This window comes from Pezoporus wallicus, unplaced genomic scaffold (genome assembly GCF_028554395.1).
Source record: "Pezoporus wallicus isolate ANWC-B61680 ecotype Strahan unplaced genomic scaffold, APGP_CSIRO_Pwel_v1 contig_5104, whole genome shotgun sequence".
In the NCBI taxonomy this organism is placed as follows: Eukaryota; Metazoa; Chordata; class Aves; order Psittaciformes; family Psittacidae; genus Pezoporus; species Pezoporus wallicus.
The window spans coordinates 2,691,220-2,833,421 of NW_026637335.1; the positions used below are offsets into that span (position 1 = coordinate 2,691,220).

At 44.8% G+C, this 142,202-nt stretch overlaps 5 protein-coding genes across 10 annotated transcripts; 3 read left to right on the forward strand and 2 right to left on the reverse strand.

Annotated features, from left to right (window-relative positions):
• Positions 1 to 14,717: 14,717 nt before the first annotated feature.
• Positions 14,718 to 22,093, reverse strand: LOC130596837 (G-protein coupled receptor 83-like). The gene is made up of 4 exons (XM_057404835.1): positions 20,732 to 22,093; positions 18,334 to 18,459; positions 16,114 to 16,247; positions 14,718 to 15,639 (listed from the first exon to the last, which is right to left on the reverse strand). The coding sequence occupies exons 1-4, from the start codon at positions 21,107 to 21,109 to the stop codon at positions 15,015 to 15,017; spliced, it is 1,263 nt and encodes a 420-aa protein (XP_057260818.1). The 5' UTR covers positions 21,110 to 22,093; the 3' UTR covers positions 14,718 to 15,014.
• A 20,237-nt stretch (positions 22,094 to 42,330) lies between these two features.
• Positions 42,331 to 91,043, reverse strand: HEPH (hephaestin). Of its 4 annotated transcripts, none has more exons than XM_057404821.1 (21): positions 89,743 to 89,870; positions 87,863 to 88,059; positions 85,811 to 86,055; positions 84,839 to 85,051; positions 84,081 to 84,260; positions 83,421 to 83,675; positions 82,685 to 82,853; positions 81,460 to 81,599; positions 80,639 to 80,770; positions 79,809 to 80,020; positions 77,990 to 78,140; positions 77,476 to 77,688; positions 76,479 to 76,689; positions 76,057 to 76,196; positions 75,047 to 75,178; positions 72,658 to 72,764; positions 71,684 to 71,909; positions 71,187 to 71,326; positions 70,695 to 70,857; positions 68,551 to 68,583; positions 42,331 to 42,437 (listed from the first exon to the last, which is right to left on the reverse strand). In XM_057404821.1, the coding sequence occupies exons 2-21, from the start codon at positions 88,024 to 88,026 to the stop codon at positions 42,346 to 42,348; spliced, it is 3,318 nt and encodes a 1,105-aa protein (XP_057260804.1). In that variant the 5' UTR covers positions 88,027 to 88,059; positions 89,743 to 89,870; the 3' UTR covers positions 42,331 to 42,345. The 4 variants fall into 4 exon arrangements, with proteins under 4 accessions (XP_057260804.1, XP_057260803.1, XP_057260802.1 ...); XM_057404820.1 differs by lacking the exons at positions 42,331 to 42,437; positions 89,743 to 89,870 and adding exons at positions 66,428 to 67,116; positions 90,967 to 91,043; XM_057404819.1 differs by lacking the exon at positions 42,331 to 42,437 and adding an exon at positions 66,428 to 67,116 and having other exon boundaries at positions 89,743 to 89,869.
• Positions 91,044 to 91,439: 396 nt separating this feature from the next.
• On the forward strand, positions 91,440 to 106,334 carry LOC130596840 (heat shock factor protein 3-like). The gene is made up of 13 exons (XM_057404838.1): positions 91,440 to 91,639; positions 92,985 to 93,093; positions 94,729 to 94,856; positions 97,579 to 97,703; positions 98,571 to 98,646; positions 99,387 to 99,448; positions 99,863 to 99,944; positions 100,227 to 100,360; positions 100,796 to 101,041; positions 103,312 to 103,417; positions 103,983 to 104,048; positions 105,287 to 105,353; positions 105,906 to 106,334. The coding sequence occupies exons 1-13, from the start codon at positions 91,502 to 91,504 to the stop codon at positions 106,235 to 106,237; spliced, it is 1,671 nt and encodes a 556-aa protein (XP_057260821.1). The 5' UTR covers positions 91,440 to 91,501; the 3' UTR covers positions 106,238 to 106,334.
• A 7,500-nt stretch (positions 106,335 to 113,834) lies between these two features.
• LOC130596842 (V-set and immunoglobulin domain-containing protein 4-like) lies at positions 113,835 to 121,988 on the forward strand. The gene is made up of 7 exons (XM_057404839.1): positions 113,835 to 113,976; positions 114,949 to 115,305; positions 115,919 to 116,200; positions 118,166 to 118,234; positions 118,946 to 119,059; positions 120,357 to 120,378; positions 121,227 to 121,988. The coding sequence occupies exons 1-7, from the start codon at positions 113,922 to 113,924 to the stop codon at positions 121,420 to 121,422; spliced, it is 1,095 nt and encodes a 364-aa protein (XP_057260822.1). The 5' UTR covers positions 113,835 to 113,921; the 3' UTR covers positions 121,423 to 121,988.
• A 4,511-nt stretch (positions 121,989 to 126,499) lies between these two features.
• On the forward strand, positions 126,500 to 133,667 carry LOC130596843 (V-set and immunoglobulin domain-containing protein 4-like). Of its 3 annotated transcripts, XM_057404840.1 has the most exons (7): positions 126,524 to 126,678; positions 129,283 to 129,639; positions 129,753 to 130,034; positions 131,389 to 131,448; positions 131,704 to 131,814; positions 132,124 to 132,145; positions 132,977 to 133,667. In XM_057404840.1, exons 1-7 carry the CDS (start codon positions 126,624 to 126,626, stop codon positions 133,185 to 133,187), a joined length of 1,098 nt encoding a protein of 365 aa, XP_057260823.1. In that variant the 5' UTR covers positions 126,524 to 126,623; the 3' UTR covers positions 133,188 to 133,667. The 3 variants fall into 3 exon arrangements, with proteins under 3 accessions (XP_057260826.1, XP_057260824.1, XP_057260823.1); XM_057404843.1 differs by lacking the exon at positions 132,124 to 132,145 and having other exon boundaries at positions 126,500 to 126,678; positions 132,977 to 133,312; XM_057404841.1 differs by lacking the exon at positions 131,704 to 131,814 and having other exon boundaries at positions 126,502 to 126,678.
• The last annotated feature ends 8,535 nt before the right edge of the window (positions 133,668 to 142,202 follow it).

A 142,202-nucleotide genomic window follows, 5' to 3' on the forward strand; every position in this document is an offset into this window, starting at 1 on the left:
AAGGCACGAAACCTCTCCCCTTTGTGAGCCAGGGCTGCCAGGAGGCTGGCAAAGCCACCATGGGCAGGGAGCCCCCAAGGGAGGCATCTCTTCCACAGGGACTGGCTGCCCACACTGGGTGCTCTCCCACACCTCCCAGTGAGCCCCACTTCAGCAGCTTCCCAAGAGGCCTTTGGAGACAAGGATCCCACAGATCTCTGCTCTGGGCAAAAGGGTTTATTTTTCCCCTCTGCCACTGCAGAGGACCTCACAGCCGCTGGATGAGGGAGGCGGTATGAGCGTTATATTTGTAGTGGGAGCGAAAGAGAGTGTTTTCCTCTAACACAGCGGAGAGCAGCTCAAGTGTTTGACAAGCTCACCCTGGGGCACAGAAGCAGCTTGGCATTTAAAACCCACACCACAGAGCCTTTCCGCCTGTGCCTCTGTCACTGCAGAGACAGCTTTTGGGTTCTGTAGCAAGGCTCACAACACACGCTTTTTCTTCATAACTGCCTCTTGCAGTCATATTGCTTCACAAAGACGTGTAGATTTCACAAGAAGTGAGTTTATAGGAGCCCTCTTTCCTGAGCAAACGTGACTTGATACAAGCTTAAAAAGCTTTGAAATGCTAATCAAGAGGAAGCTGGAATTTATTTCTTTTTCTAATAACATTAATCAGGGGATTCAGGTTCTTTAAAAGGAGCTGATCAGGAATACTGCCATGCAGAACAGTGATGCTCAGCAGTGTGAGGTGATCTTCCCTTTGAGAAAACTACAGGAGACAGACCCCTCTGAAGCCCCACATGCCCTTCAGATGCCAGTATCCCTCTGGGACATTCCCAGTTTCCTCCTGCCTCTATTAAATGCCAGCTGTGATGAGCTGCCCTGGTACTCTCACCTGGATCACTGGGACCCCATCTACATGAGCTCAGGTTGCCTGCAGTGATTATTTGAAAGGTCAGGATCCTACTCATGACTAGTATGGTGATATTTTTGGCTCATTTTTAGTCATTTTCTCCTGTATGTCTCATGAGCTGTCCGCCAGAACTCGTTGTCCTCCAAATTATAGTGAAAACAGGTTATTAGTAATAGACTAATTAGGAACTACTTCAGGCTTATTGATGAACACATAATGAATGAACACATCATGATGAACACATACACATCAGCATGAATTCAGTATGAATTCATCTTCCTCACTCCAGTGGTTGTATCGGGAGAAATACTGGACCAGACTTTGCATGTTAGGTGGAGAAAGCAGGAGAGATCACTCTTGTCTGCTGGTAGGTTTATCTTTAAATCCTGATGTTTGATGTTAACTTGCCAATGTAAAAAGGAAGACGAAAAACATCACTGGGATCCTTGCTGTTAACTTGTGGTCTCCTTTCAATTTCCAGTACTAACACTTTTCTCTACTTGCAGAAAAACCTCTCATGGGTTTCACTGCATCAGCCAAAGGCATTCCAGTCCACATCTCATGAATTTGACATTAATTTATATTCCTCAGTCTAGACTCATCATGCCCAATTATTTCACTCCTGAGATCCCAGCAATTTCAAAACCGTATCTCCTCTGCAGCAATTTAATTTCACATTAATATCATGTCTTCTGCGTCTTAAGTTATTTGGCAAATATTAATTCATACCCAGCCCTTTAATGAAGCAGAGAAATTGCTACCATTAACCTCATTTTACGGAAAGGAGAGAGGGGAGGAATTAAGTGATTTGCTGAGAGCAAAGAGAGAATCAGCATTCACACAGGAGTAAGACTTCAGAGGTCCTGGTGTCTGAATCATCCCTCTCTCCCTCAGCCCAAGTGCCAGGCATCATTTTTAGGCAGCCAGCAGAGACATACATCACACTTCACTCCCATGTTCTCTTCTGATTCGTTCCACACTACCTTTTTTTATAAACACCAGAGTTGCCCAGGCACTAGAACAACGAAAACCTGCCTGCCTTCTACTTCTATCCAGCAGACTGGCACTAACATGACCTCAAAGCTTCTGCAGTCTTTATCCTGAAGACCATGCCATGCCCCTTTGCAGTGAGAAATGAGCTTTGTCTACCTCCCGGGGCCAGCCTCTGGTCTTTGCAGCCCAGGCTCTGCTGTGTCTGTGGGAGCACAGAGTGCAAACCCTGCACATCACACCGCGGTGAAATGATAATGTCACTCACTGACACGGCCACAGCTCTGACACATGGAGACAGCGTCTCTGGGTTCCCAGAGGGCAGGGCCTTCTTGGCAGCATTTATTTCTTCCAAGAGACATGTCTGACATGCAGGACCAGTTGGCTGATTCCCAGCTGTCACAGGGTTGAGCCACAGCAAATGTGCTGGCAATACTTGATACCTCAACAAAACACATGCCCTCCTCAGCAATCACTGGGCATCCTTTTTTAAGTGCTACATGTACTGGAGACTCATCTCTCAGAAGCTTGGATTGCCAAAAACTACATCTCAGCTTGGGGAGGTGTCAGGAGAGATATTTTTGAAGTTCTGGGCAAGCTCAGTTAGTGAAGTGCAATCACTACGAGAAACTATTTGTACAGAAGATTTTGGGTTGTGTAGACAGGATGCTGAATCCTCAGATACAGCCAAAAGACAAAGCAGAGCATGTGCAGCAGATTAGGGGACACTTCCCTGTTACTAATGTCTCAGATATTTATTGAGACTTGGGAGGGAAAAATAACGTGACTACACAATTAATCTGACGTTTCTGTTTCTCTCATGATATTTTGAGGGGGATTACACTTCTCTACTGCATTTTTCCTGCTCTTGGTGTGTGTGTTAAGCTTTCCGAGAAATCGGTGCATTGAAAGAATTATTTTTTTTTAATTGTAGACTGAGGTATGACTTTACCACCAAAAAAATCCGTCCACCATAAAAATTACATTAATGGATTGACTGGTTGCAGAAGGCTGAACGCAATTATTTAGGACTCATGCATGACTAGGGCAAGAGGAAGTATTTAAGTCATGAAATGCTTTTTCCACATAAAGAGGGGTATGTTAGAATAGTATTAATAGCAGAACTGGTTGCAGACTGAACACTGGCTACATGGCTGAGTTCAATGTTCCATGTTATCAACCACAGATTCTTAACACTGCTAAACTCGACAGGTCTTCCTGGATAAGTGCCCAGCCACCAAACTGGGACAACCAGAAAACAGGCCCTGGAGCTGGGTTTAGAAAAGCAAGCAAGTTTAGGAACAAGTTTTTAATCCCCTCCAAAGTCCCAGATGTGTGCTACCATGCACATACCTGTGCAAGATCATGCATATGTTACTGCTTCCTGTGTCCTTTGGGAAGCAAGACTGATGCACTGTCTCCAGTGGGGATGCTCAAGTTCTCTGTTAGACTGCAGAGTAACTATTTCCACATAGATGAAGTCGAACAGCTTTCCAGAGGAAGGCCTATGTTTCAAACACAGTCTTTCCATGTGAATGTCTGTTGGAGGCAAAAGCATTCTCCAAGGATGAGACATACAGTGGCCAAAGCTTCTTCTGGCTCAAGAGGGGATTTTTCCTCACCAACAAGGGCAGCTTCAAGTGATTTTACTGCACAGTTTCAGGACTGTGTGTATCTGGCATGTCCTGTGAGAGCCTGCCTGACCAAGCCCTCAGAAGACACTGGTGGGAAAAATCTCTTTTCTGTGTCCTATCCAAATTATCAGCTTCTTAAGCATACTTCCCCCTTTCCAAAGCACGTGGCTTTTACAGGAAGATAAAGGAAACTAGGGGTATTAGGAGCAAGCAGAGAGGCACCTTCAAGGCTAGAGCTTTTGAGGTTGCTCCTGCGATATTCCCTTACGATGGATGCTGACACGTGTGTAAGTGTGTCAGCCAGTTATGCTCCCAGCCCTTTAAGCTCTGATCTGAAATGTAATGCTTCAGGAGTATGATGGTTTAAACAATTCTAGTTAGGTCTAGTAGCAAGTCCATCATAAACTAGCAACCAACAAGCTCCTCCCTTTGATTAATGTTGTTTTAAAGTCTCATTTATTAGCTCTAAATACACTGCCCATCAATCACCGCAAAGGAACAGTGCACCCTCCTCCCCCTGATGGCTTTATTCCTGGAATAACCAGTTCAGCTCACCGGAGAAGAAAGAGAAGGAAACAGAAAAGGTGTGGTCCCACCAGACACATGGGGAAGGAGGTGCTGTTACAGGAAGTGATTGGAAGGATGGGAAGAAGCACACAAGTACTTGCAAGACTTCCAGACTGAAAAAGATTGGCAAACATAAAACCTATGCCTGTCTTCAAAGGTTTGCCTAGCTTGGGAAAAAAAACTGGGAAAGGCCCTGTGCCAAATTGTGAGCCTGGTTCAGAGCCTGGGTAGGGTAAGCTCTGGCTGCCTCATCTGATAGCATCTTACCAATTGCCACACACCCACTAGGCTTTCGTGAGCTATGCTTATTTCCATTGACCATTGCTGTCTCACCACCTTTAACTCCTCCACTTAAGTGAGCTCACAAGTTTGAACACGAGTCTGCAGCTCTACTGCTCTCCACAAGCTGTGACTTACTGACGAGGAATATCAGTTAAACACATCGTGACAGCAGACGAAGCTGCAGAGGAACAAGTTCCTGGCACATAGTTTGGATTTCATGCCTCAGTTTCTAGGAACAGAGATTCTGTGATTATCTCTGAAGTAAACTTAGCACTACCAGTGAAGAACCTCTGGGTATGACAAAGCAGAAAACAGTCCCAGAAGTGCCAGCTCAGTGAATATTTATTCTAACTCGCAAGGCATCATGGAAGGGTGGTAACTGCAACAACTGCCAAGATGTGATACAATCTCTGAAGATCTCAGATGAAATTTATTTGTGGTCTAATTTTACTAGTTTCGGGCAAAGAAGAGAAAACCACACTGCCTGACACCATGGAACCAAAGACTGATGCTGCTGCATGCTTTATTAAGAGCACCAGGAGGTATTCAGCCCTGGTTTAAAGGAGCTCATGAAATGATGGGGCTTGCCTGCTCTGGCAGATGTTTGGCCTTTTCAAGAACAACACTGCCCGGGTTCTCTGCTCCTGTTACAATACAGTAGCAGAGGAACAATGACAGCTTGTAGTTCAACTTTTATTTCTTTTTCAAAAACCCAAACAAACATCTTTCACACAGGGAACAAAAATAGAGTTTTCTGCATTTTAAAGAGTGGATTTTAAAGTCTCTGGCAGTGCAGGGTGAAACATGATAACCCTGGTAGAAGGACAAGCAGGAGGATGACAGCATCCGCATCAGTGAGGGGCAAGAGATCAGGACACGTTCCTTCTGCCACCTGAGATACAGCGAAGCTGTTGGCTGCCCCCAAGGTCATGATTACATTCCCTCATTCCCAGACCTGCCCAGAGCCCCCAGCACATGTACCCCAGGGTAAAGCTCTCAGTTTATTTGGCTGCACAACACAGATGACAGCACCCCTGCAAGCACACTGGTTTGAGGACTCAAGTGCACCATGCCTGTGAAGAGGCCAACGCAAACATGATGGGCTTTACAGGGACACAGGTATCTCCTGCTCAACAGAACCTGAGTGGAAAGGCCAAATTGCCACCCGGGGAGTCTGTCTCTTCAGGCAGACACAAAAGCATCAAGTGGTTTAATAGACAGATATTTGTTATGGTATGAAAGAATAAGATGATTTAGTTCATCTAAAAATACCAGACCACAACAGAATTGAACCATCATTTACACACACACCCCCTCCTAATTACCAGGGACATAAGAATATCCTAAGAGTTTCCTAGACTGAAAATATCACAAACTGCCCATTGCCAGGTGCCTTGATGGGTAACTGCTGCCGGAAAGCTCAGTCAGATTCAGCAAATAAAGGCAAAACTATTTAATCAGAATGGTGACTGAGCTCACGGCCAGGATCCAAAACTCAAAGGCTAAAATACAGACTGAAAAACTATCTTCCAGGAGAGAACAGACACTCTGGAGCAAGATTTGAGGGTCTTTTTCCGTTCAAAAGAGGAACTACAACTAAATCAATATGATGTCAACTTCCAGCCATAACAGCCAGCCCCAGGGTGGAGGCCAGCTCCTAGCAGACAGAGCAAGAAACCAAAACACACCCCAATGCCAAGAAGAAGCCCCTGGGAACACATATGAAACCTGTTCTTGGAGATATGGGGAAAGGCAAACAGTCCTTGAACTTCTGTTAGCCAATTCTACGTGGACTTACACTTCACAGTGCCTGGCTTTCTCTAAATCAAGGATATTTCCCAAAAATACATTTTGGTACATGTCATAACAAGAAGACATGGCAGAATCTGGCTTAACATTTCTTAATTCCTTAAGGCAAGTTTACCATTATTTATCCTGCAGGGCAGGAGATCAACTCAGGAAATCAAGAAAGAGGCATAATAAAAAAAAAACAACAAACCAAAAATAAGCCATTTTGTGGCTACAAGCTCACCCTTCTCCAGGAGATGGATGTGATAATCTAACCATCTGCTAGGAGAAGAGTAGGATGCTGAAGAACCAGAGCCAAAAGAGCTGTGGGAGCAGGCTCCTAGAAATAATCTCTGGGTGATAAGGTGATGAGCTGCAGCTTGCCCAGGGAACGTGCACAGCTGACACCTGAAGGAGATTACCACCGTCACACTTGGCAGGGTCATTGATTTCAACAAAGTTTGATTCCTTTTCTCATGTCATTCAACAGAATCCACAGCCAACTGTGACACCCCCATCAGTGGCCAGCATTTTGTAACCTGAATGCATTCTTATAATTAGGGGGAAAAAAAAAAAAAGAAAAGAAAAAGAATCCTGATTTTTTAAAGCAATGAGTCCTAGTTAGCCATCTAATTCATTGCTGTCTGTCCTGACAGTGATGATACCGTGCTTTCCCCAGGCTAGACGCACGGTTAAGCCTGCTAAACAGCAGGAAGGGTTTCTGCATGTTTAAGCAACATGCAGGGCACTCTCATAAGCATCATCTGAGACAGAACAAAAATCTTTGGGGGTGACCACTTTAACTCTGGAGTGCATTAGAGAGAGGATAAGAGGAACAATGTTGGTACTTGGGCAGAGTTGTTCCCTCCTATAAAGCCCTGGCTTTAGCCTCTGAACCATGAAGCATCTCTCCAAACACAATGAGCACAGCCTGGGTAAGTGGTTGTGAATAATTTTGTTCAGCTGATATTTTCCTGGATTTATCAACTTTTAACTTTTGATGACCTTCCTGAGTAAGTACAAACACTGTATTGTATTACTCTTGAAAGCAGGAGCTGGCAATGCGTGATAAAACAACTGTCAGGAGTATCACTCCAACTCGGGATGACGTCAGATTCAAAGCATCTTCAATAATGCTTCTCACTGTTATTTCTATCTAAAATAAAAAAAAATTTAAAAAAAAAAAAGAGAAGGAAGAAATACGTAATGGGAATTGTTGTGGTTTGCTTTTGCAACACACTTTAGTTGAAAGCTTTGAGGCTTTTCATGCTAAATGACATGACAAAACCTTTTTCCCACTTGTGCTCATGTAATAAGAAGGAAACACTCTCCCAAAAGATTAACAGGAAAACTTGATCCCACACCCAGAAACTCAAAAGGTACCCTAGAGGCATATAAAATAGGGTAATATGATGCAGGTAATCATATGGTTGATATTATGGATATTCATACACAGGTATTAAGTATATACTTGCTGGCAGGTTGTCCCCAGGGGGTCTCAGTTTTGGGCAACCCAGGGGCAGAGGTGATGTGGCCTGTGGATGGTGGGGGCAGCAGCAGCCCACAGGATGCTGGCTGGACACAGGGGGGCTGGTCCCATCACCCCAACCTGCTGCACAGCATCAAGTGCATCACTAGAAAACCTTGCTGTGACCCATGTTTAGCTGTGGCACAACAGGCTACAGAAAAGGCTATATTGATTCAGATACACGCCAAGGAAATGTTTTGTTCCGTTCCTGAAAGCTGTAGAAACAAGTAATAATTTATAGTAATCTATTTACGGTCTGATTCTGCCACCTCTTTGCACACACTGGGCCATGCCTTTTTGCCATGCAGGGCTTTTGTGTTCAGGCACTAACTCTCCAGGAGTGAGCAGCTGACCCTGACCCTTGTTGCTAAACACAGCAGGAGCTGTGTAGAGATGTGTAGAGGTAGAAGAATGAGGAGAAATTACAAGTAATAGCAATATTCATCACTTAAAATTCACAGAACCTTTGCAAATGTGAAGTAATTACAATACTGAAGGTGAGTGTTAGTGAAGTGTGGGTTTGAGCTACCCTACTCATTCAGAAAAGCTCTACCAAGACATTAATTTTAGAGAGCTGACTGAATATTATGTCTTCAGCTTTCAGATGCTAAAGCATCATGCTAAAGATGAGAAAACGAGATTTGGATTGATGTGACAAGGGAAAAAAGCAAGGCAGGGAAGTGAGTAAAGCTTTAGAGTGGGAGCCAGCACTGCTTCCCTTACAGGGTAATATGGAGTTGAGGCATGGGGAGAGCATATCCTGCTCCTGGCCTGTTTCCCTCTCCCTGCTGTGACCTGGGCAGAGACTTACAGCAGATTTTGCCTTCATCTCTTTCCCCTATCCTGTGCTCATGCTTTCTTCCAAGATACAAGTGAGTGAGCAGCAAGCTAGTTGTACCCAGGCAGCAGTCCTGCAGCAAGGCTGGTGATAGGCAGGGCAGCCCTGGCTCTCCAAGCAGCCGTAATGCCCAGTCCCTGCTGCAGGAGGCTTTCAGAAGGCACATGGCTGTGGATGGCGACAGCTTTGCCAACCCTGGGAGGGAGAGGAGATGACCTGGGGGTCCTTCACTGCCTGCTAGCACCAGCCAGCTCTAGAGAGGGGACAGACATGAACACCATGCTCCTGACTGGCTGTGGCAAGGGAGAGAGCCAGGGTGTGACAGTCAGCTCACTGTTACAGGTCCCACAGACCTCAGCATGGTCTGATCTCCTCAGGAGCATCATCAGCTTTTGCTCGAATTAGAGACGTCAAAGGGCAGCAGTCAACCCTGGCCTCGCAGCACCACTGTTGAATTTTGCTCCATCACTAACAGAAGCTGCATTTCTGGTGTCTTCCCTCTGCAAAGCTCTGTGAAAACAAGCACCACCACCATCATTCCATACGGTGGCAAGCCTGCAGCAGGGGCACCTATGGCTTCTGCAAGGGCAGGGAGACAGGCAGTAAGTACAGGGAGCTGGCGTGGCCCAGGCATAGAAGCATAGGGAAGAAAGAGTTTTCCCAAGAGATGGTGTGGTTAGATGCAGCCTGGCAGAAGATTGCTGGGGTGCAACCCAGTACCTGCCATGACACAACAGGCAGAAAGGATCTGTGACCCCTGTTATTTCTGTTACATCTCCTTTGGAGTTATTACTCTTTTAAAAAGCACCTTGGTCTGGGTTTGGTTTTTTTCTCAAACAGAGCTTTGCCCAGGGCTGTGCAAGGCCTTGATGCTGGTTTTGAGGTGCTCCCTTACAGGATCTCAAAGCTCAGGAGGATTCAGGACCTTGTCAAGGTTTTCTCCAGCTGCAAGATTAGGTGGCTGCACTGGTTGCACCTCACTGCTCACCCTGGGATGGGAGTTTTCCAGCTTTTGGGAAGAGCAGTTTCAGCCTAGACACGTGAGGCTTTTGTCAGCTGATGGAAACAAAACCTTGTATACATCCCTCTTGCCATTTTAAAATAACAAGTCTTGTGATTTTGAGACTAATGTAGAGGACTCAGGAAAAGAGTGAAGGAAAACCAGGATGCCCACTCTTGAGAAGAAATGGAGAAAAAAGATGGCACGTTGTTCAAAACCTCCTCTGGGGTGGTGATGAGACTCTGGAAGAGTCTCTTCATTACAGGGAAAAATCTTTGTGGGATTTGTCTGTTTTAACTTCCCCAGGGCAAGTGTCTTCCAATTGTGGGATTTTGTGCATATCTAGGTGCATTGTTATTACTAACAAACCATAAGCTGTAAAGGAGAAACATTATGTCAGAGGAGGAAAACTGATACCACTGCCATTTGCTTCAATTTCACTGGAAGTGTGCTACCCACCTTGTCTTTTTTGGGACAGTCCAAAGTCTTAAGTGTGATGTATCAGCAGTATTTGGCTACTGTCTGCACTGACTGACCATTTCAATTTAGCCATCAAAACCTATTCATAGTAGTTTGAATAACAAAAATCTTATTGGAGAGGACCCTGCAATGTCCTGAGGCTCAGCAAAAACATGATGGTGACACTCGGTGGAGTCTACTCGCAGAGTTTTATTTGTTCTTTAGCAGAGTGCACTTTTATCCCGGTGTTTGTAGTGAGTCACATTGCCTCTGCCCACAGGTTCCTTGTAAAAAGCAGCATAATAATAAGAAACGCTTTTGCTAAGTTAGTATTCAGCATGGGTCCAGGAAGTTAAAGTTTTCTATTGACTGTTTTCTATGGTTGTGAGTACAAAAGCTCTGCCAATGTGTCCTCATCTGGGCTGGCTGGTGAAGATCTGCCCATGAGCTGTTCTGAACATCACTGCTCTGCTTCCTTTGTCCATCTGTGCTCTTCTGGGAACTTGGGACTCGGTGTTATTACCCAGCTGGGATGCATTAGAAACTCAAGGTCAGGCTAAAACCTTATCTTTCGTATTTTATTGTGTTCTTTTAACTTAGATACAGAACTTCTCAGATGTTTATTGTGTCTGAGGCCCAGGAGATCTCTGCCTCGATGGTAGGCAAAGCTCCAGAACTGCAGCACTGGCATCAGCAATGCATGATTATTTATTTTTTTTCTGGTGTCCCCAACATCAGAAGGACACGGAGCTGCTGGAGCAAGTCCAGAGGAGGCCACGAGGATGCTCAGGGACTGGAGCACCTCCTGTATGAAGACAGGCTGAGAAAGTTGGGGCTGTTCAGCCTGGAGATGAGAAGCTGTGTGGAGACCTCAGAGCAGCCTTCCAGTGTTTAAAGGGGGCTACAAGGATGCTGGAGAGAGACTCTTCATCAGGGAATGTAGCAATAAGACAAGGGGTAAGGGGTTCAAACTTAAACAGGGGAGATTATGTTAGACATAAGGAAGAAATTCTTCCCAGTGTGGTGAGGCACTGGCACAGGCTGCCCAAGGAAGTTGTGGATGCTCCATCCCTGGAAGTGGTCAAGGACTGGCTGGAGAGGGCCTTGAGCAACCTGGTGTAGTGAGAAATGTCCCTGCCCGTGGCAGGGGGGTTGGAGGTGGATGCGCTTAAGCTCCTTTCCAACCCTAACTATTCTATTATTCTATGATTTAAACTGAGGTACACCTCTGGGAAAGCGTGGTTGGCTGGTTCATCAGGGCCTGGCTTTCCTGGATTTGCAGTTGAACCTCCAGAGACATGTGTGCACACACACGAGTAATCTCCTACCGATTACCTCGTATTGCCCATGATTAGAGCTCTCCAAACCGATGCCCAAGCTCGTGCTGTATTTCCCAAGGCTCGGGTTAACGTTTCGCTATGACGTTGCAGATTCTCTGAGAGCTCGTCCTGCTGGAACACTGCGGGAAACCCGCAGTTCCGTGGGGTTTTGAGACAAACAGCGTGCCCGCCACCTTCGGTCTCCTCCCCACCGCCGCAGCTGCCTGGGAACCGGCCCGGGGCGGGCGGGCGCAGGGACCGCCGCGTCCCCAGCGCACGTCGGGACGCAGCGCCCCCTGGCGCCCCCTCGGGGCACACGGCTACGGCGGGGCCGTTGGGGCGATGTCGGTGCGGTGCGGTGCGGGATCAGGCGTCCCCCTAAAACACGCTCGCCCTGCCCCTGGATGTGTCTCGGTGCCCGCCGGCACCCCAGTGACTTCCCTCCGCCCTAAACCCAAACAGCTGGGCTCAGCTGAAGAGTTAAAAGGACGCTCAAACACTTGTCTGAAGCGGGGACAGCGGACGCAGAAGAAAGCAGTGTCTCAACAGGCTACAAGAAAACTTCATTACTATCGTCCTTTAGTAGAAGTGCTCCAGAAAATGTCCTGGGAACATTCTGAAACTCATTGTCCAGTGTAATGATGCTGGCTGCTGTGCCCTCAGTGGCTCTGATGCAGCAGCAGTCATGAATTATTTGTATTTCAGATCTGGGTTTCATGGTAGCTCCTCTGTAGATGAGATCTGCTGTATTTTCATGCTTATTTAACACAAAGCTTCCTTTGGGAAACAAGCACTAAGTGAGCTTTGAGCCACCAAGGCAAAGCCCATGGAAGTGGCCCCATACTCCAGCAGGCCGGTTGTGATGTTGGGGTTGGCAGGGCTGGGATGCTTGGGTCTTCTCACTTAAAAAGTTGGTTCCATACCTCACTGAATTGGCTGGAATAAAGCAGAGCAAACCACAGGAGGAATGAACAGCTCTGATTTAGCAAATGAACAGAAGTGGGATAGCAAAAGCAATGAAGTGTGATTGCGGAATATAATGATTGATCCATGTTGGTAATCTTAATCCTATAATGAATTGCAAGATGTCAGGGCCTCAGAGTGACACATTCCAGCTGAAAAACCAGTTCCAGTCTTCCAGACCTTTAGATTTACAGTGGATGAGAGATGAGACACAACAGCACGTGTTGTGTGCTACCCCCAGGCCCACAGACGTCCCTCAGCCCAGTCTTCCCTGGACCCGCCACTGGGACTCTCACATCTGTCTCTGTGTTGGCACAGCCAGGAGCAGCACCTTGCCAGTGAGCAGCCTTCAGAAATGTAAGTGCTCAGCGGGACAGCTGTACACATGGTTTCTATGAGGGGAATGTCAATACAGATCCCATTTACTCTTGTTCACTTCTGGTCAGGAGAATTAAAAATGAAAATTAATTAGGGACAGTTTAAGGGCTGGTGCTAATGCCACAGATAAGGATTTTCCACTTGCTGAAGCTGAAAATTTTGCTGTCCTAGGGAAAAAAAAGTATAATGACTTCTCATTCTGCTGTGTAAAATATGGGGTCCACTCTTCCTCACCTTACCAGATCTGTACAAACAATGGCAGAAAGAAAATCATCAACAAGAAGCAATTCTTGAATTCAAGTCAGTGATCAAAGCTTCAAAGAAATGGACAAAGTCCACAGTAGAAGTAAAATTTCTATTAGTTTTACCAGCTTAATAATTACACAATTAGCTAATAATTACTGCACCAGCAAGCTTATCACCTGCACAATGAGCACTGGATTATTCAGTAATAGCAATACACTAAACTGAGTCTAAATTTAGGTTACCATCCAGACATGTTTATAGAAATGTGTGCGGGAGGTAGGGAGCCTTAGAAGTGAATCTTCAGATTTCTTCTTATCACAATTATAGACAAAATACGGAGACATAGAGGAAATGGCTCTTCAGAGATGACAATAAAAATATTCTGTTGGTATAGTTGTTATCGATCAGTTCCTTTCAAACAAACAGGACTTCATTGAGCAGTTTCAAAGAAGTTCTGCAGAGATGTGGCAATCCCAGTGGTGCACTTTTCCTACTCTGTCTGCTTGGTAGCAGGTAAGGAGGAGGGCAGAGTCCCCTCAAGGGGAAAGGGCCCCAGGAGATGACTGAGCATCCCAGCAGGAGCACCTGGGAGAAATGCACAAAAAATCGGCTGTGTTCCACTCATGGAAATGTTTATTGGAGAATGAGAATTAAATTCAAGTTAGTGTCCATGCTCCTGTCTGGACTGAAGCATCCCGGAGAAGTGCTGCTGAGACCAACCATTTAACCGCATGGAGCAACAACAAAATGCATGGGAATGAAATGGTATTTGTAGTCAGCACACATCCACAGCTGACTCTTCATCTGTGTAATCATGGCTCTGCTTTTACAAGGGGCTTTTCATGCTGAAAGATGTCAAAACACATGCAAATGTAAGTTTTGGTCATGGCTTTGACACTGTTAGGAGCAGCAGTCTACGCTTCCTTGTTAATAGTCTTGGGAGAGGGAGTATCTCCCTTTCAGAAGTTTAAAGCTGTAGAATCATAGAAACAACCAGGTTGGAAAAGACCTTCAAGATCACCAAGTCCACCACTAAACCATGTCACTAGGGGCCTCATGTACACGCTTTTTAAACACTTCCAGGGACAGTGATTCCACCATTCCCCTGGGAAGCCTGTTCCAATGCCTGATCATGCTTTTGGTGAAGAAATTGTTCCTAATATCCAGTCTAAACCTTTTCCTGGCCGTTTCCTCTTGTCCTATGACTTGTTACTTGGGAAAAGGGACCAACCACCTCCTCCCTCCATCCTCCTTTCAGGTAGTTGCAGAAAGCGATAAAAGTCCCCTCCCCAAGCCTTCTCTTCTCCAGGCTAAAAGTTACACAAAACCCACAGGAGAGAGAGAGGGCCCCTAAAAAGGTGTTTTATTTGGCTGTTATCAGCCCTCAAAAAACGCTGGTGAATCAAATCTTGTTGTATTACAACCCTATGGAAATTTTAACAGAGCTATATTGAAGCAAGAGCATCCAGATGAAGGTTATATATAATGACGGCAATATATATAATATATATATAAAGATGGCAAAGTTTGCGAGACTGTTACAAAAATGTAAGCATCTCAAGGAAATAATATTCTTTGAAGGCAGCTCAACATTGCCAGACTGCAGATTCTTACAGAAGAAAGTGCTGCTTCTGTAAGGATTAGCAGAGGATGTACAGTTAGAAAATGAACGTCAGTTTTCCACCTGGGAAAGGTAGAGGGCAATAAACATTATTCATCTTGAAGAAATTACAAAGAAATACAGCGAAGGAATTGATAGTGTTTCTATATGCGTCAACAGCTGTCTAAGTTTAAATCAGTGTTCATCAGTTGGTGTGTGTTCCCCTTATTTGTTTAGTCTATGAAAGATTTTGTGTGTTGTTAGAGAATTCTCTTTATTTTGCTGACTGTTCCAATTAAAAACTCACTCCGCACCCCTCATTCTGGAGCTCACATGCGGGCAGTCCCTCCCTGGAGATTTCTGAAGACCTGACTGCACAAGGTCCTGAACAATCCAGTTGAACGCTGAGGCTAGCTTGGTTTGGGCAGAAGGTTGGACTCGATGGTCTCCAGCAGTCCTTTCCAACTAATTCTTTCTTATGTCTCTGCAATTATAACACAATGCTGCCTGGCCATCAGATGAAGGCTTTAGTTTTCTGCCGCAGATGGCTGAACACTAGATATATCTGTCTTTGCAGAGTTCCTCTGGGAGGATACTCCTGCCTTCTGGCAGGCACTGCCTCTTTTATAATGGCAGTTCTCAACCCAGGCATGCCTGAAAGAGGGGGAGATGGACTGCAGAGCATGACTCTGGGCTGCGCTACTTCGCTGGCACACACACAGCAGGGACTTCAACTCAGATCTGAAGTTCTCATTCAACCAGCAGTAAATGAAGGGATTGTAGCAGGTGCTGCTCATGGCAAACCAGTGAAAAGCAAAGTACAGAGCATTGCTACTGTGGATGGCCCTACAGGAGATCAACACCACATAGCAGTTCAGGGGGAACCAGCACACTGCAAACACAACCACCACCACCATCAGCATCTTCAGTGTCATCTTCTTTTTCCGTTGATGGGCATAGTATTGCTGCATGGTGAGATCCCCGATGGCGTTTCTCAGCCAGAGCTTCTTGGCCACCATGGTATATGTGATGGAGATGACAAGCAAGGGCAGGACATACAAGAGCACAAAAGTAGTCAAATCCAAATACTTCCAGAAAAGATCAGCAGGAGGAGGGAAGCTGGGAAGGCAGACCATTCGTATTGTTCTGTTTCTGGTGATCAAAGAGAGAAAGAACTGTCAGTTCCACTACCAGCTGCACACAGCTCGAGGACAAACGTCTCAGATGTTCTTACAAGTTTCAGTAAAGGCACAGAAGTCATTCAGTAACAAAATGCCACTTTCAATGAAAAAAAATTGCTTTAAGTTTGACATTCTGCCCCAGTGAAGATATTTTAAACACATCCTCAAGAAAATAAAAAAATAATCCATATTGACATCTGTGCCCTGTAATGACAAAAGAGACCTCTCTTCTGAAGCTCTGAGCTGACAACAAACTAACCTGAATGCAATTCCATTGATTTGCATTGTCCTTCTGTGAGAAACACACCACCTAGCGAAACAGAAGGGAGGCTTCTCTGTGTCACTGTACCTTCTTCTCTAATAATACAGGTGTCCCTTACAATCTGTGGAGCTTTGATTAAGCTGCTTATGTCATATTAAAAAAAGCACCATGTAAATGTCTTACCCAATATAAAATCTTGTCAAAGTCTGATAAATGGCATGAGGCAGTGAGAAGCAGCTTGCCATAACCCAGATGATAATGATGCAAATTCCTCCTTTCACCATGGACATGCGCGGCTTCAGAGGGTGCATAATAACCTGCAGAGAATTTATACATGAGGATTTATAGCGTCTTCAATAGATAAAAACAAGCAGCAAGCTCTAGAAAAAAAAAGAATGCATCTTTGCTTTGTTCATGTCCAGGAGCAAGAATTTCTTGCTGATCACTAAGAAGCAAACAGCCTGAGTGCTTTCCAGGACAGCAAGAAATGCTCAACGTGGACCCGAAGTGTGGCAAAGTTGAAAGCCAAGAGGCTGCTCTGATTTGTAGTCCAGGGAATGCAGAAAGTCTCCTAATTAGGAAACAAGGTCTCCAGTACAGATGGTAACCATGGGGCTTGCAGCATTGGCATTTGGTGGACACACAGGACAGAGTGACAAGATGCTGGAGAACCAAGGTTGAATGTAATCCTTGGCCAGCATAGGACTGACAACCCTGAAGGCTGGTCGCTTTTACATTCACAGTTTACCCTGTGCAGTACTGGCTACAGCATGGTGTACCCTATGCACGTTTGCTGCTAAGGAGGGCTACTTTATCTGACAACATCTGGGTCACTTTTTGAGCATCATGATGCAGTTTGAAGTACTGCAGCAGCTCTACATCCCTCCAGTGTTAAAACTCATTTTACAGACATCAGAGAGTACGACATCTGGAAAATGTAAGGGTTTGTGCAAGTGTCAAGTGCTACTGCTGGACCCGAGTCCTGAGCAGAGAAACACTCTCAGTGTCACCCATTGGCTTGACTTCAGAGATCATGATGGTTAGATGTCTGTTGAGCTACATGCACTATGGATGATTAGATTAGGCAAAGAAACAATAATTAAAAATAGACCTTTCATGTCATCCAAATTATCTCTTAGCTGAGGAAGTCTTTGGTATTTGGCATGTCATTTCTAGTCCCATTGTAAGTATCTATTTCACCAAGCTTCTACAGCTCCCCTGGAGCACCTGTCTGCTCTGGTACCTCTCAGGACTAGCGCTGATTTCTATTTGCTCAGTGACATATCCTTACTTCTGTTTTTACCTCCTTGGGCCATACTAGCTAATTCAAGTTCTGAGCAACCTACTCCACTGAATTTAAAGGTAGGTGTTGTGTTTGCCCTTAAACAAGCACTTCTTGATACCTAGCCATGCCTTGCAATGAACCCAGAATCTACCGATTAAAATGAATCATCAAAACACTTTGCTTTCAAGAGCTACAATATTGCACAAAGGAAGGGCAGACTACCAAACCTTTTCAGTAAAAAAGACAGAAGTGGATGATCTATACTCTGTCAGTCACTGTAATTTTCTGACACCAGATGGAGCCCATCCCAGACAATCAGATTGGAATTTGTTATCATTTTGAACTTCATCTAGCCATGTCATTTCTCATGTGAAGTTGCTTTTCGATAACAAACATTTTAGTGACTCCACCACCACACTCGCTGGCTGAGAGCGTGCCTTGCAGGATCTGCTCTCTCAGTGCACAGCATTTATCAGCTTAAGCAAACATAACAAACCGCTCTACTTCAAAGAAACCCTTTGGTTTGCAGTGCAGTCTGTAAGGTTTTCCTTGTTGGTATGTGCCGGAAAGTAACAGGGCAGGGTGAAGAGAAGAATTTTTCACCTTGAACTGAATATGCTAACATAGTTATCACTGCTTCCAGTCTTAGGCATCCCAAAATAGTGAGGCAAGCCTAAGAACTGTAAGATTCTTCATAAACTCATGCTGAGATTCTGCCTTGGCTTGCTGGTGCTTGAACTTCAGTATATATTCCTGCTGTGCTTTCAGGGCTGTCATTGGTAGAGTGGCTAAGCTGGGCAGGGACCCCTGGAGATCACCTAGTCCAATGCCCTGTGCACTGCAGGTTCAGCTAGAGCAGGCTGTCCAGGGCTCACAGGTTTTGAGTATCTCCAAGGACAGAGTCCATAACTTCTCCGGACAGCCTGTTCCAGTGTTTGGTCATCCTCACTGTAAAACAAAGCATGAGGTTTTTGTCTACCACAATGAAAAGCAGAGCTCTCCCCTCCGTTCCTTGAGTCCCAAGACAAACCAGGTTTCCAGGTACTGCGATTTCAAGGGGGGTAAACTATTTAGTGCCTTATTTTCTAGCAAACTTAGGGATCATGTGTATCACATACCTGATGCCGATCCAGAGCGATGGCTGCAAGGGTCAGCACAGACACATGAACAGAGCAGTACTGAACAAATCGGCTTACGTGACACATCAGCTTTCCAAAAACCCAGGTACTGCTTACAAACCGCACCTGAAGAACAGACAAAATTGGATCAGAAAGTGCGCATTATCTGATGAGCACCAAATAGGCTTCCCAGGAGTACGGTAAGGAACAAATGCTTTCATGGTTTCCTTATGCTTTGTAGATGCATTAGGTTTTCTGGGAAAACAGTAACTATGCAAGATGCTTTGAAACAGAGGTGAGATTTGTCACGAAAAAATCTGCTTGAGCAGTGCTCTGTGTATGTGTGTTTGCATGGGCCTGTGTACATGGGTACATATAACATCATCCGTCTGGAAAATCTTGGACTAGTTTGTGCTGGAAGGGACCTTAAAGCTCATCCAGTTCCAACCCCTGCCACGGGCAGGGACACCTTCCATAGAGCAGCTTGCTCCAAGCCCTGTCCAGCCTGGCCTTGAACACTGAAAGGGTAGGGCAGCCACAGCTTCCCTGGGCACCCTGTGCTAGTGTCTCTTCCCTCGCAGGGAAGAATTTCTTCCTAATATCTAACATAAATTTATCTCAGCTCCTTGATGTGGCTCCACAGGGAGGAGCGGTAGCTTGCTTTCTTAAAAATAGTTGCACATCTGAATTTGTGGGTGCTGAAAGTTGCATGGGTTCAAAACTTAGAGAAATTCATGAAAGAAAAAATCACTGAGGGTACTGAAATAGCGAGGTACCACCTCCGAGTGAGAGAATGCCTGTCTGTGGAGCATCCCTGCCTGCCTGCCCCGTGTCCGTACACTTCCTGGAGCCTGTAGCTACCAGCAACGCTCAGAAACAGGGCATGGAGCTGGGTGTCAGGATCTTGCTTGCACAGTGATGTCTAAGCCCAGCTCTCCTCTAAGCACATTGTGTGAGATGCATCAACAGCAATTTCAGAGATGTCAATTAAGTTACACAGAGAGAACGAAATTATCCCCTCCAGTTGAAAAAGCAGCTCACACATCACAGGCTGGGCTGCCCTCATTGATCGGACTGCTGCAGGTACGGAAGCCATCTCCACCCAGGCATGAAATCCAGCCACTCTTGGGAGGGGAGCGGGGCAATGGCAAGGGCAGCGTGGCATTTCCTATGAGTTCCCAGAGGGTGCTACTTATTGTGGATTTTCTGCAGGACACATTATTCCAAATAACAGTTGTTCTCTCACCTCCTTATTATTCCTGACAGTGTTTATTCTAAATTAATGTAACTCATTCTGGAAGGAAATGAAGCCACTTTGAAATAAAGCACATTTACTACAAAATATCTGTCCACACAGAAATTTAGTCAAGTAGCTAGTCTGTTTTCAATTAATCCAATTAATTTCCCTATAGAGACAACTCCAGTAGCAATGACTCTGTCACTGAATGCGTAGCAAAATGCTGTTTCTTTGAAGTTGTTGTAAAGCTCCTTCCCAAGAGATTACAGTTATTTAATTACTTGTGCCTAAAGTGTGACTGTCATGCAAACACACGAGAGGGCACTACATTCCCCTGAACAGATTATGGGATGCAAATCCTGCCAGAGCAAGGAGGAAAAACCCCGTCAAAGAAACAGGATCAGTTTAAGAACAGGTGAATTCAAACTGGCAATCAGGAGCTGCTTTTGGAAGGCAGAACTCTGTGGGCACAGCTTTGTGTAAGGACTGAAGCAGCAGTACATGAGATGCTTTTGAATCAGAGGGCTGTGTCAAATTCAGCTATACACAGAGTCCTACTTACTCATCATTTATAGCTTGTAACAGTGGGGCAAGTAATGAATCCGTTTAACTCTTCCCACCTCATTATTTTAATAGTTTTTTATGTCTTATATTACTTAGCAACTGAACTAAGCAAAGGACAATCAGCTGCAAAAAGCAGCTCGTAGTGCCCCAGTGAGAGGCATGTCAAGCTGACACAGCTCAGCAGACCTAGCAGTTTCCCCTACAATCATCTTCACAAAGACTGACCTCTTCTGCAGCATTTCCATAGGAAATTGGCAGGTAGTTGGACTTTCTAGTGTCAAAATTGTCCCTGCTTCCTTCCCCATTAAAAGACAGACAGCACTTTGACATCTGTGCCTTGGCACTGTCCTGGGAAGAGGGAGGAGAGCTGAAGAGAAGTGACATGAGGAGGGTGCACAAGTGTCCCAACTCTGCTTGCTGAGCTCTGCCTGCTGCAAGGGGTGGTGGGGAGCAGGGGACACGACAGCAGCTTGTCCGAGAGGAAAAAGGGAGAGGGACAAAAAGAAACTCCGCCTATTAGCCTGTTCCCGGCCCATTCAATATACGTGCACACAGCTGACAGGCACACACAGAACCACCAAAGCAGAGATTGCTCACCAGCGTGAAGGGGGTGTTCAGAATGGTGATCATCACGTCGGCAACGGCCAGGTTGACGATGAAGAGGCTGGTGGCTGAGTGCATCCTTTTGTTCTTGATCACCACGTGGCACACCAGGATGTTGCCAAAGAGTGAGATGCAGATGATCACAGAGTAGGCTAGAATCAGCAGCGCCTTCACTGTCCGGCTCTGAGACTCACCCTCGTATTGGGTCCCACTGCCGAAGTCCCCTAGGTCCTCCAGGTCCAAGTCACTGTGGAAAAAAGATTTGTTAGGAAATCCATACAGTGCAGAAAAGAAGTTGGTTGTGCTGTGATTCTCTGCTCTCCAGAGGGGCTTGGAGATATACTGCAGTGGGAACCACGTGTGCCTGCTCATGGCTTGGGAAGCCAAAGCTCCAGCACTGCGTGTGTCCCTGGGCAGGCTGCTTGTTCCTCCTGCCCTTCTTACTGGCAGCTCAGGTGCTACAGTCAGTGGTTGCAGGGGGGCACACACCCCCTTGCATTTTAAAAATCTGCCCTGTGGTTGCAAACTACATAGAAGAGTGGGTAAACGGGTCCTTGTTCCTATGCTGACTGCATGGGGACTTTGTTTCAGAAACTCTCCAGCTGCTGTCGTTTTTCAGTCCCATATGTCCTATGTACAGAAGCTGACTCAGATGCTGAAATATCAGAGATTCCCAACACTTTCTTCTCTGCACCCGGGAAGAAATCCTAGTTAATATTTCCTTTCTGGACACTGTTCTGCTTCTGTCCCACAACAACTTCTTGGAAATCCACTGGATTTGTTTTCCACATAGTCCTTCATCTGTCGGGTATTTTTAGAGCTTGTCAGAATCAGAAAAGCAAGGGCTGCTTTTCCCTTTTCTTTCCATCCTCAAAGTGTCTCTGAGCTATATACACTGAAGCAGCTTTGCTTAGAGACTGAGTGGTCCCTGCTTTCCCTGTGATATATACCGCCTGCCAGATGACACACCATGTAGGAAATAGCCAATAGCGTATTTCTTCCTCATTTATCCTGAGGTGTATCACAACCACACACATAGACGATGGGAGAGACTGACATGTGCGGGTGTAGCAGAGCAGCAAAATAGAGAGAATGAGGATGTGTCCTCGTTGTCCTCATCTCTCCTCCTTCTCCTCCTTTCTGTGTACCCAGCAAAACAGCTACATGTGGTGAAGCATCTTTACTAATTTGCAGCATCTTTCTCTCTGTTGCAGAGTAAGTACAGGGCACCTGAGGATTTCTCCCAGCTTTGTGCCTGACACTGTCCCCTTCTTGCTCTCCTGTAGCATGGAGGACAGAGTAGAAAAGTGAAATGAAACCTGAAAATGAGAACAGAATTTTCAGGGTGCTGCTGTGTGTCTGGAGAGTCCCTGTGCACTGAGCCAGGGCAGCAGGGAGAGCCACGGCAAAGAGCAGCAATCTGGATGCAATCCCTTGTCTTCTCCTTCCCTTCCTTTGCAGTCATTTGAAGAGCAGGCTCCAAGCTCAGAAATGCAGATGTGAAGAGCTTTCTGTGCTGTCTTCCTGCAGTGGGCCCCCATGCTCACAGCGGGGGGCATCTGGCAGCACCAGGTGCTGAGCAGGCAGGGGGGATGAGAAGAGAACAGACAGGTTTGCATACAGGATTGGAGACAAACGTCAACTTCTTCTCAGTTTTGACAGACTTGGTATCCCAGCATTCGTTTGGCAACACAGAATGTCTTTTGACATAAGTGTTTTGTCCCAGACTTCTAAGCCCTTTCTTAGCATCCCCAGACCCCTCTTTTCTCCCAGCCCACAGATGTCCCATACCTGCACCCTGCCCAGGGGCTGAGCCAGGCATGAACTGGCTAGTGGGCCATTTCATCCTCTTCTTCATAGTTTCTACTGTATAAGGACACTAATCACTGTAATGAGTAAATTCCTGTTTGTTAATCAAATCTTGCTTGCTTAGGAGTTACTTGCTTAGAGTTACTTGCTTGATTAATAGTAACTGGAAAATTACGGTGCTTTGACATGTTGCTTATAGACCGCGGGTATCCGTTAAAGTAAACGATGTATGGGGAAGGCGATAAGGAGCCTTCCTCCCCACACCCACCGGGAGGCAGAATGAGACCCCTTATCTACAGGTCACACAGAGGCAGAGGACTCCAGGAGGTGACACGTATATCGGATGAAGAAGAGTATAAAACCAGTGGCTTTGGGGAAGCGGGGTGCGTGCCGTTGGCGGAGCGGAGACTCCCCGGCCGCCCAGCGCTGTTTTGCTTGCTTTGCTTGCTCAATAAACCGATTTGATTCATTGGTCTGGCTCTCGTCAATTTATTTGAGCCACATTTATAACAATCACCTCAGTCAGGATTTTATTTGGAGGACATCACAGCCATAGAGGCGGAGGGCTGTGGCATGCAGAAGGTCAGAAGCAGGACTCCTTGCTACCAAAGGAGAAATGGTTGCACGTCTTCCAGAGACACAGGCTCTCAGAAATTGCTGCTGATGGCTTGGTTGGTGAATGCCACCATGTGTATGTATGTGTATCTATATCCATGCACGTGCCCTGTGTGACACACATGGCATCGCTGCAGCCCCAGCGCCATGGGGAGCCTGCATTGAGCAGCCCCAGGGTGGGTAAGCACCCATCAGCGTCTCTGCACAGAGGCTGTGGGAGCATGCAGGGCTTCATCCTTGGGCTCCTACACTGGATGTGCTTATTTGCCAGAGTTCCCATTCATTTGTCATTCATTCGAAGGCCGACATGGGAGAGCAGCATTAGGTGGATAAACCTGAGTGGTGTGAAATGCCCCTCTTGCCAAAGGCACACTATTCTGTACTACATCATTCTTTGCAAAAGTGATATATTCTGTCAAAGGTTCAAACACTTAAGCAGCCACATGCTGGTTTGCTGCAGTTATTAGCAACTTACAAGCATTTTGAGCTGCTTCTAACAGACTTCAGTGTTCTTCATGTATTATAACTTAACGTTTGCGCTGGCTCCTCTAAGTCAAACAGAGAAAGTACAAGAGAAATGTACCTTTTCAAGCACATCAATTTGAATTGTGCAAAGTGAACCTTTGCTCCTATAGAAGACCTTTTGTTTTCTCACTTTGGCACTACTTGAGTCCTAATTTTTTTTTTAATTTTTCATTTTCATGAGATGATCTAGCATTTTAAGTTTTGACACTTTTTTTGTGTCAAAAAGAAATGCCAGATTGCTGAAATCTGGATTGAGATGAATGTAGACTAATTGTTGATGAGAGCCAAAGAAACCAGATAAAAGTTAAGGTCTTTCTTTGGTCAGTAGTCCAGTAAATCTAAATACCAAAGAATGAAAGCACTTACTTTAGAAAAATTACATAGGTTTCATTGAAGTTTGACAGGTAGGATAAGAATAAGTTCTATTTCTCAGTTAAAATTTCCCAGCACTGTCACTAGATGCTAGTCACAAAACACATGTTGTCAACATACGTAATCTGACTCAGTTCCTGTCCCTGACTTTGTAAATCTACCTGGGATTATGACGTGCATTTTTAAACGCAAACTCCCTCCTCACCAGGGCAGCTAACTGTCTGTTAGGAGAGTAGCTGAGCCTGGATCTGAAATTCCTAAACACTTCGGGATTTCATTCCACCTGGGAACATTAAAACCAGATTAAAACCAGATTAGGAGCAGCATGATCTTCTGGACAAAAGCACAGACTGCATTGCCTGTGCTCGGGAAGGCCAAGTCGGTTGTTAAGCATGAACCTCTGCACTTCGTATCTTCCCAGTACTTGCCTGCAGGGACATTTTCCTGTCTGGCAAAGATAAATCAGATAATTCATCATATCATTTAATTATAAAGTCTGTAAAAGTGTCAAGGGTCAAGGCTGCTCACTCTTACACCTTAACATAAACTAATTTTGAAGAAATGGCTTGTAAAGACACGATTCATCTTCATTACTGGACAGAACTGAACGATGAGCCAAATCATAACAGTAATGGAGTCTTTCTCCCCAGGCTGTGTTACCACAGTCTAAGTAGGAATACATATTAAAATGCTCGCCCCTGTCTGCTCCCATGAAGATGCAAAGAAAATGCTTTCATTACTGGAGTTCTGAACTTCCAAAGCCGAATGAAATTGTCCTTACAGGTCCCTGCAGGTCATTATATTTCACATTTATGAGGTATGTAAAGACCTCATAAGAGGGCATAAGAGAAATACTGCGAATACAAGGCCGTTACGTTAAACATTTTCCTAATGTAAAAGTTCCCATCATGCTCTAAGGGTGCAATTTTCAGCTTTTTTGTTGTTATCTCTGTCTGTCCTTCCCTGAGCTCCATTGCTGGTGCCAAGCATGGGCCTCCCAGGGGAAAGGTTCTGCTTCAGAAACAGTATTGCTCTGAAGCTGCTCCTACTTTTGAGCCATTTCTGCTTCAGAATGCATGAAGGAGATGCACAGAGCAACCTGCAGAGAAACTGGCTGTGCCTCCAAGAGCATCCCCTGTCTTTCCAGGCTGAGGTCTGCATGGAACTGCACCACAGGGAGGAGGGAGGACACAAGTTACACAAAAGCCTAAACCAAGATCTTCTGGTGCAATAAAAAGATTTCTGGCTTGAAAAGAAAAGCTCTCCCATTCAGAGTTGCAAGCAGCTGGAGCTGACAGGAAGTTTCAGTGCTTGAGCCTTATTCAGAGGAAGAAAATTCAACAGCTAAAATTCCCAAGTCTACATCCCTAGTATCAGGCAGCTTTTTGAAAGAGTCCTGTTCCCTACAGAAGCTAAGAGTTCACACTTTTCTGTTTTAAATACAGGTTTGATAAATAACAGAAACAATAAGAGCTGTATAGCAACCCCTGGGCTTTTTGTCTTTCACTGAAAAGGGGTGTTATATGCAAGAAATTGGACACTTCTTGAATACCATAATCTGGGATTATTTTTTTTTTTAGATTTGCTTTAATACACTGAGGACTCTGCATTCATCTTCATTTATAGTGACTAGCACTGCTTTTGTGGTTTAGAAAATGTGAGATGAACAGGCACAGAAATCCTGCAAGGCATTTTGTGGACTTAATAAGACATAATAAATAAACCATGTTTAGCCATCATGGAGTGAATACACCAGTAATGAATTAAATAAAGCAGCTCTGTAATTCTGACAGAAGCTAATTCAAAATAGCAAATGCATTTAACTTAGGGGCTGTTCGCTGTGCAGAACAGCTTAATGTCACTGCAATAAGCCTTCAGGAGACTGCATCTGAAGAGAGGGACAAGTGGGTGAGCTTTGGCACTTCCAGATGTGCCAAGCAGTGGCATCCTGCTGCAGTGCCCAGTGCGAGGAGGTCAGTGGCATTAGAAGCATTCCCTCACAACTAATGCCTTCTATATCTGCTTGACAGCAATAAAAGTGATGGGCATGTTTGGTGCAGATAAGCCTTATTTAGGGAGTACTAGACGGCAGTTTGATCTTTGCATTGTGAACACTTGAATGATTCAATGCAAGCCGAAAATGGGATCCCTTTCTGCTAAGTTCAGCACGGATATCTCTTGTCAAAGTGATTCGATTCAGACCTAGGCAGGATGCTTGCAGCTGTGACCTGCAAAGGATCACACATCCTACCTGACATCTGCCTGTCTCGGCACTCAGTTAATGTCATGTTTTATGATGTGGACACTGACCTAAAGCTCTTCAATCATGTAGCATCAGCCAAGGGAGCTGCTGACAATGCCTCTGTCTCTCAAGACTACAGACAAGCATTCTGGGGCTGGGGGCCATGACCTACAGAGCCGCATTCTCTCCAGGCAGAGGAATGCTGCTCCAGAGAAGGGCAGCATAATAAGCAATGTCAGAATATCTGGTGGAGAGGTGCTCTTGAGAAGCGAATAGGTACTAACCACAGAAGAGAACAGAGTGCTGAGCTTCAGGGCTGCTGTTGCCTGTGGTAACATACCATTGCCTACTGCCAGTGTTACCTCCAGCACTGTCGAGAACCTGCTAAGAGTGAAATAACTGTCACAGCATGAACGACTTTGTTCTCCAATCTCAGCAGTCTTCAGTAAAGAATAGTGGCTTTTGGTAGGCACTGGCTTACAACATTTCTTCTTTGTTGCAGGTTCTTTCAGCCCCCACTCTCTGAGTGAAAATTTTGTTTTAGCCATTGTTTTTACTAATACTGCCTTAAATATGCTGAATTAAATGGCTACAGTTCTGTCCTCCCACTTCTCCTTCCACACCGAGTGCTCAGGTTCACTCTGCTGCCTTCAGCATGATGCAGGCATGACAAGAAGCTCATATGTCAGGACAGTCCATCGGCATTGACCTATGACTCAGTTTAGATGTCTGCAAACTCCAGGTAAACTATTCAAGACAGTTGATCTATTTGAGCCTCCACTTCAGAGGAAGGCAGTAGGAGGTAAAGCCCTCTATCTCTCCCAGTAACCTGCTTTTCCTATGAAGAAGCCAAATCCTAGCTCAGCATGTCAATGCACAAACTCCTTTACTGAAATTCTCAAGCCTATTTACTCCCACTGTGATACCCAACAGACCACTTGGGAAAAAGACCCTCCAATATGGGGACTTGCTGCAGAACACCCTTACACAACAGCTCGCACCAAGCCACTGCAGATCTGCTGCAAAACTTCCTTCCCAGCTAATAGGATCAATGAGAGACAGATGAATTTCTTTGCACTGCCTTTAAATGCAGGTGAAATTGCCTGTTCCTTCTATTACTAGGGTTGTCAATGGTTTTAGATGGGGAAGAGTCCACGAGTACTAAGAGAACACATTATACTGAACAGGCTGCGAAGGAAAGGCAAACCCATTCCAGCCAATTATCTTGAATTGAAATAGGATTCTGCTTCTGTGAACAGCTAGCCAAGTGCGTCCGGGCATTATGTCTTCACTCGCACCCAGTAGAATATGCTCAAGCTGAGCCCCCAGAAATGATGAAGTGCTCCTTTCGCAGTGTCGTGGTTTAAGCCCAGCCGATAACTCAGAACCACACAGCTGCTCGCTCACTCCCCTCTTCCCTTTCCTCCCCATGCTCCTGGAGGGATGGAGAGGAGAATTGAAAGAATGTAACTCCCATGGGTTGAGATATGAGCAGTCTAGTAACTAAGGTATAACACAAATCACTACTGCTGCCACCAATAATAATAATGATAAGGGAAATACCAAGGGAAGAGAACACAATCACTCACCACCCACCGACCGATACCCAGCCTGACCCAAGCAGTGACCTAGATCTTCTGGGTAACGCCCCTAGTTTATATAGTGGGCGTGATGTGCTGTGGTATGGAATACGTCTTTGGTCAGTTTGGGTCAGGTGTCCTGTCTCTGCTTCTTCCCAGCTTCCCCTCCTCCCTGGCAGAGCATGAGACTCACAAAGTCCTTGGTCAGAGTAAACATTAATGAGCAGCGACTAAAAACATTGGTGTTATCAGTGCTGTTCCCTGGCTGAAAGCCAAAAACACAGGGCTGTACCAGCTACTAAGAAGGAGAAAAATGACTGCTACTGCTTGAAACAAGGAGGCACAAAAGTATAAAATGTAATCAGTTCTAAGTAATGTTAAGTTTGATGGCTTTGTAATGGAAGATAACTGCGGTGCTTGAAGGTAGTGGACATAGTTTCAGGCCCTCAGGACCTCAGTACAAAAGGTGTGAGAAAAGCAGAATAGGACAGGACCTGGGGATGGGGAGTACCTGGGACTAGCAGATGTCCAGGGTGGGCACAGATAAACTAACTGATAAGTAAAAGGACAGGATGATTGCTATGCTTGAGGTGTTAATAAACCCATTAAGCTGGTGTAAGCATCTACTAGGGAGTATAGCAGATGTCCAGGATGAGAGCAGTTGAACTAACTGATAAGTAGAAGGCCAATATGATTGCTGTCTGTAATGTGAATTAAGCTTGCTGGGAAAAGTAAACGACCCTTAAAGACCACCACAGTTTTGTATGCATGCCAGAAACTTCCTGGAAAATGATGTAATATGGTCAGTGACCATATAAGGATGACCTGTATAGCAATTCGGGGACACACATTAGGAGGAGCTATCCCCTGCGTCTTCCGGCACCGCAGTAAAGAATACCTGCTTTTCAACTTGAAACTCTGGTGTCGAGTTTGTTCCTGGAGTTTTCTCCGAATCATGCTAAACCCAGGACACGTAGTTATTTGCATCTACTCTCCCACCAGGTCTTGCCTCCACCTTACTGAGAATTGTGAATCATAAAGCTCTGAATTATAATAAGTCTCCCAATTGTGGCCAGGGGCCAGTTTCAGCCTACAGATCCAGCGTGTCACTTGGGTAAATCATTTTCCCCTTGGTCTGTGCAGAGGCATGATGCCAGCTCTGCTGGGACTCAGATGTGCCTGCAGCAGGGCTTTTGCTCAGCATTCGCTGCTGCAGCCCCTGCAGCCTCCTGCTGGAGCAGGCTTCAAGGCAGGGTCCCTGCAGCCACGGATCATACCTTACTTCTGTGGAAAAGTGCATCAGTACGAGGAGAAAAATGATTCATGTAATGTGAAGATGCTCAGCTGAAAAGGGAGTTGGAGCCCAGTCAGTTTAGTCATGCCAAAGTAAATGCACTAATTACTTTCAGATCCTCCTTGAAGCCTGTGCTTCCTTTTCAGTGGTATGGATTGCCCTGAGGTAAACAAACACTGTAGAGTTTCAAAGTTGAGTTGTTGGGTTGGTTATTTTTCCACAGAGAAAAAAATATTCCACTTTGTGGGCAAAAGTATGGAAGAAAAGTGCTGTGCATAGACCTTCTATCTGCAAAGGTACTTAATTAAATCCCCCTGAAATTGTATTTGAGCTTCTATTCTCACAGCCTTACTGAGAGGTGGCGAGATACAATTCCTGTTTCGCAGAGGAAAGGAACAGATGATCAGAGGACATGTATGGGATTACCCAGAGTACTGATGCTTGAGTTAGGAGCTGAAAATGAATCCTTTGAACGTGCTGGACCAGCCTGACATACTGAAGACTAACACAAAAGCAACCTGTAAAGATATCCACAGTGATCTGGTATGTGGTGAGGAACTACACGACCCTGTGATTCAAATGCTTTAATTATCACAGACCAGTCTTTGCAAATGTAATCAAAAGGAGCCACATGCAGCACCCTGTATGCTTATTCTGAAACACATAGAATACCCAGTTCCATGGCCTAGAACCAGTACAAATCTGTGTAAAATTTTGTGCAAAGAGACATTCGAGTATGTTTGCTACCTTCTTTTTGCAACAGCAATTTAATTCAGCACGACCCTTTGCAACTTAAGGGGAGCATGACCCATAGCCTCTCTGCAGGGATCCCCTGTGGGCCACTGGAGCTGGACAGCAGCCACTCTCCATCCTCAGAGGAGCTGAACCCATCAGCCACCATCCATCCTGGTTGCTTGCAGCGTTCCTCATTTCAGCAGGACTATTCATGAAAGCAAAAGTCTCTCTATTGAATTTCTCCTCAGACGACTTCATGTTTGTTAATACCAGCTTACATACTCCAGGCTCTTTGGAGGAGATTGGTATAAGTTATTGATTTTTTTTGCCAAAAAAGCACTTTTTTGTTAGATAATCAGCATCATTTCTGAGCGAGAACTTGGCTCCAAGGGACCATCTTTTGCCCCTTTCCTAGAGAGCAGTCTTAATTAGATGTGTGTCCCTTGCCTGGAGAGAGAGAACTTCCAAATCAAAAGGGGGAGTCAGCTCTAGCCAATCATCTTTACAAAGCTTAGTACAAATGTACTTGACAGGTTTTCCATGACTTCTGTAATGTACCTGCAATTATTTCTAATTCAGTGTGCCAGACACACATCAGGGATCAGCTATAGTACATACAGGTCATCCACAGCGTAATGCTCAAGTAGATCATCAGCACATAATTCTAAGCAGCGAGAAAGGACAAATTATATTCTGAAATTTCATGTTATTTCCTATTTCCTGTGACTACCAACCGGCTGTAGAGTAAAATCAGGGGAAAGTAACTAAGGGCCGCCCTATCAGATCATGACATGAAACCAGACATACGCTAATCTGGAAGATTTGCTCTTGATGAGAAAGCTTTCATTGATAGAGCAGAAACAAGACATACAGAAGTGGCAATCATGCAGCAGCTGCTGATCATAGTCCATTGGGAAGTGGACACAAACCCTGCAAGGTTCAGGTAATGTTATGGTTTTGTCCCTTTGCAGAGGATTTAATACCGGAAGAAAAAGCCGAACAGCCTGTCCTGGAGCCAAGTCCCATCGGCAGCAGCAGGCAAGAAGCTGTGGAAGCGTCTGTCGTGCCTTTGTTTCCTTTGTTTGAAGGAAATCCCTCTGGGAAGATGGGAAGACGCACTAGCCTAAAAAGACTGCTCTGAAGTTTCTGAAAAACAACCCCCTAAAAACCCTAGTGTGATTTTATTAACAACTACAAATGATCAAATGGTGACCGAGAGCTCTGTTCCTTCTGTGAGGCAGAAGGTATTATTTGAAAGGAAAAGTGAAATAAGAATCCTTGAGATGCTTCTGAAGGCTCCCTGAAGAGAGGGATGACACAAGCCCTGAAACACACAGTTGCAAAACCCATCTGTACACAGCAGCTTTCTTTTTCAGAGAGTGACCTGTTCTGCAGGTTGTATTTATATTCTGAAAAACATGGTCTTTCACTGAAAATTGGATAAAAGCCAGGACATGAATATAATCAATTCCAATCTGAAATTTTAGCTATGGACAATAAATTTTATTCCATTCAATTGAAAGATAAAAAAATTAATAAGCCTTGGTTAACTTAAGAAACAAATATGTCTCTACAAAAACAAAATGCTCAACTTCAGTCTCTCAGGCCAGAAAACAGTTACTGAGTTTGGCTGCTGCCAACTTGTGAGGGTCTTTCTACAGACCTGGAGGAGGCAAATTACTTCGGAAGACACAACCCTCTGCAGGGAGCACATCTTTCAGTAAGAGGCAGAAAACAGCCTCATCTAAGGCTTGTGCAAGACAGTTTTGGAAGAAGCTCACCCCGAGACGGGATTCCTTACCTGGGTCTGACCAGTGCTTACCTGCTCTGCAGCAGCTTTTCACACCTCTTCTAGCCCAGACAGGGATTCCTTTGTCCTTACAGTATTCACAGTCCTTTTCAATGACTTTTATCTATTCTGGAATGGTTTGGGTTCTAGTTTGGGTTTTGTGGGTTTGTATGGGGGATTGACTCCACAACTCGTTCAAGTTGTAAAGTAGGTATGCTTTATATTCAGCGCTGAGACCCACGGGGATAATTCCTCAAAGTCATGCATGCCTCAGGGTTGTTTCCCTCTACATTTATACTCTAAAGTTATATATATTCATAAGGTTGCACAATATGCCTACACATATTCGTGTCCTATCCCCACTTCGTATTATAATGAGCTAGAAGGTTCTTTGCAGCTGCGCAGTGCCCCCCCCCCCCCGGTCATGGGCAGAGGTCTTAAGATGAAGTAAATGAGTCTCCTTCCTGTGGGTAGGGGTCTTCAAGATGAAGTAAATGAGTCTTCCTCTTCTTGAACTTTTCACCTTTTAGTCTTCACGTATGGCCTTGGGGTTTGATCGGTGTCCCAGCCATAAACCATCTGCTTCTCCCCCTTCAGCCATCTGTTTTTCCTTATCAATAGCTGCTTATCAGTAGAATCAGTCTGTTTTTCCTTATCAACAGAACCAGGTGTCTGCTTTTCCTTATCAATGGTTAGTGCCTTTGTTCTGCTTAGTAGGCATGATAGGTACAGACAATACTTTTGTTTAAGCAAGCGAATTCCTCTAACCCCCTTGTACAACCCCCTTGTACAATCCCCCTGTACAAATCCCCTGTACATTGGTTAACCCTGTATCAACCCCCCCTTTTTCTATAAAGTGAGTAAATTCTTTTCCTATATTATTTATGACAGAGCTATCCATGTTCCTTCTATCAATTTATGAAGTGATTTTGATATACATTGTATTATGCCAGGTACAATCATTAAAATGAGTAGTCCTATAGCTAAGATTAGAAGGCTTTGTTTAAGTATTTCCCTGAACCATCCAGTAACTCCTAGGTTATTTAGCCATTCATCCATTCCACCTCCAACAATTCTAAGCTCTTGCATATTTTCCTGCAATTTTTGCAGCTTAGCATGAATTGATTCAGAATGGTCAGATAAGTTCATGCAGCACATACCTTTGAAATCCTCACAACCATCCTCACAACACATCTTTGTTACCTCCCAGGCTTGGTTGGAAAGGCTTCTGGCCAGCCTGAAAAGGTGTCTGTTAGTACCAACAAACGTCTATACCTCCTTTTTCTGTCCTTCTGCAAATTCTTTTGCAACATTTTATATACTGCCATTACCATCCAGAGTCTTTTGAAATAGTTTCCTGTTTCTACTTGATATTTAAATTTCTTACAATTCCAGGAAGAAAATTTTGTTATACCACAAGTAATCAATATTAAAACAATATTAATATTCCTGCAACCAGTTGCCTTAACCAGGAGAGATCAGGTAATCATTAAGGTAACTTTTTCCACATTTCTTCAAACCCCCAGGAAGTACAACCCTTGGCCATTTTATGAAATATTTTAGTTTGTTTCCAGATTTCCTCCAGATATGTTTCAGGAACAGCAATTTTCATTGATTCTTGTTCCACTTGGATTGTATCAATGGTTTTACTTTCTATCCTGTATAGTTGCTGAGATATTTATGATTGCCTTCTCTAATTCACTTATTCCCAAAGATGGAATTAGCCATCTCACAAAACTATGAAATGTAGCATTCTGTTCAGCAATAGGGTTAAACCCTCGCTTAACCAATACCATCCTTTTCCTTCAGGAACAGGCCACCACTGAATCACGATACCATCTATATTAATAGTGTGATTACAATTTGAATAGTGACCTATACTGTGGCATTTAAACAAACATAGCCTCCTATTCTGGTTCCTGGTGTAATACATCTTTGTATACAGGTATAATATTCTTTACTTAGATTAACTATTCAAAATCTTAAAATTGTCCATGAGATAGTGTTGGAAATTGGAATGCCAATTAATGGAAGGCCCTGATCTTCTCCTGATTCAGGCAACTGTGCATACACCCAACAGTCACTACAATTAACAACTTTAGTAACATTCTGCATTAATTTCAGGTATTAGTCCCAAGCTGGTATGTCAGTTATCACATAAATCCAAATTATGACTGATATAATTTCATATGTGAGGGTCCTGAAGGTTCAATCCGCCATGTCTTCTCTGGTTCTGGTGCTTGCTTTATTCTTGAATAACGTATCAAGTAGGTTGTTCCTTTATCTTCACTGCTGTAAAGGCAGTCAATAATACCTGGTACGGTCCACTCCACTTCTCCTGTAGAGGATCTCCTGAAAAATTCTTACCATAAACCCAGTCTCTGGATCTAAAAGGGTGAGTCGGATAATCCGTGCCTCTCACTCTTGTCCTCAGTATTGTTTTATTTCTTTAATTGTTTTCCCAGATTGATCAGAAACCCTAGGAGATAACCTTCTCTGACTTCCAGAGGACTTTCTCCTTTAAACTGGGACTGATATGGTCTTCCATATAAAATTTTTACATGAGATAACATCTTCTTTCAACCAAGGTTTAGTTTGAATTCTTAAAAGAGCCAGTGGTAAGGCCTGGTACCAATATCTTGACGTATTTTACTAATCTGTTGCTTGATTATTTTTTCTACTTGCCCACTGGCCTGAGGCCTGTACGGAACATGTAGTTGCCAATCAGTTTCTAATTTTTGTTAATTTCTTGTAGTATTTCGCACTAAAGGGCGAGCCTCGATGGGAAGAAATTGCCTCTGGTACTCCAAAACGAGGTATTATACTGTTTAACAATGTTCCAATTACTTGTCTTGCATTATTTATTCTACAAGGGAATGCTTGTGGCCACCCTGAAAAAGTATTCGTTAACACCAACAAATATTAGTAACCTCCTGTTCTTGGTAATTCAGAAAAATTTGCCAGTGCTGTCCCGGATAACTTCTTCCCCAGTTGTACCAATTTGATTCCTATTTTCAATTTTAGGATTATTCTTGAGATAGAGCTAACATTGTCTCTAATTGAACTATGGCATATAGATTCCTTCCTTCAATTTGTTCATCTAAGTATTTATACAAAGACTTGCTACCTCAATGAGTTTTACTATGTTTCTCCTGAACTAGCTTCCAGAGTTGGTTATAGGGGATTATAATTCACCCATCAGGTATCTGAACCCAACCTTCTTTGTTTTCCTCTCCTTTGAGATCTCCAATCAATTTTCTGTCCTCCTTTGAATATCTAGGTTTAGATTTCTCAATTGTTAGTTTGCCATCAGGGATTAAGGGAATGAGTTTAGATTGTTATTTCCAATTTCCTGATCAGAGTCATCTTGTTGATGCCCTCGACAATACATAATAGCTACTTCCTCAGGTAGCTGAACAGCTTTTAGTAGTCGTAGAATTTCTGTAGCATGTTTAATCTGTTTCTCCTGTGTGTTCAAAGGTCCTTGTTCTTTCCAGATGGCACCATGTGCATGGACCACACCAAATGCATATTTAGAATCAGTCCAAATATTTATCCTTTTGTCTTTAGCCAAATCCAGAGCATGTTCCAGAGGTTTCTTTCAAATCTGGTTGGCTTGAATATACAGTTTCATGGAAAAAAAAAAACCATGAAGGAGATAACCAGTGGGCTTCTTTCTGTTCCAGGACTGCTGATACAACACGGGACACTAGCATAGTAATCTTTTGTCCCAAGGTAAATATGAGGGCCTCTTCAATATTCATGACAACTGGTGCCACAGCTCTTAGGCATCCAGACCATCCTTTGCTCGCTTCATTCAGCTGTTTTGAAAAATACACCACTGTTCTCTTCCAGGGTCCTAGTTTCTGAGTAAGGACCACCAAAGCTATTCCCTGTTCTTCATAGGAATATAGCCAAAAGGATTTAGTCACATCCAGAAGTCAGAGCTGCAGCTCTCATTAGCTCTGTTTTTACATTTCTAAAGCCCTCCTCTGCTGAATCAGTCCATTCCAAAGAGAGAGGGGTTTCTTTTAACAGTTCATATAGGGGTCTTACCAGAACACCATAATCATGCATCCAAAGTCTGCATCATCCAGTCACTCCCAGGAACGTCTGGAGCTCCTTGATGGTTGACAGTCATGGAGTTTGACAGATGGCTACCTTTCTAGCAGCTCCAAGTTCTCTCTCTCCTCCTGTTATTTTATATCCTAGGTAGGAAACTCAGGTTTGGATTAGTTGGGCCTTTTGTCTGGTCACCCAATAACCATTCAGTCCCAGAAAATTCAATAATCCCACCATTCACTGGACACATTCTTCCTTTGTTTCTGTGGCAATTAATAGGTCATCCGCATATTGTAACAGAGTCCCTGTCTGAGTGGGTGGTTTCCATGATCCTAGTTCCAGTGCCAACTGATTTCCAAAACTCGCTGGACTATTTTAAAACCCTTGAGGTAATACTGTCCAAGTTAATTGGGTTTTCCTTACTGTGTCAGGATTTTCCCATTCAAAAGCAAATAAATTCTCATTTTCTTTGGCCAATGGTAAGCAAAAGCAAGAGTCCTTAAATCCACTTAAATCCAAGACGGCAAACCATTTCTGATTTGATTTAGTCAATAAGGTATACAGATTAGCTAGTACTGGATGAATATCCTCTACAAATTTGTTGATTCCTGAGATCTTCAACCAGTCTGCAACTTTTCTTTACTGGCAAGATAAGAGTATTATATTCCAATTCACATTCAATTAAGAATTTATATTTTAAAATTTATCAATGATTTTTAATTCCCTTTCCTGCAATTTTAGAGGATATTGTTTTATCCTAATTGGGCAGGCCCCCCTTTTTATTTCTACTTTAACAGACAAAGCATTTTTCGCCTTACCTGGAACTTCAGACGCCCATACTCCCACATATACCTGGATTAAGGATTTCTTCTATTTCAGGGAGGTCCTCCTGTTAGCTTTTTCTGTTGAATTAAAGATAAACTCAGAACTGCAATTAATGGATTTTTAACTCTTAATTCCATTTTGCCTTCTTTAAATGTTGCTTCTTGCCCTAATAAAGATTTCGGAGAATTTAGCATGCATAAAAATGTTATGCATTCGTATTTGTTTTCCCAATTTGTACTTCAAGGGTTTCAGAAAGAATGCCTCTTTTTGCCTTTTTTTTTCCATTTTTGTTTGTTTGTTTGTTTTCTTTTCCTTGGTGGCCGGTAGCTCCCACATCTGTAACAAATTCTTTTCTCCCTGATTTAACGCCGAATAAGTTGCTCCTGTATCCACTAAAATTCCACTTTATTTCCTCTAGACCCTGGTTTTAATTTAACCAGTGGATCTGCTAGGGTAGATTCCCCAGGTCCCTTGTCAGTCTAGTTCCAGTTCAGCCACCGGAGCCACCCCATGGCACTCTCCCCCAGGGCAGTCTCACTTCCAACGTCCAAAACTCCCCACAGCACACACACACCGATCCGGTCCCATAGGAGAAGAACCCACTTCCCACACCTTTGCCCGACATTCCTCCTCCACCAGCCTGTCCACGTTTATTCAACAACCCCTCAGTCCCGTCTATCAACACGTCTGTTCCCATTTGTTTGCCTGCCCCAGCACTCATCCCCTGCTCAAACACAGGAGCTGCGTGAGCTCCCCTCCTTTCCACCCCCTTTTTTTTTCTCTCACAGCTGCTCACCCTGCTCTGCAGGGGTTACAGATGTCTGCCTCTGCAACAGCACTTCTGGGTTAACGTGAATGTGCTGCTTGTTGCCAGTGACAGCAATCTCCTCCTTATCAATATCTGATAGGACGCATAGAGAGGGTGCTCCTCTCGGAGGTACCTGTGATTTTAATTTTCCTATTTATTTTCCTGATTCCCCCAATATCACAGGCTGAACAACATCTTCCAGCTTAGCTTTTTGGTTTTCCCTGTCCTTTTCCAAAGCCAAAATTAGGGATCTGGCAGAGCTATATTAATTTCACATTCTGTCTGCCACTTCGGGGGGTTTCTTAAAGTGAAAAACATATCTGGATATAGTACTTTATCCCATTTTCCTGGCCACCTCAAAACCAACATTCATTGTAACAATGTATTATAATTCAAAGTTCCATTTTTAGGCCATTTTTCCTGATCTTCCAAAGTATATAAAGGCCACCGTTGGTTACTATATTTTATCAGCGTTTTCTTGTTTACCGAGCCCCCAGAAGACCCTCCCAGTTCTTTCCAATGTGCCAAAATGCAACTCAATGTGCTTCTCTTTCCCAGTGCTCTGCAAATGCACTTATAAAATATGAGAGCACCTACACACAAGTTTTATGATATTCTCAAGGGGGTCAGTAAAATAATATCTCTGGGTTCTGCAGATCAACTCCCCTGTTGTTAGATCATAGTTTCGGTTCCAGCAAAATTTACACTGTCCTAGTATCCACGGCAGGTTCCATTCTTCAGAAGTTATTATGCACCTATATGTGAGGCTACAAGCCTCTGGTGCTGAGCGTAAAGTCCCGGTCTCAAGAGTAGGATTACAGATATTAGAGGTTATACTTCTCTTATACAGCCACTGGGGCGCAGAGAGGGAACTCTTCTTAACCCCCCATTAGCCACAGTTTACTTTTGTCTACTCCTCCCTCACCGCTTAAACACTAATCTTTAACACTACCGACAGACATATACACACACAAAGCACTTAGGCACAACACAAAACAAAGACGCTTCTGTCTCCACCGCTCTCCTTGCGGAGAACACGGAACCCCGGATCAGGACTCCACACTCGCTTCGTAGCTGTGCTACATCTCAGTCACACAGAAATACAAACACACATGGGATCCCACACACTCACACTATGGTTCCGCCTTACTCTCCTCCTGCTTCTTGTGGTAACAGGTCCGTCCTGGTTCCCAGAATTTGAGACGCAGCGGAGACCTGGTGGGTTTGCCTACCCGTCACCTGCTTCCACTATGGTCATTAGCAGATCCTTCCTGGCTCCCAAAACTTGGGATGCAGCAAAAACCTGGACTCACCCGATCCACCCTCAGGATCGCTAGCGGCCCATGAGGACCTCAGTTGACTGCTTTGGCCAACAAACCGGTTTTAGACATGTCAGAGTGTGCACCTGGGAACCGGAGAAACGATGTTTGACATCCTTGAGGGCTACTAAAAGGGCTCAGTGCTTTCTGAGTTAAGCTTTTTGTAATTTCCCCTGACAATGTGGCTTCAAGTGCTGCAGTCTAAACTGAGAAATGCCAATCCAAGCACAGAAAGTCTGTAGTGTGTCATTGCTTGGCAGTGTTCTGGGGACCCAGCTCAATCATTACCAGTCAGAAAAGAACAGTTTAACATTGTTATAAATGTGGCTCAAATAAATTGACGAGAGCCACACCAATGAATCAAATCGGTTTATTGAGCAAGCAACAGCAAGCAAAACAGCGCTGGGCGGCCGGGGAGTCTCCGCTCCGCCAACGGCACGCACCCCACTTCCCCAAAGCCACTGGTTTTATACTCTTCTTCATCCGATATACGTGTCACCTCCTGGCGTCCTCTGCCTCTGTGTGACCTGTAGATAAGGGGTCTCATTCTGTCTCCCAGTGGGTATGGGGAGGAAGGCTCCTTATCGCCTTCCCCATACATCGTTTACTTTAACGGATACCCGCGGTCTATAAGCAACATGTCAAAGCACCGTAATTTTCCAGTTACTATTAATCAAGCAAGTAACTCTAAGCAAGTAACTCCTAAGCAAGCAAGATTTGATTAACAAACAGGAATTTACTCATTACAACATGACTATGTCTGCTTTTCTTCAGCCTCCTCCACTATCACCACTTTGCCAGTCCTGTTTCGCAGAGGGCATTTTGTCTTTGGCCTTCCTCTTCTGGTTGACATTACCTGTAAAAGCCCTTATTATTCTTTACATCCATTGCCAAGTTCAGCTTCGCTGTGCCTTGGCCTTCCTGTCCTCATGCCTACACAACCAGAATGTGTTCCTGTTCTGTCCCTGCTTCCACTGCCAGTACATTTCCTTCTTGCCCTTTAGCTTGACCAGCAGGTCATGACTCCCCTAGCAGAGGGACACCAACTAATGAGGATTTGGGGGAACCAAATGAAGGGACTGGAGCTCCTTCTCCAGCCCAAACACTCAAGGGACCCCCTGTATCCCCACTACTCTTAAAAGGTCACCTAGGTGTCTGGGACCTGCCTAGCAACCCTGCTGTTCCATGGGGACCCAGGTATCTGGATGCTATGCTCTGGGGCCATGGGGTGGTGGTGGGTGCCCCTGATGCTGGTGATGGCCCCCTGTCTCCCTGGCAAGCCAGGCACCCAGCCAAGGGGACCTGGCTTGTGGCAGTGGGTGTCCCTGGTGTTCTGGCTCCCTGGGGTGCACCCCTGTCTGCTCTGCTTCTCGCACCCCATTCAGCTGGCACGCCTTTGCCGTGACATTACTGGGGCCCCTCGGAACGACCCCCGACACCGCCGCTGCCTTGAGGCTCTTGCGCGGGCTGCTGTGCCGCTCGCCTCTGTCTCTGTGGGTGAGTGACAAGACCCCAAGGACACCCCCCCCCCCCCGACTGCCACCTCCGTCCTGCCAGGGACCCCCACCCCGGACAGGAGCCCAGAGCCCTCTGGGTTTCCCTACCTCAACCAAGGCATTCACACTGACACTGGCCAGGACCCAGGGCAGTTGGGGACCTCTTTCCTAAACAGCAACCCTAGGGACCCTCCCCACACGAGCACCCTCGGAACTCCCAGCCATGCCAATGTCTCCCCAGTCCTGACCTGGACCCCAGGGACCTCTGGGAACCCCAACCCTGCCTGAGACCCTGAGAATCAGGAACACAGTGGGGACTCCGGGCCCTACCTGGGACCTCAAGGACCCTGAGGGATATCTGACCCTTTCCACTATCCTAAACCCTGGTCAGGACTCCAGAAGTCCCAGAAACCCCCAGCCCTTACTGGACCCTCCCATCCCTGAACCTGCAACCCCAATCATGTACTGGTGCCAGTGTCCCTGTACTGGTCCCAATACCCCTGTACTGCTCCCAGGGTCGGGGCAGCGCGAGGCACTTCAGGAGGTCGTAATGGATGCCCTGAGTTTCCTGGAGAAGGAGAAGGGCAAGAGTGAGCTTGGGACATGGGACGTGTGAGGGGTTTTATTTTGCTGTTGTTTGGTTGCTTTTCATTTCTTGAAATATCTCAGTGTTTCAGGGCTGGTTTTGAAACACCAATGATTATTCCAGCTTAGATTAGTTTGCATCTATATTACAAAACTAAAAAGTAAATCTTTCATTCAGTCCCTTCTGTCTTTTCAGCCACACTTCATTTAACTCCGCTCCAAGATTAGCAGAATTTGCCAATATTTTATTTTCTCTGTTGAACAATATTCCTACACCCCAGCTGCACTTACTATAATTCCTGGTTTTCAAGAAAAAAATTACATCTACTATTTCCTTCAAATACAAAATGATGTGTGTAATGAGTAAGTTCCTGTTTGTTAATCAAATCTTGCTTGCTTAGGAGTTACTTGCTTAGAGTTACTTGCTTGCTTAATAGTTACTGGAAAATTACGGTGCTTTGACATGTTGCTTATAGACTGTGGATATCCGTTAAAGTAAACGATGTATGGGGAAGGCGATAAGGAGCCTTCCTCCCCACACCCACCGGGAGGCAGAATGAGACCCCTTATCTACAGGTCACACAGAGGCAGAGGACGCCAGGAGGTGACACGTATATCGGATGAAGAAGAGTATAAAACCAGTGGCTTTGGGGAAGTGGGGTGCGTGCCGTTGGCGGAGCGGAGACTCCCCGGCCGCCCAGCGCTGTTTTGCTTGCTTTGCTTGCTCAATAAACCGATTTGATTCATTGGTGTGGCTCTCGTCAATTTATTTGAGCCACATTTAGAACAACGTGTTCATATTCCTGAATGATCTATGCAGCCTCACATCTTCAAAATCAAAAATTCAGGGATAGACACCGCACACTCCAGAAGGCAAAACTCACCTCTTCTGCAAACTGAGGATTTGGATCTCGTACAGAGAGGAGGCTCCATCAGCAGGAAAAGCCTTTCCTGAGGGATGTCTTTAACTCCCCCTGCTTCAAATGGCTCATCAGCAAGCTGCTCACTTCAGCCCGAAAACTGAGCACCAAAAAAGGGCCTGCTAGCTGGAGAAAGAATTGTCAGCATGTCTCTATAAGCACCACACCCCAACAGCAGGGAGCTGAAGGACAATGAGATACAGCTCCAACCTCAGCTCTTGATGGGGGCAGGTGATTTTAAGAGGTTGTTGACCATCTTCCAGCTAAAGTTTACCACCTTCCACCTGTGCCTAGGCACCTTGTTATGGAGAAGTAAACCAGTTTCAGGAATGACAGTAAGTCCTAGGGCTTCACTTCCATACCCGATCAAAAGTTTTTGGTTTAACAACCCATTTTTCATGCTGATCCATTTCAGAGCATAGCTCAACCACAGATGCATCAGCAACATAAAAGATGTTACTATGGTACAAGAATGAGCTGAAACCTACCCAAATTGCTTTGTTATGTAAAATTACACAGCTGCTACCTACGGTCTGTAACACCCTAACTTTCCCATCTTTGCCTTTGGGAGCTTGTTGCCTCTTTTTCCTCATTCTGGGGAGAAAGCCAGATGGGTTGCATTAGCAGTTAGCTCAGAAAAACAGAGAGTTAGGAAACCCTAAAATGCATTTACTTGGTTTGGCTCTCAGTAGTGTCACAGAATGTGTGTTCAGAGCAGCTCTCCCTGGGGGTTAGAGTAGAGAGGAGGTTATTTCTCATGTGTCCTGGGGGATGGGAACTAGCAGCCCTCTACCACGTTCACTTGCAGCACTGGGCTTATCTCACACCTCCCACCCTGACCCATGTGAGCTTCCCTGAGCTGCATAGCAAAGCGCAGGTGGCAGCAAGCATTTGTGTTAGGGGGCTCTGTGTGAAACATGGATTTGAAAGGAAACTGGTGAAAAAAAAGGAGAGTGTCCAGGAAAAGACCATAGAATGGTTTGTTTTGGAAGCGACCTTCATCCATTTCCAAACCCCCTGCCATGAGCAGGGACACCGTCCACCGGACCATGTTGCTCAAAGCCTTGTCCAGCCTGACCAGTGTCCAGCGATGGGGCGTCTGCAGCACCTCTGAGCAATGTGTGCCAGTGTTTCACCACCCTCACTGTAAAAAACCCCAAACGTTTCTTCCTAGTCTAGTCTAAATCTCCCCTCTTTTAGCGTAAAACCATCAGCCCTTGTCCTATTGCAACAGGCCCTGCTAAAATGTTTGTCCCCATCTTTCCTATAATCTCTCTGTAGGCACTGAAAGCTGCTCTAAGGTCTCCCTGTATCCTCTTCGTCTCCAGGCTGAACAAGCCCAGTTCTCTCAGCCTGTCTCCATTAGAGAGAGGTGCCCCAGCTCTTGGAACACCTTCATGGTTTCCTTGCTAAGAACATCCACCCTATTTTCAAAGTACCACCAGTAATTTGCTGTGGTGACTCAGTGCAAGCATGATTAGAAGGTGAAGAAAAGGAGTGTTTATAAAAATTACTGCACAAAAGTATTTTCAGGAGAAGAGTGTGAGCATCCAGGCCTGATGTGGCTCTTTCTTGTTCTGGTTCCACATTTCACCTTATAGCCACATTTTTTAATTCCAGGTAACTTCATTTTAAAGTTTTTGCCAAACTGTAAATTACTAATGACCAGCAGGATAGAAATCCAGTCTTGTTTTAATCCCAGCACACCGCTATTTAAGAAGGGTTACTTGGAAGTGAGTGAAAGAATAATAGGTAAGGCTCAGTGTCTATCTATGTCTCTGCAACGTGATCTACAACAGTAAGTGCAAAAGAAAAAATATTAAAAAAAATATATCAAAGAGGTTCTCTCGCACTTCATCCAGCTAAAGTAAGTAAGAGAAGAACATTTTCTTGTCGTGTTCCTTTGAATGAAAAGGAACACAGCTCAGCAAGACCTATCAGCAAGCTCTGAACTCCTCCCTGTCCTGGAAGTAACTAATGTAACAGTAAAGCCAAAAATGTTCTGAAAGACAGAAAAAGCCATTCATTTTCTTTTAAAAGGCTATTTTAAAAGACTAAGGACTGAGTCACCAAAAAAGGAGTCCATTGGTGCAGGGACACACATGTTAGGGAAAGAAAAAAGTGACTGAGTCAAACTGTCCTAAAGGCTCAGCTTTATGATGCAGTCTGACAACAGCTTGTATGCCTCCGGAAAGCATTTTTTTTAAGACAGTATCATTCATTTCTTTAATAGTGGTGAATTTCAAACAGGTCTGATGCCACTGGGGCTGCAGTCAGCATCATAGCTAATTTCCTACAAAGATGATAATTGCATCTAGGTATTTATAAGGCTCTCAGCTTGGAAGAAATGTTTGAAAGGAGAGAACTGTGGAAGAGAAAGAAATAAAGTTTGAGACTGTATGACCTCTTCCTTACATTCAGGAACTGAGAAGAAATACAAAAATCTTTGGGTGAGTTCCTGTGTAGGAAAAGCTTCCAACACAGACAACAACTTCTTATATTTTTTTCTTTTCTGCTGCTGGTTATTTAAAATTAAGGAACTTCTTATGTTAGACAGACTCGGGCATTAAACAAATGCCATCTTTGAGGGTTTATATTTCTGTTGTTCATCGGTAGATCACACAGCCATTACAGCTATCCTGAAATCGGCTGTGGGGGAATGATTTGGGACAGTCAGAAAATCCAAGTTAGAAATGGTTCCTCTCATTCACTTTTTAGCTATTTGGTTTGAAGCAAGTCTGTGGTGGCTTGGGAGTCAGTACCTGAGGGGAATAAGGGAGCAACTTTCCATTCAAGCTCTCAGGCTCCAGGTCTCTTCAAGCTCACGGAAGAGAGAAGAATTTGCTTTCAAACGAACAGGAACCATGTGATTTTATTCTGAAGGAGCTCTCCTGCAGCCTGGGCACTTGAGAAACTGCTTGCTATCAAGCAAAGCTCCTTTTATATAATTGCCAGTTAATTATTCATCTCCACAGAATGAGCACCTGGGACTCCTTTTCATGTCTTAGACCAAGAGCAGCTGGGACTATATAGATGATTGCCTAAGTGGCAATCCTAGCAATGAAAAGGGGTTTTGAAAAACACATGTTCTGCCCTCGGCCTTGGAGCTGCTTATCTGCCTGGCTGTGGATCTGCCTCACCAGGCACAGTCAGGATACTGCTGCAGAGTTGAGCATCTGGGCTGCGAGGGTATGTGGCTTCAGTGCTCTGCTGCTCTGGCACCAAGGTGGTGGTGACAGGGAGCAGAAGGAAGGTGATTTGTGTACTTGCTGTCTTCTGTTTCTTTCCTTCAGCTCAATGGAGTTGAAAATGGTTTTGGAAACATAAGCCTAGTTTAAATGATATCCCAGCAGCTCAAAAGATGCTGACCAATGACTAAGCCAAAATACAGAGAAATGCACCTAATTTCACAAGAGTAGCCAAGAGGTGAAATCCGTTATTCCTGTCTTTAGCTCTAATGCCAATCCCTTTGAAATGAATAGCATTCTTATTGCCTGTGTTTTCCTAAAATTTCCCAGAATTTAGCCACATGAACAACTAAAAAATAATCTGTTTGGGAACAGGATGTCTTGTTTTGTATGCTCAAGAAACCAGCACCTCTAATGCTGGCCAAAAAAGGTTTTATGTGGCTCATCACCAGGGTGTTTCTGATTTGCACATAAATCTTACTTCCAGAAAGTGTTATAAATTTTTAATTATAGATAATCTAAAGCAAAGTAGCCCTGGGTTACATCCAAACTTCTCCCCAGCTGGGCAAAGGGTTCTTTGCCTGGCAGATTTTTAAACCCCTTCAGCCAATTTAACAGGATAACTCTCAAACAACCTTGACACTCTTGAGCAGAAGTAGCTATTAGTGCGAGGTTATTAATATCAGCAACAGCACCTTAAGTTGCTGAACCTCAGATGCTAGTACAGAATGTCTCCATGATTAAATACTGCCTCTTTCTGAGTCATATTGGAACATTTGCTGTGAGTCAACCTGAAGAAAAACAACAACCCCTGCAAACAAAGGATGCCTTTATATGCTGTGATCCATGGCTGTGCCTTGATATGTGTTGCTCAGTACACTTCTGGAGCAAACGCTGAGCAGCTAGAGTTGCTGGAAGGTGAAGCGGCAATCATCATAAACAGCTGGCCATATTTTCAATAGTATTGAAAAGATCCCTGTGTGTGTGAAACAGGAATCAAATACCTCTGGATAAGCATCTGGTTTAGGATTTGTATTTGGTTTAGTGCCTTTTTATTAGAGAAAAAGGAGGCCAAGTGAACACAAAGCCAGCCCAGAATTTCTAGTTTCCATCTCCATCGGTCTGTTGCTAATTAGCATCTCAGACAATAATGTTTTTTTCCCTCTGTTTTTTTATGCAGCCAACTTCTCAAAGCTGGAACACAGGGTTCGGAAAGTCTCTTTGACAGCAATGAAAAACACGGCTAGGACCCTTAGTGAGGAGTATCAGCCCAAACCAAGATGTTCTGATTGCAGACTGGAAAAGGTCTGGGCAGGGGTCACCCAGGACTGGAACCATAGCGCCAGGCTGAGGTGATCTGCCATGCTTCCAGGCCAGCAGGTCTTGACTCGGTGTGCAGATGGTCAGCACTAAGGAGCCTCAAAGAGCTTTTGTGGCTGATGGTGTGCCAGAGAGCGGTGGTTCCTCCTGGTCAGGGTAGGCTCTGCCTGGCAGAGTGGTGGCATGGACCAGTCAGCTATTTCAGATGCCTTTGGATAACTTTCCCTCAGTGTTATTTGGAGGGTTAGTAATGACTTTAAACATTCTGCTATCAAGCTGAACATCTGGGGTGAACTGCAATCTGCTGTTCCCTTTTGGCTGTTTGAGTAATGGATGATGTTTATATGCTTATGGAACACAACCTGCATTAAAAGAAAACTCTCAGCCTAGAAAGTCAGGGCTTGTATTTGAGCCTGCTCAGAGAATGATGCTTGTGCTCTGAAGTTATCAGCCTTGTGGGCTTTTCCAGGACATTTGTCACGAAGCACAGAACTCATCACTTGGGGCTGCAGCTGTAAGCACTGAGCATGCCTGGAGAATAGGACCAGACACTTGTGGAGAAGACAGGGCTGATGCCAACCCGTGGGGATACAGACAGACTTGGCAAGAGCAGGGCTGAGTCCAGCTTGCAGGGGAGCTGCTCCATCATGAAGCTCCATCATGGGGCTGCAGCTTCAGCCAAGACCTCAGCCCTGCCCCTGTTACTCCAGTGCCAGCCCAGCCCCAGCCCCAGCACCCAGAACAGAGCTGCCACTGCCAGCACTGGCCAGGGATCAGTGGGGGCCCACATCTGTGCTGGCAACATGAGTGGAAGTAATGCCACAGAAACGAAACGCTGACATGGACATTGCCAGTTCTTCTGTTTTTTGAAGCATGAAATGACAAACACTTCATTGTATGCAGCAAATTAATACTGTCCAGGTTTATCTGGCATGGGCCAGATAAATACTATCCAGGTTTATCTGGCATGGGTCCCTTTCTACACCTGTTTTCCTGCAGCTGAACTACATGCTCACCAACACAACTGTGCCTGGTGATACACACTTGCCAGCAAATATCTTACACTTGTCTGTATGAGATGTCTTATCTCTGCCTGCCTTGGTTTTTATTTAAAGATTGTAGAAGATGCACAATATATGTAGGAAGGAGATAAAGCAGGAGCTTGTCAGACTGTGGCGTATATCATAAGGTTTACACTTTACCTAAGCAATGGATTTGCTTCTCAATTGATCTTTGTCAAGATACTGTCACCCATCATGACATGGGGAATCAGTGCTTCAGTTTCACACAGTGCAGCAACAAATGCATGTCAGGAAGTTCAGCAATCTCCCTTATCTCTACTCTGACATGGCTACCTGGAGCAAGGAATAAGGGATAAAATAGTTTTTCTAGAGCACATTCTTCAATGTTTTAGTTAATACAATGCTAAATTTTATTCTGTTTCTTGACGACTAGAAACAAAACATATGTTTGTAAACTGATGGAGTGTTTTGACTAGCCGAAAAACTCTGTAAGTTCTTCTCTCTTAAAATGTGATCTTCCTTAAGTAGCATCAATCTACTACTCTTAATAAGTGTTAAGGACTCAGTTGGTCGTGTCGTCCCATCCGTCCCCCCCACCAGACCTAGAAGACTCCACAGGAGCAGGTCAAACACCAAGCTATGATGGTGTGTGAGGAATCTGTCTTTCCCAAGCCATTCACTGGTGTCTCATCACTTTGGAGGAATTTCTACTTCATATTTTTAAGGAGAATCTTTGGCTTTCTCCACACATGGCTTTTTAGCTGCCACAGCCAACTGACTCTTGCTGTAATACACAAGGGCATGCTAGCGAGGAGCTTACTCAGAAGTAATGAAACAAATTATTTCTGTGTCTTCGTAGTGTTTTAGTGTCAAAACACCAAATGCAACAGTAGATGACCTATTGAAAATAATCTTTTTTCTCACAAAGCAAACAGGAATCTCCCAGAAGCCCAGCTGAGCTCCATCACTCATGGGATTGTGCCTTGTGGTAGGGAGTTTGTCATGCTGGGCAGTGAACCCAGATAACTTTTGTTGCCTTTCCATTCCACAGGGTGAACTTTACTTTTCATTACCTTAAGACAAAGCATACAGGAATCCTCTGACTCTTCTCTGCTCAGGTTAGTAATCTATGTATCATCTTTAGCCTACAGAGAGCTAGGCTTGCAGTCTAAGGGTAGACCCCAGAAAGGTGCAGATGAACACAGGCAAACCCTCAGGTGGGGCTCATCAGACTTTAAAATTACTTATTTCCACCTCTGCTGAACTGTTCATCCAGCTGTATATCAAAGCACAACCTCCTGAGTGAGTTTTCAATCATTATTTTGGGTAGAACATTCAGGTCCATCACCAGTTTCATAGGAAGTGGATTCGTACTGGTTTGAGTAAGTAAAATGTGTCCAGGTAGGCTTTAGCCTTAGCGTTGTTTTTCTGTAAGGAACAGAAAAATCCAACTCCATGGTTACCTCGTCGGTAGCAAGTATTCTGTACACTTACAGTCTTACCATTAAGCAGCACGAGCTCTCAGCTGCTGCCAGACCCTGAAATCTGTGTAGTGCTTGCTAGAACATGTGCTCTGCAATCACAGCACACCTGGAAACAGCATGGGCTGAGCAGGCAGGAGAGACCCTCAGAAGCAATTGCTTTTTGAACTTTTAAAAGACTTCCTAACAGCAAAGATAGCTCATAGCTTGTTGCACAGCTCTGAGCAAAAGGAATTATTTTTGATGTGCTTATTTGCAGAGTCACCCGTGGGCTGAAATTGCTGAGAACAAGCTGCAGGTTTCCAGATTTCTCTGAAGTTTATAAATGACACTAGTTTCTACATGAGGTGAAAGTAATCTAAAAGCAACTGCTGGAATAAATATGTATGGCTTCCAGGTGAGCCGATGAACTCTCCCTATGTTTGCAAAGCCATGCGGAACATGTGAGAAAAATGCCCCATTATCCACATTACACTGAGATAAAAAAATGTGTGAGTGAATGAACCTGGGTCTTCATAAATCCGATCTACATTTAAAACTTTCAATTTAAGTGACACCTATATAAGGTCTGAGAGCTTAGCTATCAAAAGGCAACAAATTATCTCCTTTTCAGACACAAGGGAGAGAATCCATATCAGCAATTGCTTCAGAACTATTAGAGGAGTTAGTCCTGTAGGCAGAAAGTAGTTCTTTTTTACAGAACCCACTTGATCCCTCAGGAGCTGGGAGATATTCATGGCATAAGCTACCAACCCTGGTTTTTCTGAACATGTGCTTTGATAATTTACTGGACACCATGAGAGCACACATGCATGCCCCATTCCATCAAAATCATCATCTGCTTGGCTGAGTCCCAACTCTCTCAATTATATGAAGATGGCCAGTTACAAAGAGACACCTAATGCACAATTGAGACGAGTCTCATTTTCCCCCAATGAACAACATACACTTCCCAAGCATTTACGGGATCCAGATGTGGCATTGTTATGGCACACACTTTTAAAACAAATATGCTATTTTTCTAAGATTCGCAATTTAGAGAGAAGAGGCAATAAAGCTTGACATTAGAAATGACTCAAAGAACCGGTTCAACAGGAGGGTGTAGAGCATCAAGAGACCCTGAGAGAGGTAGTCAGCAAGACAGATCCTGGTACGTATATGTAGGGAAGGAACCCATAAAGCAGCCACTGTTATGAAGCCCTACTGAGGCAGTAAGGTTATAGAGAATTAGTTAAAGCAGCAGAAAGCAGCCTAAAACAAAAGGATTAATAGGAAAGATATAACGGACCATGCCTGTGTAACTGGCTGACAGAGATCCCCAACCAACTGAAGTGGTTGTATGGCTCAACACACAGGTATTTGATGGCTACTGAATTATTCTTTGCAAGACTGATTGAATATAGGCAAAATCTGAGGTGTTTGGTTTTTATCTGTGCAAATTAGAATAAGAAAAATTGTAAATCTTGGTTCCATTTCACCTATTAAAAATCCACAAATTCTGTCAGCAATGCTGCTGTTCCCCTGGGTAAGAATGGAATTGCTGAGTGTAACACAGTTTGAAATGCCACCACCACCTATTTCTATTTAAATTATTAGAAAATAAAGCTAGCAGCAATTTATTCCTGAAGCCTTGTGCAAGCACTTAAGACACCAGCTGCTTCTTTATAGCCCCTCAGGTTATAGCATGTAGGCATTAACCACCATTTTAACTAAACTTTTGCATTACTGTGGCTGAGCCACAACACCTCCACTCCTGTTGTGAGCCTTGTAACCAGTCTTGAGGCTTTTAATAGGATTGAACACAATGACTTCCCTTGACAGTGATTTATCCGAGCTTCTCAAAGAGGTAAAAGATGTGCCCTCGTCTCATATCCTGCATCACCACTGACAGTGATTGGGTGCCATGATGGATGGTCAGCCTTTTGGGAATCTGCTGGCTGGTGAAACACTATAAATCAGTTTTATCAAACTTTTATACATCTTCACCCAAGGGAAATCACAGAACTCAGCCATGACACCAGCAGATTTCCCAGAAGGTTCCTTATAAAGCAACAGTAAAATTTAATATTTATTACATCTGCAATTTGCAGTTTCACAGTGAGTCCTCCAGCCTGCAGATCCCATCCATTCTAGGAAGAGAACAGCACCCATGAGGAAGTCACTTCTGAGTTATGCATTTGAATATTAAGAGAGCCATGAAAGTCATGACTACAATACCCAGAGGTGGTTCATCACACACTGGGCTTCTCAGGCTGGCAATTAGCAATGCTAAGGGATCCTGGTTCATTCTTACAGCCTAATTCACAAAATGCCTCCAAACTGAGGACTTCTAATGGCTGCAGAGAGAAAACAGAGAGCCACGATCCGTTCTGACACAGGACTTGCAGCCAAATCTTCAGAGTGTGGTTGGGCAGCGAGGCAGTGGAAGGAGCAGGGTCTTATGAGAAAGGGTAGCTACTGTGCTCCGGATGAGCTTTGCTTCTAGATGGTTTTTGGCACTTTCCAGAAGGCTTCCTTGGGGTTGTGCCACTAGCTGCAGAACAGCACAAAGCCAAGTGGCTGTAGGCTCTAGTCCTAGCCTAACCAGCTTTGATCATTGACTTACTAACTACCTCTTTGACCTTGAGCAAGTCAGGCATTGTTCCTTAAGTAATTTTCAGGTATGAAGAGAGACAACTGTGCTTCTCCTGCCTTACAGTTTATTTAGATAAATATTTTTAATGATATACTTACTTTCCAAGTTTCAGATGACAGGAAGGATTGCATAAAGCTTCTGAAATGTAAAAAGGTAAGAGGCAGGGGAAAGAATTTGTGTCAAGACTTTATTAATATCTTTTTTAATAGTTTCAGTTGTATCTTGTAAAATCAAATGAAACATTCCAGTAGCATCAAAACATCTTTGTAAACCAAAAGGATAATTTCCATTTTCCATTGTGAACATTCTTAAAGAGAATTCATAGTTTTGATATAAAGCTCCTTTGGGTTTTTAGAAATCAGAGCTGGAATGCCGTTTCAGTTCCGCTGAAGAAAAACCCCTCGGTCAGGAAAGGTGTGTTGGTTTTGTTTTTTTCTTTTTTTTGTGAAACAAAAAAGATTACAGCTTAAAAGCATGACATGCCTTGAGAAATGGAAAAAGGTCCCACCTGCTTAGCATTACACAGAGTTACATGTGAAAGAGCATGGCAAGACCTCTGTGCAGGACAGGAGATTTGCCACAAAGCTGGCAAAGGATGACAAGGACCCTCCTGCATCCTCTATAATTGTTTTACAAGATGTTGGGCCAGTGCAAAACCATGCATGCATCCATAAGCATCTGTATGCACGTTTATAGGCCTGATGTTGAACATGTAGACCAAAGTGCAGGTTAAATAATAGCACTTTCCCCAAGAAGAATTTCTTTTGCATGGAAAAAACGAAGCAGAAAGGGAGCTTTCTAGGGTCATGTTCCAATTGTAACCTACTGAATTGTATACTTACAAAGTATTGATGAAAGAAGGTTGAAGAATATTTCAGCTCAATGCACTACTAATGAGTTCACCTGGATAAGCTGGAACACTGCAGTGCTTTCCATTAAATGCAATCCAGCTAACAATCCACCTGTTTTAAACCCACATTGCTGATACAGTTTGAGGGGGTTTTGGATGTTTAACAAATTGAGAGTCTGTAAATTGGACTAAGCACAATACCTCATACTGCCTTGTTCAAAGGTTAGGTTTTGAAAAGCCTGCCCAAATCTAACCGTAAATCACTCAGCCCATTCCCTCCATCTCTGGGGATAGCCAAGACCTGAAAAATTACTAGTAAACCCCAAACCTGGAGAGATTGAAGCTATAGGTGGGTGTTCACACCAGTGGTGTCTGCTGCAGGTTATGTTTGGCTTAGGAACTTGCACTGACAAGTGGAGAAGGAACCTCCCTCCTGCAGCATAGCCAATGTGCTTTTGGACAGGGCCTTCTACAACAGGAGCCCACGGGCAGCAGGAATGGACCATGCTCTCTCAGCATCCAAGCTTCTTCTGCCTGTTTGTTTCTCACACAGCAAATCAGCCTGACTGAAAGCAGATGGCTGTTCTTTGCTTATTTCTATAGTGAAAGCTTTCATTTGAAGAAAGTAACCCCTAAATATGAAAAATAGAATCTTATTAGTAGGAAGGTCTTACAGGCAGGGTTTTTTGTAAGCTCCTTACAGTGAGAGATTCAAAACCGCACACTCCATCAACATCCTCTGTACACAAAGATATGATGTAATTTCTTTGTTCTTCTTGATGACAGAGTAAGAGAGCTTTTCTCTCCTGCACCCATCAAACACACTGCCAGCAACAGCAGCATTTTTGCCTGTACTTTCTCCCAATAGAGTGAGTTACTCCCTTACTCTTCCTCTGGTGCTCACTGGGAGTAGGTGCCTGTTTTCTCTCTCCCATCCTTCCTGTGGTTTGAGAAACCAGTCTCGGGAACACCAAAGGATAAGATTTTAAAGAACACCTCCTGAGTAATACATTTACTTTCCCCAAAATAGGAGCAAATTAACAAACAAACTGATTTCCAAGGCAGGCTGTCTTTGAATTCGAAAACCACAAATGCTAATTCCCTGTAATAGCTGTTTCATCAATCACATGCCCAGTCCTGCTGTTCTCACATCACCAGCATAGTCTGTGACTAAATTAATCAATTCTTTGAGGCTAATGATTTGGCAAATCTGGTACCTTGTGTATGCACATTGCCTCATTCTTGTGTTTCATACAGGACTCAGTTGGAGGCCAGCTTTTACTTCTCCTCAGATCCATCCTTCAGTTGTGATCTTGCAGATCACCCTGCTCTGGCAGCCACTGTGCTTGAATTCCTTTCTCCAGGCAGCACATAGCTCCAGACTTAATCACTCCTATAATCTGCTGTGCCAACAAAATTATAAGCATTGTAAACAGTCCACATAGCAATTACATATTACAAAACAAGCTGCATATTAAGCCTCACATTTGATTCAGAACCAAAGACTACATTACACCTGAAAGAAAAGACATTCAAATCCTTTCACTGACGATTACCAGTGTTAGTCTTTATAGTATGCTTCATGTTAATTTGACATTAACTTTTGTGTTTAGAGAAAAAAAAACAAACAGCTAAAGGCAGCATTTTATACTTCCATGTGCACGTTCAAAAGGCAGCCTGCTTTTAACTGGCACCTCTCTCACATCCATAGTATGAGACTGTAAAGGACTGTCAGCTGAACATTGGCCTGGCACTGACATGGAGTAAGGACACAATTGTCTGCCTGCTAGAGTAACGTAGTGGTGATTGTGCTCATCACTGAGCAAGATGACAGCACTAATAAAGGGATTTTCAACTCGAACAGCCAGCTGCTGCCATGCTAATAAGTAATACAGCTTTGCAGTCATCTGGACAGCCTGGAAGAGTGGGGGTAACCTTAAAGAGGTGAGTGACCATCTAAGAAAACTTCTGAAAAGTTTATCACATCTAACTGGGGCTTACGAAGGGCAATATTAAAACTGCAGACAAAAAGCACTACTTAAAGCGAGTACAATAGGAAGAACTAGCTGCTTCATATGTTTGTCCCATACAAAACCTGAGATACCAGCTCTTCCATGAAGATAAACCTGCTCTGGACTAATAGTGGCAGTGTGTATTGAAGTGAGGTGGGGTTTTCGCGGAAGGTTTTATTTAGGTTGCCTACAGCAAGCTATCTAAGAGCATCACAGTATGCTAGAGATTGGAAGGGACCTCCAAAGATCATCTAGTCCAATCCCCCTGCCGGAGCAGGAACACCTAGATAATGTTACACAGGAATGCGTCCAGGCGGGTTTTGAATGTCTCCAGGGAAGGAGACTCCACAACCTCCCTGGGCAGCCTGTTCCAGTGTTCCGTCACCCTCACTGAGAAGAAGTTTCTTCTCAAGTTTAAGTGGAACCTCTTGTGTTCCAGTTTGTACCCATTACCCCTTGTCCTATCATTGTTTGCCACTGAGTAGAGCCTGGCTCCATCCTCGTGACACTCCCCCTTTATATATTTATAGACACTTATAAGGTCACCCCTCAGTCTCCTCTTCTCTAAACTATAGAGACCCAGCTCCCTCAGTCTTTCCTCATAAGGGAGATGCTCCACTCCCTTAATCATCTTCGTTGCCCTGCTCTGGACTCTCTCCAGCAGGTCCCTGTCCTTCTTGAACTGAGGGGCCCAGAACTGGACACAATATTCCAGATGCGGTCTCACCAGGGCAGAGTAGAGGGGAAGGAGGACCTCTCTCAACCTACTAACCACCACCCTTCTAATACACCCCAGGATGCCATTTGCCTTCTTGCCCACAAGGTCACAGTGTTGGCTCATGGTCATCCTGTCATCCACTAGGACCCCCAGGTCCCTCTCCCCTACACTGCTCTCTAACAGGTCGTTCCCCAACCTATACTGGAACCTGGGGTTGTTCCTGCCCAGATGCAGGACTCTACACTTTCCCTTGTTATCTTTCATCAAGTTATTCCCTGCCCAACTCTCCAGCATGTCCAGGTCTCGCTGGATGGCAGCACAGCCTTCTGGCGTATCAGCCACTCCTCCCAGCTTAGTGTCATCAGCAAACTTGCTGATAGTACACTCAATTCCCTCATCTAAATCCTTGATGAATATATTAAATAATACCGGTCCCAGTACTGACCCTTGAGGCACTCCACTAGTTACAGGCCTCCAACTAGACTCAGCCCCACAGACTACAACTCTCTGGCTTCTCTCCTTCAGCCAGTTCACAGTCCACCTCACTACCTGATCATCCAGACCACACTTCCTCAATTTAGCTGTGAGGATGCTGTGGGAGACTGTGTCAAATGCTTTGCTGAAGTCAAGGTAGACCACATCCACCGCTCTGCCATCATCCATCCACCGTGTTATTTCCTCATAAAAGGCTAAGAGATTGGTCAAACATGATTTCCCCCTGGTGAAGCCATGTTGACTGCCCCTCATAACCCTCTTATCCTTGATATGCCTTAAGATGGCACCAAGGATAAGGTGTTCCATCACCTTCCCAGGGATGGAGGTGAGGCTGACCGGTCTATAGTTACCCGGGTCCTCCTTCTTGCCCTTTTTGAAGACTGGAGTGACATTTGCTTTCCTCCAGTCCTCAGGCACCTCTCCCGTTTCCCAAGACTCAGTAAAGATGATGGCGAGTGGTCTAGCAATGACTTCCGCCAGTTCCCTCAGCACCCGCGGGTGCATCCCATCTGGACCCATGGATTTATGGATGTCCAGATTGCTCAACTGGTCTCTAACCCATTCCTCATCGACTAAGGCAAACCGCTCCGTCGACCTGACTTCATCTAAGGTCTCAGGGGTACAGGGCTCTTCAGGACTGCCTGCAGCAGAGTAGACAGAGACAAAGAAGGCATTCAGTAACTCTGCCATCTCTGTACCTTCTGTCACCAGGGCACCCATCCCATTCATCAGTGGGCCTACATTGCCTCTGGTGTTAGTTTTATCTGCCATGTATTTGAAAAAGCTCTTTTTGCTGTCCTTGACCCCTCTCGCCACATTTAATTCTAAGGAGGCCTTAGTCCTCCTAGCTGCCTTCCTACATCCTCTAGCAGCAGCCTTATATTCCTCCCAAGTGGCCAGCCCCTCCTTCCATGACCTGTAAACCCTCCTCTTCCACTTGAGCATACCCAGCAATTCCCTGTTTAGCCACGCCGGTCTCCTGGCCCTCTTCCTTGACCTCCTACGTGTGGGGATGCTCTGATCTTGAGCTCGGAGAAAGCAATCCTTGAATGCCAACCAACTGTCTTGGGCCCCTTTACCTTCAAACAGCCTTGCCCATGGGATTTCCCCTAGCAATTGCTTGAAAAGGCCAAAGTTTGCCCTGCTAAAGTCCAGGGTTGCAATTCTACTTGCTATTCTACTGGTCCTACCACACAAGATTCTGAATTCCACCATCTCGTGGTCGCTGCAACCAAGGCAGCCCTCAACCCTTACTGCTTCAACCAGATCCTCCTTGTTAGTGAGGATGAGATCCAGCAGCGCTCCTCTCCTGGTCGGCTCATCCACCATTTGCAGGAGGAAGTTATCATCCATACACTGGAGGAACCTCCTGGACTGCGGCTGGGTTGCTGAGTGGTCCTTCCAGCAAACATCAGGGAAGTTAAAATCCCCCACGACGACCACGGCCTGTGACTGTGAGGCCGCTCTCAGCTGCCTGTAGAAGGCCTCGTCAACTTCCTCACCCTGATCTGGTGGTCTGTAACAGACACCCACAACAGTATCGCCCCTGCCAGCCCGCCCCTTAATTCTCACCCACAGACTCTCAACTCGCTCGTCATCTGTCCCTGGACAGAACTCGGTGCATTGTAGCTGCTCCCGCACATAAAGAGCAACCCCACCACCCCTCCTGGCTGGCCTGTCTTTCCTGAAAAGGACATAGCCCTCCATGACTATATTCCAGTCATGTGAGCTGTCCCACCACGTCTCTGTAATTGCCACCAGATCATAGTCTCCTGACTTAACACAGGTTTCCAACTCCTCCTGCTTATTTCCCATGCTGCGCGCATTGGTGTACAGACATTCCAGGGAGCGAGCTGAGCACACCGATTTCACCCGAGGATTATAGGAGGCCTCCCAGTCTTCATCAGTTCTGGAGTGCTGCCCCACTGGGGCAAGCCCAGCTACAACCCCATCCCCCTTCGAATCTAGTTTAAAGCTCTCCAAATGAGCCCTGCTAATTCGTGCCCCAGCATCCTTTTGCCTCTGTGAGATAAACCTTTCCCACTTGTCATTGTCCAGACTGGTGCCCTATAAAACCAGCCGTTATCAAAGAATCCAAAGCCCTGCCTGTAGCACCAGTCTCGAAGCCAATTGTTTATGAACTGAATCTTCCCATTCCTTCCCACATCATCAGTGGAAGATGGAAGGAGTGAGGAGAAGATCACTTGAGCCCCAGACTCTTTCACCATCCGCCCCAAGGCCCTGTAGTCTTTCTTCATCCCCCTCAGACTGCGGGAAGCAGCTTCCTCCCCACCTGTCTGCAAGACCAGCAGCGGGTAGTAGTCTGTCGGGTGCACCAGGTTGGGGAGCACCCTAGTGATATCCCTGATGTGGGCTCCAGGCAGACTACACACTTCCCTATGATGAGGGTCAACACTGCATATCAGGCCCTCTGTTCCTCTCAGAGGGGAATCCCCTACTACAATGACCCTTCTTTCTTTCTTATCAGAGGCAGTCTTGAGGTGCAAAGTCGACCCCCTTTTCCTATGTGGCCTTGTGGGCTGGCCTTGCACCACATCCTCACCTACCTCTCCTTCAAGATCCAGGGCCTCGAACCTATTACGGAGGGACACCTGGGGAAGCAGGGCAGGAAGGGGGGAGGGTTTCCCACAACCCCAAACTGGAACTCGCTTCCAACCCTCGTCGTCTTTTTGGTCCCCTACCTCTGCGCAACAGCTACAGGGCAGGGGCTGTCGCGGGCCATCCCCCTCTGTGTGAGAAGGCAGGGGGTCCCTCCCCTTTTGGGGGGTATCTCCCTGGAACCGTTCCGACTGGCCCGCCAGGGACTTACTCCACCAGTCGATCTCCCTTTCACACTCCCTGATGGTCCTCAGCGTCTCAACCTCCTCCTTAAGTCTTGCCACCAGGCTAAGCAGATCTTCTACCTGCTCACACCTCACGCAGGTGGAATGCTGTCCTCCCTCCCCCGGCAGCAGCAGGCTCTGGCACCCCCTGCACCCAGAGACCTGAACAGCCACAGTTTGGGACGGGCTCTCTGTCTGAGTTGCTGCAGTCTTCTTACTGCAAGCTCTCTTTCTGGAGGCAACCGTATTGGTCAGCAGTCTGGGACACCAGCAACAGGGTCAGAACCACGACCTGCTTGTTCCTCCCTGCGCCTGGTGGGCAGCGACACGTAGCTGCCCTCTCAGAGGCTCTTTCAAGGCAAGGGGCAGGGGGGTGATCACCGTCAGCTGCTCTCTCGCAAGGGCTGCTGGGGCTTCGGGGATCGGGAGATGTCGGGAATCGCGATGTCTCTGCGCTATCCCCTCTGATTTTCCTAATCTCCGTTGACCCTCGCGGTCGCTGAAGCGTGCCAGCTGCGGCTCTAGCTAGGCTAGCTCCGATCAGCTCACTGAATGAGTATGTATACATGTGTTTGTCCTTCTGTTCTTATGAGCTGAACCATGCTAATGATTACATGAGCACTTCTCATCCTTTTCAATGTATATTATTCCAAAACCATTGATCTTGAACCACTACAGAACAGCCTTTTACCTTAGCTAGTTTATTTTGCACTCACATGATCTACTGCCTCAGCTCAGCATGGGAGCTATTGCCATCCCAGTGTTTCCCTGTACAGCAGCAGTGCCAAGACCCTGATCCTGCCCACCATGCTGTCTTCTTGAGAAGGTAACTCCTTGGTAGCCACACATGCATTGGGGATAAGCACAAACAAGACACTGTAGGATGCTCGGACAGAAGGCTTGCTGCCTTCATTTTTTCGTGGTCTCCAGCTCAGAGTCACCAGGACTGTGAAACATCTTTGTTCCACCTCCTCCTTTGCCCACCAGCTGGGAGAGACAACTTCTGGCTAGGGGCAATTGTGAGACTGCCAATGAACTGTTGTCAGTTTGTTGCAACAGAAAGTTTTAGCAAAATTATCTGGTTTGTTCAAAGCTTTCCTCAAGAGTTTTCTCAGCCTGGGGTGGAATCACATAGAGGACAAAGTCCTCTCCCACAACAGCCACTCACTGAGGCCTCCTTAGGGTGTGTGCTCAAGAGCATCACAGCTACTAGTGCTGGAGAAAAGACCTCCAACCACTGATACTCCACTTGGCCAAAAAAAAAACACTACAGTGGAGGACCTTTGGCAGCCTGCTGTGCAAATTCAGACACACAACCCAGCCCCTGCACTGCCCTGCTTCAGAGCCAGAGTTAAACCCAAGCCTGCTGTCATCCACCTTAGTGCCCTGGCTACTGGCTGAAGAACTGGAGGGTGACTTCCTCCCTCTTTCCACTTTTTTGAAGAAAGTAAATACATTTACAGTAACTCCTTTGTCTCAGTTTAGGCTGAGAACATTTTTTGGGGAAATTAAGCTTCCTGCTTGGTTCTTACTTTTAATAACATAGCTTCTAAAATTCACTGAGGACTGGTGGGCTTGTAAACCTCTGGTTTGCAACTGCCTCTGAAGCAGGGTTCACAATCAGCAAAGAGTACCAAGGTTCAGAGCATTCAAAAGTTCTCCAGCTCCTCATCAGGCTTAATGAAGTGTAATGAAAGGAAATCAATGAGCTTTGTCCCCATTGTGAAAGGAAAGAGTAGCTGGAAATAAATAGGGACCTGATATGAATTGAGCATGATTAAGATGTTGTAACTATTGTTCTGATTAAAATGGTGCTCTTATACCTAAAATATGTAATCACTAACCTGCAACCATTTAGATAATGGGGATTCAGTGGGTGAGCCAGGAAGATAGATACTTTATACGGAACTGCTTGGTACTTGACATGCAGGTTGATGCAACTGATGTGCATGGGCATGGCTGCCACTGGACAATGGCTACCACAGCCTGTGGGGTGGGCTACAGAGCTCTGGGGTTAGTCACAGGCTATACCACTGACTCCTACAGCTTGGTCCTATTCCTGACTCAAAGGGGCACCCAGGACCAGAGGGGTGGCACGGTGTCCCCATCCCTTCCTGGCTCCAAGCAGAGTCCCCCACCACTGAGTTTCTCTCCTATGGGGACTGTCATTAATCAAAGAGGATGCAGTAAACAGCAATCCTCTAATTCTGTAATTCTCCTCTATGAGCATTCATTTACCAGGACAGGCCTTTCCACACATGATTTTGTGCTATCTAAAAGGCAAGGGTCCCTTTAGTACAACAACTTATTGTGGCAAACATCCCCTTGTCTCAGGCCGTGCTACCTCATTGTCCTGGGTTTAGCAGTAGCAGTCATTTTTTCTCTTTCTCAGTAGCTGGTGCAGCGCTGTGGTTTTGACTTTCGGCCTGGGAACAGTGCTGATAACACTGATGTTTTTAGTTACTGCTCAAATGTTTGGTCTGTTTGTTCAACACTATACAGCACCTTCAAAAGGAAAAAAATGTCCCTGTCTCTGAGGGCAAAGCAACAGTCAGCACAGCTACTCCAGCTCCAAGCACTGCAGCTACACCACCCCCAGTGACAAGTACAATCACTACTCAAACCACAGTGATAGTCATTGCAGCTAAACCAGAGGACCAATTTGTAGCAATATCAGTTGCACCTGTATGCAACAGAAAAAGCAAAGAAGAGGCAAGAAGGGTGAAGTAAGATGAAGAAACAATGTACTCACCACCCAGTCTAGCATCTGATCAGGAGTAATCATCACATGATGAAGAAGAAGAGGTGACTTCTCGACCTTGGACCTCAACTGAGCTATGAAATACGCAAAAAGATTTTACCCATCAACCAGGGGAGCACATTGGTTGCTCCAATGCTGGGATAATGGGGTCGATGGTCATGAACTAGAAGGTACAGAAGCCAAGCAGCTGGGATCACTTACTAGAGAAGGGGGAATTGACAAAGCAATTGCAAGAGAGAAAAAGTCCCTCAGTCTTTGGAGGCGGCTCTTGGCAGCTGTGAAAGAAAGGTTTCCATGCAAGGACGATGTTACGAGTCGTTCAGCCAAGTGGACTACTTTAGACAAAGGCATCCAGTCCCTGAGGGAATCGGCCATCGTAGAGATGATCTATCACATCAAGCCAAATAACGGGGATATACCCATAGACCTATATGAAGTCAAAGGTACACGACCCATGTGGTGAAAATTTACACGGAATGCACCATCATCATATGCCCTTTGGCAACGGTAACCTGGAATGACATAGTACCACTAACAGTGGATGAAATGATTCATAAACTCTGAGAGTTTGAAGACAATCTCACCCCTTCCATCATCTCAGCTGTGGAAAAACAGTCCCAGGATCTCAAACAATTGAGGGACGATCTATCTGATCTATCCAGCTCTTCACGTGCACCAGCACGTCTCAGCTATTAAGAAAAGGCGACCTATTGTTCGAGAGAGAAGATACAGAAGGTATACGCCGTGGGACACCCTATGGTTTTACCTGGAGGATCACGGAGAAGATGTGACAAAGTGGGATGGAAAACCTACTTCAGCTTTGGAGGAATGGGTGCGTGAATTGAAGAGGGGAACAAGGGTCAAGGCTGATCATCCCATTAGAGCTGTGGCTTCAGTCTCTGGTGAGCAGGTTCCCAGATGGAGTGGAAGAGCTGATTTTACTCCAACTCCTGTGATAACGAAGAATAATCCCTTTCAACATGACTTAAGTGTCCAATGTTGTGATGACTATTAGAGGGTCCCTGCCTCCAGCCAGGTGGAGGTAGGGGACAATCGGATTTACTGGACTGTGTGGATCAGATGGCCTGGCACATCAGTCCCACAGAAGTATAAGGCTCTAGTAGATACCGGTGCACAGTGTACCCTGATGCCATCAAGCTGTCAAGGGGTGGAACCCATCTATATTTCTGGAGTGACAGGAGGATCCCAAGAGTTGACTGTACTGGAGGCTGAAATCAGCCTGACTGGGAGGAAATGGAAAAAGCACTCCATTATGACTGGTCCAAAGGCTCCGTGCATCCTCAGCATGGACTACCTCAGGAGAGGGTACTTCAAAGACCCAAAAGGGTACTGATAGGCTTTTGGTATTGCTGCTTTGGAGACTGAGGAAATTGAGCAGCTGTCCACCTTGCCTGGTCTCTCAGAGGATCCTTCTGTTGTGGGGTTGCCGAAGGTCAAAGAACAACAAGTGCCAATCGCGACCACAACAGTGCACCGGCGGCAATATCGCACCAACCGAGACTCCCTGATTCCCATCCATCAGCTGATCCGTAGACTGGAGAGTCAGGGGGTGATCAGCAGGACCCGCTCGCCCTTTAATAGCCCCATATGGCCAGTGCGAAAGTCTAATGGAGAGTGGAGACTAACAGTAGACTATCGTGGCCTGAATGAAGTCACACCACCATTGAGTGCTGCCGTAGCGGACATGCTGGAACTTCAGTGTGAACTAGAGTCAAAGGCAGCCAAGTGGTATGCCACGATTGATATTGCCAATGCATTTTTCTCCATTCCTTTGGCAGGAGAGTGCAGGCCACAATTTGGTTTTACCTGGAGGGGCGTCCAGTACACTTGGAACCGACTGCCCCAGGGGTGGAAACGCAGCCCTACCATCTGCCATGGACTGATCCAGACTGCACTGGAACAGGGGCAAGCTCCAGAACACCTGCAATACATTGATGACATTAGCATGTGGGGTGATACAGCAGCAGAAGTCTTTGAGAAAGGGAGGAAACTAATCCAAATCCTGCTGAAAGCCGGTTTTGCCATAAAACGGAGAAAGGTCAAGGGACCTGCACAGGAGATTCAATTCTGGGGAATAAAATGGCAAGATGGATGTAGACAGATCCCCACAGATGTGATCAACAAGATAACAGCAATGTCTCCACCAACTAATAAGAAAGAAAGGCAAGCTTTCTTGGGTGCTGTGGGGTTCTGGAGAATGCACACCCCGAATTACAGTTCGATTGTAAGCCCTCTCTATCATGTGACCCAGAAGAAGAATGATTTTAAATGGGCCCTGAGCAACAGCAAGCCTTTGAGCAAATTAAACGCGAGATAGTTCATGCAGTAGCCCTTGGACCAGTCCGGACCGGGCCAGATGTAAAAAATGTACTGTACACTGCAGCTGGGGAGATCGGTCCTACCTGGAGCCTCTGGCAGAAAGCTCCAAGGGAGACTCGAGATAAACCCCCTGGCTTGTGGAGTCAGGGATACAAAGGCTCTGAGGCCAGCTATACCCCAACTGAGAAAGAGATACTGGCAGCCTATGAAGGGGTTCAAGCTGCTTCGGCAGTGATTGGCACTGAAGCACAGCTCCTCCTGGCACCCCGGCTGCTTGTGCTGGGCTGGATGTTCAAAGGCAGGGTCTCCTCTACACATCATGCAACTGATGATACATGGAGTAAATGGGCTGCACTAATTACACAACGAGCTCAAATAGGAAATCCCAGTCATCCAGGCATTCTAGAAGTCATCATGGACTGGCCAGAGGGCAAAGATTTCGGAATGTCACCAGAGGAGGAGCTGATGCGTGCTGAAGAGGCCCCACTGTATAATAAACTGTCAGAAAGTGAAAAGCAGTATGCCTTGTTTACTGATGGGTCCTGTCATATTGTGGGAAAGCATCGGAGATGGAAGGCAGCTGTATGGAGTCCTGGACGACAAGTTGCAGAAACTGCTGAAGGAGAGGGTGAATTGAGTCAGTTTGCCAAGGTGAAAGCCATCCAGCTGGCCCTGGACATTGCTGAACGAGAAAAGTGGGCAGTACTTTATATGGACTCATGGATGGTGGCAAATGCCCCGTGGGGGTGGTTGAAGCAATGGAAGCAGAGCAACTCACAATGCAGAGGTAAACACATCTGGGCTGCTGCACTGTGGCAAGATATCGCTGCCCAGGTGCAGAACCTCGTGGTGAAGGTACGCCATGTAGATGGCCCTGTACCCGAGAGTCGGGCCACTGAGGAACACCAGAACAATCAACAAGTGGATAAAGCTACTAAGATTGAAGTGGCTCAGATGGACTTAGATTGGCAACATAAAGGTGAATTATTTTTGGCCCGGTGGGCCCATGACACTTCAGGCCATCAGGGCAGAGATGCAACAAATAGATGGGCTCGTGATCGAGGGATGGACTTAAGAATGGACACTATTGCCCAGGTTATGAAACATGTGCTGCAATTAAACAAGCCAAGCGGTTAAAGCCTCTTTGGTATGGAGGACGATGGTTGAAGTATAAATATGGGGAGGCCTGGCAGATTGACTGTATCACACTGCCACCAACCCGCCAAGGGAAGCGCCATGTACTTACCATGGTGGAAGCAACCATGACCCAGCCCAGTCAGAACTTTTACATATTGCAGAGGGGGACAAAGTTCCCGTGGTGCATATGAAGAATTTGCTGGGGAAGACAGTCTGGGTAATTCCTGCTTCAGGTAAAGGCAAACCCACTTGTGGGATTGCTTTTGCTCAGGGACCTGGATATACTTGGTGGGTAATGCAGGAAGATGGGGAAGTCTATGTATACCTCAAGGGGATTTGATTTTAGGGGAAAACAGCCAATGAACTTAAGTGTATGCTGTTGCCTGCTATGTAATACTTTTATAGCCCATCAACTAGATGCCTCAAAGTCACCAGTGACTGGCCCTGACTTCCCTCCAACCATCATCCCAACAGAGAATGAAATTTGATAGAACCAGACAAGTTCTGCAGTAAAGGAACGATCAGCAGGCAACAATCCAACACTGCACACAGCCTCTCCTGCCCCAAAAGACTGTTACGAGAGATGGAACCTTACATCCATGACCAAATGGACTCAGCAGCATTATAGGGATTGGTCCATGCACTAAGAAATGACTTCTTTCTGTGTGCGTGTATGTGGATATGTGTATATATATATATATATATATGTATGTAAGAGCAATGGTATATTGAAAACATGGGATCTGAGCATGACGTGAGTGGTATGGAATAAGGAGTGGATACTGTCCTGGGTTCAGCAGTGGCAGTCATTTTCTCTTCTTCTTAGTAGCTGGTGCAGCGCTGTATTTTTCACTTTCGGCCTGGGAACAGTGCTGATAACACCAACGTTTTTAGTTACTGCTCAAATGTTTGGTCTGACCAAGGACTTTGTGAGTCTCATGCTCTGCCAGTGAGGAGGGGAAGCCAGGAGGAAGCAGAAACAGGACACCTGACCCAAACTAGCCAAAGAGGTATTCCATTCCACAGCACATCATGTCTGGGAGGTAACTGGGAGTTACCCCGAAGGGCACAGACTGCTCAGTCAGGCCCGTTTTTGGCAGGTGGTATTGTATGCTCTTCCTTTGTTATTTCCATTATTATTATTATTATTATTGGTGGCAGCAGTAGGGATTTGTGTTATACCTTAGTTACTGGACTGTTCTTATTTCAACCCATGGGACTTACATCCTTTCAACTCTCCTCCCCATCCCTCTGGGAGCAGGGGGGCAGGGGCTAGACTGCATGGCTGACTTGACAACAGTTTAAACCACAATACACATGCTCCACAGACTGCAGCTTATTTGCTCCATGCTGCTAAATTCCATAAGCACTTCAGCTTTCTCCTTATTTACTGTTGCCACATTTGCCTGAACAAACCTATCATTGCACCACAGTAGGAGAAGCATTCCCTGACTTCTTCTGTGCCAAGTATAAACTCCAGCTCACGCAGGACTGAGTCTTTGGCTTGGCTCACAGCAGGAACACAGCATTGACTCAGTGCTGGAGATATCACCAAAATCATTTGAAAGAAAGCAAACCACATCACAGAACACCACAGCATCCCTGACTCTGTTGCACAAGAAGCTGCATAGGTGCACAGACTAACAGAACTGCAGTGCAGGCAGGACACCAGGATGCTCTGCAGTACTTGGGAAAGCTGCTTCTCCCAGGACAAAACACAGGATGTCCAGTATCAAAGCACATTGCCTCGGGTGCTGAGAACAGAAAGATGTGTCATAGTAAAGCTATTGTAATGCCCTATGGACTTATCTCACACTGTGAAATATACTGTCCTAAATTTGCATCTGTCCAATTACTAAAAACACAGCAATCCAAATCTAAATTAAGAATACAGAAGAAAAAAGTGTTAATTTATTCACAAAAAAAAAAAGAAAAAAAATCACCTTCCTCCTTCAGATTAATCACTTCAAAGGCTCACATTTTCTCAGGAGACAATTCCCAGCTCAGCTCTGGCAACAGAGCAGGACTGGAATTTGGCCTAAGCTAGTCTGTTGAGAAAGACCAAAGCAAGTTGCTCTGGAGAGAACAGAATAGGGGACTGTCTCCTCTCTTTCTTGAGGAAAAGCAGTATTTTAGATTTTACTCGTTACTTGTCTTCTTGTCAGTTCAAAGGGTTCCCATATCTCTCCTGGATGGACTTTTTCTTTAGAGTGCTGAGAACACATGAAGAGGTCAGGGCTTCAGCTTTCCTTCCTCAGCTTTTAGAAGAGCAGCGTACAATCAAAATGATGACCTAAAATCTTTGCTGCGGACAATGGTCCAGCCTCTGCTCCAAGCACAGAACCCAAAGTTTATACAGCTGTTACAGCCCTGAATTCTTTTTAGACATGAGTTTGAATCCATCATCCAGGATGGACCTCCGATTGCGTCTTAACTTCTTTTGTCTCTCCAGATAGATGACCACTCCAAGGAGGAAGCAGGCAAGCACGAAAAGCACCATTCCTACAATGGCTAGAGTGATGACTGTGGCCTCTATCTGCCCTTGAGCCAACTTAGATCCAAAAAGTGTTATCTTCTGGGACTCATCCTCAAGTGGCAGCTCTGAGTGATAAACAAAAAGATAGTTCCAATGAGAGCCCAGAATACCACCACTGAAAGATTCCAAGAAATATAAAAAAGGAGTAAAAGACCCAATGCAATCAAAGCAAGTCAAAGGAGACCTGATCACCATTCATCTAACAGACCCTCATCCCTAAGGTCACATACATTTGAGAACAAAGGGTTCTTTCCCAAATCCACTCCATTCTAGGACCTCACTGTCTCTCGCAGCTGTTCAACCCAATCAGCTCTCTTGTGAGAGCTATCCCACTCACAAGAGAAATAACCTGAGTTGTGCGGGGAGTCAGTGGCTGGGTTAAGAACAGAAGAATGAAGAAAAGAACATTTGTCCAGAGCAGAGCTGCTCCAAGCTCCCCACCCTGCTCCATGCACATGGCTGTTGTCCTAACCACCATTATTCTGGTACACATGTTCAGTCATTTCAGTGGTGAGCCACTTGAGATCCTGAGCTCTCTTATGCTTCCACACAGAGGCAGCAGCCACCTTTTGAGAAAAGCGGCTATTTGCAGAGGTAACAACTGGTGATCAAGGATTTTCACCTCATGAGTATACACAGGCCGGTGCCTGAGCATGCTGAGCATGCTGTAAAGACAAATTATTTCATACTGTCACTACTGCTCTGACATTTCCTTTTCACACCCACTGAGTTGTGGAGAAAGATCTAAAAATCAGGGAAATAAGTAACCACCATAAACTATTCAGACTTTTCCACTAGAAAACTTTAAAAGGACTACTTATCTACTACTCTTCCCTGGTACTGCTCACCCAAATGTCTTCTCGCATCTGTTCTTTAAAATATCTGAAAGAGCCAGGGCGTGTGCTTAGGCTGTTTTCTTAGGGGAAGAACAGTCCAGGAAGCAGATGTGCTTGTTTGCATGCTGACTCAGTCCATTGAGCTAGTGATGATCAATGTGACAATTCTCTAAACCACAGCCACTGACAGTCCAAAAATGGAGGACAACTAATCTAAGGTGTCCCTCGGGGTGTGATGGAACGGGATAAGAAAAATCACTTCCTTTGCAACATCCTCTTCAAAAGTCCTTTGAATCTCTGCCAGTTTCTAAGATTCATTGAAGATGAATCCATATACAGCAAGTACAACAGGATGTGAGGCCACTAAACTTTTTCACCTAACATGGTCAAAAAAGCCTAACAAGTACAACATCCTTATTTGTTATCATCAGAACACAGATATTTGAGGACAGATTAACCTGGAACTTTCCCTCTTACCCACCAGTAGCCCAACCTCAGACTAAAACACTGGCCAGCCTGAGAGAAGAAGCTGTAAGTGATGTTTGTGCTCCTCCCTTCTTTTTGCATAGATTTAAACCTCTGTACTGATTAGAGATGCCCCTTTCTCTTCCACCTCACACACACACACACACACAGTATTTAGCAGTGCAACACACACCATACCTGCACTGTAGTTTACAGCTTCAAGCTCTGGCTCTGAAAGGAAACAAAAGAGGGTGAAAAAGTGTTGGGTTGAACAGGTAGAGGGTCACGAACATGGCATGCTTGGCAAGGATCAGGTCCACAAGCAGCATGATTTTCCAGAGCTTGCAGGTTTTGTTGTTTTGGGGTTTTTTGGGTTGGTTTTCTGGTTGGGTATGGTTTGGGGTTTGTTTGTTTGGTTTTTTTCCTGTCAACATTTCCCTTCTTCACATCACACCAGGAGTGTTTTGTATTACCTGCTCCAAAAGCAGACCCACTCCCACCACACAACCCTTTACAGCCTTTGAGAGAAAATTTCTTGGTTTCAGCTGAGCTAGAGTTAACTTTATTCCTAGTAGCTGGTGCAATGCTGTGTTTTGGCTGATAACACACCAATGTTTTACACTGTTGCGCAGTAGCACTTAACCCTGATCATGGACTTCTCAGTCTCATGCTCTGCCAGTGAGATGGGGTACAAGAAGCCAGGAGGGACCAGAGACAGGACCCCTGACCCAAACTAGCCAAAGGGGTATTGAGTACCACAGCACATCATGCCCACAATATCAGCTGGGGGGAGTTACTTGGAAAGGACCTATTGCAGCTGAGGTCAGGCTGGATATTGGTCAGCAACTGTATTGTGCATCATTTACATTTATTGGTTTGGGTCCCCCCCCCCCCATACCCTTTTAGTTTTATATTACCTCCCCCTGCTATTTCCTTTATTCTAAGTATTATATATACTTGGAGTATTGTCCACAATTCTGGTGTCCTCAATATAAAAAGGACATGGAACTGCTGGAACAAGTCCAGAGGAGGCCATGAGGCTGATCAGGGGACTGGAGCACCTCCCGTATGAAGACGGGTTGAGAAAGTTGGGGCTGTTCAGCCTGGAGAAGAGAAGCTGCGTGGAGACCTCAGAGCAGCTTCCAGTATCTGAAGGGGGCTCATAGGGATGCTGGGGAGGGACTCTTCATTAGGGGCTGTAGTGATAGGACAAGGGGTAACGGGTTCAAACTTAAACGGGAAGTTTAGATTGGATATAAGGAGGAAATTCTTTCCTGTTAGGGTGGTGAGGCACTGGAATGGGTTGCCCAGGGAGGCTGTAAATGCTCCATCCCTGGCAGTGTTCAAGACCAGGCTGGACGAAGCCTTGGGTGACATGGTTTAGTGTGAGGTGTCCCTGCCCATGGCAGGGGGCTGGAACTGGATGATCTTAAGGTCCCTTCCAACCCTAACTATTCTATGATTCTATACTGTACTTCAGTTACTAATCTGTTCTTATCTCAACCCACAGGTTTTGAATTCCTTTGATTCTCCCAACCCATCCTGTCCAGAGAGGAGGGAGGGCAGACAGCAAGTAGCTGCATGGTTCTGAGTTATCAGCTAGGCTTAAACCACAACAGAAAAGCACAAAGTCTCTGAGCATGTCATGGGCTAGCAGGGTTGCTCACTCACCCCCAGAAGGAATGGGGAGGGAATTGGAAGGGCAAAAGCAAGGCGGGAAAGAAAGGAAAAACAAACAAAATACCCCCAACTTGTGGGTTGCCTCTTGTCCACCCTACCTTTGGAGTAAAAAAACATGAGAAGACCTTGACCACTGCTGTGTGTAAGCACAGTTCAGCAATAGAGAAACCATGGGTGTGTTATCATCTCTGTTTTGGTAACAAATCTAAAACACAGCACCATCTGGGCTGCTATGAAGAAAACGAACTGTCACAGCCAAACCCAGTACAGAGCTACTCACCTTTAGGCACCTCCCAGGGTTTCCTGGTGAAATGAAAAGCATTAGGATGTGCATTTAGATTACAGGTAATATTCTCATTAAGAGCAATTACTGGCTGATGGCTGAACATTGCTTCTCAGACAGAAGCTAACATAAAACTTGTAAGATAATGTAAGCATTGTAAACCCCAGAAACTCAGTTGTTGTTAATTCTAGCTGCAGGTATTACCATATTCAAAAGGAACATCTGAAATTGCTAGTACTTAAGTAATTACCTGTTACCATAAACTGGCTGTTTATGGCATGTAAGAGAATTGCAAGTGTGATACAAACAGAATTTAACAGCAGGAGTAGAAAGTGCTGTTAGATGTTTTACAATAAAAAAATCAAGGGTAGCTCCCTACCTGATCTAGGCAAGACTGTGAAGAGTATCTCCATCCCAGCATGAATGTGATCAGACACATGACAGTGGAGCAGCCACGTCCCAGGGTTCCCAACCAACATCTCCACCATTTCAAAGGTTCCAGGGAACAGATCTACAACATCTGCTCTGTAGCTTTTGCCATTCTGTCAAAGGGAAGGGAGGCTGTTATGTGCAGTGCTCTGTGCTTCTTTTGCGTTGCTGGAGAGCACTTCAATGCTACTACAGCTTTTAAAAGCTCAGAAAAAGAACTCCTGGCTGCAGCTGGTAAAGTAAACAACCTAATCCTAAAGGTCAGGTTATACATATCAGCACAATACAAAGGCTCAGCAAGTCAGATTTGGATGTGTAAAATCACATCCCTTTCCTAGATGGGGGAAGTTTCTGCGAGGTCATTCAAGTTCAAGTCCAGAGTCACACACAAGTGACTATACCAATGGTCAGTTTCTGCTTTGTCACAAGAGGATATTCTTACCTTGTATATGAAGGTCTCAGCATGAAAATGGACTGTGTGGACATCAATCTCCTGACCCATTCCCAGCAAGTACCAGTTCACCAACTCTCCCTGGAACATTGTCAGCCCAGGCAAGTTTGCATAGAGCCTCCCATTGATTGCTGTGCAACAAACAACAAAGAAACAGTAGAAAAAGCTGTTATTGAAATGGTAATAATGTTGAACCATTTCAGAGGAAGAACATGCGCTGCAAGTTAGGTGCTACAAAGCTCATACAGCAACCAGTGCATCAATACTGTCTTGCATATCACACAATCCCCCAGAAGTCTGGCAGCGATTTGCATACAAGGCCATGCTGTAGCTCAGCTAAAATCTCAAAAACTACCTCTAATCACAAGGGCATTCACTAGGAGTCAAGCTCTTGAGCTTTGGGTGGCTGACCACTTAGAGGTCACAGAATCAACCTGACCTTTCTGTAGGTAGTAATGGGTGTTCAGTGGGTGTCTACCAGGCATTACCATGCATTTTGTTGCTTTCCACAAATTTGTCATCCAGCAGGTTGATCTCCTTGTGATTTCCCTTACTGTAATGTTCCACATTCTCCTCCAAGTACCAGGACTGATTTTCATCAAAAACCAGGAACAGTAGAGCAAACTCCCTCTTTACATCCTTCCTGATCCCATCAGATTGCAGTGCCCCTCTCCGGCAGATCTTCAGGGGTCCAATCAGACCACTGTACATATCCTAATCACAGTGAAGGAGAAAAAAAAACTCATAACTCTGAGGCAAAGATCTTCTCACCTTCTCTCTTATACACACTTTTATTTGCCTTTCAGCAACAGTATTTTCTGTTCCCTGTACCACCGCACTGAAAACAAACAGTGCTACCGGGTGTAAGTACTCTCATTAGAACATCAGCTACCAAAGCAGAAAACCAGAGACTAAAAACGTTCTTTTAAATGCAAATCCAAAAGTCAAATACGAATGGTATCAAAATATTCTGATTGCAAAAACTGCAACTTGAGATAAAAGGCCAGTAATCTCTGGGTTGAATGTTACAGTTTATTCAGAGATCCTCCTTGTGAAATCAGTGCTATAATTGATCCTAGCAATGCTCAAATCTTCCTGCTTTATCCATGGGGCCTAATTTTGGAGAATTTCTGCACTTACAGGTTAGCACTATGGCTCTCAAATAAAAGCCATGACTGACTAGGAGATGTTCTCATACCCTACAAATCACTGAAGGAAGGCTACCGTCAAGGAGACAGGGGACTTGTTTTATGAAGGTTCATGCTAGAGATAAACAAGGACCAATATCAGAACAAATTTGGAAGATTTTCTCTCCCAGGAGAATGCTGGACATGTCACAAGATTGTTGTTCTACCTCGTGGCTGGGCCAATCTCTAAATTATATCCATCTCCCATTGTGTAATACTAGAAGGGGTGAAAAACATGTCTAATCAGGCCTTTCTGGTTCTACTTTCTCCTTTACCTTTACTGGGTCCACCATGGAATAGTAGATCCAAGGAACACAAGCTGAATCACTTGGCCCCGGACCAGATCTCTCAGGAACTTCCCATCGGTATGTCACAATGTCACCTGAGTGAGAGAAGAACCATTAACACCAGTGATACACCCATTCACCAGTTTGCTGAGCAGCATGCAGAACACCACAGAAAAAGTGCAATTTGAATTCTGATTTTGTTGGACACAATCTTCTTTCCCCAAAATACTGTGAAGCAGGATGAAGTTCTGCTCTCACAAGCAATGCAGAGGGGCCACAGGACTATAGACCGGTCAGCCTTACCTCCATCCCCGGAAAGGTGATGGAACAACTTATTCTTGACACCATCTCTAGACATATCAAGGATGAGGGGGTCATTAAGAGCAGCCAACATGGCTTTACCAAGGGGAAGTCATGTCTGACCAACCTTATAGCCTTCTATGAGCAAGTAACTAGGTGGATGGATGATGGTAGAGCGGTAGATGTGTTTTTTCTTGATTTCAGTAAGGCATTTCATACTGTCTCCCACAGCATCCTCATAGATAAGCTAAGGAAATGTGGGCTTGGTGATCAGGTAGTGAGGTGGATCAAGAACTGGTTGGAAGGAAGAAGGCAGAGAGTTGTGGTCAATGGGGCAGAATCTAGCTGGAGGTCTGTGCCTAGTGGAGTCCCTCAGGGGTCGGTGCTGGGACCAGTGCCGTTTAATAGTTTCATCAACAACCTGGATGAGGGAACTGAATGTACCCTCATCAAGTTTGCTGATGATGCTAAACTGGGAGGAGTGGCTGACACACCAGAGGGCTGTCTCGCCATTCAGTGAGACCTGGACAGGCTGGAGAGTTGGGAGGAGAGGAACTTGATGAAATTCAACAAGGGCAAGTGTAGAGTCTTGCATGTGGGGAAGAACAACCCCATGTACCAGTACAGGTTGGGGGCTGACCTGCTGGACAGTAGTGAAGGGGAAAGGGACCTGGGGGTCCTGGTGGATAGGAGGATGACCATGAGTCAGCAATGTGCCCTTGTGGCCAAGAAGGCCAATGGCATCCTAGGGTGCTTTAGAAAGGGTGTGGTTAGTAGGTCAAGAGAGGCTCTCCTCCCGCTCTACTCTGCCTTGGTGAGGCCGCATCTGGAATATTGTGTCCAGTTCTGCGCCCCTCAGTTCAAGAAGGACAGGGAATTGCTTGAAAGAGTCCAGCGCAGAGCTACAAAGATGATTAAGGGAATGGAACATGTCTCTTATGAGGAGAGGCTGAGGGAGCCGGGACTCTTTAGCTTGGAGGAGACTGAGGGGTGACCTCATCAATGTTTACAAATATGTAAAGGGTGAGTGTCAGGATGATGGAGCTAGGCTTTTTTCAGTGCTGTCCAGTGATAGGACAAGGGGCAATGGGTGTAAACTGGAGCATAGGAGGTTCCACGTGAACATCAGGAAAAATTTCTTTACTGTGAGAGTGACAGATCACTGGAACAGGTTGACCAGGGGGTTGTGGAGTCTCCTACATTGGAGATATTCAAGGCCCGCCTGGACAAGTTCCTGTGTGATGTACTCTAGGTTACCCTGCTCTTGCAGGAGGGTTGGACTAGATGATCTTTTGAAGTCCCTTCCAACCCCTAGGATTCTGTGATTCTGTGATGCACACACTATCTGATGTCAGCACACAGATTTTTTTATCTGCCAGCTTTGAGGATGGAGCTGATCAAAGAAATTCCATTTCTCTTCAGTACAGATAAAGCTTGAGATGACTTTTCATCTCTGAAGTATATTTATGATGCTCAAATTCATTTTTAAGATTACTATTTTGCATATTAACAGTACGTTTCAGAAAGACGAGGCCTCACTGAAAACTTGTTTGTTGCTTAGATAGCCTGCACAAGTTGAAGTAGACCAAAAATTACACCAATTGGCATCTGGACCGTGAAAAAAAAATGGTGATTTCAGTCAGCATCCTGGCAAGCAATTATGCATTTTGCGTATTTCATATTACTGTGCACATCACAAAGTATAGGTCCCAAAGAAGGGCAGGCTTCCCCATCACAGGCAGTTAGCCCAGAGCTACCAAGGACTGAGCTGTGAACCGTCATCACCCTTCTTCCTAGAGACACTCCACCCGGTGTGGGGGATAAGGCTGCACACAGAAAGGTTTGTGCTACAATCACCCTAGGTGTCAGAGCAGAATATGAATTCCCAGGGCTGCTATTTCCACACAAATGGTATCACTAAACATAGATGAACTCGAAAGACCACTCTTGTTCAATTCCAGTTCTCTACCATAAGAGAACAAGTACATCTAAGCCTGCCTAAGGAAACCAGCCTAGCCATAAGCTAAATTAGCTTTGTTAACTCATACAGGAATATGGCTGGAGACCAGTGACTTACCAGGGTTTGCCACTTGTGGCTGTCCCATCTCCCTTTCCAGAACCCCATGTGCATGAATGGAGTAGGGTCGTGTGGCATTGTTCTTGAACACAATGTTGAGAACATCTCCCACTTCTGCCCACAGAAAAGGCCCTTGAGAGAGAAAAGTGTACTCTGAGACTAGCAAAAACTGTCAACATATCTCTTGAGGATATTCCCATATCTCAAGATGTATATTTATTTGTCAATATATTTATGACATTCCCCTCCCTCTTCTCTACCTCCCAAAAACAGAATTGGAGGCTGGTCTCAATTCAAGTCTTAAAAAAACAACAGACTGAGTTTCACAATGACAGAAGTGAAGGTTGTTATGCATTTTAACTGTACCCAGTACAACTAAGGCTTGATTTCTGAATACTGCTATGCTAAATTTCACACCATGATCATCCCTTGGTGCTGGTTTAAAAAACATGTGGCAATATTCAATTTGGCCTGACAAGCATCACAAATCAGAACTAAAACCTATTTTGAATGGTATGCACTGCCTTAGCCTTACTGCTCAAGCACCACTCAGTCCTAGGTTCATAACACATTGCTGTGATTCCATGGACCGATCAGTCATTGCAATGTACTCCTCCAGTTGTCAACATCTGCCCGCTTTGGCCCCAGAAACATTTCTCTCACAGCAATAGATTTTCACCTACATCTCTCAGGGTGCTCTCTAGAAGTCAGCAGTTATTTCTGTCCTACAGTCAGAAATGCAGGTGTGAAGAATGCTTTGCCTGAGACATGAAAATGTTAGAGGTATGCATGAGAATCCATGGTTTCCTACAAGCTGCGTTCAGGACCTTCTTTACTGCTATCTCTAAAGCTATTAGATATGGATAGGAGACAGTCTGAATTCCTCCTCATTTAGCAGACACCTAAATAAATAGGAGGCCTTCAGACTACAGCCTTTAGGCACCAAAACTCTAGAGTCCAAGTCCCACCACTGTGTGAGTGGAAAATATACCCTCTGCACATACCCTTACCTAGTATTCCCAGGTGCTCGTCACCATTTATCCTGGCCTTGGGAGTCTGGAAAGTTCCATCGGTGTACTCCCTGTAAACTGCCTTCTTGTACTTGGAGCCAAGCAGTCCATTCTCGTTGCTCAAAAATACATCGGCATAGCTGAGAAATGCAGAGTGAGTGCTGAGAGACCCAAAAGCTCAGGGGCAATCAACAGCTACCTTGTGGCATTGGGTTCACTAGTGAATGGGTTTCCTGAGACCTGCTTTGGCTGCAAAGATGGGCACAGTGATGCAGGGGCTGCAGCTGCAATCAGCAGCACCACCAACAGTGCCATATGCACCAGGCCACAGAATGGCCAAGATACCTAACAAGGTTCACCACAGTCTACCCAGAGTATACCAAGAAACTTTGCCAAAGGGTTTCCCAGAAGACAGGCTCTACCTCTCTGCAGAATGGTTGTGTCGTTCCCTCTCCCAGCTCCGGTCAGGTGCATAGTCCCACACCACCTCCTCTGCCATGATGTAATAAATCCGCACAGCCCTGTACTGATGGGCAGGAGCAGGATCTCTTTTTCCACACTTGGAAACGGAGTAGCGTTCCCTCATTCCAGCCTGGTAGTGATTGCTCGTCTGGCAGTAGATCTCAAAGATCCCTGAGGGAGGCAGTATGAACACAGAGATCAGCTACTTTCAAAGATCCCAGGAAACAGCTGCTTCCCATGCAGAGCCTGTGACATGGTTGACATTGGTATGTGTTGTGTGTATGGGTGTTTGTTTAGGGAGCTTGGTTGCCACAGGCTGAGATTAAAAGGGGCTGTTAGAGAAACCAAGAAGGAATGGCACAACAAAGTCCTACACAAAAAAAACCTCAGAAGGCTTTCTTACGCAATAAGCAGCTTATTAGGAGGGAGGAAATCAGCAGAGTAATATAACCATGCTACCACTGCCAAGATGCTGTTGAAGTAAAAGATCTAGCCTGCAAATGCCAAAGGGGAGGAGACAACTGGCAGCTGAGGCCATTGCATTGCATAAGCAAGACAGTATTGTGTGCCCTCCCTGCAAACTGGGAGGACTGGAGTCTGTCAAACATGAATCTCCACAAGTCATGGAGAGGGGAGTTAAGTTCTAGCACTGTCTGCTCCTTTACTGTGAAAGGCATGCATGCATGTTTCTCTGGGTTACAGGCAGCAACATCCATCAGGGCTGTTACCACAAATATTAACTAGGAAGTGGCAGCCTAGAGAATCAGTGTGAGACAAGATCCTGTATCTCCAGAATCAGAGCAAATGCAGGAGCTGTGGCCTCATAAATGGGACCAACAGGATCTAAAGCACAGCTCACTCTGTAAGAGTTTATACTGTGCTGAAGAATCAGCCACAGGAGCAAACACCACAACAGGAGACTTTGCCTTCTGCTAAGTTAGATGTGCAGGCACTTACCATTGTTATCAGGTTGCATGAAAGCAGTAGCAAATGTGTGGGGGAACAGATTGGTTGAATCTCTCCGCATCCCATTCATCTGCAGAGTGTTTCCCTGAAACACAGCTCCATGAACATCTGCTTCACTGCCCAAGCCCAGAAGGTGCCAGGTCACATTGTCTCCTTCACACACATTTAGCCCAGGCAAGTTACCAAACATAATTCCATTGATGGCTGCAAAGGAGAATGCAATTGATTCTCTGCAGGTAAGAGACTCATTTTGTGCACATGCTTTGACAGGGCAGGCCTGGCAGTGGAAGTGTAGCTTTCTTGTAATTCACCCTGAACACACTCAGGACATACTTCAAGACAGCTGTGCTTCTTGTTCCATGTCCCACCTGCTGCCTCCAGCCTCACCTGATTTCAGGCCAATACAACACAGCCATTTCAGTTCCCCAGCTCAGTCTTTAGGTGAGCACCACCCCATGTTTTGCAGGTTCAACCCTGCTGTACACAGAACAGCATCAGGCCATACCATGCATCCTGTTTGACTCCTTGAAGTCATCATCCTCTTGCACGGAAGCCTCTTCCATCCTCAAATAGTACTTTATGTTTGCATTTAAATACCAGCTGAGGTTCTCGTCAAACACACTGAAGAGAAGGTAAAATTCTTTGTCGATCCCTTTCTATAATTACAATAAGGCCTGTTAATTTTTAAAACTCACCAACTATCTTTACAGTTAAGGATGTTTTTGCCTGGCTACCATGTTCCCCACTGAGGGCCAGGGCTGTCCCTTTACTCATGCCGAATGTCCCTCTTTTGTTTCACAAGAGATACCACTTGTGCTTTTCCCACGTTATTTCACACAAGTGACTAGCATCAATCCAAGGATAACAAATCACTGCCTCCTTTCCCCATCCCTATGTTTAAGTGTGGTTTTCACCATCTCTCCAGATCAGACCAGGGAATCAAGAGCCCAGCCCATGAGGCAGGTAGATGACTACATTCCATGCCTTCTTTCTCCTACCACAGGCCTGGATGGGGATTTTTTTTTAATTTTTTTATTACCCTAATCCCCTGAAAATGTTCAGTCTCCTAAGAGAAGAATTGTAAAGCATGATGCATTCCCCCACTAAAAGAATACCCCTAGTGTTGTCTAGATTGTCTCTTTGATATCTGTGGCCTCAGCTGTACCCGGGAAGACACTGCAGAGAAGGCTAAGCAATTCTGAGTGCAGCAATTCTGAATGCAGCACAGAGGTGCATGAGAAGTGGCCATGCACCTTTCCCAATTAAGCATTCATTAAAGGATTGACCAAGATCATGGAATTTCTGCTCCAGTTGATTTTTTCCCCATCCTACCTTCACAAACAAGTCTGTTTTCAACACCTGAAAATCTTTTATCATTATCACAGCTCCTTCACATAGTGGGATGTACATTTTCATGATTGCCTGCTCAGAAGAGTCACATTTTCAGCCTGTGCAACATGCTGATCTCTTCTGCACTCCCAATTTAGCCACATCATGCCACAGCTAACAGTCAGCTCCTCCAGGGAGGCTCTTGTGGAAGCTGTTTTCAGACTTCAGACTTAGCAGCCACTCCCTGATCTACACCACAAGGAAAGCAGGATGGCAGTTTTCCTGCTGCCTGCTGTTTTTCACAATAAGGCTCTACTAATCCGTCTTGCACTTCCCAGGATATTAACTTATTGCCTTCCCTACATTTACTGATACGATCAGACTACCCAAGTAAAAATTCCAAGAGGAAGTACTGGTCACCCTCCAGATTTCACCTCTCCATTAAAAGCATAAAGACTAACATAATTTCCAAAGGTTTTGGTTTTTTGTTTTTTTCTTGTAGTCAGCTGTGCTTGCAAATGAACTGATCTTGCAGAAGAAATGAAGCTCATCCAAACCTCAAAGCATTATACCACTCAAACAAAAAACCAGAAAGTGAAAGTCTTTGTAATGTTTTTGAGACTGCACTGATTATTCCACATGCCTCTGAAAGCAGCCTGCTATGCAAGTCTCAGGACAAAAGTTAGCTATAAAGTCGCAGCCAATGTACAGTTCAGCCAAGTTCATCTGTGAGTTTTTAAGCAGAGCCTAGAAACCATTTCCAGGGCAGCCCTGGGGAGCCTGGAAGACTAGACTTTCCCATGTGAAAATGTCTGGTGCATTGGGATGCACCAGCATTCCAATGTTAACCTGATTTGTTGCTTTGATTTTACTCTGCTGGATTCATGCTACTATACATCTGTTCTCATTATGTTCCCTGATGTTTGGCTGTTGCTTCCTTTCTCTACAGGAAAGCAAAGAGCCTGGTAAGAGCACAGCATGAAAACTCCTTTTACCTGTTTGCTGTTCTCATCCAAAGTGCCTGGCTTGCAGATAATCAGAGGCCCTACTAAGCCCGAACTGGGGTCTTTGATGGGATTCACAGCCGAGCTGTACATCCAGGTCAGGCATGGAGGGTCACTGGCCGTGGGCCCAACATGCTTTGGCACAGTCCAGCGGTACGTAAAGTTGTGCAGTGGTGCAACAGAAACCCCATTCTCAAACAGACCTTTAAAACAGAGATTGGCATGGTTATTCCCAAAGTCCTTGTACAAGCTTAGTTCCATCTTCTCACCAGCTACATTCAAACTGGGTTTTACTTCGTTCATGTCACTTAAATAGCCAGCATCTCTGAAGCATGACAAGGGTGTAGTTAAGGCACACAGTGACCTGCTCTCAGTACCATGTAAATTTCCCACCACACCATGGCAGAGGTGGGCATGGCAAGGGGAAATAAAGAAGCAGATCAAGCTGCATGTGGGGAGTTAAATATTGGAACCGTGTGGTTCTCTAAGCTGGGGTGCACTGGGCACACTCCTCTGCCCAAAAGGTCTCAAACAGCTAGAGATGATCTGAGCTTTGGTTTACAGTTTTCTTCTCAAAAAAAACCCCACAATCTCTGGAAGTATACTCCCTCTGGCACCCTTCCTGGGCACCAGTTCAGTGAAAAGACTCCTTCTGCAAGGCTGCAGGCAGGCTCAGAGGACCACGGTGGCTTGTACCTAATTCCTGACCACATCCAGTCCTTCACAGCTGCAGAAACGCTCCAGCACAGAGGAGGTATGGGATGTGTAGCCCCACCACCAGCATTAACATTGAATGACTCAAGAAAAAAAGAACCACAAACCATCATGGTAACGCATCCCTTCCCATGCCTTCCCATAGGACACTCCATGAGGCTGGATGCTGAATGGCCAGGAGGCTTTGTTAACAAACGTCACCAGGATGGTGTCTCCAACTTCAGCTTTGATCACTGGACCTACACAAATTGTAGAGAGCATGTCAGCAACAGAGCAAGAAAGAGCTAACCAAAGCAGCCAGGACCACTTTTCACCCAGGCTGAGCGAGCAGAGGATGCAGAAGAGGCAGGCACTCCACATGTTGGCGCTACTTGAGGCCCTTCAGCCCTGACAGCAGGAACAGGGACTGACAAGAACTGCTCTAAAGCACTTTGGGTCTGCAGGAGAACTCAGAGAGGCTTCAGACATCCGTAGAATAAGTAACAAAATGGCCAAACGTGCCAAAACACCCTTGGGAAAGGCCCATGTCTCTCAGTCACCTACAAAAGGCTTACCCAGCCTTCTAAGACATGTGCCCTGGGCAGGCAGCTAAAGAGGGGTGTGAAATGCTCTAATGCCACCCCTACCTGTGAGCCACTGCCCCTGCCAGCTAGAAAAGAACTGCGAGTCTTAATACAACAATCTTATCCTTCGGGCCTTACTACTAACCTCTGAATACTGCCCCAGTAGAAAAGCGATTCTGTCTATTTTACCATTTCACATCCTCTGCCTGTCCCACTCACTCTTAGGTGTGCCTGCTGTAAAACACCTCCTCTGCACCTCTCACTGCACCATGAAATGAGAGCAGCTACAGCCAACTGGTACCCCTGATATCACCATCAATCTCACTGACACTGAAAGCAGATTTGTTTTGCTGGACGATTCCTACCAAGTATCCCAAGGTGTTTCTCTTCTTCTGACTGCTGCTTTTCCTCACGGAAGCTCTCATCAGTATATTCCACATACTTTGCCTTCCAGTAGACTCCTCCAATTCTGTAAGGGCCACGCTTGAAAAACTGCTCAGCAGGGCTAATTTAAAAAAGAAAACATCACGCAATTTCTATGCATCAGTCCTGTTCTCCTGCTCCCTCTTCCCCACACTCCTCTGGCAATGTCAGCAGCACCTCCAAATCCCCTCTTCCCCACACTCCTCTGGCAATGTCAGCAGCACCTCCAAATCCCCTCTTCCCCACACTCCTCTGGCAATGTCAGCAGCACCTCCAAATCAAGAAGCTTTTCAGACAAGGACTGCATCACCACTTTGGAACAAGCACAGCTTTTCTGTGAAGCTTTTTAATCCTACAGACTCATCTACCTACATGTTCAGGGAACACCTCTAGCCTGCAGCTGGGTACAATGGCACAGATCTGAACAGCATCTCAACATGAGATACGCAAGACAGGGCGGTGAACAAAACCGCAGTGCAGAAAACAGAAAGGCTGTAAATGACAAATCCTCCACCATCACCCTCTCCAAACACAGACATAACATGCCTTGCAGGAGACTCAGCTTAGCTGCAAGGCCAGCTCACAGGTATAAGGAGCTTTTCCTTCTAAATTCTGCAAAAGAGTTGCTATTTGGCTTTTGGTAAATCATTAATCACTCTGCATTTATACTTCAGATATATATATCTGAAAGAGGCATATCCTCTTCAACAGTGTCCTAAGGAAGAGAGGGGGAGGAATGTCTTTGTTTCAGTTAGACAAAGCCTGAATGGGAAATCATCAACTGATATCACAACTATGTGACATGTGGGAAGGATGTTGGAGAGGTCACTACATTTGATTTCTCAGAAATTGCTTGCTGCAGAAAGGCTACACTGAAGCGTATCTGCAGGCTAGCTCTGCCACCCTGTGTCTGATGCAAGATGTGCTTTCTTAGTAGTTCGGCACACTTCTACTTGAAATCACCCAAAGTGCCTAGTACTGCTCTCAGTACAGTCTAGCTACAGCAGCCTTCATTTCCAGATGGGGTGATCTGCGTTCCCAGGAATTCCATATGAATTGCAGGTAGGTTTTTTGGCAAGAAGGAAATTCCACATTTTCCTTAGCAGCCTCCCCATCACAGATCAGAAACCCTCAAACACTGTCCCAGCCCATTAGCCTCTTGCTTACCTGCCTTCCTCACTCAGCCGTTTTCCACTGCTTTGGTCGAGTCCTGAAGGGCCATAGTCCCACTGCACCTCCTTTGCAGCTATGTAGTATTTCCGAACTTTCCCCTCCAGGATGGACGCTGGAGATTGCCGAGAACAGGGCCGGACTTCATACAGTGCTCCCATCCCAGCTGTTCAAGACATGGTGGAGGAGGACATAACACGCTTTACCCCTCTTAACCAGTCTGACCAGCAATGAACAATCCCACCTTCCTACCATGAACTGGCCATTTTCCTTTATTGTCCCAGAAGGTGATTAGATGGTTCTCACAGCAAGGAGTTTGCGTTAGTGAGCAGAACTTCTTAACTGAATTCTATGGAAGTACAGGCAAAGAGCAAACAGAGCCTTCTGCTGACCTCATGTACCATGGTGTACCATGCAAGTGCCTTTCACAGGGACTACAGATTGAGGCACTGCCTCATCTTTGCTTTCTGCTGTACCAAATATTGTCTTCATCACTGATCAGCATAGAACATCATACAGTGATACAAGCCATGCCCAGGAAGTCTGGCCCACACTTCAATAACCAAGTCACCCCAACTTATACAAGGCAAGGAATCACCCAATTCATCTGGGTCATTTTCTGTGGGAATGCAGCACAAACCACTGTCCCCTACCACATTGTGCATCACAGGGCTACACCGGGACATAAAACAGAGGCTGCAGAGTGCAGGACATATTACAACCTCTGCCTTACCTTCTATGTGATCATTGACCTGACAGCTGAGTAGCCATCTCCCAGGGTTACTGGGGATCATGTCTGCTGTAACAAAAGTGGCTGGGAAGAGGCTGGCCACATCTGTCCTATGGCCTCGAATATTGAGCATTTCTCCATGGAAGTAGGCTGTATGAACATCAATTTCATTGCCCATCCCAAAGAGATGCCATGAAATATAATCTCCAGCACACATCGTCAGCTCAGGGAGGTTTCCAAACACATAACCATTAATAGCTGCAAAACCAAGCAAGCAAAAATCAGATTAGAAAAGGGTCCTTCAGAGCTTCTGCCAGCAAATCACAGTATAGATGTGTTTGCAGGATGGACCTAACAAGAACTCACCCCCCCCCTTCTTGTTCTGGAGAGCACAGCCCTACAACTCATTCATAAAATTAAGTTTATTCAGAAATCTCCAAATTACTAACAAAGGCTCCCTCATGCCAAAGACTAAAGGAAAATAACATTTTTTCTGGAGTTGGAGTATCCCTGTGACATTGTTCACTTAGCACAATCTCTCAGAGCTTGTTGTCTCCCTTTTCCCTGGCATACAACAGCCAAAAGTGCATTTCAAGATATCAGAGCACCAACACCCCTGGAGCATCTGGGCAGAGTCTGTGGCTTCATGAAGGTGACACTGACCATGCATTTTGTTGCTTTCTTGAAATTCCTCATCATCTTTGTCTACCAAGGCTGGATCTGTGCAGAACAATGCTATGTTTTCATCCAGATACCAGCTTAGGTTCTCATCCACCACACTGAACATCAGAAAGAAATCAATGTCTACATCCTGACGTCTTTGAGAACTGCCAGTCAGCATTCCTAGAGTGAAAGAAAGGATGTATGAATATTCTTCCATGCAAGAAAAGCAGTCATCAGCACATGGATTAAAACATCAGTAGAAGAGTAACTCTTATCACACAAATTAGACAGGTGCTTTCCCCAGCATCCTAGCACAGCTCATAGCAGAGTTCCAACAAACTCACTCTTATCTTGTATATCCCTGTTACTACACTTCTCACTCCCAAGCACCTCTGCCACTGCATGACTGAACCACACCACCTTCACCTTTCCTGCTGAAATCAAACAGTCCTCAGTTTTTAACACATAAACTGAGTCATGGACAGGATTCCTGCTTTTAATATGGATTCAAACAGCTCCCAGATAAAGAGGCCTACAAATTCACCTGCACAGCCACTAAGGGAGCAGGACAACATAATGACTAGAACAAAGTCAGAACACAGGCTCTGTCTTCTCCACTCATACTGCATTTTCCTCTGAAGCTGCAGCTGCCCACTAAAGTATCTTCTCATCCCACTCTTGTTCAAATCACAACAAAAATCCTATAAGGATATAGAATGAAGCTGCAACCCTCAGCTGCTTTCTCTTGGAGTTTTTACCTTTTTTGCATGTAAGTAATGGCCCAATTAATCCAGATGCAATGTCCTTTGGTGCATCAATATGGGAGTGGTAGATCCATGTCAAGCAGTTTGGGTCATCAACAGTTGGGCTGTGATCTTCAGGGACAGTCCAAGTATAGGTGTAATTCCCTCCTGGGAAAACAGCATCATCCTTCTTCTGATCCTGGGGGGACATATCGGGATACAGGGATCCTAGAACAATTGAGCAACCACAACATCCATTCAAGAAGAGCAGAGGTGCCCACACATAGAATCATAGAATAGTCAGGGTTGGAAAGGACCTTAAGATTATCTAGTTCCAAGCCCCCTGCTGAGCTGCTCTCAATTCAATACAGTTGCACATAGATACTTGGTTAGCAGATTTCAAAGTGACACTCACCATACCAAGGCTGATACAGTATTTAATCATGATTCCCTAAGACAGACTGAGACACAGAGCCACTGTAAGCTAACTTTCCCAGAAAACAGGACAGCACAGAGTCAGAAAGATGATTCCCATTTCATCTCTTGCTACTTTGCCTTCAACCTTCCAACATGCCCCAGTCAACCTCTCTACAATTTTTAGCGTTGCTTCAAATAGCTGTTCTTTAGTCTCATACTTCACCAGTCTTGTGAGCCACCTGAAGCTCACACTCATGATTCTTATACTACAGCACTTTAAATAATGAATACAGCTCTTTTCCTTCTTCACCACTCTCCCACTAGCAAGTTTTGGAAGTTCTAAAAAATAAAGAAAGCCACACTGTGTACTGTAATGCCCAGGTCAGTAAATTACTCCTAGACCCAGGAACCTGCTAACGCAACATCAGGTAACCTCACTAAACTATTGCTTTCCTGCAACATAGCTTTGGGCTAACCAACTCTGTGGCTTTACAGACATCTTTCCACAATGCACACTTCTAAGCTGCCAGTGAGAAAAATCTGCCTCCTTTATGGCAGTGCCCCATTTACCTTCAGAGTCCTTTTCGTAGAAAACTCCATGAGGATGGATTGTATATGGTCGACTAGCAAAGTTTCTTAGGTGTACTTTAATGGTATCCCCCACTTCTGCTCGGATGATGGGCCCAAGGAACCCCAGCCAGTCAGGTTTAGGAATCTCAGTGGTATATGTGGCGTCTGTGTGCTGCTTATAGACAGCTTTCTTGTACGTGCTTCCCACCCTGTCTTTTCCAGGCTGGAGGAATTTTGAGGCCTTGCTGTTAAATTCAGAGAGGGGAAAGGCACCATGAGTCATGCATTATATAAAACAGCTGGTTGATAACACAGTGGAGTGACAATGACACACAGCCTTCCCAGATAAGCCTGAAAGCTTTGGTATTACAGAGGACTGCTTGCGCTTTCATAGCATTTCCAACTAAATCACTTGAGGGTGGGGGAGATCTCCTAGGCTCTCTGACCAAAATGCAGTCTAAAAGATGATTTTCTACTTAACAGATTCCAAATTATTTCTTTTAGCAGACAGAATGGCAGACAAGTCAGGCAGATATGTACCCGAGATGTAAGCAGCTTCCCGAGTTAAAACCTCATAGAGGTACTAAAGTTCAACTCATGAGTACATTTGCACTTTATGGCTATCTTAGTAGATAAGAGATGAATCATGATCCAGGCATTAGCGGGAGAGCTAAATGAGAGCCAAGGTTACTCCCCTCATTTCCCATGCAGTATCAATCACCCTGCCATAATGTAAGTAACCCTGAAATACAGGCAAACTAATGTTTATCTCTCAAAGATGAATAGTTGAGACTAAAACATGAAGCATCGACTCTGTAACTGAAAATTGTGAAGGGCTGGGCTCTGGTTGTACAACATACAACTCATCCCTTTGTAGTCACGCTTGCAGCCACTACTAGCAGAGTTTAAGATAAATCATACTTTTAGAGTCCATTTCTTCCCAAGAAAATAAAACAACTTTTCAAGCATTCATATTAATATCATTCATACCAGTATCACTTTGTTTTCTGCAATCATTGCATAAATAAGTCTAATTGTTTGCAATGACAGAACAGTTTTTAAATTGCCAAGTTTAATGTCCTTGAATTTCATTCTCTTCTCTTCATGTACTATGAAAGAAAGCAAACAAAAACCACTACATTCATTATCACTGCAGGAGTCAGCGATAACATCTTTATTAATTGTGAATTAACCCTGTGAACTATTTTAAGTCCATTCAGTGTCTCCAGAAAGACTTCCACACTAAACTAACAGACCTTGACATTTTTCTGTGAACTCCTCCCATTCCTGCTGTGCTGTTTTGTTTATGAAAGATAAGTATAAACTTCAGTGTTATTTATTATGGGAGGTGGGGGTAAATGACAGACCAGGTCAAGAAATACAGGTTATTCACCACAGAAAATGGGATGGAGGGAAGGCACAAATGCCTTTAAAAAGATGTGGAAAGCTATGGAAAAAAAACAAAACAAAAAGAAAACAAAGAAAAAAGCTTAATGTTTTGAAAACAGAAACTAAAGCCTGTTTCTGTAGTGACTCAAAGTAATTACTGCAGTTTCCAGATTTACTTCAACAAAACCAAAAGCCTTTTTCAAACAACCTCTAAAATTACAGGCAGGAAGGTCCATTAAGTCTAATGCTTGAAATTCCATTCAAACCAAAACAAACCAGTTCTGTGAAATCATTTACATGAAGGCGAAAAGTCACAATGCCTCAGGATATACAAGCTGATCACCAGCTGGAATTAAGAAAAATGAAACCCCAGGGCAGAGTACTGCACAATGGGTTCTATTATAGAGTACTTGCACTCCCCGCTGGTGTACAGGCAGTGGATGTTCCATTAAACTGATCATTCATTTTCCCCACTAATACAGTTTCTATGTTCCTATGTGTCCCAACACTATGATAAAATAAGTTAACCATTAAGCTCATAAAAATCAGACATCATATAGTTTTTTTGCTTGCTTAGATGCCTCAGAATACTTCCCTGAAATTACTTACAGAATTACTATTTCAAGTCAGTACCAGACTAAATTCTTATAGAAGCAAACATACGGGTTATGTGTGATGCTTTGGTTAGCAAGTACATTCTTCCCTGTTGGAGCATAGTTCCAGTCCACCTCGTGGATCCCCAGGTAATAGACTCTGGTGACACCTCCAGCAAATGCAGGTGACAGCATGTGGATGTAAAGCAGCAACAACCAAAACAATCCCATCATAGCCTGAAGTGAAGGTGCTTTTAGAGGTTACACCTATTTGGGAGAAAAGAAAAGCAAAGGTAGTGGAATATGATGACATGGTTTGAAGGTACCAGACACTTTGCAAGGCAAAAATCCTGCCGGGATCATTATTCAACGTGGATTGAGAATATGCCATGCTGATCAGTCCCCAGTACAAAACATTGCTTCTCATAACAGATTAACCTTTGTGCATAGTTTGCTTCCAAATGCTTTGTTCCACAGTGTTAACAGAATACTAATTCAGTAAGCATTCACACAGCAGATGAGGTGAACAGATTCACAGCGAGAGCTATGTTAGCACCTGTAAATGCCATATACTGTGTAACTGTCATTTTAGGGCAGCAGTGTCCTGAGCAGAAAGTGCCATACACAGGGGAATTTCAAGTGACTGGTTTTTCACTGCCTCTGATACCCCAAGTCATCTTACAGGACCACATACAAAAGGAAATAATCCTGAACAAGTATCTTTGTATTTTAAGCCGCTGCCAATATCTATTCCACTAAGCCACTTGAGAACATACCAGTTAGTCACTATGAAGCAATTTTAAATTGTAACTTCTTTAAAGACTGCTCTTAAAGAGTGATTCTCTGTAATCCAGGGAGTGCATCCTCACGGTGGGCTGCTCAAGGCTCTTTGCTTAGCCTAGTTCCATTAAACATTTTCCCCATGATTTAGATCACAAAGTAAGGACCTTACTCATAAAACTTCTAATCAACACCAAGCTTAGTGTGAATAAGCACCAGGAATACTCTGAAGAGAGATCCAGGGCAAGCTGCAGAAAGTATCTGAAATAGTCAAAATATATCTCCGTGAATGCAAGAGTAAAGAACTACATGCATGAAGGAGAAGCTGATGCAACACGGAGCAGCAGAATTACACCAAAATATAAGAAAATAGCTTAGGGTTAAGATGGATGACAAACTAAACCCACAAGAAATCTCATCCAGTGATATAATTAACAAAGCTGGATGTAACTGATAATGAAACTTCAATCTAAAACAGACATCCAGCTCTTGAGACACAACAGCAACTTGGAAAACATTCAGCAGAGAGAAGCAGAAAGCAAAAGAACTGGAAAAATGTGACCTTGCAAGAAAGCTTAAAGGAATCAGTTTTCCTTAATTTCAAGAAGATGGGGATGGGGACATAACACCATATCAAACAGATTTTTTCTTAAGAGCTTATCAATATTTATTCTCCCCATCTTTGGTAATAAACCTCATTTTTTTATGTTGCTATTTGCAGCAAAACTGGGTATTCTGTAAACTTTCAGCTAGCATTACATCACACTAGAACAGCTTTCCCAGAGAAGCTGTGAAATTTCTTCCCACATCCAATACACAGGATTCAACCCCAGTACATGACAAAGCAGATACCTTCCAAACCTTTATTTCCGAGTTCCAAACATGCTGTAATACCCCCAAGAAACTAATGATGATCAAGTAAAACTAATTCCAAACAGTTATTAAATTGATAATTTGAAAGAAAGCAACTCTCAATTTGGAAAAAGAAACCTCCGTTCCCAGAAGGGGGATGTAGGGATCTCTCTAAATCCAAGATGATTTTAATCCATCTTTCTGCCCAAGCAGTTGCACCAGCAAGCCCTTCAGGTCCTGGTCACACACCCGAAGGAACTCAGGCATGGAACAGCCCTTTCCCCACAGCCCAAGCAGAGCAGGGATGATGGCACTAACCTCAGCAATCTCAGTCCCGGCTGCTGGTGCTCCAGAAACCACTCTTGCCCACGGGGAGGTGAGGTACCTGCACTGACCAACTCACTGCACCAGTAAAGAGGTTTCAAAGCAAGGCATTCAGAAAGCTTCACCCATGCTGTCTCACTATACTAGCAAAGGGCAGTGGTGACAGCAACAAGGAAAGAGAGCTGGCAGCACCAGCCTGAAGCCTCCACACCCTGCTGGGAAGGGCCAGGGGATGACTCTGACGAAGAAGTAGCCTTCTTGTCACTGAAGGCCAAAGTACACAGGAGCAGTTTTCCAGAGAAAGCATACCCAGTGCATGGGGTGACCATCCTCAAGGGAGCCGCTGAGCCCAGGGCGTCAGTGTAGGCTAACCTTTATGTCCTCTTACATTAGTGATATCTGCAAGCAACATCAAATCCTAGGAAAGGGCAAAGCTGAGATTGTAAACCAAGTGTAAACAGCAGCTCTTAGAGCTGGTTGGAAAAGCTGCCTGCTGAGACAAATCCCCCTGTATCAGCCCAGTTTCCTGCATGTTGGAGTCCCTATTAGAACATCAAAGCTGCACACAGCAGCATCAGGATACATAACAGAAAACATACTTGACCATAAGTCACAGGAATCTAAATGACTTGTGAATGTGCTCTGGCACTGAAAAAAACGAAGTATGAGGTCTCCAGGGCATCTTTATTGAGGCTTTACAAGTAGTCTGTGGGGACCCCAGGCTTTTTGTTTGATCAGGACACTGCACATGTACCTCTAAGGCAATTTTAGGAAACAGCAAAGCACATCACTGAATCTTCACTCAGTGAAGGCTCAGCAGGCTACAGTGATTCTGTTCTCACACTCTCTCTACAGCAACTAATCACCATTTAGTCACTCTACTGGTACAACATAAAGGAAACCACCAATCTTATTTTCTTTCTAAAAAATACCAAAACACATTAGTTTTTCTTTGAAATACATGCCTTAAGGAAAAAGGAAAAACCCAAACCCAACTTTATATCACATTCATACCTGAACCTTTATACTTTACAACAGAACCCTTGCTCCCAGGACTTCCCCTCGCCAGTTCTCCAATAGCACAGACATTACAAATTAACAGAAGATTCGACTTCAGTTTATGTAGCAGCCAACCAGCTTCCAGTGACCAAGGCAGAGAGCCTGAACGCTCGCTTCTTCCCTGACACGAGAGAAGGCGGGAAGGAGCTTGTCCCTTACGTGCAGCGCGGCCGGACACGGGATCTGCTGGCGGCTACAGCCGGAGGCAGCCCCGGCGGCGGGACCTCGCGGAGTGAGGCCGCACCGAGCCACAGCGTACAAAGTCCGTACCGTCAGCAGGCGCTGCCTCGCCTCCGCCCGGGCCCCGCCCGTCCGCCGCACGGACCGAGCCACCCCACGACGCACCTCCGGGCTGCGCCCCGTCGCACCTGCAGCTGGCCCCACCGCGCTCCACCGGGGCACACGGAGCCCGGACTGCAGGATCGCACCGAACCCCCGCCCCACCACAGCGCGCCCCTGCCCGTCCCACCCAGCACCGCTGTCCCGCAGCGTGCCCCGGCCGGGTGCGGGGCTCAGCCCCCCGGGAGCGCGGGGCAGGCCGGCTGCACGTACCTGCCAGGCGGGAGAGGGCGGCCCGGGGAGCGGCCCCACCAGCGAGCGCTCCCCAGAGGCGCTTCGGGCATGGCGTCACGGCCGCCGTCGGCCGCTCCGCCCTCCCCCGGCCCGCTGCACGAGTGCGCGGCCCGGCCTGAGAATGCGGGAAGGGCTGGCGCTGCCCGGCGGCCCCGGCGCTGCCCCGGGGCCCGGCTTCGCTCCGGTGCCCGGTTTCCTGGCCAAGCTCTGGGCGCTGGTAGAGGACCCGCAAAGCGACGACGTCATCGGTTGGAGCAGGGTGAGAGCGGCCCGCGGGGCCCTGGCCCGGCCGGGCACCGCCAGCGCCATCCGCGAGGCGGAGAGGAGAGGGGCGCGGAGGGGCTGGGGCGGCACGAAGCGGGTGGCAGGGCCAGGGCCAGGGCCAGGACCGTGGAGGGAGTCCCGGAGGGGTTGGGGTGGAAGCGCTGGGGCGGTGCTGCGGGGCTCTGCGGGCGGGGCGGAGGTGGCGGCGGCGGCGGCGGCTCAGCCGCGGGGAGTGGGACCGGCCAGGAGGCGGGGCCGGGAGGGGCATGAGCGGTGGCTGGGGAGGGCACCAGGCCTCTGGGAAGCTGGAGGGTCGGGAGTCCTTCGGCGGGCCGTGGGCAGCAGCGGGGCGTGACGGCGTGGGCTGGCGCTTCAGCGGGGGGGGGAAGGCCCGTTGTGACGGACAGAACCGGCGGGTGCGAAGGTTGCGGGGCCGGACGCGACCCCGCGGCGGGGGCTGGGCTCTGCCTGTGCAGACGCCCCGGGGTGAGCGGGTCCCGGTGGCAGCATCGCAAATGGCGCCCGCCCCCAGAGCAGAGCGGTGACGTGCCGTGGAAAACGCACTTTAAGAAGTAATTAACTTGTAATTTTCCCTTCCTGCCATAGGAAGGTTGGGCCGCCTTGGCCAGAGCGCCTCCGGGCGCTGTGTGGCTGAGGTCTGGCACGGGCATGGCGTTATTTCTGTCTCCTGTCACTTTTACATCCCTTGGAATTTCTCCACTTGTTTTTCCCCAGAGATTCAGCCATTGCAAAGGCAAAGAAGAAAATAGCCATTTTTGCTCTTTTTGTGACCAACATAAAACTGCCACAAAAGACCTGCCGGGTTTCGGGAAGTTTGAGTTTGAGAATAGGCAAAATCCGAAGCTGCTTGTGTCGTAGTTACACTTCCTCACCGCTGGGCTGTGTGGTCTGAACTTTCTGTAGCTCAGCAACGCTCCTTGGTTATTTTTGAGTGGTGACATAGTCCTTACAATGGAAGAATCTTGTCAGGGTCTGGGCAAACTGACCGAGGAGATAAAAGCCCTCTAGTGGCATAACTTCCATTGTGCTGGAGCAATGGTTGTGTTTCCTGTGGGCAGAGACTGACAGATACACGGGGGTTTCAGAAGAATTTTTCTATGGCCTAAGACAAAACTTCAGGAGCTTTAGAACTTCAGGTTTTGAAAAATGTCCCATTGAGCAGAAATATTTTGTGTAACTGTCTTTTTGGATCCAAACTTTTTAGTACAGCCCCAGGTACTCAGAAGTGCTCACACAGACTTTTGCCCTGCCCTGCCATCCCTGTCTTGACACCTTAGAAAAATTGTGCCTGTTCTCTGTTACTTCTGTTTATTTCCTAGAATGGTGAGAATTTCTGCATTCTGGATGAGCAGAGGTTTGCCAAGGAGCTACTCCCCAAGTACTTCAAACACAACAATATCTCCAGTTTTATACGACAACTTAACATGTGTAAGCATCAACTGTTCTTAGTTTCCTTTCTGCTAAGTTCATTGCTACGTGGTATTGATTTGAAATTCTTTAAACAAAACAACTGACTTGGCAGGTCCCTGAAAACCCGAATTCTGGTCTTAAGTTTGCTTTGCAAAAGAAAAGAACAGTAGAGCCTGGCTTATTTTTGCTTTCTGTGTTTTGAGCAGTGGCTGTAAAAAAACCTGTTTAATGTGGTGGTACCTAAAGCTTGGATAGAGTTTTCTGGGCTCCAGTGGCCGTGTTAATGGTACCTAGAGGAACAGAGACCATATCTACACCCGTGTATATAGCATATAAAAAAAAAAAAATAATTGCCTAGATCATGCTGTTGCCTGCATTGCTGTGTTGAAACAATATTAGTGACGCTGATGGATCAAGCTGGACTGAGTTTCTCATTATGTTTTCCGTGCTCTACATCTGAACATCATGTAGCATCCCATTACACATGTACAACTTGTACAGGCAAAGAGCTGGAGGGAGGAGGTGATTCAAAGAAGCAGTACAATGTACAGGGCTGCCACACAGCAGAAATAATGGTTTTGCAGCAAATAGCTTATGGGCTGAGTGAAGGTACAAACTGCATAGAAGATGGCCATCTTGCTTAGATATTCCATGTGGAATAAGGGGCAGGAACCCTCTGTCCTTGCCCAGTAGGTTTGCATGGTCTCTCTAACTGATGCCTGTTTAGATTTTGGCTGACGTGAGAAAGCTTACCTTTCTTTTGACACAAGGTGGATGTTGCTGTTCAGGTGTTAAGTCTTCATCATTTAGGTGTCAAAGGATAATGCGAACAAGCAGTTGTCAGTTGCCTTGCAGCAAGGGCAAATGCTGAAATGCAAATATTTCTGTGAATACATGCAGTGTGATGGCAGCCTCCTTTTCCTGCTGGACCTATTCTAGCTTCAAGTGAAGTTTTCTTATGGTAGTGCTCTTGGGGCACAGTGAAACAGAAGTACATTCACTATGTTAAAAGCTTGAATGAGAAGAGGTAGAAATTGGTCTGTAAACTGTATTTTGTGTCTGCCCTGTGGTACTCGAAGCAGGGTTGCAGTGACAGGGATATAGCTGACAATGTCTTATTTCATGTAGGCAGTCTGGTGTGGAGAAAGTACTCTGTGTGCATGTGTTGCATAGGCTGAGAACTGATTTTTCCTCCTTACTTTATTCTGTAGACCCTGGTAGTACATGACAGCATTTGTTTTGATTTGTAGTTGTTTGGGATTATAGGCATGAAAAGGAAGGTGCGCTGTTCCACTGCTCCCACTGGGGCAAGATTTTATTCAAGATGTCTTTATAACTCTGATTTGTAACTCACTTCTGTGGTTACTTGAACATCCCTGTCTTGCTGCAGACACTAGCTGGCCTCTGCTATGCATGCTGTTTGTACGACCTGTGAGGTCATTTGATGATATTGTGGACATGTTCTCTAGCTGTGAAGACTGGAGCAGTCAAATCAATGAGCACCAAGGAAAAGCTATTTTGGCTGGTTTCCATAGTTTCTGCTCCCACTGACTGTAGTGCTTCAGGTGTTTCAGTAGCCTTGGGTTTTTTTTAGCTGTATGCTGTTACAGTCAGCTTTGCACTGAAAGAAATGACTTTGATATATATCCACAGATGGTTTCAGGAAGGTGATTGCCCTGGAGAATGGTATGATTACAGCAGAGAAAAGCTCAGTCATTGAGTTCCAGCACCCTTTCTTCAAGCAAGGGAAGGCACATTTACTGGAAAACATCAAGCGCAAGGTACAATCTAAGCATGTATTTACTTCACTTTGCTATGAAAAGTAGCTGTTAAAGAGCATGTCTGGGGGCTTCAAATACTTCACAGCCAACAGATTCCGTGGGAACCAAGGTTGTGCATCATGATGCAAGACTTTGTAACTCCATCCTGAATGCCAGGCTTGGCTTGGCCTCCTTATGCCAGCATTTAGACAAAACACACCTTGCTGTTTGGCAGCGCTCTGGAGTAGTGCCACATCTTCATGGCTGTCACGCTAGAACCCCTTTTTCACGGCAAATTCGTATACCCACTTGCAGCTTAGCATGGTCTTCAATTCTGTCGTCATAGAGCTGAAAAGAGTCACAAAGTGAAAGAAGCAAAAGAAAATACAACCCTATTTGGGGCTTCTTGTTGAAAATTAGCAAGGGCATCAGTAATCAGTTCATTTGGGTGACTTTGCATGAATCGCATTATTTCTCCAAAACTACGTTGCCACTAAGCTGCCCCTTTGTTAGTACTTTCCAGTTTTATCTTGCACATTCAGGCCTTGTCTGACCTGTTCCAGCACAGATATTTATCCTCTGTTGGCACTTTAGAGCGCATAATATCCTCCCAGCCAGAGAAAGAGAGTATCATGATACATCACATTGACATTTGAACTGCAGAATCTTTTCTTTAGAATGTCGTAATATGGTAGCTACATTGCCCAAGTTAATAAAAGCAGAGGATAGGCTTGAGAGTCACAATTGTGTTTTGATTGATTCTCCACTGTGCTGTCTCTGCTCAAAATCACAATGGATTAAATATAGTTGTACAGTTGCTTCTCTGACTCAGGCCTGTGCTTTCCCCAGATGCTGTAATCGCTAACTTGTCTTGGCTTGCACACATCTCTTGCTGGGATGTTGGGGCTGTCAGCTGATGATGTTCTGTATGGCACCATGTATCCTAGGTGTGTTGCACTGGGTGGAGTATTCTAGATGGAAAGACAAAAGCTCTGGTTAGTGCCAAGGACATTCATATGAAACTACTGAATAGGTTGGTGAAACATGTTCTTTGTTGAACAGGAAATGGTAGTGATTTTTTGCAAAACATCCATTAATTTTCTTTTACTGCCTGGAATGGAGCCATATTTCAGTACTTGCTGTAAACTGGACTTAAAGCTTCTAACAGGAATGCAAGTTTGAATGCAGGACTTCCTTTACTTCCTCCCTTTTACTGTCAGTCCTGCTGAAATGCTTCAGTTTTGACACCCTTATATCTGGGTCAGGACTCTGAAGAGAACAATTCCTTACACTTGGGCAGAATGTTTTAGTTTGGCTGTTTTATGGGGGCAGGCTGACTGCATTTGAAATTTCTATCTGTCTCCATCTTTGGGTGTGTGGGGTACCACAGGGAGAGGTGGTATGCTAAAGAGAAATCAGCCATGATTTTTCACTGGGGATACAGCTCAGTGTACCTTAGTATAATGTATTACCCACAAGAATAGTGAAGCATCTAAAAAGGTAGATGGAGAGGCCACTCAGCCCATCCTTTGTTACAAGGATTATGTTAAGAATGTAGTTGGCTATTTCTGTGGGGTAATAATGACGTAGCAATTATATTCTGTTTCATCATGAAGTGATGGGATATTTTATAACACTGTAGATCTATTTCTGACTATCCCATTCTCCTTTGGAAGAAAAAAGGGGTCTGTGAGCCGACCTGCATGGAAGTTACCTAGCACTTCAGCAGGCCAGACCCAGATGCTTTCACACACTTGTCCCCCTCTTGGAATTCAGTAGAATAGCAAGAAATATCAGTGTGTTGTAGGCGGGAAGGGACATCTGGTGGTTATCTGATGCAACTCCATTTGGTTCAGTTGCAGTCAGCATTTAGCTAAATGATTTTTAAAATGCCCACAAAGCCTGGACATGTCATTCAGATGTGCAATGCACCAGACCTGTCTTTTTCCAAATCCTGAATTGTGTGTTAGCCACAGAGAGAGCTGCTGAAAGAACTGGAAAAGTTAAGAGTGTAGAAGTGTGGGGAGGAGAGGGTGAGCTTTTTGCTTTCTGATGGCTCTTCTGCCGTTGTTTAAAAGAGGTGGCATTCATGAATTCTGCTGTGGCAGAAGAGCAGAATCTGACTTTCTCAAGACAAGTCTCCAAAATTTTGGAATGTCATCAGCAGAGAGGTAGTAGAGCAAACACCAGTGGGAATCTGCAGTTCAGGTAGTGTGGGATGAATATTCAAATTGAGTAAGATGTGTCTATTTAGACACCTTTCCCTCCTACCAGGAACTTAATTGAAATGTGTTACTCCTGTGCTGGCATATTTACCTGCACCTAAAAGGAATATGATTGTCTTGTTCTTATTCCACTATGAATTATGTTTTGTTTTTATCTGGGGTCTTACCCTTTGAGACTAGAGGGCAATCTGTCACCAGACCTGTCAGAGCAAACACACTAGGGAAGGCTGTTTTCAGTCAGTGGTAGGTTTTTATCATTAATGACAATGGTGAACCCTCTGTCTACACGTACAAAGGGCTAATCTCATGTTTTCACTGACAACTTTTTTTTTTCTTGCATACAGTGTAGACTGTCCTAACAGCTGTCACCTATAGTAAGTGTTGTGGTTTGTGATGCATAAGAATTAAGTGTTACCTAATCTTTTAATGGAGTTTACAAACTAACTACACTGTTCCTGTAGAAGGGAGTATGCAAAGCACTGTTTGTAGTTAAAACGTGTAACCTGGTCCTGTTTTAGGTATCTGCAGTAAGAACTGAGGATCTCAAGGTCTGTGCGGAGGATTTGCACAAAGTACTCGCTGAAGTCCAAGAAATGAGAGAGCAGCAGAACAACATGGATGTCAGACTGGCTAACATGAAGAGGTAGACTCGTCTGCTTCAGAGGCACTTATGTGTTGAGTGTTGCTTAGGTCTAATGGAGCTTGACTCGGAATGTGGTGTTCATTTGAACTGGAAATGGGTGAAGCTGTATTTTTCTAAGAATCCCCATTCCATCCCACACAACGTTCTGTACCTTGTTTCATTTTATAATTCAGTTGCAGACCAGAGATGAAGACTGGGAATTTTTGACTGTTTTGGGATTTCATTTTGGTTGCCATCACCTGTAGTAGTTTTCTAGGACGATCAAAGTACTTCCTTTTCAAAACAAAAAAACCCAGGATTAAATGAGGTGAGGGAGAAATAGCCTTTAATTTTCTTTCTAAGTGGAAGTGGACTTTTCATGTCCTCATCAGATTCTTTTTGTATACGCACTGGTAATTCATTCAGGTCATTGGTATGCACGCAGGTGTCAACTAAAGTTCAGGAGATACCTTCACTTCACTCCCTCTATTCCTTGAAAACAACCAAACAACCAAACAAAACGCATCAAAGGCTAACTTTGAAACTGTTCTCAGATGGTCTGTGTTACACTCAGCCTGTTTTCAAACACTGAGTTTTGTTCTAAGGTTTTAAGGCTTTGAAGGAATAGTGCAGATCAGGATTATTGATGGAGCAGAAGAGATTGAGAATGTCCTTACTAGAGCGAGTTTGGTTCTGCCTGATGGAAAATTGAGCCAATTTAACACAGAGTTTGTACTAGTGGATTGGATTAACTGATTGTTAGTTATCCACGGAAGGAATGTTGCCATTGGTCCTGCAAGGTACTGTGAAAGTTTGAAAGCTGTAAAACTAGAGCATATAAAGTAAAATCTGTTCATCCTCTGTCTTCTGATTTATTCTGCATTGCAGAGAAAATAAGGCCCTGTGGAAAGAAGTGGCAGTTCTAAGGCAGAAGCACAGTCAACAACAGAAGCTGCTGTCTAAGGTACCATTGCAGCATCTTCAGTGCTACCATCCTTATTCCTGCCTCTGTGATACTTCATGGCATTCTTTGCTTATGTAGAATGACAAATGACACAGAGCTGAACAGGCTATATTAATACAGCATAAAGGAAATGTTCACAGTTCCTGAGTGTCCCAGAAGTAGCACAGCAAAGAACCACGAGCAAAACATTAAGGAAAAGTTGTAGGAGAAAGGATTTGCTTGTGTTTGAAATCTCAGTGATTTTCATTTGGAGAGAAATCAGTAAATCAAGCTGACCTGGGGTAAACTTGAGGCTGGAGGCAGCGCGTGGTAACAGGAACCTAAAACAAGAGACTGCAGGCACATGGAATGGAGTCTGTGAAAGATCTTGGACCAAGACAATATTAGCCCACTCAAGAAGTCAACTTGGATCCCAAAAAGTATAGGAGCTTCTGCACTGGAACAGATTTTCTCTGGTTTATCCCTCAGCTCTTTCTGGTCTGGAATTCTCTAGTGATTTGTGGTGTTATATTACATTTAGAAAAAAAAAAGCCAAAAACTGTCCGAGTGGGGTATTTTTTCAGTGCCATCGGTAGCTGTCATTTTGGTTTTTAAGACACAAACGGAAATGGATTTGTAATTTACCTACTAATTTCAATCACATAACTACATAATTTTGTAGTAAAATCTGAATTATTAAGTTAACATTAGGATTGCTGTGCTGACTACTTGGTTTTTGTTTGTATGTTTTTCCTTTTTAGATTCTTCAATTTATACTAAGTTTGATGCGAGGAAATTATATTGTTGGGGTCAAAAGAAAAAGGTAATTACTGGATAGTTCAAAAATCAGTTTCAAATATGAATTATAGGGATAAATCAGCTTCTAAGAGCAAGATACTTAAAGTGTATGAAGAATATTTTTATCACTTGTATATTCAAACTTGCATAAAGCATCAAATTAAGATTTCTACTTCTTTATCACTAAAAAAATTGCTGGGAAGAGACTATGCATCTTGAATTCTGAAGGGCAGAGTTATGAAAAAGAGTACTCTTTCAAAATGTAACAAAAAGTTTGTTTAGAGTGCAGCCTGTCTGCAGTAAACTTGGTAAAAAACATTTCTAAAGGCCAGTTATCTTAGAAGTGGAAAAATGATTGTTCTTACCATTGCTGCATGTATTTGGCATTGCTACAGCTTTTTACTATTGGACCCTATACTGAAGCCATGTTTTGTCTCAGGTCTCTAACAGATGCTGCAGGTGCTTCACCTTCCAAATACAGTCGTCAGTATGTTCGCATACCTGTTGAAAGTGGCCAAGCAGTAAGTTTTCCCAGGGAAAGAATCGATGGGTTGGACAGGATGATACACAGTGGTCTCAAAGTCTTCCTTGTAACTCTTAATGCCCTAGTCTTACAATCAGATGCACTCCATTTTGAAATGGGCAGCTTTAAAGCATTGCTATCATGGAGGTCAGTACAACTAGTAAAAGATGAACTCTGAGCAGGACAGAGAAGGTGCAAAAACAAAGAAAGCAAGAAAAAAAGACCTTAAAGACCTTTTTGTTTTACTCATTCTACTCATTGTGTTTGCTGTATCCTGCAGGTGGCTTTTTCTGAACATAGTGCAGATGATGAGGACGGGAATGGTACAGGTCTCATCATTCGAGATATCACTGATACCATGGAAAATGCCACCAGTGGTCTCCCTGCTGTGGCACACACAAGTGGCCGAGCCAGGTACGTTTAAAGGGTGTGGAAGTATTTATGCCTAGATTGTTACTAGGTGGTTATGTTTGTGTAAATGATCCATATGAATCCTGGGAAACAGCTTCTCAGAGTTTTCCTCCATTTGTGCATGACAGACCTGTTGGTAGGCTGCCTTTTTTACAACATGTAGCATTAGTCATGGGGAGCAAAGATTTTTAGGAGCTCATGTCTCTTCAGGAGTACCTGAAAGGCTGTCAAGCTGATTGCACTTGAAGTTTAATTTTCTGATGCTTTTCTGTCTATTCAACAAATAAGCACATACTAACTTTTTGATTGAATAGGGACATGAATGCATATATTGATTACGAATAAACAATCCAAAATGTATCTAAGTTAGTAATAAACAAACCAAGATCCAGTTGATGATTTCTCCTGTATGTTGTTTCTCTTTGGGTCATATTTTAGAGAGCCACAGGCCCCTATGGATCCTGGCTTACCTATTTGTCAAGTATCACAGCCAAATGTGTTAAATTGTGCAGAATCTATCCCACCAGTTCATATAAATGATGTCAACAAACTCGGTGAAATAGGAAATGTTGCTGTGGAGCTCCATACTGCACAACCTAATACTCCAGAAGACCCCGTGTCAGTGATTGACTCCATCTTGAATGAAAGCAACTCTGGAAACCAAAACGATCCTTTGCTGGACAGGTATTAACTTGTTTCTGGAAACTGTTACACTGCTACCATCTTGTGGGATCTTGTCAAAGTTCCAGGGGATGTGTTTAGCAGAACATTGTGATTTATGTCTTTAAATGTTGTTGAACTTTGTTTTCCTGTCCTTTTAGATCTTTAAACAATTTTCTGTCCTGTTTTGAACACCTAGGTTTAGATTTCTCAATTGCTAGTGTGCCGTCAGGGATTAAGGACATGATCTGAGATTGTTCAGCTGCTCGTTTGGCTTCAAAATTGGCCAAATTATTTCCAATTTCCTGATCAGAGTCACCTTGTTGATGTCCTTTACAGTACATAATAGCTACTTCTTCAGGTAGCTGAGCAGATTCCAGTAATTGTAGAATTTCTGTGGCATGTTTAATCTGTTTCCGTTGTGTGTTCAAATGGTCCTCGTTCTTTCCAGATAGCACCGTGTGCATGGACCACACCAAACGCGTATTTAGAATCAGTCCAAATATTTATCCTTTTGTCTTCAGCCAATTCCAGGGCTCTCATTAATGTTATTATTTCTGCCTTCTGGGCAGAGATGTTCATGGGTAAAGGTTTAGCTTCTGTTACCTGTAAAGTGGTGGTAATGGCATATCCTGCCTTTTGTTCACCATTTTTCATGAAGCTACTGCCATCAGTAAACCAAGAATCAGTATCTTCCAGAGGTTTTTCTTTCAAGTCTGGTCAGCTCGAATATACAGTCTCTATAGTGACCAAGCAGTTGTGTGATAGTGGTTCTGTCAATTGTTCCTGTAAAAAAAGATGCAGAGCACCATAACCGTGGATCCAAAGTCTGCACCATCCAGTCATTCCCAGGAATGTTCGGAGCTCCTTGACGGCCGACAGTCGTGGAGTCTTGACAAATGGCTTCTTTTCTAGCAGCTCCAAGTTTTCTCTCTTCTCCTGTTATTTCATATCCTAGGTAGGAAACTCAGGTTTGGATTAGTTGACCCTTCTGTTTGGATACCCAATAACCATTCAGTCCCAGAAAATTTAATAATTCCACTGTCCACTGGATACATTCTTCCTTTGTTTCAGCAGCAATTAACAGGTCATCCACATACTGTAACAGAGTCCCGGTCTGAGTAGGTGGCTTCCATAATGCTAACTGATTTCCAAAACTTGACTGTTTTTAAACCCTTTAGGTAATACCATCCAAGTTAATTGAGTTTTTCTTCCTGTGTCAGGATTTTTTCCCATTCGAAAGCAAATAATTTTGGCTTTCTTTGGCCAATGGTAAGCAAAAGAAAGCGTCCTTTAAATCCAGGACGGCAAACCATTTCTGATTTAATTTTAGTTTGGTCAGTAAAGTATATAGATTAGCCACTACAGGGTGGGTGTCCTCTACTATTCTATTTATTGCCCTTAAATCTTGAACTACCCTATAGCTTTTCCCATCTGCTTTCTTTACTGGTAAAGTGGGGTTGTTATATTCCGATTCACATTCCACTAATAAATCATATTTTAAAAATTTATCAATAATTTCCCTTCTATCTTGTATCCTTAAAGGATACTGTTTTATTTGAACTGGGCAGCCCCCTCTTTTTATTTCAGTTTTAATAGGCAAAGCATTCTTTAACTTCAGGTAGGAAGTGCTGATGATGTGTCACAGCACTTCCTGTGACCTAAAGGCCTTCTGATGTCTCATCTCATTGGCACTGCAGCATGGGGTGATGCCTTGGAACTATCTGCTACTGGTAGTTGAGTATTCCAGTGCAGGAGGTAGCTTGCAGCACAGCAAAGAGTTCAGTACTGGTGCTGTGCGTGCAGCTCCCTTTCCACTTCATTCAGTGTCCCTTGAATCATGCCCTGTCCATGGAAATGCATACAATTTGGCAACAATCTGATGTTTCAGTATAGGAAAATAGGCAGTGTTCCTTCAGATGGAGGTATTTTCCAGCTCTTTGTTATTATTTGTTGTCCCCAGGTGAAAGCCATCGGGCCTTATTTTAAACAGATGTTGGTCTATAGTCTGTTGATCTATAGATCCAAGAATATTCAAAAGATATTAAATTGAAGGAGGATGTAGATATGGAAGGAGGAACTGCCTTTTTTTATGGTAGCTGTTATTGTACTTGCACTTCAGATAGTCTTCCCTGTACCTGTCCTTCAAAGAGTTGAACTGTGAAAAGTGATAAAGGAATGTGGTTTCATTAATTTGGCAATAAGCTATTCTGGAATGTGAGCAATCTGCCTTTCATGCACAAGAAGGTCCTAACAACTGTTTCTTACAGCACTATATAATTCTGTCTTTTTAGAGAAGAAATTCAGGATTTTCTTAATTGCATCGACGCCAACCTTGAAGAGCTTCAAGCAATGTTATCTGGGAAGCAGTATAACTTTGGTTCTGAAGCTTTCAGTGATGTGAGTGTCTTTTTATGATTTCTGAAAAATACTGATGAGGATGCATCATGAAATTTTACTGGTTTATTCCATGTTGTAATGGGCAAGGGGAGGGGGAAATTCTGAAAAGCAAGTACTTATGAATAGAATGCGGCATAGGCATTCTAGGAGTCTTTAACATGGTACAAGGTAACAGAGAGCCTTTTTCAGTTCATACAGTATATCTGTTACACAGAACTCAAGGAGGGGGGGGGAAATGGAAAAAACTGGACTCACTTCTCCTCAAGCCTTCACCACTTATCATCACATCCTGCTTATGTGGTTATGCATTTATAAGATGGAATGAAACTCAGCCATACACCTGGAATTACTGGGCAACATGGTGTCTTTCTCTTCTCCTGTGACCTCAGTTTACCACCACAGGGTAAAAGGATATTGCTGTCAGCCTGTGGGGGAGCTACCTTCCTTGTGCTTCAGCAGGTGGTGTGCTCTTTATCCTGCTTTCCTTTCAGGACCTGTCTGAAGTTTGTTTTAAGGGCCTTATTATATTACGTATGGCCTGGTTTTGGTTTGGTTTTTTTTTCAGACACTTAATCCTGAGCTACCAGCCCTGGATATGAACTTGATGGAAACTTCCCCTGGTATGGAAAATGTAAGAGTAAGATTTGCTTCGATGATGGGGAGGGTTAAGATGATGTGGAGAGCTAAAATTTCACTGATGCAGTTTGAGGATAGGGACTGGATTAATAGCACAGCATGAAACCACAATTTTATCTTGTCCTGCTGACTTAATGTTTTCAGTTACATGTATTAATTCAGTTGGCATATATGAATTTCAGCAGCTTCTCAAGATAATTTCAAATGTTATGTTCCTGGCTGCATTAGTACAGTCAGTGGGGTGACTTAAACTGCCACTTTGGTTTGAATAACCTGTTCTGTGCGTTCTGAATACACCTGGGAAAATACGGAAGAGGGAAACAAACTGGTGTGTATTGAATTAGCTGCCTATATTGAGGAACTTTTTATTCTTACCTATTACTTCTATACCTTCTGTTTAGAATTAGAAGGCTAGAAAATCATCTCTTTTTGATCAAAGTGTATTGAGAGCAGTTTCTTGGCTTATTTTTCCTAGCCTCAGGGATTCCCATGGTGTCTTTTAGCCAAGTAATAACTAGATCTGGGGTTATAGTTCAGATGGGATTGTGTCTTCGGTCTGCCTGAAGACTGAATGAAAAGTACTACATGAAAAATATAATGCAATATACTGTATTTATTCTGATCATGGCTATATGAAATTTCCTCAGAGGACATACAAAAGTTCAGTGTCAATTTACTTATCTTGGTTCAGTTCCTAGAATTGACTCATGTTAGAAAAAAAAAAACACAAAACCCTTGCAAGTGTCATTTATTTTGTAGTCCTAAAGTAATATTTAGTCTAATAATAATATTTAATCTTAGGACTTCCCAGCCATAAGAGTTTAGACTACAACTGAGGCAAAATGCAGCTGTGTTCAAGCAGTGCTTGCAGGATTTAATTATATTGATGAATTGATGAATGATATTGATGAAATCAATATAATTAATGTTAACAGCACTATTTCTTCAAGACAGACAATAATAAAGCTTCTGGTTTGGAAGTTAAAATAAATTTTTGCTAGTCAGAAACTTGTTTGCTTTAGTAAATTAAGTTTGTCTGTATTTGTCCATGCCCTCTCCTGAGAGCTCTAGTTTGCTGGCCCTCATGTCAACAATGGGCTCATTGATCAGGTGTTCCAATTCTCCTCCCTCCTCCTTTCACCTTTAATTTTGTTAACCAGTCAGTGGAGACTTTGATTTTGGTTTTGTTATTCTTGTTGTTTTCAGTGTTCTTACTCTATCCATTTTGTTCAGATTGCAAACTTGGCAGAGAGCACTGAAGACCTGGGATCAAGTGAGGCAGAAACAGCAGGAAGCAAAGGTGGGCAGGAAGGAATGCTGAGAGCTGTGTCAGCTCCAAACTCTTCCAAAACTGTATGTTGAAATGAAATCTTTGTAGCGAGTATTGTCATTTATCTCCTTTTGGTCTGGGCTTAAAAATTTTTGTGAACACTAGGATGTTTCACTGATCTTGATGAAGCTGCACTTCAGAGGCCCCATCCTGTGCCCCGTGTTGGTGTTTACCATTTCCTTTTCTTATGCATGACACAGTGCCACAATAGAGAGTAGAACTGCAAACATCCTTGTGGAAGTCTCTCTTACATGGGCTACAGCCCCTGCAAATGCACTCATTTTGCTACTTCGGTGCTGCCATTGCATGCCATATGCATAAGGGGGCTTGGAGTTCAGATACTCAACAGACACAGGAGCCTTAGCTCCACTCTTGCAGCTGTGGGTTTAGTCTGTCAGACCTCAGCTGTGTGGTTTTCTCTAGTGAACCAAATTTTGAAGCAGCCTCTCCAATTTTCTTTGTCTTTCTTTGCTACTTACATGACAGAGGAGCCTGGAGTTTAAACTGTTTGTTTTCTCTCAGATATGCAGCTGATACAGTACAGGGCCAATCCTCTGCTTTCATTATTTGAAGAACTACCTTCAGGTGAAGCTGCAGGGAAGATAGAGGACCCAAAAGACCTTCTGCTGCCTCCCCTGGAGGAGAAACCTGCTCTTCATCCTCCATCAGGTAGTGGAACTGTCTTGCCGCTAGTAGCTCCAGCAAGCCAAGCTGAGCGTCTGGATGCTCTGGGAATGGGTGACCCACCTCTCCTCTCAGAAGATGGAAATGGAGAGTATAAACTCTTTCCACTCTTGCTCCTTAGTCCTGTTGCTAACTTCATAGAAGAGGCCTCTGAGATAGAAACTTCTTGAACTCGCATCGCATCTGTAACTGGCTTAGCAATGACAAATAGATAACAAAGTGGATCAGCAAGAAGTTTGACCTCTCTCCTCGCCTGCTTCCTGGGTGTCATATGGACATATGTCTATGGACAAATGAAAGTTCTCATCAAGCAAAGAGCATATCTGGAAAAACTGAAAAGGTGGTGAAAGCAGGAGCTGGTGGGAGTGGAGGCACTGGGGGTGGGGGGAAGAAAAACCTCCTTATAAGCATACCACAACATATTCCATAACTTTTTATCCAATATCTTTATTGCAAGAGGAGATTTGTTTGTATCCTGTTTGTAACATGTGGCTGGGTTTTTTTTTTTTCTTGGGGGGGGGGGGGGGGGGGGGGGGGGGGGATGTGTTGGTTGTTTGGTTTTGTTTTATTTTATTAGCTGAATAGTAATGTGTGTAATATTTTAAACATGGGTTTTACTCTTCCTTAGAGCCTGTTTCAGTAGATGGCTTGTCTACTGTTTGGAATTAGGATTTATTTCTGTTTTTTAATTTTGTTTTCAATTTGAGATCTCTTTTTTTTGATAGTTTATGGCTACAGTTGTTTGCATCTGCTTAGATCACTTCCGTGCTCCTAGATTTGCTCCTAGGTACAGGGAACATTTTTCCTATGGAAAATTGCATTTTAACGGTGGAATATTACTTGCTAACATGCTAACACACATCCATTGCCACGGATTGTAGGTGTTGTGGTAGGAAGTGCTCGCCACCCTGCATAATGCTGATTTCTCATGCACATTGCATGGCAGTTCTTGTAGGATAGCTTGCACATAGCACACAGGTCATGTGTCCTCCTCAGAAATTTTGAGTAGAACTGATTGACGTCTAGTAAAGTCCAGCAGCTTCCCTTAAAAGGGGGGGAGGGGGGGAATAAACAACAAGAAAAAGAGTCATGGGGTAACTTGCACTGACATAGGTCATTACATTAAGGTTTCTCTTCTGCTTGTGGTAACTGCTTATTTACCTGACCCTACATGAGCATTTTTTTTTGCTTCTGGAAGCTAAATTAACCAGCTGCATTTGAGTCCTTCGACAGCAAATTACAAACACTGGTGTCTGCTTAATCAAGAACATCTTTCCCCAAAATTCCTTTCTTTGCTGTGTTCCCAACTTCTTTGAGCAGCTGTAATGCAGACATCAGCCCCTGGTGTCAGTGAGGTAGCAAGTTCTTCACTGATACCAGGTTTGTAGCAGTCTACCACTAGACCACACAAACCTGAAATTTGCTGTTGTGTTACTAAACTGATGGGGCTAGAAGAGCCTGGAGACAGGTAACAAACCTGTTGTATAATTTCCTGTGATGTTTCCTACCAGCACAATTACTTGAAATTTATTTCAGTTTTAGGAATTCAGGCTACCTACAGGCTTTGTTCTCTCCAAAGTTTCTGAACTTGTAAGTTTTGAGTTCTTTTATATTCAAGAACCCAAGGTAATTTGATATTCTGAAGCCTAGTAGATAATGCATGATATCTATGCTGGGCTTAATTGGATTTGTGCTTCATTGTCAAATCTTTTGGTGCAGAGGAGGATCTTGCTACTGAGTGTGTGTATATGTGTAATGCTTTTACTGTGTCATTTTATTCTCATGCTTCTGGAACTGTTCTTTACCTCATGCCCCCTCATGTTTGTATCTTTTAAATTGCCTTTTGTCAAGTTTGTCTTATTCTAGCCTTTTCCAGTTTTTCATTTGCTTACTTCTTGAGACAAAGGGCTGAATAGTCTCAAGTTTTCATGAGCTAAAGGGAGAGAGGAAATGGGTGAAATGCATTTCTGTCTTGGGTTCAGGTTTGGTTTGTTGTTTTGGGGTTTTTATTTCTTCCCAAAGGTCTGAGTTCTGCCAAGAGTTGAAGCAGTAGAAAGCAGGCTTTTCTTCTGTGCTGTTTCGACAGCACTGTGCAGACAACCACATTCTTTGAGAGGCTGATCTATAACTCCGACTTCCTGAACAGGTTAGACTGAAGTGTAGTTCCTGTTATGGATTACTGTCATGTTCTTCCATCACGGAGTCCTCTGATCTCAATGTATCTCACCATCAGATATTTGATCTGGTTGCATAAAAGTTTTTTAATGCACTTTGTCTCTTAAGAAACCAAAGCTTAAGAAAACTGCAAATACAAACTTGTGCATCTGTGTTTGGTTTATGTACTGGTCTAGGAAAAGTGTTTGTTTATGCAAGTTTCCTAAAAAAAACAGTAAAAAAAATATGATAATGGAAAGGGGAAGGCTGAGTAGAAGGAAAAATCCACATCCTGAAATAATTAAATGCAAGAATTGCAAAACCATTACTGTGTTTCTTGTACATTTGTTTTGTTTGTTCCTCTGTGTGTGCTAATACTTCCCAAAGTGGCTTACTGAGTTTTCTAGAAAGGAGAGCTGTAGTGCTCTCCAGAGTATCCTATTAGGCTGGCTGAAAAGTAACTGACATGCTACGCATAGCCTGGCACCTGTTTGCAGAGGTGTCAGCCTGAGGAAGGAAGAAAGATAAGGTTTATTACTAATCCATATTCAACATACCATGGAATGAAAGCTTGTGGGAATGGGATTGAACACCACTGACAGTGAAGGGCCAGGCTGGCTTTGGGCATTCTGGCATTGCCTACAAATGGTGGGAGCTTACTGGGAGCCAGCCTCCACATTACGCAGTGAGGGAATCTGACAGATTTCATAGGTGGTGATGTGAAAGCTCAATGGGAGTCTGTGTGAAAGTCCTGGAGGATGAAATGGCATTAAGTTGGTAAGAGTCCAGAAACTTCTGGGATACTCGGTCCCTCTGTTACCTGCTTTATAAAAAAGATTAACAAAAGCTTTCAATTTGTTGTTACCTTTGTTCACAGAGTTGGAATATTTTCCTTGATAGGAGCACACAGTACACACCTCCCTCTCCACACTTCCAATTCCCCATCTCTCTCTTTTCTATAATGAACAAAGTTGATATTTTTGCTTAAATCAGCAGTTGGTATGTTTAGGCATAGGAACCATCATCTCTTCCCTTAAAAAAAAGGTATTGGCACCTTAAGATCATGTATCGTACAGTGTTAACTTAGATTCACTATGTTACAGCTGTTAAGGGTGGTTATCAGACAGATTGAGCATCTTCTAATACTTACCTATGGCTTCTTCCTTTAACATTATTTCTATTCTGATTTCTAGATTCATTCTATTACTTACCCGTTTGTTAAAAAAAAGATGCTATTGCGGAAACCAACAATTCTAATTCAGAGCCATGGCGCTCTGGTTTGTTTTTTTTTTTTGGCCATTAAGTTTCAGCCAGGGGGGTGTAACCTCACACAGAGTGTGAGGGATTGTCCAGGGTCCCTGTTGCTTGGTCAAAACTTGGCATCCCATGTCGCAGGATCCTAGTGTTAGCCTTGTACCTGCTGTACCCCACTGCCAGCGCAGCAGGGCTTGACCCTTTCATCTGTTCTTGTGGGTGTAGCCAGAGCAGCTGGCTTTTCCTTTTCCTTTTCCTTTTCCTTTTGGAGACCGGTTAGTATTTCAGCTGGGGTGGGACACCCAGATTACTCTTTCCCAGTTTGCCAGCTCACACTGTGGTTGCTCAGCCCAAGGACTGCACAAGCATCCTCCCTAGTCAGGCACCCACCCCATCCTTGCCTTGCTACCCTTTCCTGAAGAGCTATTTCTCTCTGGGGCTCTGCCAGGTACACCAGATGTAGTGCACCAGTGCAAGGGAGCTTAATGAACTCCAGTGAGAAGCCCTCAGCTCCATCAGGTATGGATTAAAACATTTACTGGAGATAACATGAGAAGGAAATAGGGAACAGCATAGGTGATCTCAGCACCAGGCAGACCTCAGGCCCAGGCACAGTGCACTATGCAGAGCCCATGCTGAGGTTAACTGGCAGTGTGGGCTTTACAGTTTTTGTAGGATATTCCTAGAAGAACTCTATTCATCATTTCCACTGCCAAGAAAAAAGGATGCTTCAAGGAAAACATGCTGCTCCGCTTCAAGGTAAGGGCATGGGCACAGCAGTGGCAGTATCACTGGGATATGGACAGACTCTCCTGTTAGGAGGAGGTACCCAAGCCTGTCTGCATCCACAGTGAGTGGATGGCAGAGGATCACCACCCCCTCTATGCACAGCAGCATGCTGGTTGGGACTGCAACTTGATGGGTAACAACTTGGTGTTACCAGTGACCACAGTTGCTTCACTATAATGCAAGTTTCCTTCCTCCTCTGGCGTCAGCACACAGCTTCTGCTTGTACTTCTTGGTTTTAGTGCCCTGTGGCTGGGAAGGAAAGGTTGGTTTTCCTTGACTTCCGTGTGCTGAGAATTTACGGAACACACTCAGGCATGGCAAGCACAGCGTGGGAAAGTGAAAAGTGCCCTGCAGAGGCTCCTTTTACAATTAGTATTTATATTGTCCCAGACTAGCACTCAGCACGCAGACCATGTCAGCAAAGCCTTCATTTATTATCTCATGCTGTGTACTTGCTAACACAGAGCTTTCCAGAACATGAGCTCTGTCTCTCATGGACTGTATGATGCTGCCTCATCCAGTGCCTGCTCAAAATGTTTTTCTGTCTCCTAAAATAAGATTGCTGTTTTGAAAAGTAGTTATCTGTTATCCTATTTTCCCAAAGCAGAAGCAAGCGATTACTACAAAGTCATCTTAGTGTGCAGGTGTCTGTGCTTGCGTCATGTAAAAGACAAGAGATCCCTCCTGCTAGTGTCCCCCCCAGCCGAACAGGTAAATGTAAACAGAAATACGTAAATATCTACACATCCTGATTTTGTCAGCAGTTTGAGTTTTAGCTTCCTGGTTTGTACGTACCCTGCTAGTGGCAGGTTCCCTTATGACTTAGTCTGAGTCAGTTGAGGCTTCTGCCCTCCTGTCCAGCCAACCATGTTCCCCAGAAAGCAATTTCATTAATTTGAACTTAACATACTATTTTCTCATCCTTTTATGAGCCAACAAGTATGTGAACGCTGCGACCCATGGAAGCTTTTCCTGCTTTTCCCCATCCCAGTGACTGCAGCTTGGAGTTGCATCTCATGGAAGATTTCTGAGGAATTGTAATGGATGGGAACCTAGCTGAGAGTCGATACCCTCTCGTGACTGAGAGACATAACCAAGAATACAGATTTTTGGTCGAAGTGTATTCAGTAGGGTGTATATATTTATGTTCAGTGTGACTGTCTGAAAGAGGCAGGAAAACAGTGGTGTGCGGCTGTTCTGTGACCTTTATATGTGGCTGCACTGGGGTGCCTGGACAATGCTCTAGGCACTGACAAAAGTGAACTCATCAGAAGGTGCATGGCCCCACGAACAAACAATTAGAGAGCTGGCATAAAACCAGTTGACTTTTAAAGGGTATAAAAGCAGAAGCCTCTTGTGGCCAAATCCAAGGCCGCACCTAGGGGTGGACACACCGCATAGGAATTTTCCCAACTAGCTGGGACTGCTGGCACTGGCTGCAGTGGGGCTTCCCAGCTTGGAGTGTGGGTCTGGATGATGATTTGGTGGTATCTGGTGATGTATTTCTTCTTAATGATTTGATGCGTTGCTAATTTTCCTCCGTACTTTCTATGTATAGATCTCTGATTTGCTGCATTGGACTCATTTACTATAAACAGAGAGAGAGAGATAACACCCCATTCACGTTAACGTGCTTGTTTGCTTTAGTGTGCTTATTCACTTCAGTGTGCTTGTTTAATAAACTGTGCATATTATACTGCTAGTGTGTGGTCATTTTGTGGCGTACCCTGCCTGTCAACAGAACAGGAAGGAATACAGGGCACAAGGGAGAAGCATGTGAAATCAGGTCCCAAAATCACCTGAATCTCTGTAGAACCTTTTTCTCTGCTTTATTAAGTAGCATATTTTCAGAAGCATTTAGACCTTAAGCTAATTAGATGCCTTTTAATTACAGGTATAACTGCAAATATAGTAGATGGTAAGAAATTTATTAAAATAGATGATCATTTAGGCTGTGACTGATCAACAATCACAAGGATATAAAGATTTTTTAACCAAATAAAGGCATGAAAATTGTGTGTGCTAAAACCACCAGCTTCAGGGAAACAGAGATCAGAATGGTATAACCTGATAAGAACCAAATTAAAACTTTTACCCATAACATTGTCATCATTAGATCAATGTTAATAACAAATAGTTAACCAAAAAAAAATCACTATTCTATATGCATATATACTTTTAAGCACCCTTTTTTGCAAAATGAACTATCAATTACTCCAAGGTAAGAGTATAAGTAAAAGCAAGCAACTATAATGAAAGGGAAGACCTTGAAAGAAAAAGAAGAAGATAATATCAGAGTCTCAGGACTGCATACACATATCTCCTGATTTTAATGTTAAATTACATGACAACCTAATGAATCTGCCTACAAATGACAGTGTAGGTGGAGCTGTCTTTAAGCCATATATAGTTCATATGAAGTACTTTTTCCCCACACCACCACTACTTCAGAATCAGGTATGCAACACTGATTGCTCTGTTACCCTGTACTGTGCTGCTGTGGGTGCAAACGTGGTCTCACTGTCATTAAAGGAGGATTGTACTTCAGAACACGGTCTAGGATTTTGCTGACTGCATCTATTTGTTCTGGGTACTTGCATTTTGAGGACTGGGTGTTGAATTTGAATGCAGCAATAGCAAAGTGCTTATATTGATTTGGCTGAACACAATGAAGCAGCAGATTTCTGTCATTAGAATGTAAGAGAAAATAAGAGTTGCAGAAGACAGCATAAGGCACATAAAATCTCTTGAAGATAATGTCTCAGTAGAGAACAGATTCTTCTCCTGTGCAGGTCTAGTGCTCAATCACTTAATGCAGATTAACTACAACTAATATTACTTTTAATTAATAATAACACATCTCATTGCAGTTAAGAACACACTATTATATAGTCTCTAAGATTTTCTACTTTGGTAAGTTCCCTTTTTTTTCCTGTCTAGGTATATAACTGTTTACCTGTTTCCAAAGTAGTCTACAGGGAAATGCAGGTGGCCCTAATGCAGTTTCTTAGTTGAATACAATGAATTCAATCATGCAACTAAATTACTAAATAACTAAATAAATGGAATATTATGATACAGAATAGAATGTTTCAGTTGGAAGGCACCTACAGCGATCATGTGTTTCACACTGGTAATGTAAAGATTTAGGCTGTTTCGTGAATTTTGATCTAAAGCACAGTGCTGACCTTAACAGAAAAGCTGGTAAGAAAATGGGTTGTAAGGACCTTGGTTGGTTAGCTCCTTAAGGGTGGTCTCGCATGTACTCGCATTGTTGGTAACATGCATATTAAAGCTTATTATTTAGTAATCAATGCGAAGAGAAAAAGAGAAGAAACATGAAACTTTTATAAAATGGAGCTAAAAAACAGAAGGAGAGGAACGCATACTCAGCAGGAAATATGAAATAGGGTAGAAATAACTTCAGCTTTCCTCTTTCCACCCTCCCTTAGGACTTCTGTTCTGCTCACACCTCTACGAGTCATCACTGAGATGTTCTTTTTTTTTTTCTAAAAAGAGGAAGGAAAAGCCATCAACAGCTGTCCTGGGTTCTTGATGACAAAGTGAGCGAAGGCTCAAGTGTTCTTGATTTACCCTCTAGCTTGGAGAGAGTGGCTCTGCTCTACTTGACAGGGAGAAACTGCAGCTCTGGGGGGGATGGAAACGCTGGTGAGAGCAGCTGTGGTTTTGAGTCCTTTTCTCTTCTGCAATGGTGAGTCTATGGAAAGGTCTCCTGTACAGGATGCTCCTTCCCTGGTACGGGTGTTTCTGTGTGTGTTTGTGCAGGGGTGGTTCTATTTGGGGAATAGAAATATGGAAAAAAAGGCCAATATCTTTGTGTGCTGCTGGCTCGGTGTTCTTTTGTTTCAAATCCAGTGGTTGCAGGGCACAACAGTGCATGATGGCTTTGGAAATGCTGCCTATGTTCTTAGAGTACAGAGATCCCATATATGTTATGATGGTTATTTCCCAGAACACAGTGAGCAGCCCAGCACAAAGAGTTTGGATAGTGCATGTTCCCAGGAAAGGGGAGGTTTGCAAACCAGGAGAAAAAGGTGAAGAAGTGTCAATGGAAGCATAGGTTCAAACCCAAGAGTGACAAAAATGTACTGGAACAAAGGTAATGGGCCTCATAGGAAAATTTAACAAGTTTTAGACTTCTTTGAGCCTTTTCTTAAGTTGCTTGAATTCAGCTTAGTCTGAAAAAGCAGTCTTTCAGGAGAATAAATGCACAGCGGAGGAGGAAAAGCCATTAAAGCTGTGGCTTGCTCTTAACGTGTGGTGCTTCCCAGGAAAGCCCCAAACGTGATGTTGGGTGGTGGGTGCAGACACCAGCTGTGACCTTGAGCTGGGCAACTAGGGCTTGAGACAAGTGCCTTCCTTCAGGCCCAAGACTTCTGCTAATTCTGACCCTGTTCACTTGCCTCCAGGTGTTCACTTGCTTGCAGGTAAGCACCAGGCAGAGCATGAGAGGCAAACTGCATGCATCCATGACTTCATGCCCCCATCTGCCTTCCTCATGCCATGCTGCTTTTTATTAGCCCATCATCCACACTGGCTGCCCATCCTTTTGATTTGGTGGCTTCCACTTGCTGATGCTCTCACCATTGCTTCATCACCCAGGAGCTGCTTTCATGTTGATTGCTTTTTTTCTTCAAAGGTTTCTTCTCCATTCTTCCTGCAGCTTTTCTGAACCTGACTGGCCAACCTGAGATTGAGGGTGTATGGAAGGACTCTACCACCTTGCCATGTGTCTATGTGCCTGTGAAGGACTTGGTACAGGAAATACTCAAGTGGATGGTGGTCCGTGACCAGAATTCTGTCACCATCTTTCGGAGGGATGACTCTGGCGACCATGTTCTGCTGTCTGACTACAGGGGCAGGGTCAGTGTCCTGAACGATGCACCAGGGAACGTGTCTCTCCACATCCTGAACCTGGAGGTCTCTGACAAGGGAACCTACATTTGCCAGGTCACCTGGAGGGACAGCAGTGACAGCCTAATAGTAAGAGAGATCACCACTGAACTGGAGATTGTTAAAGGTAAACCCTAGAAGGAAGCTGTGCAAGGGTGGAAAGCTTGGCTCGGGAAGGCTGTTAGGAATTAGATCAGGTAGGCAGTGACCACCCACTTTGATGCAGGAGAGTTTTGCTGAGCAGTGTTAGACTCTGGCAAGAAGCAGCAAATAGGTCAGAGAGAGGAATTTTGCCCAAGATATGGCACCCTGCAGTTTGGAGTCTGGGGTAGGATTTGTGGCTTCTTGCTTACCAATTTGCCCCTGGCTCTACCTGTGTCCAGCAGCGCAATGCTTCCAAGGGATGTGCACCAAAGGGGAACTTTCTGGAACATTGCATTGCTTTTCTTTGACCAAACTTCATCTCATGTGCCTGATCTCCCTTTGCCTGAGCAGTGATGATTTATAGAGGAAGGGGGATGTCATCAGCATCCTTTGTGTAGGAGGTGCAATGGGTGATATAGCTGGTACAGTCACAGCTAAGTCAAGCTTAACCCGTGCAGAGAGGCGACATGAAAGGAGCCCCCCCTTCCTCCTGGGAAAGCACCCAAAGCCAGAGCAAGAACTGCCATGGCAAGGGGGACCTTCCCCACCACAACTAGAGCCAGCGTGACCTGGATCCCATCTGCTTTGTCTTCCAGTGGCAGCAACCAAGCCCATCATCAGGGCCGGCGAACTGGGGCTCACAGTACCCGCAGGAGCCAGGACCAGCCTGACCTGTGTGGCCAGCGGGTCCCCCCCCATCCGCTACCGCTGGTTCAGGGGCACCCCGGGAAGGAAAGCCCTGTTGCTGAGCGGGCAGGCTGAGCTGGTGTGGGACAGCCTGCAGCCCTCCGACACTGGGAAGTACTACTGTGAGGTGGAGAACAGGGCTGGGGCCGGGGCTGTGCAGCAGAGCGATGCTGTTGAGCTCACAGTGACAGGTGAGTGCCCACGATAGAGTTCCTCATCTTTGCTGCAGAAGACTGAGACAGGGAGTTTCCTCTTTCGCAGGAGGATCAGCTATGTAATGTTAACATGAATTGTGTCCTCATTGCTTTCCCAGAGAGAAAACCACAGGTTGACACTCCTCCTGTTTCGGAGTGTGCCTGATTATGGCAGGGTTTACGACAATGTCCCCTGTGTTCTTTTGGGACCAGCGCCGTGCAGGATAGGAGTCTGGCTCCTACCCGTGGCATGTCTTGCTCTTACCTGACTTGCACTGCTAACAGAGAGCAGGGGACACGGCCGGTTGATTAGTCTCTCCCCCAGGGTCCCCAGTCACACAGCAGACCACCCCTGGGACGGGCCAACACACCACACCCCTGTTCACCCCTCGAGGCAATGGGCCCCAGCCAGTGACCACAGGTAAGTGACCTGGGCTGCAGGGGAAAGGCTGCTTTCACCCTGCCACTCTGTGAGTGACAGAGAAGGTGAGTGAGACAAATCCACTTGATGCTCCTTTTGGGCTGCAGATCCTCTTTGCAGGTGGGATAGAAATGATACTCCCTGTCACAGAATCATTAAGGCTGGAAGGGAGCTCTGGAGATCATCCAGTCCAACCCCCCTGCCAAGGCAGGGCCACCTAGACCAGGTTACACAGGAATGCATCCAGGTGGGTTTTGAATGTCTCCAGAGAGGGACTCCAGCAGTGTCAGCCACTGCTTTCCCCAGGTGAGGGTGCTCAGCTGCAGGTAGGTGGGTTGGAGCCGGGGCTGTGCAGCAGAGCGATGCTGTTGAGCTCACAGTGACAGGTGAGTTCCCAGAGTCACAGCAGGATGGAAAGCATCTGTATTCCTTCCAGAATGGAACAACATTCCTACTTCCCTTCCCTGAAAAAGGAAAATACGAAAAGTGTTGGACTTCTGGCCTCTGAAGCACTTTGTATCATTGGTTCCAGCTTTCTATCCTTGTTTATTTTCTTTATTCGATTTCCCCCCTCCTCTTCAGAGGAGCTTCTCTTTTCTGATGCATGGAAGGTTGTGTTTCTGCCTAAGAGACTCTTTATGTGTCTTAGTGCACATACATAGTAGAAATATAATTTCCTGTCTTTTAGATCAATATGGAATGTTCTGGGTTCTGCCCTTTTTTTTAAAGGGCTTCTTTACTTGCTTTCTGGTCTGGAATGAAAGCTGCTTCAGTGGGAAGCAGAGCTGTTATCTCTAGTGACATATCCAAGTTATGCAAAAGCTGCTCCAGACCTCACTGGGTACAATCTACCTTACTAAGAGCAGTTGTTGTGAGAGAGAGCTTGTGATTTCCAGTTTGGTTTTGTGGGGTGTGGAAATTCATGTCTGGGCTACAGTAGGTCTGCTTCTGGAAACTTTATGTTTTGGGTTTATAGTGCCCCACCAGTTACACAGCAGTGACCAGTAGCTAAGGGAAAATGATGACAGTTGCAGGAAAAAAACCCAAATGAAGATGGTGATCAGGAGCATCTCAGTGATGTCTTGGGCTCCACTACTAATACATGGGGTAGTGAGGCACTGCCAAAAGGAGTGGTGAATGCTCCATCCCTGTCCATGTTCAAGGCCATGTTGAACAGAGCCTTGGGTGATACGGTCTATTGTGAGGCACCTCTGCCCATGGGGTGATCTTGAGGTCCTTTCCAACCCTAACTATTCTATGATTCTATGTATACCTAGTGTGTGTGTAGATATATATATAGTCTGTGTATACATAGTATATATAGCACACATAGTATGCATCCAGTGAGTATATGTAGTACCATGCATACTCTCTCAGTATTACAGTGCATATATTGCACTCATTTCTAGAGTTTGCCTATTTTTACTGCCTTGTAAATGTGACAGAGACATTCTCTTTTGATCCTAAAATTCCAGATCTTCTGGTGCTAAAATTAGGATTGGAAATGCACTGTGAGCCTTTCACTCCTGTTTGTTTTGCAGAACCTCCCGTGACAGTAGTGACTTCTGAGAATGGTGTGGGATATCCAGAAAAGAATTATACAACTCAGAGTAAGTGGAGAGCAAAACAAACCTAAGAATGAGATTAGGGACCCAAATAGTCCACACCTCAAGCCTCAAAATTAGTGTTCTGCTTTCTGGCTGCAAATTGTATTAACAGCTGTTCTCAAGGGACCTAGGTGATTCATGGCTCATGATTCATGATTCACTCTTTCGAAGAGTCTGGCGTTTTTAAGGCAGGAAGGAAGCTTTTATAGTTGAAGCAGAGCTGTTCCTATGTTCCCAAACAGTAGTCCATTTCAATCTTTGAGTGTCAAAACTGCAACAGCAGAAAAGCCTCAGTGTGCAACTCAAGCATATTTTTTATACATCCTCAACTTTGCTGTGACATGGCAGGTTTAAACATGTTCAAACTCAACTGAACAGTATGCTTGAATGAAAAGCTGAGACCCTTTATTTCATGACATGTAGAGCAACTATTCTGCCCAGCTCACAGTCTCGGTGAGCCTCTGCTGGCTGTCTTTGTGCCCACAGTCTCTGAGAGATTCATGCACAGTGAGTTGGACTGGCTCAGCCACACAAGAGCAAGGTGCTGTCGGGATGCAGACAAGCAAGGACAGGCATATGCATACAACCCCATGTGTTCATGACAGGGCTGGCTGCTGTTGGCCTTGAGAAAGTGGTCAGCATCATGTAACTGCTTCTGCTACCATGACCCAGGAGGGCTTCTCTGTTTGAAAGTCTTCTGCTGTATTGCTCTAGATGTCCAAGGGACTCACCTGTCCCTGTTCCTCATCATTCTGATTGTGGTGGTGTGTGCTGCTGCGGTTTTGCTTGTCATCTTTCTTATCATCCGCATGAGGAAGCCCAAAAGTGGTGAGTAGAATGGTCTGGAAAACTAGACTATATTGTGCATGCCCAGCTTGGTTTTACCTCTAAATGTTTTTTTGGGCTGGGACTGGTACTGTGCTCACTGCTTCCAGTAGCAGCTCTGCCATCTGCATCGTATAGGCAGTCGATCAAATTGTGCATGGATCAAAACAGGTGGTGGAAGCTCTAAAGAGGTGTAGAAGTCCCTTTTCCTCAGAGATAAGCAGTTGCTGCAGTTGAAGATGGTCTGCCGGGGACCAGCTCGAGAGGAGCCCAGCAGGCAGCATCACCCGGGTGCTCCCACACCACTGAGTGCTGTGGGAAGGGCTGGCATGGTGATGAAGCAGCCTCTGCCACACTCATCCCGTGCTGGTTCCGAGAGGGGTCTGCTCCCCTGGGCCATCCCGCAGCGCTCACCTTCTCTGCCATGCTGCCCTCTACTCTGCCTCGGTTATGTTGGGATTGTTCTTACCCTCTGGTCCCCACAGACATCCCATGACTCTCAAACCAACCTGCTGGACTGAGTTTGTTGATCAGATCTTTTAAGGTATCTGGTAGCAAGTTAATCTTGTCCTGCTACTTTAAAATACCTGTTTGCACCAGCTGCTGTTCAGTATTTCCCTTAGTACCTGGAGGGAGGGAGCTCATCATTAATTCTCCCTATTCAGTAACAGTTCATTTCCTTTCTACTCTTCAAATGTAGGCTATATTTACTGAATAATTCTGTCTTTTCTGTGCTAATGCTAGAAATCTCCTGACCGCTTGCTGAGAGTCCCCTTGCTCGCTGAAGCACTCAGCAGTGTACAGAGAACACACTGGAGTTTTGGTTTGGGTTTTTTAATACTGATGGCCATAGTTTTCTCCTTATCCATTTGTGTCTTTTAATTGCCTTTCTACAACTCCATGCTACCAATTAATAATAATTCTTACCAAATACTCTTTTTTTTTGCCTTTTTTTAAGGAATCTCGAATAACCTCTTCCCAAATTGTTCTTTACTGAACAATTCATATAGTGAAATTGTGGGAACTGGGAACTTTCAGTTTAACTTCCAGTTTCTAAACTTTAACCCTGGTTTCAGTTATTTTGACCCAGTTGTGCTACAGCTGGAATATGGGTTATTTTCATTTCCTTGAACTGAATCCTGGGAATAGGAGTCATCTCCCACCTAGCACTATCTCTAAGGTTCCTATTTTTATTCTGTCTTCAGAGGCTGCTTTCTTGTATCAAGAAAAGACAGTAGAATTTATTTTTGAGACTATAAATGCAAATTATTGACGCACTTTTCTGATTATTCTTTTCTAGCTCAGACCTATGAAGTAAAATTGTGAGTATAACCCTTTATCTGACATATTGCTGAGTCTTTGGGGACTGTATCAGAGAAGAGGGAAAAAAAACCAAACAGGTGCTACTTAGCTGTCAAGATTAAAAGTCTCTTAAGCAGTACGGATTAAGACATTCAAAGTTAGTCTGTAGTACACTGTACAGATGATCTGTAGACTTTCCATGTCAACAAATAATGTCACAAGAAAGATCTTCTCCTTTGCAATATTAGAATCATAAAAACTAGCAAGAGCTGTTTATTAACTCTTCAGCCCAATAAGGCCTATGAATGATCACAGCCAAGGATAAATTCCCAGTGTTTTTACAAATGTAAAGGACAGGAATTCCCCCTCTAGAAAGCTAAGGCTCCAGATGCACAGAATATACTTTGATTCATCCTTGAAATATCCTTGGCTGAACCTGCCTCTTTTAATTGCAGCTGTGGCAGGAAGTTATAGCTATTTCTAAACTCATGTTTCAGAATTCTGATCTATTCATAACCCACGGATGCTTTACTGAAAAGCCTAATAATCCAGTGAAAACACGCAAGAGAACCACTTATCCAGATATACATCGAATTGCTAATGATTAGAGTGCCATGGGAGAACATGCCAGCAGTGTTTACCCAAGATTTTGTGCTTACCCACTAACAGTTGAACCCTGAGCAACTGAACAAATGGTGTGATGGCATTTCTCCTCAGAGGATTTACCCCTGTTTTAAAGATATTGGATATCATAAGCTACATGGTGGATATGGGCCACATTCAGTTCCTCAGCTACAATCTTGAGGGTTGGGAGATGCTTCAACTACTCTGATTGCAACTCTTCTTTCCTACTGTGTTTTGATTTCAGCCATAACTCAAGGGCAGCAGCTGCTTCAAGGTGTGAAAGTGCAGGCTACTATGAGGAACCCATCTCCACTGAAAACAAGTATGCGATGGAGCCTGTGAAAGACAAAAGATCTGAAGAAATAAATATGAAAAAGAATGAACATGACTGTGTTGGAAACACCATGGAATCTGAATATGAAGTAGGGGACACTGCGTGAGAACCAACTTATTGCTACATGTAGCAGTCCTGAAGAGCACTTTTCATTCAGGCGAAATATCTCTTCCTATTCACCTTAACCTCTCTAAAATAAGTTGGACAAGCAGTTTTTGCTCCTTCATGACTTGTGGAGCCTTAACAATCTCTTCAATGAAAATGCAAAGCTCTTTGAGAACTTTTGTTGCAAACTGCTGTATAGACCTCCTGACTTTGCCATTTTTGGTTTCCTTCCACCCCCTCTGTAGAAGAAAGCCCTTTAAAAGCCAGGGTATGCAGATCCCAGGCCAAGAGCACTGTACTAACTCAGCGCTTTGCAATACCAAAAGGATCTGCATTCACAGCCTTCGTGTGGTAGGAGCAGAACCAGCAGCAAGAGGGGCTCAACATCCTCATCATCTTTCAGTAAGAAGTGCAGAACGAGGCTGGCCTGGGAACTGGCATCTCTCCTCCCACACGCCTCAGTGTTGCATGGGTGGTAGAATGTCTTAAATGTGAGACAGCCCTTAAAGAAACACTGAAAGACAGATTAAGGACAGGATAAAACCAAGAACTCTACCACCCTAGGAGTTAAAAGAAAACCACCAAACCTGTTCTGTGCTCAATTCACCTTTCTGCATCATCTGCAGTAAAGTGCAGGCACGCTTTCTATAGTTTTGGCGCTGGACGGCTTGGGTGGCTCTGAAACTGCAAAAGGTACATTCTTCCTGAGTCCACTTTCTCTGTTCCCCTTTTTAATGCATGTGTAACATTTAAAAGGAAATAGATGCTTTTCCTAAGTTTGTGGGTAAAACTGTTTACACACTCCTAAACTATTTTGATATGAATATTTTTGTGTGACCAGCTCATCTTTAAAATGCCAGCAAGCACTCCTCAAAAGATGCTCATGAAATACTTTCCTCCTGGCTTAGGAAGGAAAGGGCAAGTAGGGAGCTGAAAAGCTTTGTTGTTCATAATTTCTACTATCCTAAGTAAATCTATAACATGGATACAGCAGATTTATGGGAGAACCTTTTTATAACAATTGGGCAATAGCATGTCAGATTAAAAGCCATGCAGACAGATGTAAAACAAAATGAGCAACCTGAGGGGCAAGGAGGATATTGGATTAGTGGGCCCCCAGATTTGCTGTTCACACTCGGGAAAGGTGGGCAATTCTCTGCAAGCATCAGCTCAAAATTCACCAGCAGTCCAAGACAGTATTAGATGCTATTAGGAAAAGCATTACAACACAACAGAAAACAGGATTGTGATAATGGACTCATGGAATGCTTCCACCTTATGTATGCGTGTAGGTGTCTCATCTTGAAAGGGTTTAACAGAGCTAGAAAAGTTACTGAGAAAGATAAGGCTCAGTAGTGGCATGAAACCACCTCTGTGTAAACGCATTATACTTTCTCAGCTTTTTGAACCCGAAGAAAAGAGAAGAATGAGGCAAAATGAGCAAATCTTACTCATCATGAACACTGTGGAGAAGACGAATAGAGCGTATTTGTTTATGGTTTCTCCAAAGATAAAAGGAAGGAGATTTCCTGAATTTCCTGTACCAGTTTTATTTCTCTTTAAGAATGTGCTTAAAAAACAAGAGCTGGGAAACCCTGATTTCAAAATGGAGAGGGAACAAACAGCAACTTTGGTTAGTGATGATGTCTTGGAAAAAATTGTCAAGATGTACATACAGCTTATTGTAGATACAGGGAAGCAAATGAAAACCATTAAACTTCAGGACTGTAAAGTTAGTAGATTTTGCTACATTTCTCTTTATTTTGGCAGAAAGGTTGAATGTGCATGAACGTCTGTGTGTGTCCAGGAGCGTATTAGGTCCCTCTACTTGAAAGCAGAGGAATTAGTGTGAATCTGCTGGAGTTTGGGGTATGTTTTGGGTGTTGTTAGTTGATGTTTGCAGGCTGTAGTCGGCCACAGTGTAGAAAACAGAAGGTGCAAGAGTCACTGCTAGTCCTATTTGAGGTTCAGAGCTGGTGAAATGAGATGTTTTGGATGTGAAAGAAAATGACTTCCATTATGAAGTGCGTAAAAAGCCAGTGAAGTCTGACAGTCTCTATTTCTAAGGAGCAAGGTGAGCAGGGGAGGAAAACTGTTGCAATAGTACTGCAAGGCACACCGTTATCACTAAAAGAGTTTTCCAGAGAACAGCAAATCCTGACTGGATAGTGTGCTAATGTGATGACAAAACAAGAGTGTTGAAACATCCTGGGAAACTAATGTTTTCTAATCTTCCAGTTCTAGATGAGGTTGCAGTTCTTGGAGCCCTTCAGTAATGGTCTCATTCTTTAAAATGGGGGTTTTAAAATGTGTGTGTGTGTGTGTGTGTGTGTGTGCACTTGTTTGGTAGGGAGGGGTTCGGAGGGGAATGTCTCTGTTACTAGAAAGCAGCCCACCTGTCTAGAGCTCCATCCCTGAAACAAACGTACTTAAGAGGTAATATGGGGCTTCAGCGCTATATGGAACAACCGGGAAGCAGAAAAGAACCTGCTGCTGCGAGTTTTATGGCAGCAATAAGCAGAGCTCCAAAGTCAAGCAACGGAGAACATCTGAGCAGAGAGGTAGACGTGTCATGTGCTGCTTGAGGAATGAGGAGAAGAGTTTGTTCTTTCTGTAAGTGCTGGGGTGGGGGTACAGCCATCCAGACCAGTGGATTTGGCTTTTCAGGAGAGGGCGACATTCTGTATGAGCAAAGAACGGCAATGCAGCTGGCATCATGAATTCTTTCCTCTTCTGTTTAGTCAGATCTGTGAGCTAACCATGGCTGTACCAAATAAGAATGTCTCAAGACTTGCAGTAAAAATTGCCTTCTTTTGCAGATGGCTCAAAAAGAGAACTATAAGACCTTTCTTCTTCAGTTACTTAAATTTTAGTTATTTGCTCAAAGCCTGGTACTGAACTCCACCCTCCTGCAGGCTAAAACTTTCATTTCATCACCACGAAACCTGTAGCAAACTTCTGTAGCCTCTGGCGTACTTTGTCAAAACACAAGTGTAAGATGCAGGCTCTGCAGAGCTCGTCCCTAAGAGTAGTGTCTGCAGTCCCATCTGCGCTCATTTTTGGGGAAATGGGGACTTTACTGTGCCACCTCTAATTAGCCTGGGATGTAGCAGCAGAAATTGCAGAACAAAGAGTCATAATGGTCACTTTGCCCAAGTTGTGATGCTTGGAAGTGTGTCACGTCCAGTATTGTGAAAGGAAGGTGGGTCCTGCAGGGGGAGGGGCTAAAGGGAGAAAGCAGCAGATTCAATCAGAAGCAGAGACATAATTTATTATAATAAACCAGGTAACTAACCATAGTATCTGAGACATTAAAGGCTTTTTCTTCACATGTTCATGAGGAGCCCCTCTGGTAAGAAAGAAAGAGGCTGAGAGGAGAAAACTAGCAGCCACATCTCTGTACTAAGGAGAGAAAGATGTCACGTACACCATGTTTGAGGAACTGCAGTTCTTCATGTTTGTTTTAGCTAAGTAGTCTTTTTTGGTTTTTTTTTCCTTATCCTTCAGACTTACCGCTTCAGGAAGCCTTGCATGTCCGGTTCACAAACTGGTCGTATCAGCAGTTTCAGCTTGGGTTTTCAGCTTGTTCCAGGGTGTGTTCCCCAAAATTCAGCTTCTGCTAAAGTCTTTTGTGTAGAAGTAGTTTGTTGGGACAAGCTTCTATCACCAGTCATGGCCAGGGTGTGTAAAGGATTAGTTTTATATCCTCTCTCTGAAAATAAACCTATTCACTCTGCAAGTAGCATCACTTGAATTTTAACAAGTGCAGTTTTGTTCATTTGCTTTTAGGCAGGACTCAGACATAGCTAATGGCTTCTTGGTGGCAAATGGGGTACAGACAGTATGAACAGGTACCACTGGAAGCTTCAACAAAATAGCCAAGAAGAAAAGGCAGCAAAAATCAAGTTTCCACCGCATCAGCAAGGACATGCTCTGCAAGAATGGGTTGTGCTGTTGCCTCCATTGTCTTCCTCAGCAGGATGACAGCTGGAGATAGCTCTTAGCCTGGAACAACAGATTTATTTCACTAGGTCTTGCCACACGACATTCAGCTTTTTGCTCCAGGCTGTCCATACTTACCAGAGGCAAGTTTTACAACAGCAATAAGAGAGCTCAGCTGAAATCACATGCAGCAAGCCATCCAAGTGTGCACACATCTCCACCTGAGCACTGAAATGAGACCTGCACGGTTCTCATCAGTTTACTGACTTTGGGAAATGAAGATAGCCTCCAGTTTTCATTGCCCTGTGCAGAGAGGGAACAAGCCATCACTGACAAGTGGCAGCACTTCCAGAGAATGGTCTGAGCTCATCTGCAATGTAAACACTTCAGCTGAAGCAAACATGATGCTTGTAGCTGTGGCAAAACTGCAGCAATTACTTTTCCCTCCCAGCTCCAACCAAAACTGTCTCCTGTATTTTGGGTGCATCTGCCTCCTGCTCAAAGATGATACTCTTCTGGTGCAGTTGTTAAAACTATATGCTAAGGCACATCTGTTGAATAAATGCCAAATATCTGCTTTAATGAATGATTAAAAGCCTATAACAGAATTCACTATGTCAGTCTACTTGCTTTTATACATGTTTCTTATCTTCTACAATTCCTTCTCTTCTTGGTATTAATTATCAGACTCATATTAATCCTGCGCATAGCACCTATTGATAACTTTTGCATGTACCTTTAAAGGTACACCTACAGAGCATACCCAGAATGCCTCCTGGATTAAAGCTCCTCTGCCATTAGTCATGTTGCCCAGAGAAGCTGTGGCTGCCCCATCTCTGGGAGTGTTCAAGCCCAGGCTGGATGGGGCTTTGAGCAAGCTGGTCTAGTGAAAGGTGTCTCTGCTTGTGGCACAGGGTTGGAACTAGAGAAGGTTTAAGGTTCTTTCCAACCCAAAACCATACCATGATTCTATGAAGAATGATAAAAAAGACTACTCATCAGAAAAATCAGGAGACTGGTAAGAGGAGTGGATGGGGACATGGAATATGAAATGGAACTGTAAAGCTCCTTATAGTCTTTGTCTATCCTCTACCCTTCACCTAATCAGCAGTGAAATGGACTCGTGATCCTTCAGAAAGAGGATCCTAGATGACAAAGGACAGAAGAAAGGGAAGTGTTCTTCACTTGCATTCTGTCCCAGGAGTGTGGGATCTCTCACAAAGCACAGGGAAAGGTTGACAGACCTGTGGTTCTGGGAGAATGGGAGAACCTGTGCAAATAGTGGTGTTCGTGATGGCTTTCGTCACCTGCAACGGTGAGTACATGCTTCAATGTGTAAGAACAAAAGTCAGAGCCCCAGCAAGGTAGGGATCTGAATTACAGTTTCTTAATTTTTAAAAATTATCAACTGTGGAAAGTCATTAGTTTCTTGTATAAAAACAGAGCCTGAGAATTCACAAGAGTCTCCTTTAGCATCAGATACAACAAGGTGCTTTTAAGAGTAGAGCAATGGGGTGGTATTGGGCAAAAGTGCAGCTCCCATGCTCCAAAACAAGAGCAAAACAGGATTGTTCAGGAGCCTTGGACAGGACCGGATTTGGTGTATGAGAATCCAAAGCAGTCTTTTGAAAGCTGGAATGTGTATTTTCCTATAATTTAATAATGCATTATGATTGTTCTGCTAGCATGGTCCTGCGAAGAAGAGCTGTGATTGTGATACTAGGTGTGGGCACACATGATTCCTCTCTGATAATCTCCTGATCTTCTGGCTCTTTAAGTGCATTAGACGAGGTGATACTGGAATCCTTGCTTTGGTTCATGTGCCCATGAGGCACATACGGCACTGGCACCAGCAGAGGATGGTTTTGGGAAACAGGAGAAAGGTGCTTTAACAAGAAGCACGGAATTGCTCCTGACCTTTAGAAAAACAGGTTGAAGTATGTTCCTTATTTTGTCATAAAAAATCAGCTGTGATCTGCCTCTCAAGTGACTTACTGTGAGCTAATGCATCTGAACATAACCAGTACCTTTCTGGGGAGGAGGGGAAAGGGGGAGCAGGACAAGAGGGTATGGGTAGAGGTGAGCCAAGCCCAGCTAAATTCAGGTACTTTGCTACTTACAAGGGGCAATTCCCAGAAGAGCTGTGGTCTCAGTGGGCAGAGAGCTGGAATGGTTGGGAGAATGAGCCAAAACTTACCACCCTCTTTTCCTGTGTCCACTTAAGTGCTTGACAGGGTGCTTGTTTGGGTGAAGCAGATCTGAGCCAAGAAATCTAGGTCAGATCTGAAGTTCTCTAAGGCTAAAGCAAAAAGGGCGGTTTTGGTCCCCCATTCCTGTTCCAGGTCCAGTACTTCAGAGGAGATCCCTAAAGGCTCCTGCTGGCATATTTCTATGTACACTGGTGCTGGCAGGCTGAGAAGGAAGATGCTCAATTGTTCCAGAAAATGGGACAGAATATGATTTCAGGGTTGTTTTTTTTTTTTTTGTTGTTGTTTTTTTTTCCCCCATTATCATGCATTACAGAGAATATGAATCTCTCTGGTCAGTCTTCTAACTTCTAACACAGCCCTTTAGTTTTTTTCTGGTCCAGCTGTATTTCCCTCTTTTGTGAGACTTGACATTGTTTGTCTGGAAGAGCACACCCCAGTTTAAGAAGAGTCACTGGGAGGATTTACATTTAAAGGTGTTGTCTCAGGGATTTATATTTTGCTGAGTTTCTCCCATTCCTTCCAATCAGCTTTCTTTTGGAGTCATCCCTGCTAATGTTGAAACTGGTCAGATACAGAGCGCAGCTGCTCCACATGGAATCAGTGGATGCTGGCAGCTATTTCATGGCACATAGCAATGCAAACAGCACCGGAGAGATGTTTAAACAGAATTGTGTCCAGATGAATGCACTGAATAGCAAACATACTTGAACTTGAGTGCCTCAAGTGCCTTGAAGGTACTTTTGAGCAGCTTTCTCACCAGCTTACACCCTTCTTAGTTTTTCTTGATGGAAGTTTGTGAAAAGAGGAAGAAGAGAAATGGAAGATCTTTAAAAACTGGTACATCAAGGAATTGCCTTTGTCTGGAATGTGAGATTTGAAGAACAGAGCTGTGCCTGCCCTCTCTAAGTCATCTGGTAAAGGAATACCAAAGTTCCTTGTCAGAAACAAGGTGCCAGCATGCTCAGCCTCAGCAATTCCCTTGCCTGTCCCCATGGACGCAGACCCACAGATCTTGTCTTCCTCCAGTTGGCAGCTTCTGTCAGCTCTGGCACAGGCTGTTGCACAGAGAAGTGCTTCTCCTTGCACAGCTATACTGCTGGGTCCTGTGAGCACCAGGGAAGTTGTATAAAAAATAGTGCTGTTAAAGAATGCAAAGATGTTGCATTCATTGTTAACTGCAGTAAAGCAATGAAGTTGCTTTGTTCATCCTTTCTCCCACATAGAAGGTAGAATTCAGCATCGAAAGTGGTGGTGTCAGATCATCCCATGTCAGTGGGGGAAAGTTCTTGCTCTTTGATTCATCCTGTGCAAGTGTAAGCAGAAAGTCAAGCAGCAGAGGCAAGGTGTAAAGGCTGAAGCTAGAGAGCAGGAATAAGAGATGCCCCTTAAGGTCTTGTGAAGACTGTAGCTGTGATGCTGCCATCAGGGGCTGGATTTGTGCTTCTCAGAATTGCTTCTCAGAATTATTCCGAGAAGGAACTGAGAATGGGCAAGCATCCAGAGGGAAACAATAAAAATAGCCATGAGGTCAAAGCAACTGTTCACTTCCCTATGCTCAGTGAAGCTGGGACAGGCTCTGGTTTGGCTGGCTGTGGTCTACAGCCATGACCTCATGCTGGGTTCCACCGCCTGGTGATTCCTACCTAATTCGAAGGATGTTCTCTTCTGCTGCATTCTTACTCCTTCCCTTCAACTCTTGTTGCCTGCAGCCCTCCTGGATCTGACTGGTGTTCACCAGGTCCAGGGCACATGGATGGGATCTGTCACTTTACCATGTACCTACATGCCCTCAGATGGTTTCACACAGCAAACGCTCATCTGGAGCATGGAGAGAGACCACAGCACCTCCACCATCTTTCGGAGGGACTATTCCGGTGACCACATCCTGCTGTCTCAGTTCCGAAACCGGGTCAGTGTCCCAAAGCACAGCCCAGGGAATGCCTCACTCTTAATTGAGAACCTTGAAATCCCTGATAGTGGACACTACACCTGTCAAGTCACCTGGAGGACCAAAAATAACAGTGTGATCACAAGGGAGGTGACCACTGCGGTTAAAGTTGTCAAAGGTAAGTCCAGCAGTAAAGCCCTGCGCTTGTGCAGCCAATATAATCCACAGAGCATGAAGGTGAAGCAGCAGCTGGTGGGAATAATCTTTCATGCCATCTGCTTTGTCTTCCAGTGGCAGCAACCAAGCCCATCATCAGGGCCGGCGAACTGGGGCTCACAGTACCCGCAGGAGCCAGGACCAGCCTGACCTGTGTGGCCAGTGGGTCCCCCCCCATCCGCTACCGCTGGTTCAGGGGCACCCCGGGAAGGAAAGCCCTGTTGCTGAGCGGGCAGGCTGAGCTGGTGTGGGACAGCCTGCAGCCCTCCGACACTGGGAAGTACTACTGTGAGGTGGAAAACAGGGCTGGGGCCGGGGCTGTGCAGCAGAGCGATGCTGTTGAGCTCACAGTGACAGGTGAGTGCCCACGATAGAGTTCCTCATCTTTGCTGCAGAAGACTGAGACAGGGAGTTTCCTCTTTCGCAGGAGGATCAGCTATGTAATGTTAAACATGAATTGTGTCCTCATTGCTTTCCCAGAGAGAAAACCACAGGTTGACACTCCTCCTGTTTCGGAGTGTGCCTGATTATGGCAGGGTTTACGACAATGTCCCCTGTGTTCTTTTGGGACAGGCGCCGTGCAGGATAGGAGTCTGGCTCCTACCCGTGGCATGTCTTGCTCTTACCTGACTTGCACTGCTAACAGAGAGCAGGGGACACGGCCGGTTGATTAGTCTCTCCCCCAGGGTCCCCAGTCACACAGCAGACCACCCCTGGGACGGGCCAACACACCACACCCCTGTTCACCCCTCGAGGCAATGGGCCCCAGCCAGTGACCACAGGTAAGTGACCTGGGCTGCAGGGGAAAGGCTGCTTTCACCCTGCCACTCTGTGAGTGACAGAGAAGGTGAGTGAGACAAATCCACTTGATGCTCCTTTTGGGCTGCAGATCCTCTTTGCAGGTGGGATAGAAATGATACTCCCTGTCACAGAATCATTAAGGTTGGAAGGGAGCTCTGGAGATCATCCAGTCCAACCCCCCTGCCAAGGCAGGGCCACCTAGACCAGGTTACACAGGAATGCATCCAGGTGGGTTTTGAATGTCTCCAGAGAGGGACTCCAGCAGTGTTAGCCACTGCTTTCCCCAGGTGTGGGTGCTCAGCTGCAGGTAGGTGGGTTGGAGCCCCCCAGGACAGCAGCTGAGCCAGAGCTAGAGGAGCCTAGGAAAAGCAGGAGGTTGCACAATGTCACCTGGGGCAAGAAACTTGATTTGGGGCTCCAGGAAGCCTTTGGGTGTAGCTGCCGGTGGTAACCCCCCTCACACCAGCCAGGGAATCACCATAAGAGAGATGAAGTGAGAAAGTCTTGTGGAAACCCAGATACAGGCTGATGCCAAAGCCTTCCCTGGCCGTGCTATAGCCAGCCACAAGCCTGGTACCTAGATCTACACCATGCTGGGCAGGTCTACCAGGTACCTCAGGGGTGATGGCTGGGGGGGGAACACACGTGTGCAGGATGATATATCAGGAATAAAAATCTGTCTTGTTGCTCTGAGAGCAGGTTCAATGGGTGTTTTGGGTGTTTTCATTCCACGCACTTCAAACATGTTAGCCTGAGAGAATCAACCGTGCTCATCGAAATGGGGCAGCAGTTACATCCACGCAGAGCTGCGCGGGTGACCCCACGGAGGCCACTGCCAGCCCTGCTGCTGCTTTCCCGAGCAAAGCCAGCTCCCCCCGCAGGGTCACAGCGCACTCCTCCCTCCTTACAGGTCTGACCGCAACGAAGCCGCGCTCCGAGGGGGGTTCGGAGGAGCCTCCCGTTGCCACGGGTGAGTGGAGTCCCGCGGTGGGAAACGCGAGAGGGCAGGCTGGAAACTGCGCGGCAAACACCGGGATTTCGCTCGTCGGGAGCCACCCACCCGTGGCGCTGCCGAGGGGCTTTTTCCGCCCGGAGGTCGCCGTGCGGTTCTGCCTGGAACGCGCTGCCCGCGCTAACGCTTGCTTTAGGGCACTTGCAGAGAGCGTTTCGCCGCGAGGCCCGGTTCCCCCGGCGTGGTCACAGCGCTCTCCTCCCCCGTCCGCAGGTCTCCCCGCGGCCCGGTACGCGCTGCCGGCCGCGCTGGCCGTGGCGCTGGGCGTAGCCGCGCTTGGAGCGCTCCTGACCGCGCCTCGGTGCCGGCGGCGGAATGCGGAGGGTGAGAGAGGAGGGCAGGGCGGGGGGCTCCGGGCCGGGCCGGGCGGCAGAGCTGCCCTGCACCGAGGGGACGGCAGGGCGGGACGGCGCGGCGCTTGCCACGGCTCCATCAGCATCCCCATCATCCCCAGCCCCAGTCGGTCCATGCTAGGAAGAGGCAGGGTGGAAGGCTTATTCCCGAAGATGGGAATGCATGGAAGTGGGTGGGGGTTTTGTCTGGTTTGGGGTTGTTCGGCTGGATTTTATTTTTGCTGTGACACCTGTAAAACCTGTTGATGCGCGGCTTCGGTTCTTCTTCTTTTTTTTCCAGAACTTCTCTATGAAGTTGCTTTGTGAGTACTGGACATCAAGAAGATTTTGGGGCATCACACTGATGTCTGTTTTCAGAAAGCCTCTTTCTTTGCTCAGTGAAAAGCCAGACAGTTCTTTGACTCGCAGGGGGAGGATCTGAATGCCTTGACAGTCAGTTTAGCATGAGGACATAGACATCTTAGGGCAGGAGGCAGCAAGAGTCTGTTCTTTATTATGTTAGAAGGAGAGAAAGATATTCTGGGTCCGTCACTATGCCTTGCAGGTGCCATGGGAAAACTATTCTCTGCAGTAAATTCCCACCATCATTCCACAAAGCAATGGACAGGAATTCTCAGCTCTTCCTTTGAGATAAGTTCCTTTTTCTATAGATGCCTTTCTCTTTAAGAAGCATGACCCAGTGCTTACCCAAGTACTATTTTGTGCAATTCCTATTCACTTACAATTGCACAAATGTATTTTCTGCCCCGTCTTAATGTCAGTGTTTAATCCCTTCATACTACTTTCCTTTTTAGAAACATACCTTAGCTATCTGTTAGCTTCCCACATTGCTACTTTTCCTAGTTACTACTGGTAGTTATGTTCTAAAGGCTAGACTATCTAATGGGAACTATATTGTGCATAATATGATAATGCCATGAGAGTTTATGTTCCCAGTGTTAACTGTTTATTGCTTCTTCTTGTGTGTGTAATTCTTTCAATGTTACTTTCTAGTGTCTTCCAGAGCCTCATTCGATCAATATAAACTTTGGTGTTCCACAGATCATGTGGTGGATACTGTCTTGGACTAAGATGTAAATCAAATGATTTCTCATCTAGTCAGCCCCCTCAGTAATGTCTCCCTGTTGTTTCAGCCACAGCACTGCAGATGTCACCAGACTGGAGACTGATGGGGAAGTCCCTGTTAAGTGCCCACAAAAAGATACAAATTCTAAGACTGAAACATCCAATGACATTTTCACTGTGAAAGACAGCAGCCTTGACAGCATCCACGTGAGGAAAAATCCTGAGTATGAGAACCTTATGAATGCAATGGAATTGGAATATGAAACAGAAAGAATTTAGCAGAGTACCATCTTTTGCATATGAGTAATTGTGCAGGCTGCAGATATTGAATGGTAAACTTCACCAAAGGAAACTCATCTTCCTGTCTACCTCCTGCTCTGACAAATATACCAGCCTCACTTTAACCTAGCTCACTAACTTCCTTTAACTCAGGGGAACCTTCTTGGGCTTTGGCAAATGAGGCCTGCCCATTGGTGCAGAAACCCTCCACCAAGTGGTTATCTACCTAGTTCTGTAGAGCAAATAATTTCTCAGCAGCCTGAAGGTCCAAGGTGAGGAAGACTGGATCTGAAGGAGTGGAAACACAAATGTCTTTAATCTGGTGTAGCTGAGTGCGACACTGCCAATAACACTGGCAAGGTGTACTCTCAAGGGCATATTCCTTTGTTTGTACATCCTGGAATGTGAGGAGCCATGGACTGTGCTGGAAATTGTTGTCCTCTAGCTTTTACAGCTCAACAAATATTGGTTGTACATCCTCTTTGTCCTTATGTCTTTTTTGTTAGAGCATGGCAAACAGACCTCATAGCGCGGGCTGATGTTCTAGGAATGTAATTTTCCCTATCAAAACAGAGCTCATTGCTTAGACGAAGAGGGAATGGCCCTGTAAGCGATGAGCTGCCTACCTGCCACCCTCTTTCTTTTTTTCCTGGAAAAGCAGAATTTTTCTTGAAGGAAATGCTAGCATTTTATTTTTACAATGTGGGGCCAGAGGCATAATAAAATAGAGAGAAATTTGAGGCATTTTGAACGATGATTGAGCAAGGGACCTCCCTGGACACAACAGAGTGACAGTGATTCACCCTGTGGGACACGAGTCAGTGTGATTACAACAGAGATAGTCATACTGGCCTATGTTATGGGGATGCTGTAAGTGCTCGTGTTTCTAAAATGCCTTGAAAAGTGCTTTATTAGCATAATGTATTTTCTTTCCAAGGACAAATACAAAAGGCTTCAAAAGATTTTTTTTTTTTTTTTTGCATATGGGTTCTGACTTCCTTGGTTTTTCACCACCCACTGCCATCACTTTTCTGTTGCTTGCAAATTTATGTTTTTCTTCTAATCTAATTCTGCAGAACAGGCAGGGGTACAGTCATGGTCACAGTTTGACCAAGGTGGTTCCTGAGCTACAGGGCTCATTTTTTTTTTGCAATTCCTATTTACACAAATGTGTCTTCTGCTCTGTCCTAATGTCAATGTTTAATCCCTTCATACTACTTTCCTGTTTAGAGACATACCTTAGCTATCTGTTAGCTTCCCACATTGCTACTTTTCCTAGTTACTACTGGTAGTTATGTTCTAAAGGCTAGACTATATAATGGGAACTATACTGTGCATAATATGATAATGCCATGAGAGTTTATATTCCCAATGTTAACTGTTTATTGCTTCTTCTTGTGTGTGTAATTCTTTCAATGTTACTTTCTGGGGTCTTCCAGAGCCTCCCAGGGTGCCCCTGTGGTCTGCTTTTCCTGTCTGCCAGACAGCATCCTGCTTGCCTACAGGCTTGGTGGGCAGATCAGGGACATGGAGAGGGGATGCCACTTGGCTTTAGCAAAGCAAATCTGTGGGAAGAGTTACTGGCTTTTATTAAACCAGTTAGTGTAGCCAGGGGAGCATGGCGAAGCAGATGAGCTCTGGGCCAAGTAAGCCCTCCTTGTTGGCACTTAGACCCACAAAGCTTCAGTCTGCTGCCATGGATCTTCCCTTCCCAAGTTGGAAGCTTAATACCAGGGTCACATAGCTTTTTATGGCCTAAGCATGAGAAGGAGGAGCCTCACAGTGACACTTCTTCAGGACAATGAAGGTAAGATCAGTGAGAAAAGCCTCCTGTCTGTATTATGAAGGCTTTAAAACAAAGTAAGGAGCACACAGAGATGGCTGTGCTGCAGCGTCAGGCTGCTGTGCTTCCCAGGGGACCTGTCTGTCTTTACAGGGACTGTGCCAATGCCCCACTCTAAACACTGATCTCAGCTTGTATATTGGTGGCCAGAACTGGCCAGCTCCCCCTGTCCCACCTGGAGAGGAGAGCTATACCCTGACCAAAGGCAAGCAGTGCAGGAAGCATTCCAAATGTGTGTGAGGGTGTTCCACACTTTGCACGTGGGGTGAGGTAATTCACTTGCTGTAGCTGGCACAAGCATTCCCAGAAGCCAGCCTAGGAGACATCAGGCTGGAGCAGCAGCTTCTAGTGTCAGCAGTATCTGGGGGGTGCAGAACAAAAGAAATCAGGGGAAGGTGTGGCTGTGCTTGTACTCACACAGGGCAGTGTGGTGCGAGGTTGATGCTGTGTGGGAAGGGAACTGAAAACTTAGCTTCCCCATCCTCACCTCTGCAGATCCAAGCCCAAAACACAAGACACGGCACTCCCTTTTCCTCTCTCCACCCTCCGCTAAGTGCCATCTTTGTTCATTTTCAGTTATCCTAATGTTTTATGCACTTTTGTTCATTTATTGTAATTTTAAGCTCCCAGCTCCCTCACTAACTATGTAACACCATGATTTTTCCAACTTCTGATTCCTCCCAGTGCTGATCTGCTCTGAGGAGGTCAGGGAAGCTTTCTCAGGAGACCAGAATGCTGCAGAGGAAGAAAGCAATAGGAGTTAAGAAAGGGGCAGCAGATGCTCCAGCTGGAGCAGACTCTATGCACTTCATGTTGCCACTGTCTCTAGTTTGGGCAGCAAAACAGCTTTGGTCATAAATAGAACAGTGAAAACACAGAAAGTCTCCTGCCAGTACCAGGGTTGTTGTTTCTCCCTGTGCAGCATGTGTGTGGGGTTTTATTATATTTTTGGCATGTTTGGTTGTAAAAGCCATTGGAAACAGAATATTTTTCTTCTGAAAGTCACAGAGGGCTTTGCTGTATTGAGTCACCATCAGACAAGAGAACTTCTCCTTTCCTTGCTCTGGTCACTCAAGTGCTGGGCGCCAGTTTTCCAGAAAGGAAACCTCAGCTTCCACTCTGAAACTACAATGCCTCCAAAAACTGCACTATTTCTAGTGGCCAACAAAATGTCATGAGACTTGCAGCTCCCCATGCTTCAGAGCAGCTGAGGTGCACGTACAACAAAAGGGACCTGTTGGCTTTTACACTTTCAGGTTTGCCCCTGCCTTCAGAGCCCTTCTGAACCTGCTGTTCTCAGAGTGAGAAAGGGAGAGGAAGTCTCAGATAAAGTTGTCCCACCATAATTGGTATTTGTTAGTATAAAAGCGGAAGGGATTAACGTTTCTCTCCTTCCCCCCAGCCATCCAGAAAGAGCTAGGGCTGGGGGAGTCATCTAAAGAGCAAAGGGACAAAGTCTACTGAAAGCAAAACTGGAAATGCACAAGAAAATGATGAAGAGCATAAATGAACACTTGGCTAGCTGTGGTGCAGAAGAGTTTAGGTCTGTTGAAAGCTTGAGGGCTGTGATGACTGAAAGGGTTGGAGTTGATACAGTTGCCTGATAGGATTCACCAGGACAAAACAAACCCTGAAATCATAGACTTCGTTCTCCTTTGAAGCTGGCCTCAATGATAAAGATCAGGGTGATGTCTGTGAGTCACGAGTAGGTGCCTGAAAGAGACCACGGGAAGGTGAGTCATACCAAGTAGGACCATGTTTGTCCAGAAGTGCACAATAAGCCCTACTGACAGGACCTATTCAAAAAGCAGAACACAATTTGCTTAGGCAATGATATGCATTCATTGGTCCCAGCTTTGCCCAAACTCCAACTTCTTCAAAATATTTTGTTAGAAATAGTTGCAACAAAAAGCCCCAAAGCTTAACATTAAAATTTGCCAATATTCTCAAATATTGCAGAATTAGCTGATGGTACTGTCCCAAAACAAGTCTGTAGGGTCTTGGGGTTTTCTTAGTTCCCAAGTTTTCGATGTTGAATGCTTTCAGAGAGTTTGATTTGTCAAACTGGGCTGGGCCTTCCCACGCTATATCATTCCTTCCACCCTGAGACAACTCTAGCTGGACATCTGATTTGCTGCAAGTCAGTTACTAAAAATGTTTACCAATCATTAGATCTTCAAGAGGGAATTACTTTAACTAAACAGAAGAAATGGAAAAAAAAAAGCAATAGGCAATCTTGCTACAAGTGCTGTTTAGGAATTACAATTCAAAAACAAGGAATCTTCTGCAAACATCAATGCTTCGAGAAGTGATGGATTGCATGGTCTAACTTAAAAAGAGATTGCACAAACATGCTTTTCACTGGCTAATGGGATAAAAGGAAGTTAACCAGCAGCCTCATTAGTTTGAACTCCAATTGCAAATAAAATAAGATTCCTTCATGTCCAAATAAAAGATTCTGTATCATGGATAACCCTGCCCTTACCCACGATGTTGCGATTAGAGTTGCCAGAATCCTTGTTAACTGAGCAGGACTGTAAATGAGCAGCTGGCTAGTTAATGCTGTGGAAGAGAACAGCACTGGTTTTGGCTGCGAAGAAGGAGCCAGGGCCCAATTCTCTGCCTTCGCAGTGTGGAGGAACTGTACCAGCACCACTTCTGTTGGTGGTACAGATTTGCTGTTAAGAAGGAGTATCCCAATAGGCACTTCTGAAACTGGGGTAGAAGGGAAACCTGACAGCTCAGGATCAGAGTCAAGCATTCAGTAACGATGGGATGGGTTGTTCAGTACCTTGCTGGGTACCTGGAGCCAGTCACCTTGGTGTGCCGCTGTGTTGCTCAGCAAATGCCTCACTTGGGGTATTTGACAAACTGACACTCTGCACACTGAGTGTCAAACTCAGCTTGTCAAATACACGCAGTGCTGCACTGCACTCGGTGGGTGTTGCAGAGGTCTTCTCTGGGTGCCATCCTTGGCAAAAGAAGAGGGAAAAGAAGGGCTGAAACTGCTGTTAGCTTCAGAGAATTTTTCCAGTTAGCAAAAAACACCATTATCCCTCCTGTATTTCCCCCTCTAACATTTTCCTTTGTGTGAGAGAGAACTACACAAATAGACGCTGCCTTCTGCTGAGGAAAACATCCACTATATTAATGCAAAGGCTGAAGCACTGTGGAGCTGAAAACAATACTGAGAGTTCCAGAGTAACCTTCTCCCTTAGCTATATGGCTATACTGGTAGCTTGAAATATTGACAAAATACCCATGGCAAACACTCAGCCATGCCTTTTGGGTACAACGTTCTGAAGACCAATGTCTCTCTAGACACACAAAGTCTAGACAAAGACCCAGAAAACATACTGAGGGGGAACAATTTTGCATTGGCCAGAGATAAGGGCATGATAATTTAACAGACTTTTCACAGCTTCTATTTTTAACCTCCTAAATTTAAACAAGTTGTTCAGGCTTACCACTTTTCATTCCTTCTTTTGGGATCCCTGTGGTAATTTTGCATTTAAGCAGTCACACACGCCTGAGTGTCCTTGTATTGTAAGGTATGTCAGCTAAATGCCTAATTCTAGATATGTGAATATTTCTGTTGTAACACAGATCCCAAAGAACATGGGAAGGAGCCTCTGTATCTGACACAGGTTAGTGGCTCCCTGTATGTCGAAGCCAAAATTTCTATTGGCAGGAACAGGCTCAGGGGTTTACCTCTTACTGTAGCACTGATATAGTTAAAAATCAATATCCTTAACTACACATAAGATCTGAAGAGACACCTCTTCAAGCCTGTCTAAACTGTACAACTCTGAACCCCTACATGTGTGCCAGCAATGCCATTGACTCTGTTGGAGGCAAGGTCAGCCACCACCACCGGGTCAAAGCCCAGTGCCATGTGTGTTCAGTTTTGCAAGGGAAAGCAGCCATAGCAGCCTCCTGTCCCCGCAAACTTCAGTCCCCATCTCTGCCTGCCAGCAGGAAGCTCCTCTGTCAGGCAGAGCCCCTGTATGGATTGTGATGCTAAATCAAAACTAAACTCCACGTAGAGAAACAATGAACTTCAGGAATGAAGTGAAACCTTTTCTTCTGTTCTCAAACTACCCCTCTTCTGATTCATTTCCAGCAGACAGAAAAAGCCTCCTGCAGTAAGTGGAACTTTCCACTCCCATACACTGACATAATCCAGACTTTAAGGGTGAGCATACACACACACTATTGTTTTGCACAAGGACCAAAAGATGCCATTGGTTGGTCTATTCTACTAATGTCAGTGTGTATTAGTGCAGAAATGCACTTAAAGAAAATTAAGTAACAAAAGATACATAAGAGAAGATTTTGCTAAGTTCTGGTGTGCTCTGTGTCCTTCTCAGATGTCGACCATTCAGAATTTCAGTTTAAAAGGATAAAATACTTTTTTTCTGATCTGATACCATAAAACTCTCCCTGAAAAGTTAGTCATGGCTCACACCTTCATAACACTATTTTAATGTCATTCCTGTTCTCTGCAGCTGGGCCCAAACATAGCTGAGTTTTAAGCTTTTAGCTTCCTTCCCAGTCACCTTGTTTTAATTTCACATGACCAGCAGCACCAGTTTGTGAGAAAGTAGCTGTGCTATTTTTAGTTTCAAAGTGAAAACCTAAAAGTGACATGTTAACTGTATTTTGGAAGGTAGTCCATTAAAGACACAAAAGTAGAATTCAGCTGAAGTGTATTAACAGCATCATACAGTGGGCAATTTATTAACCCTTTTCTATCTCTAACTTCTGGGACACTATTTTATAAAGACGATCACAGGATCTGATTTAATATTACATGAAAGATACCTTTCCAGGTATCAAATTAAAAGCACAGATTAAAAAATGGTAATGCCAAATATGTACTATTTATACCTGCTCTGAAACCAATAGAGTGAAGTAAGACTTAACAGCAAGGGAACAACTACAGCTTTAAAGATAAAATCAGTTTCTAGCCCAGGTTACTACAAAGGCTTTGCAATTCTTACATTCCCCCTGCCTTCCACCTTAGGCCTTTAGTGAGATGTAGATAGTGAACAGTTCTTTGTTCTGGCCTCTAATTCAGAGTGAATTTCAACCATGGTAGATAAAAGTATGTTGCAATGGATAAAAGAAGCATGTGTGTTTCATGAGCATAAGAAAACATTGTTAACAAGCTGACTTAAGATCAGCCTAGCAAAAGACATACTGATTTAAGCACAATTAGACCAAATTTCTGTTATCCCTCTCAACCTCTTGAACCACTAGTGATACTCAGAAGTATGAAGCAGCATGGTAGGGGTGCTAAGCTGTTTTCAGGGACCTGGGCCTTCCCAGCATTTTGTCATCCTTGTGCAAATGTTTTAATGTAGCCAAGGCTATGGGTTAACATTTCTTAATCCAAAATACTCTCATTTGTGGGGTTTAGCAACAGGCCAGTCATAAAGATGCCTGGGTCCTTGTCTCAAGTTGATCTGTCAGTGCAGTTGGTCAAATAACTCTCCTTCCGCATCAAACGCTGCTGTACCATGAGAAGTAAAAGCTTTTTTAACAGGCTCTGACTGGTTTGCATAGTTGTTGCTGATGTTAATAAAGCAGGGATGCACTTTCTCTACCTGGAAAAGATTTTCAGTGAGAGTTAGACACTGCACATTAATGAGAACAGTGTCAGAAAAGAAAAATGAACCTGTCATCCCCCAAAAGACTCTCGGCCATATCAAAGTGGCCACATGAAGAAAGACTGAGTGGGCTCTTCAGCAGGGATCAGTGACCAGACTCCCCTCAACTTCATTGCTGAATTCTAACAGTGGAATATCTGATCCTGAGGCGGGGGGGGGGGTGTAGGGAAGAAGAAAAGAGCATTGCTTCTGCAATTGCAGCTTAAAATAATCCCCCATTGTGGCTTTCTGAAGGGGAAAACAGCCACTTGAAATGTTGCTGTGAGTGACAGATAAGAGGACAGGACACAGCGGAGATAATTCTATCAGCAGATGGGAATGGAGCTTGTTACCCCACCTCATAATGACAGTATCTGATCTGAATGGATTTGTCACTGTTAGATCTTCTGGTTTCAAGCTGAAGTGGGTATTTTCAAGTAAAAACTCAGTGTTACGAAACAGATTGAGCAATCAACTCATACTCTGAGGGGAAAACAAAAAGCGTTCTTCTTCCTGCATCCTTCAGTCAATCCCTTATCGAAGTCACAGAAAGTTCCCCTCCAAGCTGCATGTCATCTCCCAGATATTTTCACAGGGCTGTCAGACTGCTCTGCAACTTCTGAAGAAAATAAATGAAAAGTAAAATTATTGGACAGGCCTGACTCTAAACCTAATAACAGCATGCATACAAATGTGGCTGCATGGTTTTCACTTCCCGAGTAGCAGCACCCCAAGATGCAGGCTGCAGCTGTTTCAAGACATGCACCTAATATGTACGATTGAATTGGAATCAAAGTCATCTTTTCCACTTAGTGAAACTCAAATTGCAGCTTGGGTTGAAAGCAAGAATACCCACATATCTGTGGCAACACGGTCTGCTGAACCCCTGGCCATCAGTAACCTTGGGCTATGCTTCTTCTAGGAGCTGGAAGCCTTTGTTATAACAAAGTCAAACTCAAAGGAGGCTTTGCTCATGGCAGACTTCCACTGAATGCCGTCCTGTTCCATATAGGACCTTCCTATGCTCCCAGACCTTCAGCTGACCCTGCTGGGAGTTTTGCCTGACAAACACTGAAATATTTGGCTCAGTAAGGTTGATCTCATCTATCAGGCAGGCTCCAGCAAAGCCTGATAGGCTTGCTTCATCTCAGGCAAGCCAGGCCATATGCCCAAGAACAGTTCCCTGTAGCACCTCTGCTGATTTGGATGAGACAGTTAACAATACAAAAACAGAGCAAGAGGACAAATGGTGCAGCCATTTAATGAACAACTCCTGCTCCTCAGTGGCAGGTGCCAAAACTGTTCCATGGCTGCATGCTCTGCTGCAGGGAGCAACTCCAGGCTAAGAGAGCTATTGATGCCAATGAGGCCATGCTCCATGTTCCAAGGGGTCTTATGTTCAAAGAGGGAGCCTTATCAGTGGCACATAAATTACTTACCCCTTGTTACCTGTGCAACAGCAGCACAGGGCAACAGCTTTTCCAACACCTTTGTCCCTGCCCAGGAGGTGGCAGGCAGGAG

Coding starts and splice junctions, on each gene's coding strand:
- LOC130596837 (XM_057404835.1), bottom strand. CDS start 21,109: ATGAGCAGGCACACGTGGTTCCCACTGCAGTATATCTCCAAGCCCCTC. Junction 18,460..20,731: donor TGAACACCCCCTTCACGCTG/GTGAGCAATCTC, acceptor TCTGTTCTTCAG/GTGCGGTTTGTAAGCAGTAC. Junction 16,248..18,333: donor TCGCTCTGGATCGGCATCAG/GTATGTGATACA, acceptor AATTCTCTGCAG/GTTATTATGCACCCTCTGAA.
- HEPH (XM_057404820.1), bottom strand. CDS start 88,026: ATGATGGGATTGTTTTGGTTGTTGCTGCTTTACATCCACATGCTGTCA. Junction 71,910..72,657: donor CCATGGTGGACCCAGTAAAG/GTAAAGGAGAAA, acceptor CACTGTGATTAG/GATATGTACAGTGGTCTGAT. Junction 68,584..70,694: donor CACAGTCTTGCCTAGATCAG/GTAGGGAGCTAC, acceptor GTTTCCTTTCAG/AGCCAGAGCTTGAAGCTGTA.
- LOC130596840 (XM_057404838.1), top strand. CDS start 91,502: ATGCGGGAAGGGCTGGCGCTGCCCGGCGGCCCCGGCGCTGCCCCGGGG. Junction 94,857..97,578: donor TGGAAAACATCAAGCGCAAG/GTACAATCTAAG, acceptor GTCCTGTTTTAG/GTATCTGCAGTAAGAACTGA. Junction 105,354..105,905: donor AGAAACAGCAGGAAGCAAAG/GTGGGCAGGAAG, acceptor GTTTTCTCTCAG/ATATGCAGCTGATACAGTAC.
- LOC130596842 (XM_057404839.1), top strand. CDS start 113,922: ATGGAAACGCTGGTGAGAGCAGCTGTGGTTTTGAGTCCTTTTCTCTTC. Junction 113,977..114,948: donor TCCTTTTCTCTTCTGCAATG/GTGAGTCTATGG, acceptor TTCTTCCTGCAG/CTTTTCTGAACCTGACTGGC. Junction 118,235..118,945: donor AAAGAATTATACAACTCAGA/GTAAGTGGAGAG, acceptor GTATTGCTCTAG/ATGTCCAAGGGACTCACCTG.
- LOC130596843 (XM_057404840.1), top strand. CDS start 126,624: ATGGGAGAACCTGTGCAAATAGTGGTGTTCGTGATGGCTTTCGTCACC. Junction 129,640..129,752: donor TGCGGTTAAAGTTGTCAAAG/GTAAGTCCAGCA, acceptor TTTGTCTTCCAG/TGGCAGCAACCAAGCCCATC. Junction 132,146..132,976: donor CTTCTCTATGAAGTTGCTTT/GTGAGTACTGGA, acceptor CTGTTGTTTCAG/CCACAGCACTGCAGATGTCA.